Here is a 119,878-nt window from a genome sequence, read left to right as displayed (position 1 = left end):
ACCTCACAAGGAGCCTCGCTTGCCTGTGGGGACCTACACTATCTACTTGGTGAGTTCACGAATGATGAATCACGATTAGGTGGGGGTTCACTGTTGTCAAATTGCCTCTACTTTTGCTAACAATGTGGCCTTGGGGGAGGTCTATGCTCCACTGTGTGACATTTTAGTCATGTATGAGCATTGTAGAATTGCGATAAGAACAAATCTCATGGGGTTTGCGCTGTATATTTTGTTATACTTTCTTTAATGTTGTTAGTGTCAGGAGTAGGACACCACTGAAAGCCTAGTGATGAAATAAAGGGCCACTAACGACATTTGATAATGCACACGTGTGCTCAAAATTAGCAATACACACATACATGTGACACAAATCGCTAATAACCAAACAATTATGCAAGTTTTTTTTTAATACGTCTTCTGTGCCTCTCCCAGCCGCACGGATGCCACCGTGGAAGTTTTCCTCCACCTCCGTGAACTCTTTCTTTATGACAAATAGAGGAAGAAAATGGCGATAACGGGCCCTATTATTCCTTTACAAGCGCACAAGAACGGAACCAAATGTTTCACATCTGCTACCCTGCCTGGCGGCGATTTAGCATGAGAATGTGAGGGGCGGCATGCCGGAAAAGTGGACGGAGACCTCGACAAGGCGGGACAGATGTGCCGCCGTGTTGTGGGTTGGGGAACAATGCACCAGCGTGCCCCCTGCCCCACCGTAGCTTAACAAATCACACACGGGGTCTTTTTTGTCAGTGCTCGATCAGCCAGCATTCCCTCACAGAGGTCACGTGGCTCGTCACAGCACTAAATAACAATGCAGGGTAAAAAATAATACATATATATTGACTTCCATTTTGAGACACAAACACTATTTTATGTCAGTGAACAAATGGTAACATATATATGCTCGTTGCCTGCTTAGATTAGGAAATTCACTACAAACTCTTGGGAGCCCTTTCTAATATTTTGGTCACCTCACACGGGTCGAAACAGGAAATGTGTCGTTCGATACGCTTGTACTGTGTATTGTTCATATGTATTATTCACTGAAATTAAGTTGTCCAATTATTTTTTTAAATGTCAATTTTAAGTCAATTTAGTTTGTCAGAATGATTTTTTTTATTTATTTATATATATATTTTTTACTGATGTGCACTGCTGTCACTAACAACATGGCTGTGAACACAAAGCTAGTTTACAATATTATAGTCACTGTTGCCAAATTAGCAACTTTGTTGCTATGTTTTGCAACTTTTTAGGTAACTCTTCGTAGACTGACAGAGCCATGCAGTTTCATTTTATTATGTTAAATTGTTGAACATTTAAAACGTCCATTTGCTTACATGCAGTACATGTTTTGACGAGACATTTATTCCAAGGGTAAACATTTTTTTGTTGAAGTTCATGCAAGTTAGGGTTTGGGGGGGGGGGCTCTTTCAAAGCTTGTTTGGTATCAGGAGGAATAAATCAAATCCCCGAAGAGTGGAAAAAAACAAGAACAGTTGTTTTGAATAACGCCATTATTTGCTTTTTCTATGCAAATGAGAAAAATCGATTCAAATTGGAAAATGTTTTGCATTAAAAAAATAAATAAAATTGGAGCTCTTATTTTAAGGCCATAGAGCCCAACTCTTTTGCTGACATAAATAGCATTTAGCCGATAGCAAAATGGCTGACACGACCAATTTCAAGTGAAAGTCCAAAAGCTGGAGATGCTCGTGGGCGATACGATCTCGCCGGCCAGCAAATGAGCAGTGGAGGCGTCACATTAGAGCGTCGGCAGGCTTGTTCATTAAAACGCAATATGTGGAAGTCCCATCCGCCATTTCCTGAAGATACACATCAGGTCTGGCGTTCCAAAGACGACAGCGAATGCCGCGTACGTCAAATCACCGCAGTCAATCGCAAAACACACATTGGATGATGTGGAGGGTTCGGAAGACGATTCCGCAAAGCATTTGTTGAATCAGGTGTTTTCAGTGAGGGGGTGACATCACTGCAGACAAACCTTGACCACATGGATGCATTTGCGTTTAATCCAACACTTCAGTGGTTAGTCGTACCAGTTTTACCAACATTTTCATGCAAACAGTCACAAAATACCAAACACCATTGTTCTTTTTTGGATTAGGGTTTCAAGGTCGTAATTTAAGTCAGGCTATGTGTTTCAATTTAGGTATTTAGGTCTAAATTAGGGTTTTAAGCCTGGGTTGGGACTTCGAGCCATGGGTTATGATTTGAAATTACGGTTTTAAACCTGGGTTAGTGTTTCAAAGTAGGGGTTCTAGCTTGGCTAAAGGTTTCGAGACGGGTTTATGGTTTCAAATTAGGATTCAAGACAGTATTAGGGTTTCATGTCAGAGGTTTCAAATTGCAGTTTCAAAGTAGATTCAAAGCCAGGGTTAGGATTTTAAAAGAGAGTTAGGGCTTCAAGCCAGGATTAGTGTTTCAAAGTAAGGTTTGAAGGGTTGGTTAGGGTTTCTAACAAGGGTTAGGTTGCTAATGCCAAGTTTAGGGTGTCAAACCCATGTGAGGGTTTCATATGAGTTTGACAGTAAGTTCTAAAGGTTAGGGTTTCAAAGTACAGTTCCAAGTGTGAGTTAGGGTTCCAAATTATAGTGTCAAGCTTGGGTTAGGGTTTCGAAGTATTGATTTAAGACAGTGTTACAGTTTCATTGCATAGTTTGAAATTACAGTAGGGTTTCAAAGAAGGGTCTACAGCCATTGTAGGGTATCAAAGTATGTTTTCAAGCCACAGTTAGGGGTTTCAAGCTTGGGCTTGTGTTTCAAAGTAGGGTTTTAAACCAGTTTTAGGGTTTCATCACAGAGTTTGAAATTACAGTTTTAAAGGAGAGTCGAAAGCTGGATTTATGGTTTCTTAGTAGGGTTTCAAGCCAGAGTTAGGGTTTCAAATTAGGGTGTCAAGCATAGGTTAGGGGTTCAAGCCAGCCCCATGCAGCCCCCCCAACGCATCCCCTTCCTAATAATAAACTCCCTGAAGGCTGTATGAGCTGAGATGCAGCGGGAGACAAGGCTGCGGCGGGCGGATATTGCCTTACCTCTGCAGACAGACGAGCCGCTAATAACAAACGGACGGTTGAAGTGGCTGGAAAAAGATCCATTTAACGCCGCAGACGCTCCCGCTTTCCTGGACGCGGTACAAGGACGGCCTTGCGCCAGCCCGACCGAAAACGTCTTGGAATGTCGGAATTTGCGGCGTTTTCGGGACGGCGGGCTTCTCACGAGCGGCTGAGCTGGAAAGCGGAGCCGAGCAAAGCCTTTTGACTAATGAGGAGTGGGATGATTGGAGGCCTGAGCGACTCCGTCATGATCTTATGGGCGACACCTGATATATTATAACCACCCTGAAAAACAGCAGAGTAACATCCTTAGCAAGTTGGTAGCAACGTCGTGTGCGTTGGACCCTTTCATAGTAGGGTTTCAAGACAGGGTTAGAGTTCCAAATGAGGTGTTTAAGCCTGGTGTTAGGGTTTCAAAGAAGGCGTTCAAATCAAGCTTAGGGTTTTGAATGGGTTAGGATTTCAAATTATGGTTTCAAGACACGTGTCAGGATTTCATAGTGGGGTTTCGAGACGGTTAGGATTTCAAAGTAGGGTCTCAAGAAAGTGTTAGGGTTTCAAAGTAGGCTTTCAAATCAAGAAGGGATTTCAAATAAGGGTTCGGTTTTCTCGCCCAGGTTAGGGTTTCAAATTAGGATTTTAAGAAAGGAAATGTTAGGGTTTCATATTCAGGTTTCTGGTCAGCTTTAGGGCTCCAAAATCTGTTAGAGTTTCAAATTAAGGGTTTAAGATAGGGTTGTCAAAGTATGGGTTTAAGTAAAGATTTAAATTTAGGGTTTCAAATAAAGGATTTCAAGCCTGGAGTACGGTTCCAAGTTAGGTTTTCAAGTCAGTATCGGGGTTTCAAGCCTGGGTCAGGGTTTCAAATTACGGTTTCTGGCCAGGTTTACATTTAAAATTGGGTTCCAAGTCAGATTTAGGGTTTAAAAGTAGGGTTTGAAGCCAAGGTCACTTTTCAAAGTATGATTTAGAGTCAGTGTTTGGTTTCAAACTAGGGTTTCAAGACAGAGTTTAGGTTCGAAATTAGATTTTTAAACCTGGGCTTAGATTTCAAAGTAGGGCTTCAATTGACAATAGTTTCAGGTTTAGGGTTTCAATGTATGGTTTCAAGACAGGGTTAGGGTTTCAAAGTAGAGTTTTTGCACCATGGTTAAGATTTCAATTTGGGATTACAAATAAAGCGTTTCAATCCTGGATCAGGGTTTCAAGTCAGTGTGTGGGTTTCCTACTAGGCTTTCAAGTCAGGGTTAGGGTTTCTAAATAGGGTTTCAAGCCTGGGTTAGGGTTTCAAGTTTGGGTTTCAAGCCAGGGTCACGTTTCAAAGTGAGGTTTCAAGTCAGGGTTGTGGTTCAAAGTAGGGTTTTGAGCCATTTTTAAGATTTCAAATAAGCCTGTGTTAGGGTTTAAAACAGTCAGTGTTCAGGTTCCCAACTAGGATTCAAGCCTGGATTAGGGTTTCAAAGCCAGGGTTGTGTTTTTAAAGTAGCGTTTCAATTCAGGACTGGATTTTTAAAGTAGGGTATGAACCAGGGTGAGGATTGGAAATTGGGGTTTCAAGAAAGGTTTAGGGTTTCAGACAAGGTCTAATGTATCAAAGTAGGTTATCAAGCCAGAACAAGCCAAAATAAATAGGATGTTTGTAAACAACTATTGAATCTTTGGGCTTGTTGCTTTGACACCCTCAAAAAATCTCTGAAGTTTGAAAACCTCACGTCCTCAGTTGCATTCCTGCTCACAGCTAATGAGGGTAAGATGAGCCCGAGGCAATCCTTCCTTGTCACTCGCATCGTGAAGTCAGCATCTTTCAGGCGGTAGCCAGCCGCTAACCTTCTCGCCCGCCGCACCGTGCTCACAACACACGAGATTTTACCCGGTCAGGCGCAAAATATGTAATGAAGAACATTTGTTACTGTCAGCGTCTGCCCGTGAAATTATCATCTTTGTTTTTTTTACAACTCACACGCAGACAGCTCAGAGGTCCTGTTGGATGACTGCCTTCAACAGCTTGTTATTAAAAGGCAGTGACGGGATTATGATGATGAACCACCGCCATTACTCCTTTTGAAATGATTGTTTTTGTCTCAACAAGTCGTAATCTTGTGAAAAGTTTATTTATTTATTTTTCAAGAATAAAGTTGTAATCTTATGAGAATAAAGTTGTATTATTTTTTTTAGATTACAAAGTCAATATTACTACAGTGTAGTAAAATGTCCCTTTCTTCAGGAATAAAGTCGTAGAATTTTTTTAAGTACCATTTTGAGAATAAAGTCAGAATTTTAAGATCGAGAGAATTCTTTATAATATAACTTATTTTTTAAGAAAAAGTGATACATTAAGAGATCAAAGTTGTTTTTGAGTGGTGTGAGAGTGAGTATTACGGGTACACTGAAAAGAAAACAAAACTGATTTTACTGCAAGAAAAAAATCTTATTTTTCGAGACTGAAGCTGTACGACTATTTTTTTTTAAATAGTCATATTTTTATGAAAATATTTTTGTTTTCTTTTCTAGAGGCGAATATTCCAATAGTTTCAGCAAAGCTCCTAAAGCCCAAACTAATGGGTCAACGCGAGGCTGCGTTGGTATGCGGATGACCAACTATGAATTTGCCCGCGAGTGGAAGGCAAATTATTGACACGTTGTCGGTCAAGCCTTCTGTCTCTGATTAGTTGCTCTTCCTCGGTCATTGCGGTTTCCTTAAAATCTAATCAGAGGTACACGTTAGGGCCATACTAATGTACTACTGTTAAGTTTATGCTGACTGATTTAACAAATATGAGGAAAAAGGTATTTGATGATGACAAAATTGCAAACTTCTCCTTTAACAACAGTTTTTTTCTCATGGTCCCTAAACCCTGCAAAATAATAAGGGTTAAATGTGCTGAACAGTACTCGGCAGTAGGATCCTAAGGCTATGCCAACATCAAGGCCCTTGTCGATGATTTACACTGCGAACATCCATAGCGATAGATGGAAAGTGAAGACTTCAAGCCTTCATCCCTGTATTTGCCTGACCACATCAACGTGGAACTCCTGGAACATCTCTTATATTATTAATTCATCCAGGATGAAAGGAGGAACAAAAAGGCAATAAATTTGAGGAAAAATACCCCCCACAACCCCAACTTCATCCCACCCCCCTCACTTCCATCTCATTTGGATGTACAGATAGCAGAGATGGGGGCCGCAGTTTGACACCACTCATTTACAACTGCGAGCCTGGAATACATTACCTTGCCAGAACATCATCATAATGGAGGAGCATGCATCTCTCTCTCACATACACAGACAGACACACACACACAAGCGCGGTGCACTAATAAAGCTTATCTGCGGGTGACAGTGCATCTGACTGGGCCGAGCCAAGTATCCAGCGGCTCTGCTTAACAGCACATAAATATGCACTTGTGCCTTCACCGGACGGCGATTTAATAAGGCAGAGCTGACGGTTCAGCACACAAACACCTGCTTGTTCACAAAATATACGCGCTAGCTGTGAGGGATGCTACTTTTTTTCAGAATATTTAAACAGCTCACGTCACTACACAGCCCTCCAAATTGTCTGACGTTATCAGGATTATCACGCAGTATAAATTCTTTTGCTAAAGTCTTTTTTTGTTTGTTTTTTGACAAACTCAATATTACCAGATTTAAGTTATATTTTCTATGAAAAAGTCCTAATATTACTAATTATTATTGTTATTATGATCAATAAATTTTCTGTGCCGCTTATCCTTACTAGGGGCGTGGGCGTGCTGGAGCCTATCCCAGCTAACTTCGGGCAAGAGGTGGTGTACACCCTGAACTGGTCGCCAGCCAATCGCAGGGCACATATAAACAAACATCCATTCGCACTCACATTCACACCTATGGGCAATTTAGAGTCTTCAATTGACCTATGTTAAAACCATGTTTTTGGAATGTGGGAGGAAACCGGAGTACCTGGAGAAAACTCAAGCAGGCATGGGGAGAACATGCAAGCTCCACACAGACGAGGCCAGATTTGAACCCGGGTCCTCAGAACTGTGAGGCGGACGTGCTCACCAGTCAGTCACCTTATTATTATTAGTAGTATTATTATCATCCATCCATCCATTTTCTGTACCACTTATCCTCACTTGGGTTGCAGGCGTCCTGGAGCCTATCCCAGTTAGCAGATGTGCTAACCAGTCGGCCACCGTGCCGCCATTATTATTATTATTATTACTATTATTATATTTTGTTAAAAGGAAACTTAATATGTTTTTTAGATAAGAATTCTAGTTAAAAAAAAAACATCTTCATATTTTGGCAATAAAGTTGCAGTTTTACGTTGAGAAAAAGTTGCAATATTACTGACCGAGTGTAATTTTGAAAAATGTCAATTTTGATGCCAGATTTCAAATGTTAGCGCTGCTTTTTATTTACTTTTGAATATTTAAACCCCTCAGCTGTCATTACATACCTCTCCAAATTGTCTGACATCTCTGTGTGTGTGTGTGTGTGTGTGTGTGTGTGTGTGCACGCCCTCCCCCAAAAGTCAAACAATTCTCTAATTTTTTCCAGACGTTAACTCTCATCTAAAATTTTGCGCGTTATTCCGATGTGTTGACGTACGCGTCAAAAGCTTGTTTTTCGCCGACCACCGTACCCTCAAAGTCTTCATTGTGTCCACGTGGCAGCCGTGTGATGTCACGCCGCCGGGACCCCTGGGAGAAATTGTGGGAGTTCTGTCTGGACGGGTCTATCCATGGCGACGACGATTAATGAACAGCCTTCGAAGATTTGACAGCAGGGCTGGGCAATATGGTCCTAAAATAAAACCTCAGATTTTTTTATTTGCCGCAAAATATCTGATTTTAATATTGTACAAGCAGGATTAAAAAAAACAGTACAAACAGTATAAAAAAAGTAACAACTGTAATAACACTTACAAAAAACACGCAAAATACCAGGACAGCGAAACCTGAACTGTGATGTAGCGGGGGTTGACTATATTCCACCAAAGTTTAGTTTGTTTTGTCAAAACATGTATTGTATGTAAACAAGATTCTTAAAAAAATTAGATTTTAAATTTTCAACCATTTAACATCAAATGAGCCAACAAACAGTATGGCTTGGCTTGTGCACACTGTATGTCTGTTGTTGTTGTCGTCTCATGGTCATTTCACATGTAAAGTTCTACGGTACAAGTGAGGCGAAGCAACCACTTTAAAATATTTGCAGCTTGGAAGCACATCGGGTCAAAATTTTCTCATATGTTAATAAATCACTGCCTTATGTATAAATGAGCACCATGTCTTGGCAATGTTCAGTGCAATTGACTTAGTAACTTCCACTGTGATCCTTTCTTGACATACAAAAATTAATGTGAAAATGATTCTGCTTATGTTGTCTGTTTCTTAAGGGTAATTAAACTTGTTAGTCGCTTTTTTAAATATGGTTGCGGGAGGGGACAGAAAAATCACTAACCTTGCAAAATTGTCATTTTGGGTGGAAGTTCCAAATAGCCCACATCCTTTTCAGAAACTATTCCTGAAAGCTGTTTCATGTCCAAAACTTGTTCCCATACGATAAAACTAACCCCCAAAAAAGGCTTTCCAAACTTAGACGGGGTGAGGAGACGTAATCAAGGATTGCTGAGAGGACGGAAAATTTTTGTTTTTACAGCGTGATGCAATGACACCGTGCATTATGCCTGATTGACAAAGTGGACAGGAGTCCGTGGCATGCAAAAACAAAGTGGCACAGTTTGTATTACTCGCCGCATGAGAAAAGCTTAAACACTTTTAAGTAAATGCGCCCCCGTTCCCCGTGTTTTTATTTCCAATGGCATGCAACATGATTTTACACACAAGCAGTGACCAAATGTTTTATATATACTCTCACAACAAAATTACTGAATTTTGTAATTTAAACAAAATGCTAATGCCACATGCTTATAATTCATCATTTGTTTTCATTTTTCTGTTCTATTCAGAGGAATCCACACCGTGATGTGGTTGAATGTCTGAATATGCGTTATTCTCTGTTTCTAGCTTCGAAGCATAAAAAGCATTGTCACCGGTGATCTGTCACAAAGTTATTTCCTTTTCGAAGGATGACGTAATTAAATGAAGGTAACGGTCTTTATATGAGCTAATCTCTTTAGCGTAGCCTCTAGCCATCAAAAATGTCCACAGATAAGAACACGGTTTCATCACGTCCATGTTGACTCAGGTTAGCATGCCAACGTAAAAACATAAATGTTAGCTGCCTGGCACCCACGGCTACGTCTGTAAAAATAAAACATTCTCTTGCATCCTGATAATGCTACATGTTTTTTTTCTGTCTTTGGATGATGTCACTTCGTCCGACGATGAGTGATTGTCACGAGCGTAGCGTCGACTTGTCAACCCGCCATAGGGCTTTAACTGCAAGCTAGCTCAGCTCATATCTCGCCAGGTGACATCCAGTCTGGTGATAAGCCGCAGTCAGACGGCACCAATCCCCCGTCTGGTCCACCGGCCTTAAATGCCACGCCCTCACACACACACGCACACATAGACACACACACATACGCACACAAACACTTCAGCTGTCAATCTTCACAGCCGACTTAGCATCTCGCCTTTGCATTTTTGTCATTATTCACACCTTACTTTGACACTGAAGCGAACTCTATTTTTACCTGCAGGCTCTACTTTTTGTACTGTTTATATAATTCACTTTGATGCGGGCACACAAACAATTATTCAGTTTTATTGTACTTGGGCAGCATGCCGTATGGGTGTTTAGCATGTCTGCCTCCCAGTTCCAATGTGTGAGGTTCAAATCTCGGCTCCTATGTGGATTTTGCATGTTCTACACGTGGTTGCGTGGGTTTTCTCCACATACTCTGACTTCCTCCCGCATTCCAAAAACATTCTTGTTAGGTTTGTTGAATACTCTAAATTGTCAATAGAAGTGAATGTGAGTGTGAAAGGTTGTTTGTTTACAGGTATATGTGCCCTGCGATTGGCTAGCAACTAGTTTACGATGTACGCTGTCTCTCACCCAAAGCGAGCTGAGATAGGTTCTAGCTCGCCTGGGACCCTTATAAGGAAAAGAGGTATAGAAAATGCATGGATGGAGTTATATTTAATGGTCCAAAATGTATGCTCAATTAAGAGTACTGTTTTTTTTTTAAATAATATAACTAAAGTAAAACTAAAACATAGTTAACCAAATATTGTTTTCAGTAAGTGTATTTACTGAAAAAAAAACTACTCAAGTTCTGAGTAACTGGTGAGTAAATTTATACTACTAAAAATAAATTATGAATGTGCAAATTCAGATATTGCTTAAAACAATAATACATTGAATTACTATAAAATATAAAAACAAATTTAGGCAAATTCAGCCACAAGAAAGGGTCTTTAATCAACTCTTTGTTTACACTTGTGAAATAGTACAAGTTCAAAGTGGAGTTTTTGCAGGCTGAAATGTGGACATTTTAGACAGACAGATGGCAGCGGAAGACATAGCTGTTCCTTTTCGTATTCTGTAAGGTAAACAGATTGAATGTGGGGCCAGAGGTGTTGTGCCTCTTATGAACGCAAGTCTCTGGCCGTTGTTTCTGCCATGCTATGGTTCACGTAAATGAGTCTCGTTAGAAATTTCGTTTCTGTGAGGGCAGGACCACAGATGTTTTTTTTTTGCAGTCATGTGACTGCCTGGCTCAGTTTAATTGGACAAATGGAGTCAACCGTGGCCACTGGTTACGTTAGATTGGTGAAACGTGACATAAGTCTCTGACAAGCTTAATGTAGGGCAGTAAAAGTAGCATTTCTTCTTAACAAAAATATCAAAGTAAAAAATATGTTGTGTTACAAATACCCTGAGAAGTACAATTTATCCCAAATGTTACTTCAGTACATAGAGTAAACATAGTGTCTTACTACCCACCTTCGTTAACCGTGAAGTGCACATCGTGAAATCATGAGTGTTTGTCACAGACAGCAAAATTGACGCATCAGACACATTTATTCATCTGTGCCGAAGGAGAATGGAAATTTACCCGAACAGCGTGCTGCTATGTGATCAGCCGACAATAATTTTGTGAAGCAGCATGTGGCTCATTGCCTATGGTTATTTTTACACTCCCCGTTACCAACTGTCACCAATTGTATGCTTGTGACCATGAGGCAGTTCATATTTAGCCAGCCAATCACGGGGCACATATACTAACAACCATTCACACGCACACCGATGGACAATTTAGAGTCTTCAATGAACCTATCATACATATTTTGGGAGAATGTGGGAGAAAGCTGGAGTACCCAGAGAAAATCCACGCAAGCACAGGGGGAACATGCACACTCAACACAGGAATGCCGGAGCTGAGATTCAAACCCATGCAGTCCTACCTCAGAACTGTGAGGCAGACAGTTGACCACTAATCCAGGCGATATGGCCTTATAATAAAAACTGACAATGGCATTATTCAAAAAACCTTTGTTTTTTGTTTTTGTCTCTCCTGATACCGAATTGGGGAACAACATTGGAAACTGCAGGACTCGGGTGGTCCAGATGGCTTCTTTATTGTCATATGCACAACAAATTGAAAATCCATCCATCCATCCATTTTCTGAGCCGCTTCTCCTCACTAGGGTCGCAGGCGTGCTGGAGCCTATCCCAGCTATCATCGGGCAGGAGGCGAGGTACACCCTGAACTGGTTGCCAGCCAATCGCAGCAAATTGAAAATAATTCTGCTCATGTTGTCTGTTGAATAGCAAGACCTAAACTTACTAGGCCCCTTTTTTTTTTTTTTAATTCGTCGCTAGATGGGTAGGAAAAAATCGCTAAGTAGAGTGACCAAATCACTTAATTGGCAACACAGACTCTGATTTTGTGAACTAACTTCACTCTGTCCTCAGCCATGTTGTTAGTGCAAGCAGTGCACATTAGCACGCTTTGAACTACGGAAGCTGCTAAAAATAAGGTGTTTTATTTATTTTATTTTATTTTTAAATCGTCCTTACAGATGAACTCACATTACTCAATATCGATTAATCACACACAGGAATCGCCCTGTGTTTAGTATAACTCGTTTTTTCCCAATGTTTATTACAGTAATATAGAACATATTGTGGTGCTATTAAGTCTTCCAGAGAGATATATTATAAACTGACACTGTGTAGTTGTCCTGCCTGTCGAATGGTGTCTTTCTTTGTGTTTGCGTGCAGTCTGCTGAGCGGCCTTGCGGGAGCCATAATGGCCGGAACACTGATTAAGTCCCTCCCTGTTCTTGCAAGCCTTCTTTAAACTGCTCACAAGGGCCTTACGAGGGAATAGAAATCCTAATAAGAGCCTTCCCCATCCCAAAAGTTTCATTTCATGCGTAATCCCTCCATGCAGTGCAGGATTTACATGCCTAATTTAGAGGCTGTCTTGGTTTTAGCGGTGCTTTGTCCTGACACCCAAGGGTTGGCCAAGACCAATCCCCCCCCCCCCCCCCCCCCCCCCCACCTTTTGCCGACACCTTTGAACTGAGGCTTATGGGGGTTAAATGAAACAGGTTTTTTTTTTCTTTTGTCGAACATCATTCTGCCTTAGTGCCATCTTGTTAGTCCTCCTCCTCCTCCTTCAGTATGCTAGCTTTTAGGATGGCTATATATATAAATATATATATTTTTTTATTTTATTTTATTTATTTTAATTTTTTTTTACTGCCACAAATGTGTAGTATGTGTGTGAAATCTTTAGTTCTCGGCTAACTCAGGTTTCTTCCGCCAACTAAATGGCACAGACAGCCGCATGAGTCTGTTTACAACATGCTGTTTTTAACAGATAGGGCACAGTGGACGACTGTTTAGAGCGTCAGCCTCACAGTTCTGAGGATCCGGGTTCAATCCCCGGCCCCGGCTGTGTGGAGTTTGCATGTTCTACCCGTGCCTGCGTGGGTTTTCTCCAGGCACTCCGGTTTCCTCCCACATCCCAAAAACATGCATTAATTGGAGACTCTAAATCGCCCGTAGGTGTGACTGTGAGTACAAATGGTTGTTTGTTTGTATGTGCCCTGCGATTGGAATGGCAACCAGTTCAGGGTGTACCCCGCCTCCTGCCCGATGACAGCTGGGATAGGCTCCGGCACGCCCGCAACCCTAGTGAGGAGAAGCGGCTGAGAAAATGGATGGATGGATGTTTTTAACAGCTAACATGCTAACCGATGTACAAAAAGTAGTTTTTGCTTAATCATGTTAGCTAGCGGCGGCACGGTGGACGACTGGTTAGAATAATCATACTAATGTACCAAAAATTATAACTATGTTTATTTGCATGAAGACTAACATGGTGTGTTGAATAATTGTGCTAATGAACTAAGTGCTCAACTGAACTAACAAATGTATCAACAAACTAAATGTTGTTTTTGTGTAATCATGCTCACGAGCTAACTACCTAGCTAAACTATTAAGTGTTGTTTTTGCGTAATCTTTCTCCCTCCCTACCAACCTAATGTACCTTGACTAACTCACCTCAAGTTTTGTGTTACCATGATAGCTAACTAACTAAGCTTATTTTTTGAATATCAAACTAACATCCCAACAATACACAATGGGAATGAATAGTCCCGGACTGTCAGCAACATTCCGAACTGTCCATCTGTCTCCGGTTTTACGTTGTAGTCGAAACGAGTTCTTTATCTGGCTGACTTCTCGCTATCGCATCGGCCTTTCCTCCTCCTCCTCCTCGTCCTCCACTTTCTCCCATATACTATCTGCTGGCCGTCCTTGACTGCAGTTCCCTCTTGCTGTAAACAAGCTGGGGGAGTCGCACTTTGGAATCCCTCAAACAACTCCAGTTTGATTTTTACAGGACAATTAAAACCACGCTGTAAATCACAGGGAATCTTCTTTCACCGCTTGCTTTTTACTTCTTCTTTCATAGTAAACTCCAGTGATAAATACTTGTGAATGACATACACAGACTGGCTTCACAATGCCAAACAATGACTCGTTGAGGTGTTCCACTTCAGTCCTATAGGTGGCAGTAATGCAGTAGAGCCAAAGTCACACACACTCACGTGTCAAGCTTTTTTCTGTCTGGTGGATCACTGCTTTTCCCAGTCATTTTTAAAGGACAGACATTCCAAAAACAATAACAAGAAAAAGTTATATTTCATGATCTTGCCAATTAACAAGCTCAGATTAGATTTTTCATAATCAAGACAACTAGCTAGCTAACTAAACTAAACTACCAACAAAGTGAATAAGTAGTAGTTAGCTATCTTACTATTTTACCAAGTGCTGTTTGTGTGCAAGATGTCGTTTTTGTGGAATGATGCCAGTTGACCAACTTATCAACTAAGTTGTTGCATAATCAGCTAACCTACCAACTAATGTACTAACAAAGTAGTTTTTGTAAAATCATGCTAGGTAGTTAGCTATCTATCTAAAACAGCTCTCACTCACTCACTAACTCTCTCTTTCTCACTCAACCTTAAAGGGGCTTCACACAGCAAAGCACATTACAGTAACAGTGACAACAGTAATTTTAATTGAAACGTTAACAGTAACCATTCCAAATTGTATTACAGTGTATTAGTAAATCGGTGCATCCCTACTTACTAATTGTTTGCCAAATCAGACTAGCTCACTTACTCACTACATTTTGGTACTTTTAGTCAAATATTAGAAACGTCTGTCAGCGTGGTGTAGTAGAGTGGACTAAATGAACAGTGAATGAATAAATCTCCCCCAGCGACTAGATGTATGCTAAAACTGTCACTTGAACGGAAGTGTTTGATTCATCAGGGAAGAAAAATCAATAGTGGAAATATTCCACTGTCGCGGTGTACCATTAATCTTTCGCGAGATTAAAATGTCACACAACAGAGGCTGTTCATCACGACGCTATGCACCGGACAGTAATTGTATCCGCTTATCAATCAAGACGTGTGCGCCGTTACTGTTTGTCCGCGCTAAGATAACAATGCGAATTTATTACATGTGCGTGTTAATGTAACACATTTGAGTGATCATTTTTTTAAACGGCTTTTTTTACAATAAACTTTAACGGCCCCAAAGTTTAGCGATGACAAAGGACTGCTCCACATTGCCAATGTTTTTGTGTAAATAAACAAACAAATGAACGCAGGAATGAATGAAGGAACAAACAAACTCATTAACAAGCGAAAAAAAACGAAGGAATACTCAAAGGAACGATTGAACTAATTAACAACATAACAAAGGAATAAAGAACAAAATGAAAGCAAGAAAAAAGGAAAAAAAATTAAGGAATGAACTAACAAACTAAAAAAGGAACTGAAAGAAATAAGGAAGGAAGGAAGGAACAAAGGAACAAACAAATGAACTGCTGAACGAACTACAAAGTAATTACAAAGGAACAAAGAAACTACTGTAACAAACAAAGGAATAAATTAACAAACTAATCAAGGAAAAAAGGAACAAGAAACTAAGGAACTGATAATGGCCTCATAGTTTAGCGATGACAAACGACCGCTCCATACTGCCGATGTTTTTGTGTAAATATACAAAGAAATGAAGGAATGAAATAAGGAACAAACTAAAGAACAAAGTAAGGAACGAGCAAACAGAACTTTTTTTTATTTATTAAATTGAAAACGTCAAAAAACAACTGCAGCTGAAATAAAGTGTTGGACATAAAAAATGTATAAAACAGGGAGGAACTAATGAAGGAATGAACAAAGAAATGACCAAACTGACCAAAATAAGCGTAGTGTTTACATAATGGTGTTAAATAGCTAACTAACATAGAAACTAAACGAGCGTAGTTTTTAATGTAATCATGCTAGTTAACAAAGTGTAGTTTTTGCTTCATCATGCTAACAAGCTAAATAACTAATGTACTTAGCCATCCATTTTTAAGGGGAATGTAAAATGAGTTTGAATCATAGTGTGGGGTATAGTTAGAGTTGAAAGCAGAGGTGGGCAAATTCTTGGTCAAAGACCACGTTTGATTTTCAAAATGAACATATGGCCAAGGTCATTCATAAATCTGGTAAATAATAATAATAATAATTCAAAGTTCAAATGTGTATACAAATTATGTTATTGTGACTTTCCGCTTGTTTCGGCAGAGGTTGCCACAACGAGTCACTCGAAAATATATTTTTTTTTCGGAACATTTTCAAATGTCCATCCATCCATCCATTTTGTGAGCCGCTTCTCCTCACTAGGGTCGCGGGCATGCTGGAGTCTATCCCAGCTGTCATCGGGCAGGAAGCAGGGTACACCCTGAACTGATTGCCATCCAATTGCAGGGCACATACAAACAAACAACCAGTCGCACTCACGGGCAATTTAGAGTCTCCAATTAATGCATGTTTTTGGGATGTGGGAGGAAACCGGAGTGCCCGGAGAAAACAGCACGGGGAGAACATGGGAAGGGGTATTGAACCCAGGTCCTCAGAACTGTGAGGCTGACGCTCTAACCAGAGGGCCAACGTGCCGGCCATTTTCAAATGTTATTTATAATTCTATTATAATGAATGAACTAGGTCTTTTATAAAATGAAAAAAAATACTATCGGGAATTATTTTATGAGATAAATTACTAAAAATTAATACATATAGTTGACCCAACCAATTCCAAGTGCAAAATTAATGCAACAATTGAAACAGTTCATTTTAATAATAGAATAATAATTCTTACTCATTCAATACTTTGTCCGACCCTGGTTTAAGCTATTAATAGTGGCAATAATAATACAAATTTCAGGGTGGCATCCATTGCTAAAGGATTTCGCGATTCGCATTGTTGCTTGGTCCCTAAACCTGGTGAATCGTAGGGATTCACTGTGTAATGTTGTATAGGTTTTATTATTTTAGTGATTTTGGAAACATGAGAAGATGATGTGTTATGGTTGGTACATTACAGGTGGATGCGTTTTCCTCTTGGCAGCCATACAAGTCCTCCCTTTGGCACCTTGCTGCCTCGGAGGAGTTACTTTCAGGAGGAGCAGATGTTATTGTTCAAGATTGTTCTCTTAGAGAGCACCAAGGGCACTCGAGGGAATCGTTTTGGGTGCAAAAGAGCGCTCTGCTGTACCTGTGAAGAGGCCGCTCTATAAGCGCCTGCGTCAATACTTTCACACAATTTTCTAAACCAGCCCTTCTTAAAAGCGTCTTTTCTGGAGTGCACTAATCCTTGTTTGGTTATTGCGTGGCACTTTTAAATTCTTTGGGAGTCAAAACGCAGGATTAGCAGCAGTGTAAATCTCCTCAGGATTACGAAGTTTACTTTCTGCTTAGCCACAAGTGATGCCGGTCATTGAACCGAGGCGTCATTGCGCACGCTAATGACCTGGCACTGTGGTTTTTATTTGTATTGGCATGGATGAATGAATATCCGATGTTAAGATGTGTGTTTTGGTTTTGGCGTAATCCTGCTTCATTTTTGCCTAATCATGCGAACAGACTACGTGTAGTTGTTTTTTGGGGGCTTTTTTGGGGCGTTTCGGGCTAATCATGCTAACTAACTAACTAACTAAGCTTAGCTTTTGCATAAAAATGCTGACTAGCAAAATAACTAACACACAAACAAACTAAGTGCAGTTTTCCAGAAAGGTTGAATCAAGCCAATTGGACTGTATTTGTTTGTAGATGTAGTTTTTTTTTTTTTTGCATAATAATGCTAGCAAACTAACATAAAAACTATTTTTTTTTTGCATAATCATCCTGAGCCTTGTTTTGCGTCTTCATGCTAACTAAATAACTAACGCACAAACAAGTTTTTTGTGTAATAAGTCTAGCTCAGAAAACTTGTTTTTGGCCTACCCTCACCAACTAACTAACATACTATCCTCCGACATGTCCCGTCGTATCTTGTCAATCACGACAATCTGCTCATCCTTTTTGTTTTCCTGGTGAGAAGGGCGTTTGGGGGAGAAGGGAAGCTAAAACTCGTCCCGTCATTTAGCTTGAGCGCAGGACAGACAAGCCATAAATCAGATGCTCTGACACTTTAATATGGGCTGCGTCTGGACAAGGACAACTTACTGATCTTGTTTGGACTCACGAGAAATATGACCGACACTTGTGTGTCGTATGCAAACGCAGCGGGCCGCTCATCTCGACCGCGTTAACTTTTATTAGCACGGGGTTGCGGGAGAGGGGGTGGGCTGCCATTAATAAAGGTAAGTGCCGCAGTCTCATCAGACTGACGGCGGCGCCAGTTCAGAAGAAGAAGACGAAGGAGAAGCACTGTAATGAGGTCATCAAATGGCGGCGCAGCTGCTCTGCATCTTGCAGCTGCTCCTGCGAAAAATGTTAATAAGCGTCAATGTTTGTCTCCTCCAAAACATCCTGCATTACTGTTGCTTACCGTACTGGTTTGTTTAGGTGAAGATGATTCATTGGTTGGCGACACATTGGGAACTGGTTAGCACGTCCGCCTCATAGTTCAGAGGTTCTGGGTTCGACTCTTGGCTCTGGCCTGCCTGTATAGTGTTTGCATATCCTCCCCTTTGTTTAGCTTTTCTCCAGCTTCCTCTAAAATAGCAAAAAACATGCATGTTAGGTTCATTGTCCATAAGTGTGAGTGTGAGTGTAAATGGTTGTTTGTGTGCCTTGCGTGTGACTGGCTACCAGTAAAGGGTGTACCCCACTTTGCTTGCCAAAAGTCAGTAAGGATAAGCCCTTGGTCACCCGTGACCCTAAATTTTCCATAGATGTGAATGTGAATGTGAATGGTTGTTTGTCTATTACAGGTATGTGGGAAAAAAAACAATCTCAAAAAAAAAAAAAAGGTAGAGCTCATGAATTGATGGATAATGGATTGGTAATATTTTCCTTAATTCATTTCTTTTTGCATCTTCCAGCATTTACACGCAATTCCACAGGGTATTAACGCTTGTGTTGGGCATGTGGAAAGCCCCCCCAGTGCTCGCCTCATGTTTGGATTCATTAGTACGTATTTTTCCCCGACGCCCTCCAAGAGGACACACTTTATCACTCCCGCCGCCGTCTGTTTACTGAGGCGGTCTGCACACTTTCCTCCCTTTTCTCTCCTTTCTGTGCTTTCCCACCAGAGCATACAGCCAATTAAGGGCTTTAGATTGATTGAGAAATGTGAAGGAGTGGAAAATATGCCAGAAAAGTCCCAGTGGAGCTTGGGATGGTTTCCCGGACAGATAAGGAAAAATTTTTTCCAATGTGAAGTTTAATTACTAGCCCCTTTTACATAGAGACTCGGCAAAATTGATGCATCAGAGACGTCTAACAGTCAAGAATTAATTTGCCTTTTCCGCAAAACTTGACACAGATACAGTTGCAATTCAAGTATGTGAACCCTTGAGAATGACCGAGATGTCTGCATAAATTTGACATAAAATGCGGTCTGGTCGTCATCTAATTTGCCACAATAGACAAACACTATTTTCTTAAACAAATACCACACAAACAATTATTTGTTTTCATGCTTTGACTGAGCAGTGAACAGTGAGCGCAACATGTAATCGTCATAGTGCAGGGTGGAAAACGTACTGTATGCAAACCTTTGGAATTAATAACTGATTAAGGCTCTTTTTGCAGCAGTAAGTTCTAGCAAGTGTTTCCTCTCATGGCAGATTAGATATGCTTAACAGTTAAGAGGAATTTTGGACCATTCCTCTTCACAAAACCGTTGCAGTTCAGTAATATTTTTGGGATGCCTGATGTGAAAGACTCTCTTGAGGTCATGCCACAGCATCTCAATAAGTGTGAGGTGACTGCTCTAACTGGCCATTCCAGAAGGTATATGTTCTTCCTCTGACACCATTCACTTGTTGATTTAGTTCTGTGTTTTGGATCGTTGTCCAGTCACCTATCTTCTGTTAAGCTTCAACGGACAAACAGGAATTCATTTTTCCATCAATGATAGCAATGTGTCCTTGTCCTGATCTAACAAAGCAGTCCCAAACTAAGATGTCCCTCCACTATGCTCCTCAGTTGGAATGCAACTTTGAAGGTGGTGGCCTGTGGCTTTTTGATCCCCATGTAGTGTGTGTGTTCCTTCCAAACAACTCAACTTCAGTTTCATCTGTCCACACAATAGTAGTATTGTGGAATATCCAGGCACCCTTTTGCACAATTCAGACCTGTAGCAATATTTTTGGATTGGACTGGCATCCTCCAATGACATCCATTCTGTTTCATTGTTCATGTATACTTATCGTACATCTGTCAACAGAGCTGTTGGCATGTGCCAGAGATTTTTGAATGTCAAGAGTCGACACAGTGCTCTTGAATATACATTATCTTTACAGGATATCCACTCCCACAGAGAGTAACAATAGTGCTAAACTTTTTACATGTATAGGTATATATGGTATATATCTTACCATGGACTGATGAATGTCAAGGTTTTTAGCGATACTTTTGTGATCCTACAATCCTTAATTGTAGGGCTTCTCAGCGGTTTACCTGAGAGCAGCTTTAACCAACAATCTCATCACATTGATTGGACTATAGGTTAGCTTGGACGTCGCCATGGTTGTGTTGGCTGACTCCTGACTCAAAATAGCTCTTGAAGAAGTCATTAGCCTTGGGGTTCACATACTTTTTCCACCCTGCACTGATAATCTTTACATGGTGTGTCCAACAAAAACATAAAAACATATAATTATTGGTGTGTTATTAGTTCAAGCAGACTGTGTTTGTCTATTGTGAATCATTTTGGACGTGTATTTACACGACAACAATGTTTTTACTAGGCTGCTGTTGCATAAACATACCATAAAAACGATACGCCAGCATGTTGACATAATCCAATTAAGTCTAATCGAAGATGATCGCAATCGAGAAACTGCGGTCCGGCCGCTGCTGACGCACTTGTTTCCTTTTAATGATCGCGGCGTGAACACACGCACACACTGCCGCGCTTTTATATCTGAGTGGCGATAAAAGTCCAATAAACGCGACGGGTGCTGGGCAGTTAGCGCACATGTGGACGGCTTCTCCACGAATGAATTAAACATGAGAAAAAGCAGCCAAGTTATTCATGAGGCGTGCTAGAGAGCGCTTGAAGTGCGACGGACGGTGGTCAGTGTGATCAATATCCACAGCAAATGCTGAAGTCGTGGAAGCGATTTTGTCTATATCTCGCGTTCCTCTATTACTTTGCAGCTATTTGCGTGGCAGCTAATTTGAGTGTTTCCGAAAGTACAAGTCATGTACAATGGCTCGGACGTCGCCATGGTTGCAAATGATCATCTGCTTCCAATGTGAACGATTTTGGTACCTGCCAAAGAAAATCTATCTTCATTTTAATCTGCCAAATGTTCTCTGTCGTTAAGTGTCCATAAAAATGTTGATCGGTTCTCATTTTGATAATGACAATAATAAACGTGATGACTCAGCGCGGAATGAGAGTTCCTACTATCGCTGGGTAATATGGCCTTGAAATAAAATATTTTTTTCCCCCCCAGAAAAATAAATCAGATTTCCAGTGTAATCAGTTTCAACCCCTATGCTTATATAAAAACAAATGACATTTATATTATACAAAACAAGTTTTGCTCTGTTTCTTTTTCCTTCTGGGATTTGCCTTTCTTACCTAGCATCAACTTTAACTGAAATAATATACAGTAAAATAGATTTTTTTTTTCTTCATAAAAGTATTTTCTCTTGTACAAAAATACTTTTGTCAAAATGTGTATGCAATTAAGGTCCTTAGTAAATTAACATTATAAACAATTAAATTAAAAATCATCCGTCAAATTGCATAGTTATGCTAGTTAAAATGTAAGAGTAAGAGAAAAAGTAACAGTGGACATCCCCCAGCTCCCTCATGCTCTTTTCTCACTTAGAGTTATACAGTTGAGGTAAGGCGACCTCCATCCATCCATTTTCTGTACCGCTTATTCTCACTAGGGCAGCGGGCATGCTGGAGCCCATCCCAGCTATCTTTGGGCGAGAGATGGGGTACACCCTGAACTGGTCGCCAGTCAATAACAGGGCACATACAGACACACAACCATTCGTACGCACATTCACACCTACGGGCAAGTTAGAGTCTTCAATAAACCTACCATGCATGTTTTTGGCATGTGGGAGGAAACCCCACACAGGCACGGGGAGAACATGCAAACTCCACACAGGGGAGGCCTGATTTGAACCCGGGTCCTCAGAACTGTGAGGCAGATGTGCTAACCAGTCACCGCGTAAGAGGACCTGTGCAAATATTTTGATGCTTGGAGGCACCTATCTCAGGTCAGAAGTTTTCAACGTTGATAAATCACTGCCTTTGTAACATAAATGGCCACTATGTTTTTGGCAATGTCCAGCACAACTGACTCCTTGTCCAAGTCTAATTTCTTCTCATTAGTCCTCTCACGTTGTCTGTTTCTTCGTGGAAACTAAAGTCGCTAGTCACATTTTTGAAAAACAGTCGCAAGGGGTGTCGCACAAGTTGCTAAGGCTAAAGACAGTGAAAAAGTCGCTAGTTTGGCAACACTGACTGTGATTTTATTAACTAGCGTCACTTTGTTTGCAGCAATTTTGTTCGCAGCCATGTTCTTCGTGTAAGCCAGTGCCTGTCAGCGGGGCCGTGCTTTGACCTGTGGAAACCACAAAAAAAAAAAAACCTACTTAAAAAAAACAGAAATTCAAATTAATGGTAAAGCCCTAATAGCTACCTGTCATTTTGTATTTTTGTATCTATATTTTTTTGCTTATATCTCCTTCAGCACGGATGTCCTCGACTGACTCCTCGTTACCTCATTTCCTCGTCTCAAAATGATGAAAGAGCATGTCAACCATTCAGAAGGCTAATCTCTACAAATATAGGTGAGCTGTGCCCTAATTTCAACCTTAACTATCCATTTCCTGCATCCATTACAACACACATTGGGCTTCATTCTTCTCCAAAGCCACTTATTACTTGTCGTTTTCACGGCAAATCTGACATTCTTCTGTGCTTTCCTTTTCAGGAGAAAATATACACACACTCACGAAACCACCTTTGAATGTGTTTGATTGCTGGTGTTTTTTTTTTTTTTATATATATAAATACACAAGTAAAACACCACAATAATGTTCACAAGCTACAGGCGATGGACACAAAACTATTCATTGATGCAATACGCCAACACAGGGTGCAAAGTATGAGTAGACCCACAGAAAAGTCTTAAATCCCATTGCTGAAAAGACCCAGAAAGTCTGTCGTTTTGGTTAGAAGCCTACATTTTAGAGTCATGTAAAGTGTATGTATACCAAACAGGTGGGTGACGCTAAATTATGAAGCATTTTAGTTTTTGTCATTGTGTGTGGGCGAAGCATGGCAGCGAAGTTTGAAGACTAGAAATATAACAGAAAGCTCTTATAATTCAACTGCACAAGGTCACGTCTTGAACAAAACGAGACACCAAAGAGATTCAGAGATACCTTCTACTGGCAGTAATTCATAACGCTAATAACTCTCCTCCCAATGCTTGCCTTACTGTGAGACGTAGAAAGGACTATGGGCTCCACAAATTACGGATGTGCAATTACTCGATTCTATAGATTAGTTTGAATATACAGTATTTGTGAGGAAAATTAAAAAACCCAAAAAAAATTTTAAGCGGATTCTGTAGTTCAAAGCATGTCCCAGAGAGAAGCTATTTGAAAAATTAGCTATGTGGTCACAACATTAGTGATTTTTCAGCCGACCAGCTTAAAAGCTGTTCTTGTTGCTGTTGGACGATGCGTGTTGATTTTGTAATTTTTATCCCCCCCCGACCCCACAAAAGCAATGATTTATTGACATTTAAAATGTAAATTTAGTCAGGATCATGTTAGCATACATGTTTTAATAAAAGGGGCATTTTATTTCAAGAGGTAGCATTTATTTTCACCTTAGGTATACCCATCCATCCATTTTCCGTACCGCTTATCCTCACTAGGGTTGCGGGCGTGCTGGAGCCTAGTAAGTTGTTTACAATCGGAAATCTGATTTTTGTAAAAAAAAATAATAATAATTAAAATCTGAGATTTTTTTTCAAGGTCATGTCGCCTAGCCCTACCATGAATGCAGTAAAACAAGAACGCACATGTTCAAATTTCATGCATTTGCATTACTTGCACAACGGCCTCATTGATGCATGTTAACACGGCACATAACCTCTCCTTCCTGTTATTTGTTGACAGACAGAACTTTGGAAATGCATCCGGAATTCTCACCATGCACAGACGCACGCACAGACACACACACAAGCGTGCGAACGTATCAACGGACCCATGCACACACACACACACACACACACACACTGTTCCGCTTCTTGAGATCTCCAGTTAGTTGACGGGAGCGCCGGTGGTTAAAACTCACCACACGTGTGGTGACCATCACTACAGCTCTGTAAAGTATCCCAGCATTCCAGAGTGTACGGAATGTCCATCTTTTCCCGCCCCCTTCGTCTTCACCCTATGTGAGTTGTGCCGCAAGTGCCAGATGATGACTTTTCCATGTGGCACCAATGTCCTAAAAAGTTGTGACAGAAGGAAAAAACAAGGCAGTATTCTGAGGCATTTATAGCATATATGGACATTTGGTTTGGATGAGCTTGGAATGATGATGGAGATGTGTGACACAACAAAAGCACCCAGCCAAAAGGACCGTCAAACATTCCCAACTACCGGAGAAAACATTTGCAAAAAGACGCACAATTCCAGTCAGGCAGTGGACGAGAAGGGGGGACATGAAAGAAGCCCTTCATGAATCCAACTGGCTCAAGTTTCCAACTGGTCACCCTACACACACAAACACACTACACACAAACCCACAACACAGAAAACCATGTGCAGAATGTCCGTAACGAGGCGTCGTGTCGGGTTTGGCCTTCTGTTGTAAACAACGATGGAATTCTTCCCAGTGAAAACTTATAGGCTTCAGTAAAGAAGCCAGAGGGCTTATTAAAGACAATGAGGGAAAAACAAGGATGCATGTTTATGTAAGTGTAAGCAAACAACATCATGGCAGCCTCCAATGGGTGGTGTCTAACCCTGGAGTACAAGAAACCCTTGGAGTCCATGATCAAAATTCAGTCCCTCAAGCCAGTTTCATTTAGTACCATGACATTTGATAGACATGTCTACCATGAGTAGCCCCACAAAAAAGTCGCAAGGACCTATACTCAAGAACATTGGAAGTCTGCTATTTTACTTTAAAACAGACATTTTAGAGTCAGGCAGCACGGTGGACGACTGGTTCGAGCGTCTGCCTCACAGTTCTGAGGACCGGGGTTCAATCCCCGGCTCCGCCTGTGTTCTCCAAGTGCCTGCGTGGGTTTTTTCCGGCCACTCCGGTTTCCTCCCACATCCCAAAGACATGCATGGTAGGTTAATTGACAACTCTAAATTACCCGTAGGTGTGAATGTGAGTGCAAATAGTTGTTTGTTTGTATGTGCCCTGCAATTGGCTGGCAACCATTTCAGGGTGTACCCCGCCTCCTGCCCGATGATAGCTGGGATAGGCTCCAGCACGCCTGCAACCCTAGTGAGGAGAAATGGCTCAGAAAATGGATGGATGGACTTTAGAGTCATTGGAGCCATGACCAGAGGTCCTTCATATACAGTCTTGCTACCAAATTAACCACATATCCAGTGATATCTTGACTTGCAAGGTTAATTTTTTCTGTGACCAAGCTCGTAGAGTAATTCTAAAATTTACATGATGAAAGAGAATGTAAAGAAATACATTGTTTTCATAAAGCATAATTACTGTAGTTGGGACAAGCTGAAAGTAATAACAACGTTTAAGGGGTTTGGCCTAGTGAATAACATCAGGAGTTGAAGTCAGGTTGGCCCATAGACATCAATGGTTGGCCCAACTTGGCCCCTTAGTCTGCCTGTGAGCGTCTGGGTGGGCGTGTTGGCCAACTCCAGCTCCTTGCGCGTGCTTTCATTTTAGATTTGTGAGTTTGACTGTTTGTCCCAATCAATAAATGGATGAAAGGGCATTGATGAATCACTTCACCTGAGCCACAGAAAATTATCCAGTTTCACTAAATTGTTCCAAAAGTTATAATTCTTTGACTACAAAAAATATATCTTTGTTCATTGACTATGTAAGGTATGGGGGGGATGTTTAGTGACAGGCAGAATAATTAAATGCTTTTGCACTAGATGGCAGAAGGTACAATTAACATGTGTCCATCGTTATCCATCATTAGTTATAAGTATATACATATACTTTTTGTGACATTTTTGTTTGGTGGTGTGCCGGGAGATTATTCTGATGTAAAATATTTGCCTTGGCTCAATAAAGGTTGGGAAACCATATACTAGTCAGATGGGCGATGCTAAATCATGAGAAATTTGAGTTTTAGTCCATGCATGTGGACGGAGCACAGCAGTGAAGTGCGTGGATTTCCAGCATTTGAACATAGAAAGGGTTATAAAAAGCCAGATATAGTTGAGCTTCCAGATGGTTTGTATGGCAGAGTAGTCACAATATAAGCCCTTCATTAGGATGCTAAAGGAAAACAAAAGGAATCGTACAAAAAGAAACATGCCTCTTCAGTTAAAACATCTCAGCGAGTAAGAATATTTCAAAAGTTTTTATGATGTGGGTTTCTTGTCATTCCTTAAGTTTAAAAGTCAATTGGGTTCAATTTAGACGGAGACGCAGATTCCTGGCAATGTAAAGTGGATTTATAGCAGGTTGAGAAGGACACAGCCGGATTAGGTTATGGGTTATGATTAGGTCAATGGGACATTATTCCTCCTGTGAAGCCATAAACGTCCAACAGAGCGGCGGGAAGTCTTCACCAGGAATTGTCTCTTAATGTCTGCTTTTGCAATCATTGATTCACCATGGCTGGACTGGGATTTCTTTTGGCCTTTTGACGGCCTTTTGACAGACTTGGAGAACTTGATCCTTTGCAGTTTTTCCCTTGAATCTCTAGTCTCTGGATAAATATTTCAGCCGGCCAAATAATTGATCGATTGGGTTACATCCATCCATCCATTTTCTGAGCCGCTTCTCCTCACAAGGGTCGCGGGCGTGCTGGAGCGAATCCCAGCTATCATCGGGCAGGAGGCGGGGTACACCCTGAACTGGTTGCCAGCCAATCGCAGGGCACATACAAACAAACAACCATTCACACTCACAGTCATGCCTACGGGCAATTTAGAGTCTCCAATGAATGCATGTTTTTGGGATGTGGGAGGAAACCGGAGTCCCCAGAGAAAACTCACGCAGGTATGGGGAGAACATGCAAACTCCACACAGGCGGGGCCGGGGATTGAACCCCGGTCCTCAGAACTGTGAGGCTGACGCTCTAACCAGTCGTCCACCGTGCCCCTGTGTTACAAAGATGGTAAAAAAATAAATAAATTGCCTCTAACACAGACGTTATTTCAGCAGGTTAGGCGGAAGAGACCATTTTGACTCCTATTGATTAGATTAGCCTTTAAAGCCACGGTTCAGATTCAATGTTAGTGTTTCAAGTAGGGCTGCAACTGACTATTATTTTAATCAATTAATCTGTCAATTTATTTTCAAGTAATCTATTAATCGGATTAGAAAACATCTTTAATTTCCATCCCTTTATTAAAAACAGGACATTACTGTATTTCAAATTGATAGTGCAGAAAATTCCCAAACATGAATTGATTATGATTTAGATACGAGTTTGGTACATAATGTTGATTATTGTGTTATAAAGTAAAAGCAGATGTTTGCAAACGTCTTATTTTGATTACACACAAAGAATCAGTCTGTTTTCATGGAGTACTACAGAAATCTGAGAATATTTACTGTTAAGAGGTTGAAATTCTGAGGATTTTTGGGACACGCATTTGCCTTTTATTGCAAAGTCGCGACCCACTTTAATAGAAGTTAAGAACAATGAAGCTCTTTTTGTGTTTAAAAAAAAAAAAGCCATTTCCAATGAGTCTGACATACTGCCAAAAGCATATTTCTAGTCAGGACGCCCGCTCGCCAGAGGCTGAACTGTACTGTTTTTGTTTACGGAGTGAACTAGTGACTAGAGCCCAAGTGTGTAACATTTCATGTCACTTAACTAATATGTTCCATGTGGGAACTTGGTACACCTCTCTACTGTACTGAAAAAATCTGAATATGAGTATAACCTATATAATTGTTTTTCTAGCTGTACACGACCCACCCAAAATGGGGCCGCAATCTACTTTTGGGGCCCTACCCACCAGTTGAGAATCCCTGCTCTAAACGTTCATAGATTATCAAAATAATTTTCGACTATTTTGATGATCAATTAGTTCTCCGCGGCACAGTGGACGACTGGTTAGAGCGTCAGCCTCACAGTTCTGCGGTGCGGGGTTCGATCCCCGGCCCCGCCTGTGTGGAGATTGCATGTTCTCCCCGTGCCTGCGTGGGTTTTCTCCGGGCACTCCGGTTTCCTCCCACATCCCAAAAACATGCATGAATTGGAGACTCTAAATTGCCCGTAGGTGTGACTGTGAGTGCAAATGGTTGTTTGTTTGTATGTGCCCTGCGATTGGCTGGCATCCAGTTCAGGGTGTACCCTGCCTCCTGCCCGATGATAGCTGGGATAGGGTCCAGCACGCCCGCGACCCTAATGAGGAGAAGCGGCTCAGAAAATGGATGGATGGATGAATTAGTTCTCCATTAATTGATTCATTGTTGCACTTCTAATTTGAAGTCAGGGTTTGAAGCAAAAGGCAAGGTTGCAAATTAGGGTTTCAATTGAGGCTTTAAAATTACATCTTGAAGCCACGATTAGGGTTCCAAGTTAGGATCTCAAACCAGGCTTGGTGTTTAAAATTAGAGTTTCAATGTAGAGTTTCCATGCAAGGGTTATGAAGGCTGCAAGTTATAGTAGTTTCAAGTTGGTTTCCAAGCAAGATTCAAATACGTGATTCAGGATTACAAGATAGGTTTTCATGTTAGGGTTTCAACTAGCCTGTATTATGGTTTTGAATTATTATTATTATTTTTTTAAACCAGGATTAGGGTTTCAAATTAGAATTTCACACCAGGGTTAGGGTTGCAAGTTAGGGCTTCTAGCCTTATCCTATCTTGAAAACCTAACCTGAAACTCTAACCCATGCTTAAAACCCAATTTGACACCCTTCCTTGCAACTGTAACGCAGGCTTGAATTCCTAACTTGCAACTCAAACCTTGGATTCGAACCTAACTTGAAACCCAAACATTTGCTTGAAAACCTACAAACCTAGAGTCCACTCCACAAATTCCACTCCTCTGGCGTGCTTTGTTGCAAACAAGGGTTAGGGTTCAAAATAGGCCATAAAAATCAAGGTTAGGGTTTAAAGTTCCGGTTCTCAGGTAAGGTTAGTTTTCAATGTAAGGTTTTGAGTAAAGGTTTCATATTATGGTGTCATGCCTGGGTTTGGGATAGGGTTATGGTTCTGGGTTACGATTAAGGTTTCAAGACAGGGTCAGGGATTCAAAGTCCGGTTTCAAGCCTAGATTAGGGTTTTAAAGCAGTTTTAGGTTTTCCAGCCAGTGTTATAAATGAGCCCTTAGAATGCGACAGGAAGAATATAATATGTCCAGGAAGTAGACAGCATCAGCTAGAAGAATGCATGTGGTGGACACATGTCCTGAAGAAGACAGTAGAAGAAGTTTTGTTCACTTGGAGGCTGGACCAGGACATATGTTTGTAGCCCTCACACACCCTGCGCTTGACTAGCAACAGGGCGCCAGCCGGAGACTCGTTAAACAACAAGAGCGTCGCCCTTGAAAATCAATTACAAACAGGACAGCGCCGGCGCATCTGTTTCTGCTCGGGAGTTATGCAGAGCTGTCTGCTTCCCACTCCGCCACCATTCCGACGCTCGTTCCTCTGGGATTAGAGATGGCACTGGAAGCCTGTGGGACCGCTTGTAAATCAGGGCGGGTGAAATGGGATAACGACAGACACGGGCAGGGGGAAGTCTCTGTTATTCCATGAAACCATTTTATTCGAGTGGTGGGGAGTGGGGTCTCATTACAGGCACTCAGTGTTTAACCGTTGGACATGCTGCTAAAATTCAGTCAAGTGTGAAGGGGAAAAATGTGAATGCAAAGCAGGAGAGTTTAAAATTATGGTTTCAAGTCTGGGTTTTAAACAAGGCTTAAAGTTTCAAAGTTAGAGTTTCAAGTTATGTTTGAAGCCAAGTTTTGGGTTGCATGTTAGGGTTTCAGGCCTATGTTAGGATTTCATGTTTTTAGGACAGGTTTAGGGTTTCAAGTTAGGGTTTCAAATTGGGGTTTCCAGTTTGGGTTTTAAAAAGGTTACGGTTAAAAGTTAAGAAACTTTGGGTTTCAAATAACGATTAGGGTTTCAAATGTGTTGGTTTTAAAGTTACGGTTGCAAGTTTGGGTTTCAAGCTAGGATTAGGGTTTGAAATGATGCTTTTGAGCAAAGGTTAGGGGTTCAAGTTAGGGTTTACAATTAAGTTTTAGTTTGGGTTTCAAACAAGGGTTAGTGTTTCAGGTCGGGGTTAGGGTTTCAAATTATTGATTCATGGGTTATGGCGTCGTTCAGGACTGATTTCACTTGAGGGTTTGAAGGCTGTGGTCGATTTAAGAGACATTGCCTGGCTAGCTCACTTGGTCGGGTATGTGACTCTTAATCTCAGGGTTGTGGCATCGAGCCCAACATTAGATGTTGCTTTTTGGCTTGAGAAATAGCAAAGCAGCATGGGGCATCATTAGACAAGATTATATTTTAATGCTCCTTTGAACAAATGTTTGTGATCTTCAAGTGCATTATTATTCAGAAGACCTTGTAATAATAAATAGGAACAGATAAAGTTTTTGGTGCCTTGGTTAGGCACTCCCCAGAAAATTTGTGTATGCTTTTGTACACAATTGTATGTTTGTGATCATGAGGTGGCACCTCATTCAGAAGACTTTGTGTGTATGTGTTTAGATAATATCTTTGGTGCCTTGGAGCAGCGTAAAAGAGGATTATTTTATTTTTACACAATTGTATGTTTGTGATCACAAGGCTGCTCAGTGTTGAGTACGAGTAACTGTGACAGACTGTGAATACTGCATTTGTCATAAGACCATGTGTACTGCATTCCGAGTCTGCTTTATGATATATCTTCACTTTTCTGACAGGAAAAAAAAAAAAAAACTCAACCTGCTTTGTGTTGACAAACCATATGTCCACTCGCCATTCACATCCGTGGTCCTTTTGTGTAATGTTTATGGCCATTTTCTTTTTCTTCCAAGAAGCAGCTAAAGTGTGTGTGTGGGGGGGGGGGGGGGGGGGGGGCACCACGCTGAGACCACCACCGGGAGGTTGGATAATTGTAAAAGGCCTCTCGGGTGAAAGTGACCTCACAAACTTTCCATTGTTAAAGCTTTTCCACTCCATGTCGCCCATCTGTTGTTGACGTGCACCTCATGGACAAAAGGCAAAAAAGTCTGCATGCCTTTGTCTTCCCTCAGCAGGCGTTAACATATAACAGAATAATGTCAAAGTGGGGGCTTCAAAACTATTTTATTTTATTTTATAAATCATTAAAAACAAAATAGCATTGTATTTAACTTTTTTCATGTTTTAAATTAATATATTCTTTTATTTTTGGTCGTGTCACGTCGTGTGCCCCGGAAGTTCTTGTCACCGCCACATCCAAAGGTCAAAATGGCGGCTCACTGCATGTGAAGGAGACCAAGAAAGAAGCCGGCTTTTTTCATCAAAGAACATGTACAAAACGCAATGTAGTCGTCTAACAGGTAACGAATCTCAAATGCGGACTGCACGGATGCATGTTGCTCCTCGTTGTTGTCGTTTTAAACTCGCGTACGGTTAAAATCAACGAGCGCGACGACGACAGCTAGGTAGCTAAGCTAGGCGTGTACAGTTACCCAATGAAGCATGTTTTGATCGTCTGTGACTTGACCTTTGTAATGAGGTCATCCGCTTCTTCACGGACTGGTATTTATTCGATATAAGCTGATCTGTTACAGTGACAGTGTTTTGGTGCATTTTATAATTAATAAATACCAGCAAGCTAATGTTGGCTTATCTACGGTTCTTCAGCTAAGTGTGTCCGTATTATATTCAAACGGAAATTCAACTCTCACTCTGCTGTTCATACTAGTGCGCATACTAATATGCAGGCAGGCTTGCAAGGAGAGATGTCAGAATAAAAGCAAACACATTTGTGCCTCTTGAGCTGGGGGTTGGGTTCAGTACCAGGAAGCAGACAAGTATCTCTTCCACAGCTAGTTGCTATTTTACATTTGATTGCAATGGGACTCAAACTGTGACCCTTCAGTTCCAAAGCCCATGTCCTAACACATGAGCTACTGCCGCCGAGAAGTGTTGTCAGTAGTGGGATAATTTATTCTACGTTGGCAGTGAATACGACTGAAAAAATATATATTTTCTTTTCATTCATTCATTTTGGCAGCGGTTAGCACATCTGCCTGATTCAAATCCGGCCTCGCCTGTGTGGAGTTGGCATGTTCTCCCTGTGCGGGTTTTCTCTGGGTACTCCGGTTTCCTCCCACATCCGAAAAACATACATGGTAGGTTAAATGAAGGCTCTAAATTGCCCATAGGTGGGAATGTGACTGGGAATGCTTGTTTGTTTATATGTTCGGGTGTACCCGGCTCTTGCCCAGAGTCAGCCAGGATAGGCTCCAGCACGTCTGTGACACTAGTGAGGATAAGCGGCATAGAAAATGGATGGATGGAAAAATAAAAAAAAATTCACACCCACACAAAAAAACCTTCCCTTTGTTTAAAGAGCTAATTATATTTTATTGACATTGTTCAGAACAATTTTCAAAACAAATTTTTTTTATCTTGTTTTTTCCCTTCTGGGATTTTCTTTAGTTCTCGTGATGCCATTCCCCCCCCATAAATGTATTTTCATTAACTTGCATCAACCTCTACAGATGTATAATGTAAATACATTGGTTTTCTTTATGGATAATGTGAAAATAAGTTTTTCCTTTTGGAAATAAAATTCCTTTTTGTCACAAAAAATATGTAAATGCAATCATAAATAAATAAACCCTTTAAATGTTCAAAAAGTCGTCAAACTGCATGGATCGAAGAGCATCACTGCGCCCCCTCCAGCTCTCAACTGGTTTTCTCTCATGTGTTGCACAGGTGAGGCAAGAGAACCTTGCAAAATGTGTGCGACTTAGAAGCACATACCTCGGGTCAAAACTGTCCAACGTGGATAGCGCACTGCGTTTGCAGCGTATAGATGGGTGCCATGTCATCGCAGTTGACTGACTGTCTTCCACCGCACTCTTGTCATATGGAAAATAATGAGAAAATGGTTCTGCTTATCTTGTTTGTTTTTTAGCCACATTTTAGTCACTTTAAAAAAAAAAAATAGTCGTTACAGCGGTCGGAAAAGTTTAGCAACCAAATTGCTAATTTGGCAACACTGGGCTTTTGGGAGATAGCTTCTCTCTGTTTGTAGCTTTGTTAATGTAAGCAGGGCAGTGTGGAGATGTACTACAAAAGCCGCAGAAGAATCACCCTTAAAAACAAAGTCTAAACTTTATCGATTAAATCGGTCAGCCCTAGTATCAGGACTACATATTGTCCTGGTTTGTGTGTTGTAGGTTTGTTCGGTGTGAGCATTAAGCAGAAACTGGTGGGATGTGGTCCCCGATGCAAGCAGATGGCCCGTGGCCTCTTTCTGCTACAAGGGAGAGATCCGACACACTGGATTACCTATCAGCACCTCAACTTCCTCAAACGCCAGGTAACTCTTTCCCGAGGCTCGCCATCTCTGGACTACTTTGTCACCTTATATATGTAATTTATTTTACGTTTTATACAATATGTGTATTTGTTAATCTAACATTTTCTTAAACAAGGCTTAGTAGCTCTTTTATATATATTTTTAAAAAGTGCACGTTCGGTGTCAACGCAGCACTAATAATCGCCTCCATGGCAGCGTATACAACCCCAATTCTAATGAAGTTGGGACGTTGTCTTAAACATAAATAAAAACAGAATACAATTATTTGCAAATCATGTTTGACCTATATTTAATTTAATACACTACAAAGACAATATATTTAATGTTCAAACTGATAAACTGTTTTGAGCAAATAATCATTAACTTAGAATTTTATGGCTGCAACACGTTCTAAAAAAGCTGGGACAGGTGGCACAAAAGACTGAGAAAGTTGAGGATTGCTCATCAAACACCTGTTTGGAAGATCCCACAGGTGAACAGGCTAATTGGGAACAGGTGGGTGCCATGATTGGGTATAAAAGGAGCCTCCCTGAATTGCTCAGTCATTCACAAGCAAAGATGGGGCGAGGTTCACCTCTTTGTGAACAAGTGCGTGAGAAAATAGTCGAACACTTTAAGGACAATGTTCCTCAACGTACAATTGCAAGGAATTTCGGGATTTCATCATCTACGGTCCATAATATAATCAAAAGTTTCAGAGAATCTGGAGAAATCACTACATGTAAGCGGCAAGGTCGAAAACCAACATTGAATGCTCGTGACCTTGATCCCTCAGGCGGCACTGCATCAAAAACCAACATCGATGTGTAAAGGATATCACCACATGGGCCCAGGAACACTTCAGAAAACCAATGTCAGTAAATACAGTTCGGCGCTACATCTGTAAGTGCAACTTGAAACTCTACTATGCAAAGCAAAAGCCATTTATCAACAACACCCAGAAACGCCGCCGGCTTCTCTGGGCCCGAGCTCATCTAAGATGGACTGATGCAAAGTGTTCTGTGGTCCGACGAGTTCACATTTCAAATTGTTTTTGGAAATTGTGGACGTCGTGTCCTCCGGGCCAAAGAAGAAAATAACCATCCGGACTGTTATGGACGCAAAGTTTAAAAGCCAGCATCTGTGATGGTATGGGGCTGTGTTAGTGCCAATGGTTACATCTGTGAAGGCACCATTAATGCTGAAAGGTACATACAGGTTTTGGAGAAACGTAAGCTGCCATCCAAGCAATGTCTTTTTCATGGACACCCTGCTTATTTCAGCAAGACAATGCCAAACCAAATTCTGGATGTGTTACAACAGCGTGGCTTTGTAGTAAAAGAGTGCAGGTACGAGACTGGCCTGCCTGCAGTCCAGACCTGTCTCCCATTGAAAATGTGTGGCGCATTATGAAGCGTAAAATACGGCAAAGGAGACCCTGGACTGTTGAACAGCTGAAGCTGTACATCAACCAAGAATGGGAAAGAATTCCACCTACAAAGCTTCAACAATTAGTGTCCTCAGTTCCCAAAGGTTTATTGAATGTTGTTAAAAGAAAAGGTGATGTGACACAGTGGTAAACATGACTCTGTCCGAGCTTTTTTGGAACATGTTGCAGCCATAAAATTCTAACTTAATGATTATTTGCTAAAAACAATCAAGTTTATCTGTTTGAACATTAAATATCTTATCTTTGTAGTGTATTCAATTAAATATAGGTTGAACATGATTTGAAAATCATTGTATTCTGTTTTTATTTTTGTTTAATACAATGTCCCAACTTTATTGGAATTGGGGTTGTACATTGGGTATGGAAAGTATTCAGACCCCTGTAAATTGTTCACTCTTTGTTATATTGCAGCCATTTGCTAAAACCATTTAAGGTCAAAATTTCCCTCAACAATATACACACAGCACTCCATATTGGCAGAAAAAAACAGAATTGTTGAAACTGCAGATTTATTTAAAAAAAAAAATTAGAAACTGAAATATCACACAGCAGTATTCAGGCCCTTTGCTCAGTATTTAGTAGAAGCACCCTTTTGAGCTAATACAGCCATGAATCTTTGGGAATGATGAAAGAAGTTTTTCATGCCTGGATTTGGGGAGTCTCTGCCATTCCTCATTGCAGATCCTCTCCAGTTCTGTCAGGTTGGATGGTGAACGTTGTTGGACAGCCATTTTCCCACTGTACTTGTCACATAGAGCTGGCAGGAACTGCATTATAGCGGAGGGTAACTAACTTTCCAGAGGGAAATAGCAGGCAAATTAGGAAGTGTCTGGAGATAAAATAGTACACAGTAACTAACTAATGACTAATAATACACAGGATCAGAACCGGAAACCATAAATGAATTAGTACGTCTTTGCCATGTCACATGAGAAAAGGGGGATTGTAAGTTTAAAAGTGCATAAATATAATATTTATCTTATAACTTCCCTACAGTGGGGAAATTTGCATCGTTTCAGCAGCAATATTGGAAACAGGAAATACAAAAATAGCATGCAAGAGAAGACATTGTGCTGCAACTCATCTGCTATTACATGGTTGATGCAATAAATACATTAAAATGACAAATATAGAAGCCACAATTAACGATTATAATTTAAGAGGAATGATTATGTTGTGCAATTGAACAGTATACACAATTATTTTTATCATATTGCATAATACACTGCAATAACTAATGTTCTTATTTAAAAATTCAGAAATTTTTTTTCTTTCAGGAATTTAATTTCTCGAGGCTGGCCGCTCTGCAGTCATATCCATAACTGCAATTTTACTAATATTTGGCATAGTCATTTCTTTCTGTGTCATGGTTTTCGGCCTTGTTTTGCTCACTTTTGGGATTCTGTTTCAGCCAAGAGTTTTCATTTCAGTGCATAACTGTTATCTTTTATTTTTTTCAATTTGTTTTCTTTACAGCGCTTTGTTACAGCTGTGGCTGTTGTGAAAGTACTATATAACGTTAAGAAGTTTAAGACATTCTTCTTATTTTGTTGTTTTGTTTATGTATTGCTGTTTTAATTGATTTACCTTATGTATTTTTATATACATTTATATGCTATAAAGTAGGCTATATTTTCACAATAATTGCTTTTTCTTCCGCTTTCCTGTCAGTATGTGTCAAAGAATCTGGGTGAGCTTCACCAGCGCGCCGTTCCCAAGCAGGCGGCAGTGGTCGCCGACGTGGACGAGAGCGACGGCGATGAGAGGCAGGTCCAAAGAATACCGACCGTCGATCCTGTGGCGGGGGAAGTATCCACCTCGGTAGTGGTGCAGGAAACACCCAACACTGTGACTGTGTCGGACGAGACGCCGCATGTACAGGTGGAGACGGAGGAGGCCCGCGAGGCGCGTCTGGACCGACAGTGGAAGCAGCTGAAGGTGGAAGCGGCTGACCTTCCCGACGTCTACGCCCGACTCGCCAAAATCAAACTCACGGGTAAGCGAGCACAAACGTCTGAACGCTTCAAAATGTTCGTGTGCAACATCCATTTCCTGTCCGTTTCAGCGCTCGTGGTCACGACGGCGGCGGCCGGTTATGCTATGGCGCCGGTGCCCTTTGATCCTGCCATCTTCTTGGGGGTGTGTCTGGGTACGGGACTCGCCTCCAGTGCCGCCAATTCCATTAACCAGGTGAGCTTGTATTAATGCAACAAGCCTATGGTTTACATATCGTAGAGATAGGGTTGGGCGATATGGCTTTAAGATCAAAATTTGTTTTGTTTTTTCACAATTTATTTATTTATTTTTTTATTTTTTTAAACCCTCGCTTATAGAAAAAGCAAATGACACTCAATAAGTTTGGCTTTTTGTATTTCTGCTCTCTGGGATTGTGATTTCTCCTGATGCCGAATAAGCTGTAAGTTTTTTCCCCAGCATTAACTTGCATCAACTTTCACAGAATAGATTTAAATATTTTTTCTTTACAAATAACAGAAAATAGGTGCTTCGTCTTACAAAATCTCCCTTTTGTCAAAACACAAACAGCGGAAATGTGTTTTGAGCTACGAAAGCCGCTAAAAACAAAAAAAACTAATCGTCCTGACCAATAAACTTGAATTCATTGATGCAATTGATTCATCGCTCAGCCCTACGTAAAGAGCGATTGGCCTCTTGATGTGTTTCACCCTAAAGAAATAATACAAATAGAAATCAAAGAACTGCAATGAGTTGTGTTGAATGCCTAGATCACAGATTAGCATTAACAGCATTAGGTTCTTATAAGCGGCACATGCAGTACTTGATTGATTGGGGGATGTAATTGTGTTTTGGTGTCTTGTCCATGTGTCCATACACACTGTGTCGTGTATATCTACTTCAGCCTCCATGAGTGAAAATGTCTTTTGTGTTGTCTTTATAGATCCCCCCGCCCCACCCAATTGTCATTTGAAAGATTAATTGCTCTGTTTGCCAATTTGCTGTGCCTTTCTTTTGATCATTTTATGATTATAATTTAAAAAAAATATATATATATATATTTTATTGCCTTGCTCACGCTAGCCACCTAGCCTACCTTATTTGCATTGCTTGACGCACAGAACCAATGATAGTTACACAATGCGTGAAGCACAGCACAGATCTTTCCGCTCATCTATGACAAGTGCTTCCTAACACTATCTTTAGCAGTTTCCCTTTTTTAGGAGCATTTCTGACTTTTTAGCTCTTTGTTGACTTGTTAGCAAAAGTTCCGCGCGCCGACATCGCACCTACTTCCTGTTAATCGATAAACAACCTGGCTGCTGCCCGCATCGATGATTTGCATAGGCTGAATTTCCACCAAGCGACAACGTGGGGACAGCTATTTTGATGTGATTATTATGCTTACATTATATTAACTGTTCGTTGTCTTTCTTAAAGTGACGCTACAGTTCAATAAATAACTTACATTCTATAGATATTTTTTGATTTAAAAAATATATATATATTTTCAGACTTTTTTTTCTTCTTTTTTTTAACCACATCAATCACAAATCTCAGGCATATGCTATTAGATTTGTGATTGGATGGTTCAGGGTGTGGACTCGAAATTTCACCTGCACGTGCATCATAACCTGAAATACGTGAAAAGACACGCGACAGGGCTAAAAACAAACTAGCTGTGGGATTAAAACATACAAGACGGCAGCATGGAGTAAACGTGGTTGTCAGCTATAATGTGTTAATTTGCACTTCTGATCAGTGACGTCATTGAAAAGAGAGTTTTTGAAAATAAATAGATGAACCATACTTTTCTATTCTTCCGGAAGCTGGCTCAAAGCCGTTGTGTCTCAATATTTGTGAGTTTATGGCTTCAGTAAAGCAGGAATGTTAAAGCAGCACTTCCAAATGAAATGCTAATCCTCAGAGCATCCACTGAACCCTATGGCAATTACTCACAAGATAACCAAACTGAGCGCCCAGAACAGCAGAGGCAAAATGACTGACAACTCGACAAAGAGCAAAGGAATGTTCCTTCCGGATAGCATGGTTTTGGCGATTTAGCATATTTTTGACAAAATTGTTCTTGGTTTCAGATTTTTCAAATGCAATTTTGTTCTTCACAAAGATCAAAGGAAAGTCTCATAGTATTGACCACGAAGCTCCCGCCAGCTGCTGCTGTGTTGACGCAGTACCATGACTTTAAATGTGTTTGTGTAATGAGTGACCTCAACCCCGCATTGCTGAGTCGTGGCTCTGAGCCGCTAATTATTCGCTGGTTTTGACACAGCAGTCCAACAACTACACCCACCTTTTTTTTTTTTTTTTTTTTTTTTTTTTTAATTTATTTATTTATTTATTTTTTATTTTTTTTAACAATGGTCATTCTGGCCTTGAACTTAAGACTATTTCCCATATGAGGATGTGTTAATACGAGGCTTACTTTTTGTCTGTGAATCCTTAAAAGTCAAATCTTTGCAGCAATAAAAAAAGTAGAATTTAAAAATAATAAAGTTTGAGTTTCCTAAATTAATGCCTTTACATTGTCTTAGAGGGCTGATATTTTGGCTAATTAGACCTCCAAAGAGTGACTAACGTGGACTTAGTATAAACGTGTAAATTTTGTTTAAAAAAAACAGCTCTCTTTCGCCCGGAGGACACGACGTCGACAATTTCTGAAAAAAATTTGAAATGTGGACTCGTCGGACCACAGAACACTTTTCCACTTTGCCTCAGTTCATCTTAGATGAGCTCGGGCCCAGAGAAGCCGGCGGCGTTTCTGGGTGTTATTGATAAATGGCTTTTGCTTTGCATAGTAGAGTTTCAAGTTGCACTTATGGATGTAGCGCAGAACTGTATTTACTGACATTGGTTTTCTGAAGTGTTTCTGAAGTGCTCCTGAGCCTATGTGGTGATATCCTTTACACATTGATGTCGGTTTTTGATGCAGTGCCGCCTGAGGGATCGAAGGTCACGGGCATTCAATGCTGGTTTTCGGCCTTTACACTTCATAATGCGCCACACATTTTACATTCAGTGATTTCTCCAGATTCTCTGAACCTTTTGATGATATTATGGACCATAGATGATGAAATCCCTAAATTCCTTGCGATTGTACGTTGAGGAACATTGTCCTTAAACTGTTCGACTATTTTCTCACGCACTTGTTCACAAAGAGGTGAACCTCGCCCCATCTTTGCTTGTGAATGACTGAGCAATTCAGGGAAGCTCCTTTTATACCCAATCATGGCACCCACCTGTTCCCAATTAGCCTGTTCACCTGTGGGATGTTCCAAACAGAAACTTTAGAAACGATTTCACACAGTCAGTCACTCATTGAGACATTTTACTTTTTTTCCCCCCACAATTGAAAATAGTTCCCAGGTGTCTTAATAAAGGCTATAGAAGATTCTTCCACCAAACACAGCACACAAAGGATAGAGTGACAGAAATCACAGTCTGGTTCAGAACGGTTCTCTTGTTACCAGTGGCACCGCGAAGGCATTGTGACAATGGGATGAGCTACTCAGTGTTGTAACTCAGAGAGAATTTGTTGCAATATTTAGCAACTTTTACAACTTCTCTTGGCTGTTTTATTTCAAAGAAGCAACTAGAAACAAATCAAGCTACTTTTTGTGGCATTACTGGAGACCTGTAGAAACTGTGAGACTCCCTCCAGTGCAGGAAATATTCACCCCTCTGCATCCAGACTACTTGCCACCACTGGCAGATTTAACTGTAACCCCCCCCCCCCCAAACAAAAAAGGCACCCACCTGTTCCCAATTAGCCTGTTCACCTGTGGGATGTTCCAAACAGGTGTTTGATAAGCATTCCTCAACTTTCGCAGTCTTTTTTGCCACCTGTCCCAGCTTTTTTGTAACGTGTTGCAGTCATAAAAAGGCGCCACGGTGACCGACTGGTTAGAGCGTCAGCCTCGCAGTTCTGAGGACCCGGGTTCAATCCCCGGCCCCGCCTGTGTGGAGTTTGCATGTTCTCCCCGTGCCTGCGTGGGTTTTCTCCGGGCACTCCGGTTTCCTCCCACATCCCAAAAAGATGCATTAATTGGAGACTCTAAATTGTCCGTAGGTGTGAATGTGAGTGCGAATGGTTGTTTGTTTGTATGTGACCTGCGATTGGCTGGCAACCTGTTCAGGGTGTACACCGCCTCCTGCCCGATGATAGCTGGGATAGGCTCCAGCACGCCCACGACCCTTGTGAGGAGAAGCGGCTCAGAAAATGGATGGATGGATGGATGCAGTCATAAAATTTTAAGTGAATCGTTATTTGCTAAAAACAAAGTTTATCAGTTTGAACATTAAATATCTTGTATTTGTAGTGTATTCAATTAAATATAGGTTGAACATGATTTGCAAATCACTGTATTCTGTTTCTATTTGTTTAACACAACGTCCCAACTTCATTGGAATTGGGGTTGTAGATAAGCTCGAGAAATTCGAATGACCTGATTTCAGGCCTCTCGGCCGAAAGTTATCTGGAACTCAAGAAGGCATGGATGATTTTAATTAATGTTTCACGTTTACTGAGGCACCATAGAGCCCATATAACATCCCAAAGACACGAAAGTTTGGTAAAATATGGGACCTTTAATCCTTATATCCACCGTTTAAAATAATCAATACAAAATGTGTAAAGTAAAAAAATATTTTAGCAAAATTGGTACAATAACTTAGAATAATATAATATATTTTCAAATAGTAAGGTTTGTAGAATGAAGAACAGATGGGTTGTTATGTACTGTTACTTATTTTTTCAGGTGCAGCAATTTATAAAAAAATATATATATAAACAAAAAACATTCAAAAATTCCTAAATATTTCCCCTGAAATGTGGACATTTAAAAAAAAAAAAAATTATATATATATATGTATATCCTTTAATTAACACTGACTTTTTAAATTTGGAAAGTGAGGGAAAGGCGTTAAAATTAGTATTTTGCATGGCTTTCTTTCCTAAGGACCAGTGTTATACGTAGCTATCAAGTGTCGTGGCCACAGAGCTTTTCTGTTCCTGAGTGGAAAGAATCTCTCATCTCTGGTGTGTAGGTCCCACACCACGCGTTTGGCCGCTACTGGTGTGGAGGCCGTCGTCATCTTGCAGTCTGGCCACTACGTGAGCAAATTGGATAATTGAGTTAGACCAGAGTTTCTCGCCGGTGTATAATAGACCCCCGTGGAGAAATGTGAGGGCACCCCCGCCGCGTAATTCCACACCAAGTTGGCTTCGGCGTGTTTGCTTTGGTGCGCGTTGGAGCGGGTTCGTCTTGTATCATTTTTGTTTTCCTGTTTTCTTTTGTCTGCGCGTCGTCTCCCGCCACGAGGCTGGCACGCACGAGCGAGCCCCCGCAAGCCCTCCCCAACCCCCTGCCTGGCTACTCTAAACTGCGTCCTGTTCAGGCATGCATTATTTACACTCCTGCTTGTCTGTATTTTGGGCAGGGCTTCCGTCTTCATAGGGAGTCGTTTGATTAGAGCAGTTGTCAGGGTTTCTGCTATCCTTAAAACATTTTTTAGAATAGATTTTCCAAAATGGTCTTATCCTAAATAGTAAAATTTTCTTTTAAAAAATGGCAAATATTCTGATGTAATATTGCGCTCATATCACCCTCTCCTGCTGGTCCTATTTAGTGAGGTCTTACAGGAGACATCCATCCATGCATTCATTCATTTGCTATAGCTTTATTTATTTATTTATTTTTATTCCAGATGAGTTAGGGCTCTGGACTGGTTGCTAGTGAGTTGTAGGGCACATGTACAGTAGAGACAGGCAACCATTCACATTGACACGGTCACTGAGTGGGAACTGAACCCAGGCAAATCAAGCTTTTTGTGGCATTATTGGAGACCTGTAAAAACTGTGAGACTCCCTCCAGTGCAGGATATATTCACCCCTCTGCATCCAGACTACTTGCCACCACTGGCAGATTTAACTGTAACCCCCCCCAAAAAGTAAAAGTCCGTAAAGATTTTATTGCTTTTTCACTCATGGAGGCAGCGCTTCATCACCAAGCTGCCGAATTCCGTCAATTAGTGTCGCTGTTTGGTGCCTGACAACGTGAAAGAACAAAGTGGTAATTGTTCTTTCACATTGACAGCTTAGCCAGACATTCAAGTATGTGCTAGTGTCTTTTTTTTTTTTTTTTTTTTTTTTAAATCAGAAATGAACAGTTTTTTGTTTTTTTTTCCCCCCCCCCCCGCTAATCTGTTCAAACACTGCAGTTGAGATGTCACGGTTCTCAGAATTCACAAAGGTTCACTGACAATTTGGTTTAATTTCACATTTGATGGCTGGGCAGTCACCTCAGACATCCAACTTTTTGTATACGAGACATTAAAAAACAATTCTATTTTGCATCACGTCCCCTTTAAAGGTCTTTATGGAACAGTGTTATTGCGGAAAAAGTGGAAAAACGGAAAAGTGGAAAAACTGAGCATTATCTTCATAAAGGCTGACTTTTTGTTTTTGTTTTGTATGAAGGAGGAAGTGTACCCAATTTTGCATTACCTTTAGGATTGCGTGACAATGACAGCTTGTATTATTGGTCTCAACCTCGTCCTCATCACGTCATGGCACCATTTTCTTCTGTAAAAAAGTGTTGCTGTGGCAACCATCACCTGTTGCATTTACTTTCGGTACCAACAAAGCAACGGGCGATCAGTCAGTGCTTTCAAACAAGGCTCCAGAATGTAATAGCCACATCGTTGTGATGCGTTGCTTGTAGCGGTGGCCATCTTGTCTTATGGCTTCAGGCTAATTATCCATAGGGGGGGTTAAGCTTTAAAGGTCAAGCACGTGACGTGTTTGCCAAATGGCAGACTCAACTCAGAGGCCTTCGTTTTCTCAATGCAGATGCCGTGCTTAAGATGTAATTTTCCTCAAGCATAGCTAAAACAAAAGAGCGCGTTGATCTTTGACTTGAGTGCCTTTGATGCTTGCAGCCTCAATGAGGACACATGGAGAGTCCTTTTATTTTGTTTTAATTGCCACGCAAAGAGGACTCCTCGACAGCCCCCTTCCATCGCGGATCAATCTTTAACGAGGCTGCCTTGTCTTAGGCTTAATTTATTTAAAGCCTTTTTGTCTCGTGTCCATTTGAACTGTACAAATCTCCCGCAGCCTCAGATGGCAGACAGATGCTTTGTCCTCTGATAAAGACAAAAAACAGGTCCGTCAAATAAGCGCGCCTACAGCGGGGTAAAAGGTTAGCCGCATTAGCATACAAGCAAGTCCGGTGCTAATTGGACCGCATGGGCAAGGAGGTTAAACAATTTAACTAGTAGCTGTTTAGCAGTTTATTTTCATTGGCGTGACTCCTTTGATGTCAAACTAGATTGTTAAAGATTCATAGTAGGGCTGGGTGATATGGCCCAAAAAATGAAATCTGGTGGGTGGTGGGGTTCCCCCCTCCTCCCGCAAAAATAAGATTTCTGAATTTAAATTATTTGTTTTCCCTGATACAAAACGGGCAAATGATAATGGCATTTAGAACAAAAACATGACTTGCAAAATATTTGAGACTTGGAAGCACATGCTGTACTGTGGGTCGAAAGTTTCCAATAAATCATTGCTTTTGCTATGCATAAATGGCTATGTTGAGCTCTGTTGACTCAGTGATTGCATTCCACCAGGCTTCTTTTTTGTCATATGCAAAAGGCTGTGAAAAAGATTCCTCTCATGTCTCTTTCTTATGGAGAAGTAAAGTCTGTAGTATATTGAAAAAAAGTCACGAGGGGTTTTAAGAGTGTCTAGCCAACACTGACTGTGCTTTTCTGAAGTAGCCCCTCTCTGTTCGCAGCTATTTCGTTAGTGCAAGCAGTGCACCTCAGCGAGGATGCGATTTGAACGGCCAGCACTACTGATTCTGAGGACCCTAGGCAGATGAGATTAACATGGCATCACATAGAGGCTGAAATCAGTTTGGACAAAACATTCTAACATCTGTGTACATGAACTGGAACCAGTGCAGCCAAGAGAAAAGCTACAAAATTAAGAGACTAGTCTCTTCGGAATAAATTAATACAATGAGTTTTTACATAAAGAATGCTGTCTTTACTTCAAAGACCAAGGTTATGTCACTGAAGATGACCGGAAGTGTCATTATTTCCTGTCAAGATGGTTTCCTGCCAGCTTGTCAGGGCAAAGGCATCACCACCGTATGCTGGCCTTTCGTGTAAAGGCTTTATGGACCGGTGGAGGCCCTGCTCCCTGCCTCCGTGATTGGCCTTTTAGTTGAGGACACAAAACACTGTTATGGGCCTCACCTCTGAAATGCAGACACAAGCCAGACTTGAGTCAGGAGGAGGAACCACCCATCTGAACGGCGTCTGACATCGGCGAACCTTTCTGCACCTCTGCCGCTGTTTTGGCAACAGCTGAGCAAATGTGCAGAAACAAAGTGTAACGCGTCGTGATGTGTTTGTTTTCTTTGCGGTGTTTTCAGCAGGTAATGAAAGATTGGCGTCATATTTTACCGCTTGTGTCAGCATTTTTAGCAGGCATTGTGTTGTCCTTGCAGGTTGTTTGATATTTCAGGGTTTTAGTTAAAGAAAAAGTCATTGCTTCATCATTATTAGGCCAAATAATAAAAAATTTTGAGGGCTTTTTTCAACATTTAGCTATTCGGAGTGGACCGATGAAAATAGTTTAAAAAATAATAATAATCATGTCCAAGCACCTATTTTCAGGGGTCTTTCAAAGATGAACTTATCCTAGAGTTTTATAAGCGTTCCCCGCATATTCGCATTTTCACTATTCACAGTCATCCACTGGGTTGCTTCCATATTCTGACAGGATATTTTTGTTTTGTTTTTGCCAATTATGCAGAAACAAAGACTTTGTGAAAGAGTTATGCACTCTTGTGATTTTACAGCAGATAAAGGATACATTTTTGCAGGGCTGATATTTCGATCATCTTGAGTTTTTTTTAATCTATGTACAGTATTTGAGTATTTTTTAATCTCAACTTTGGCCTCCGCTCTATTTAAAGGCAAGTCGGCCTTAGGGAAGCGGCAACGCTAAAACGTGTGAATAATTGACAAAGGTAGACCTGCTCGTGCGAGCGATGCCTGCGAGACAACAGTGCACGCTCAATTCAAGCCTTCCACTTCTGGAAATCAAAGTGCAATGCGCCGAAGTCACCACATCTGTTTGTTCAGCACGCATCATTTGTAGAATTTGCCCTCGTTCTCTGTTTACATATGCATTAGTTTGCACCTCGTCTCCTGTGCAAAAATGAGCTGAAATCTTTGGAGGTTTTTTTTTTTTTGCCCATTTGGATGCAATTCAAGGGTCATTACCAGCCTGCCCACATACCTCCATCGCCGCACACGCCAGTGCTTTTAACACATTTTAGTTATTCTAGTCGAGGCTGCCATTCATTCTACTCCCACTCATCTTTAATTGCTTTGCAAGACCAGTGTGTGTGTGTGTGTGTGTGTGTGTGTGTGTGTGTGTGTGTGTGTGTGTGTGTGTGTGTCCACACAGGAGGGTGTGGAACGCTTTCTTTGAGTAGCTCACCCAGATTCAGTTGATGAAACAGTTCTTCTATGTGTTCTTGCATAGATCTAACATTGTGGTCTTGCTCCTTTTCCCGCCCGTGTGCACCTATTATCTCTTGAGTTTTGCCTTGTAATTAGTGCCTCTGTGGGCAGGAGAAGCCCATTCAACTGTAATAATGGCTTTTTAGCCGCCTGCTGTGATATGGCTTTGGTTAAATGCAATTGGCTGTATATGATACACCAAGATAGGAATATTTTTTCCTGGCCCTATTTACTGTTAGGACAGTAATGATTTTTCTTAACGCTCCCATCACATCAAGCCAATAAAAACCCTCGAAATATGACACCGTTACTATGGGCCCAGGCAGCTTCTCCGACCCCTGACCACCGCCGTTAGCGACTGCAATGCTGCGATTGGCAGAGAACCGTTGGCGGCGGTTCAGCTGCCGCACACTTGATTAACAGTGAGAGTACAGGACACAGTGAAGTGCTTAAATCTCCTCATGTTAGTCAGATAATTAATGCAAGCCCTGCTGAGGATCAGTCGTTTCACTGGTGAAAATACGGCCGGGAGGATGGAGATTTTGTAGAAAGTGGCTAAAATTAGAACATTCTTTTTATTTTTTTCATTTGATCAAGGGAAGCTTTGTTTTACATCCAGTCAATCATATCAAGGAACATTTTCAGAGTGAGGCTTAAAATAATAGAGCATCTATTTTTGTTTTATGTTGACCACCGCGGGGAATAAATTATGTCACAGTTTGTTAACATACCGAGCGCATCTTATCATTACTTTTGTCAGTTCTGTTGCACTAAGAATAGTTATTGTATTCACGCATGACATGCAAACTGAATTTCAACGTGATATCCATTTTTTTTGTTTCTGTTGGAAAAAATTGTCCACCCAGATTATTAATTTGCACGACTGTCTGGGCATTACTACTAGCATAAAGTCGACATTTCTGTTACTGGGTGAAAGCGGGGGTGGATGATCACAAAAGCCAAGAATTAATACCCATGACTTATTGTTTACGGAGAGGATCAGCACTGTACGGCATTTCTCGCTTATTGTCGCTCAATTTTTGTTGCCGCCATACCGCCTACACAACCCACTGCGAGAAACTTGTTACGCGTTAACGATAAAGTATCTAGTAGTTTTAGAAAAGTTTTAGACCTTTTGCGGCCAAGTCAATCATATTTTTGACCTACGAATGATCATTTGTTGTTACACACAAACGATGTAAAATATTTTATTATATTTTGTCTGTGGCATTTTTTTAGACATTGTAATTGGAGAATTCAGTGTAATTTTTTCCCCAAGTCAAATCAAGGACTTTAAGATTTTAAAACTATACTGTTACATTTGTGTGAAATTATGTGTAAGTTTAAATAAGCCATATTTAAGACGATTTAAGACCAAGTCGATCCAATTTTAGACCTTTCAAATGATTGTTGATGGTTCACTCTGGCTGATCTCTGTTATGATGAGACGTAAAACACGGCTTAATAAATTGTCATGTACGTTTCAAAAAATTATGTCAGTGTTATTTTTTTAAACCTGTGAACAGCGCAATCAATGATTAAGTGACTAAGGATCCACTGATACGGTGTCGCACTATTTTCTTTGGCGACATAGCTATCACAAAACGGCCTACACACCCTGCGGCAACATTTTTATTTTTTAGTTTTTATTCTATAACTACAGGTTTAAGAGAGTCCTTTTTAAGACTCGATCAGATTTTAGACCTGGGTGTTGGTGGTTCCACTAATGCAGATTCCTGTTATGCTAACAGTACTTACGAATTTGTCAAATATTTTATATTTATATATTTTATTAGATTTTGTCTGTGGCTTTTACTGTCATTTGAGCGGCAGAATTTAAGGATTAAGTGTAATTTTTAAAGATAATTGAGGCCTTTTTTAAGGATCCGTGACCACCCTGTATCTAGCCATCTAAAACGCAGGAGTAAACTGTTGGAAACTACCAGGTTTTATTTAATACCGCAATGATTATGACCCATGACAGATCTTAAATCATAACTTGTGAGATTCAGTCAAAATACAAACGGCACCCTTAAAAAATTATTTAGTTGAATCCTTTGGTGGAATGTCTCGTGATTTGGACTATTGGGCTGGATTCGTGTACCGTGGTTTGGCATCGTTTTGCAGCACGAACTCGGCAGTTGTTGCTGCTGACGCGCTTGCTTTTTCACTCCAGTCCAAACACGTGGGCTGTGCCAGAGGAGCAGATTCCTTCGCCTCTCTGTGTTCTCCCGTCTCAGCCTGGCTAACAAGGGCGCTTCAATTGGACCCGTACAGTATCAGCGACGTGTCAGATCACTGGGTTGAGCGGAATGCTTATGTTTAATAGAAATAATCCTTGCTGATAACGATGCAGGTGTACGTGACATGCAGTCTGAAAGGCTCTCGATTGTCTAGGGGTGCAGCTGAGTGTTAAAATATTTGGTATGCAGCTGCATTTCACTGTATGGATGTCAGAAAGAAGTGCTTCATGGATGCCTCCTCGCAGTTATGAACAAGAAAGGCCAAAGGAACGCAGGTGGTTATTATCAGAAATTTGTTTTAAACAGGTTGTTAATTGTTGAGCGAAGGCGGTGCCACTCAACAATATCACAGGTTATGTTAATTGCTGCATATAAAAATGGTGGCTTTTCAGGAAGTTCTACCCATGGATTTCTTTTTATACAGCGCTAGACCAATTGTTTGTTTAATGGTGCAGAAACAATGAGATGTTGCAAAGTCTGCGTCCCGGCAGTGTGTCCACTAGGGGGGACGGCGAGCCTTTAGTTTCCTGGCGGTGTCTTGAAATGAGTTGTCAACCGTCCTGCCAAAAATTATTCTTGTCAAGGCGACGCTTCCGCACTGGCGGGACGGCCACGAGTGACGGGGGTAACACGCTCTTGGCAATAGGGTTGGCAATTGGAATAATAATGTCATGGTGGAGCAGCATGTTGCTCATTATCCAAGGGTATTATTGTAGTCTGTTCCTACTAGCTGCCATTAGCTTTTATGTCACAAGGGGGCTTATGTATACAAGTGCATAAAATATTACTAATACTACACAATAATAATAATGTCAATAAATTAGAATATTGTAGATTCAGTCCAATTTCAGTTAAAAAGTGAAACTGATACTATATAGACTTAATACAAACATGGTTAAATAGTTAATTGTTGAACAAATGTTTATGGTTATAGATTACAGCTAATGAAAACCCAAAATTCCATCCCCAAGAAATTAGATTAAAATTCAAACAATAAAAAGTTTTTTAATATAGAAATTAGTTGGGAGTTCCACATCTGAAAACTATTTTCCGTACCGCTTATCCTCACTTGGGTTGCAGACATGCTGGAGCCTATCGCAGCTATCTACGGGCGAGAGGCGGGGTACACCCTGAACTGGTCGCCAGCCAATCACAGGACACATATAAACAAACAACCATCCGCACTCACATTCACACCTTTGGGCAATTTAGAGTCTTCAATTAACCTACCATGCAAACGAAAACATTCAAACAGTTGGTGTAAAATAGCTATTTTATTCCAGAGCTCCTAAGAGGGAATTGCAAAGCTGTTTTTGACTAGCACGGCGTCAAAGTTCAATGATCATTTTGAGGATTTGCCTTTTATAAAGGGGTAGGAGCGCTTGTTCATCAATGTTTGCAACTTAAATTGGATTTGTATTTATCTTAAACCTCTCCCACAGTATATGTGCAGGCCTGTTTGATCTTCCAAACAGTTTAATTTGAACAGCAGTGCCTTTTCAAAATCACCTCCCTACAACCTTGTTCTCGGGTGTTTGCGTTGAGTGTCTGTTTAATTTCGTGTTCTCGCCCGTCAGAACCATTGAAGCGATTTGTGACGAGAGCTTAATCTGAGTAAATCTCTCTGGTGCTTGTTTGTCGATTAGAGGGCCGGTTCGCAGTTCACAGTCTTGAACGAGGCCCTTTGAAAGCGCCGCCGCTTTTCTCCAGTAGATTTGTCTCATCAAAACAGGTGACGTCCTGACAAGCGTTGACGCTGTCCAATTGTCGTGTTTACTGTAGGCCCGAACACCTGTGCTTGCTTCAAACGAGTTAAGAGGAACGCTGTGTTTGGACCGGCGGATGTTTCTGCGACCCAAAGCCTTCCAGCTGCTCAGCTGTGTGTCTGTTTTCTTGTGCACACACGCTTGACTTTAAAGACCCTATAAAAGGACAAAAAAATGCCATTTAAATTTGACACACCACAGAGAAGTGTTGTTTGCAAAAAGCCTGCTAAATTTGAATGATTAAAAAAAATCAATTATAAAATAAGGCTCCCAAATCATGAAAAATAAAGCCAGCCCTCGAGCTGGAGGACAGTGCGGGCGTGTCCGCTGCATGGTCCCCTTCAGCTGTCGATTGAGTATGTGTTTGTATCTCACAGACTTTGTAGCTCACACAGTCACAAGATTACAGCCACTCTGTCTGTTAAACAGTTAAAATTCCCTGATGTGTCAGTTATGTGGACGCACACAAACACAAAATCAAGTAATGTGCCGAATATTCAGAAGAGTTGACGCTGTACCCAAAAACTCGCCGCATTGTTAGCTTTCTAGCCAGTTAGCCTGTGAGCTAGTGGAAATAATTATTTCCCTGAAGTGTCTCCATTGTGAGGGCCCGCGTGTAGAAGTGACTCGTGAGCGATTCTAATCAATGTTTTCCTCCAAGCTTTGAATGTTTTTTTTTTTTTTTTGAGGGGGGGGGGTTGCCTTCATTCACTTGTACCATATTCCATAAGTCCTCCTCCAAGAAAATGTACAGTTTCTGAACACGATCCCTAATGAATTAACATTTTAAATATTCAACAATTTAACGTCATAAAATGTCAAACTATATGGCTAGGCTGGTCCATATGTCTGTTGTCAACCCCTCCATCGCTGTCTTTTCTCATATCGCTGGTGTTGGGCTGAAACCTATGTCCAAATTTGGTCAATTTTTTCATAAACTGATACTATTGGTCACTCCCCACGTGGGTCTGTTCTTTTTTTATTCAAATTATTGAGTATTCTAAAGTGTTGAAAATGGCTTGCTTGCTTTTGACGATGCAATGTTTATGGCTCAACAAACATGCTGTTTTTTTTTTCATTTTCCTGAAAAGTGATGGTTAAGGTTTTCGGCCTGATGTCAGCAATCTAGAGTTGTACAGGTGAGGCAAGGCAATCTCAACAAACTATCTGGCTTGGAAGCACATACCTACGGTCAAAAGTTCCCCACGTATCAATAAATGACCGCTGTTGTAAGGGTCCTGTGTCCTGACTCATAAACTTGAATTGCAGGATAAAATCGATCAATTACTCAGCCTTAACTTGTTTTGTTTTTTTCTTTGGCATTTTGATTTTGCAACGCAGCTTCTCATCATACAGATTACATTTCTGAAGGTGACCCAATTCAGCATCAACTGTTAAGTTTCTAAACCCAGATTGTCGACATTGTCAGCATTTCAGGAACATCCTTTTAACTTCAAGGCTTTCTTAGTGTGTTTGTGTGTGTGTGTGTGTGTGTGTGTGTGTGTAGGAAGAAGCTGTGGTGCAGTCTGTTATCAATAGACCTCTGCTGCTTGGTTTTGGATCACGTTCAGCTGTAATAGCTCAAAGGTTCTACTGATCTTCTTTTAACTTCCCCCGTCGCCTGTTTTCTGTCCTTGTCTGCGACGTAATTGTCCTTACATTTGTGTTGTACGTGTATGTGTGTGGGTGTAAAAGAATAGACTCCACCTCAGTTAATTTTTGCTTATGTCATTGTTTTGATATTTTAAGTGACCAATTCATTTGTAGTAATTAAACTGCATAACTGATTTTAAAGTGTGCCTAGAGCCCAATGTACGTATGCAGCAAGACACCTCCACAGTCGAGTCTTTTTCTTGTCATTGTTGGGGAAATTTAACTGTTCTTAAAAGAATATGAAAGTAATTGAAATTGCCAACACGCAAATGGAGCAAATATTCCAGTGCTGTCACAGTAACACTGTAACACACAGGGGGTGTCGAGCGGAAACAATAAAAAAAAATGGGCTGGGCGGTCAACTGATGCGAACCAGATGAGCTTGGTTGGCTATAAAGACAAAATAAAATGAGACAAATAGTGGAGGGGACCACAAAGATGGTGGACGGACTTGGACGTTCGCTTGTTTGTGTTCAATTGAAAGACCATGAACATTAGTCTTTGACATCCTCATAAGTCAAATGTTTTGATTTGTTTAAGAGTCAACACACAGTTCTTTATTTGCATTGACACACACAAGATTTTACTTTCCTGTGGACCAGTACTGAGGTCGGTGAAATCATTTAATCTTAGAATGGCATTATATCTGTGAGGCATGGGGTCGATCAATTTCTGTTACGTGTGAAGAGCTATTACAGCCTAGGACAATTAAACTGGTGGTTTAGGTTAAATCTGGTAAGTGTGTTGATATTGAGTATCTACAACCTTCTCAAGCAGCCATGAACAGAAAGACAGAAATTTCACCATTTTGGTTGGAAGCAATCTTTTTAGTCTGTTTTTTCTTCCCCCACGGGTCCTTCAAAGACCAACTTGTCCTAGAAATTTTGTTCGATTGCTACGAAATTAGACACTTGTGTTGCATGGAGCCTTTTTCATTTTTTAGTTTATACACTTGTGAATGATTAAGAAAATTGTGTAAATACTCCATACAGTGAGCTATTTACAAGAACAAGAAACATAATCACTTCTAAGAACTGCTTCTCCTCTGTTGCATGGAGTTGACCTCTGTTATCTGTGAACTGCTGTTCTAGTCCAATACAATTGGATGATATTTATTAGGTATGTCTCATTGGACCCACAAAAAAGTCTCAAGAAGCCCTAAAAAAACACACAGGGCAGGCTGTTTCTTAACAGGATTTAAAGTCGGTCATCACTTTTTTGAAAAACAGTCACCAAGGAGATCGGAAAAGTCGCTAAATAGAGTTAAAAAAAAAAAAAAGTCACTTGTTTAGCAACACTGACTCTTCTTTTGTAAACTCGTTCCACTCTGTTCGCGGCCATGTGGAAGCAGTGCACATTAGCGGTGATGTGCTTTGAAAGATGGAAGCAGCTAAAAAAATAGGTCCTAACAAATAAACACACAACCCTTGTACTTTTGAGCTATTTCAGCCCAGAACGATTTAACTACATTTCGCTTTACCCTTTCGGTTTATTGCAATTATTCTGAATACAATGATAGATTCTTTTTGCATCGCGATGATACAATTGGTAGGCGGGTTGATGGTTTTGTCCGCGAGATCTTAAGTTGGCGGAGGTCCTGCATGAGGCCTGCTTCAGCGCCGCTCTGCTCCGACGCTTCTCTCCCGACGCATTTCCTGACCTAGGAAATAGAATTAACACCTCCGCCCCGTTCTCCAGGTCCCACGGCCGCATACGCAGCTGTGCGATCCAAAAGGAACGGAACATTAAAAGCTCCACCATTGTGGGCGTGTGATGTATTTCTGTGCCCCCGCTATTTCCGCATTAACTGTGGTGGTTCTCCTGCATTCCGAGCATCGTCGAATGGTCGTCAAATTTCATCACGTTGAAAGGTGCACTGTCTGATATACATCACTGTAAATAAAATGTATGCTCAGTCATGTTGTCGGTGGTTTTTAAGAAAGGAATCGGCTGAATTTTACACAGATATTCACACTGGCTTGATCTGTTTTCTTCATTAGTACAAGGCTGTTATGAGGAAATAAAAAACATACATGCAGACACACACACACACACACAATAGCTAGTTCCTGTAGTTAAGCACCCCATGTGTTCACGTTTTAGTCACACATTGCCAATCTCGTGGGAGCACTTTAAAGCGTTCTCCAGAGCGGACCATAAAACGGGAGTATAAGTATTTTTTTCCACAGACTTGTATCCCACAACATTCACACTCACTCGCACACATCACCAGCATCACATCCCACCAAACAGCCTCCACCTACCACCTTGAGGCCATTCAGACTTGAGTGTAGGGTGAGTGGTAAGAAGCCCGATGCCCCTTAATTTTGGGGAAAATTTTGCCCACAAAGCAAGTTCCAGCAGTGTGAAATGTGGTTGGTGTGTCTACCATAAGTAGACCCACAAAAACGTCTTAAGAACCCAGTCCTGAAAGAGACAGGAAGTCTAACATTTTGGATCAAAGCGGCCATTTCGGTAGTTCAGAGTTCGATACTTCAAAGACAAGCTCATCCTAGAGATTTTGTTGGAGTGCTATCAAATTTGAACCGCGTATACTGAACACTTTGCGCGATGCTAAATTATGAAGGATTTTTGTTATACTTATGATATTGTGGCGAAGTTTGGCGACTTGCCATAAAATGAAACTAATGATTCAGACATTTCCAGGGGTCCTTCAAAGTTTATCATGGGATACATTTTAGTATTTGTTGTATTTCTCGAGCATAGCAGCAAAGTTTGATGGCTAGCCATTAAATAGGGACAAGTCAACTCCATATGTGAAGTGACGTCCTCCCTTCCTGAGGTTATCAGCACTAAAAATAACATTTGAGGACATGTCAACTTGAATGTAAATAAATGTTGCTTCAGAGGCAGAGCACGGCTGCACTACGTCAAGGTGACAGTCACTTACTGCTGCCTGAGGGGGAGAGTTGTACAACACTCACTATTATGTATCCTATATACACACTATTAGTATTGTTGGTGTCTCTCATGCAATGATGCGCTTGGTGTTTCCGCAGTACTTTGAGGTGCCTTTTGACTCCAATATGAACAGAACTAAGAACCGTCCACTCGTCCGAGGACAGATCAGGTACAGTCCTCTGCTTTACTAGACTGCTCAGGTTTTTTTCCCCAACACCCTCAGAAGTCCCGCAGATAGCTACAGATTTATGCAAAATGTGAATTCTAAGCAGTGTGACAGTGCGTGTGCTTTGCAGTGCAAGATTAAAGGACCTGTGCTAAATTTAAAGTTTAGTTCTGAACTTGGTCTAAAGGAGCACAAGTGGTTACTTTTTCTCCAAAACCGGCAGTGCCCATCAGCCAAGTGGAAAATGCTTTTGCAGTAAAAAGAGTTTAAAAAAAAAAAAAACTGGTAGTAATTTTCGCTTATTTCCAAACCCAGTGTGAAAAGAGTGGGAGTTGGTCCTTTTGTGTTATAAAGACCAAACCGACCAGACCGCGATAATTTTATCTCGAGCACCAAACCAGCACTGTCCGCCACTGGTAACCCCCTTTCACACTGAGCTAGTACTACTTCTGGTTTGGCGGGAGAGCAAAAAATAGGACAGATTCTTTGATCCTTTGACTGTAAATCCTAAATCATTTTTTTGTTTTGTTTTTTAGCTCAGTGTGAAAGGGATACAACAAGTTGCGCGTTTGTGTAAAAAGACTAAAAGATGTGGATTTTGGCTACAACTCCAAATCACTTGTTGTACCACTTTCACAATGAGCTGGTACCACTTCTTATTTGTCCAGAAAGCCAGAATTAGTACTGGTTTTCATTTTTATTTTATTTTTTTAACAGCAAAGGCACTCATTTGTACCTCTTTCTTACTGAACTAAGAGGGACCATTTGCAGTAAAAGAAAGATCAAAGAACTAGTTCTAATTTTGGCTCCAGCTCTGAACTGGCACCAGCTTAGTGTGAAAGGGGTACAAGTGGGTGCCTTTTAGTACAAGTGAGTGCATTTTAGGTTTATTAGCACCCACTTCACACTGAGCCAGGACCACTTCTGGTTTGGCGCTAGAAACAGAATTAGCACAGGGTCTTTAGTCTTTCTTTATACCGCAGGAGCAAACTTGTTAGCTCAGTGTGAAAGGGTACAAGTGGCATTAAAAAGACCAAATATACAATGCTGATTTTGGATTTAGCTCTGAACCAGCACTGGCATCAGCTCATTGCGAAAATCTGAAACAATGTCTCATGTCAGGAGGCTCAGTGGCTCCCAGGTTGCTTAAAAGAAAAACTCTCATTTCAGCATCCATCCATCCATCCATTGTCTGAGCCGCTTCTCCTCACTAGAGTCGCGGTCTGAACTGGTTGCCAGCCAATCGCAGGGCACATAGGAGCAAACAACCATTCACACTCACAGTCATGCCTACGGGCAATTTAGAGTCTCCAATTCATGCATGTTTTTGGGATGTGGGAGGAAACCGGAGTGCCCGGAGAAAACCCATACAGGCACGGGAAGAACATGCAAACTCCACACAGGCGGGGCCGGGGATTGAACCTGGGTCCTCAGAACTGTGAGGCTGACGCTCTAACCAGTCGGCCACCGTGCCGCCCCATTTCAGCATTTTTGATTAATTTCTTTATTTTTTTGCATTAGCCACCTGATATCATCAAAGCCACGTCAGTCCATGTGACGCATTTCCCCTATCCCTTCCCTGAAGCCCCACTGATCCACAATCCCCTTGCCCGCCCCCCTCAACACCCAGACCACATAAAACAACAGTAATTACATTAATGCTCCACCACCCAAAAAAAAATATTTTGAAGAAGAAAGCTCCTCAGTTTGGTCAAGATGTTAATTGGTGCTCTCTAATTTACGGTGCGTTTAGCGGCGAACGTGAAGCTGCTTTCAATAGGAAATAAATGGATAAAGAGAAGAAGGAGGTGGTCTTCATCCGGTTTAAGGGGTTTACTCTTCTGGTTTTGATCTGAGGCGTGTTGTCAATGTTTCCGGCCTAAAACTATTATCAGATGAGTTTCTTCTAAGCCTCCTGTTTGTAGACGCTCTGCTGACTCTCGTGAGTGCATGTGTGTGTGCATGTACACGTGCGTGCATGTACGCGTGCACATGCGTGCGTGTACGCGTATGTGTGTGCGTGCGTGTACGCGTGTGCGTGTACACGTGTGTGCGCGTGTACACCAACTCACCTGACGCTCTTGTTTTTATCCATTATCGTCATCATCTTCAGCCCCCTCCACGCTGTCGCCTTTGCGGTGGCGTGCGGTGTACCCGGTGTGCTGCTGCTGACGTACGCCGTCAACCCGCTGACGGGCTTCCTGGGCGCCCTCAACATCTTGCTGTACACGTGTTGCTACACGCCGCTTAAGAGGCTCACCATCGCCAACACGTGGGCGGGTGCTGTGGTGGGCGCCATACCACCTGTCATGGGCTGGACAGCCGCCACAGGCTGCGTGGACCCAGGTACCTGCATCCAGTGGAGAATGTTGAAAATTGTGTGTCATTGCTGTTGAAAGAAGTGCAACAACATGACGCTTGTAGCAAAACGACAATACAGTACTAATAAAAGTTATCAATAAATAATCAAATTGCTCATGAAATTAACACCAGGAACTATACATAAGTATATACTATGCATGATATCTATACATAAGTGATTGTACAGCAAGAACAGTCAGCAGTGTTGTATGTAGTGAGAAAAAAAAACACCATAAACATCAGCAAGAGTTATTCATGAACTATAAATGAATCAATATATACTATGACTACTGTATGCACGGCAAGGAATATGAACTGCAGCAAGCATAGTTGCTTCTGGTAGGGCTGTATATTAAGAACCTCATGATTTGATTTTGATTCTATGTTGCGATTCAATTCAATTTTGATTCTTGAGTTGATAATTTGATTTCATAATGATTAAATTATTTGATACTGATTCATTAATTCCTGCCCATGTGAACGTGATATTTCACCATTTCTTTTTTGAGGGCTCTCAGATCCATCCATTTTCAGAACCGCTTATACTCACTAGGGTCGCGGGCGTGCTGGCGCCTACACCAGCTATCTTTGGTTGCGAGGCGGGGTACACTCTGAACTGGTCGCCAGCCAATCACAGAGCACATAAACCACCATTCACACTCACATTCACACTTACGAGCAATTTAGATTAGTTAACCTACCATGCATGGTTTTGGTATGTGGGAGGAAAGCGGAGTATCTAGAGGAAACCCACACAGGCACGGGAAGAGCATACAAACTCCACACTGCATCTGAAAATAAAATTCTGCACAGTAATAGGGCATCGTAACATTGTAGTGTTAGCCTACCTGGGGCTGCACGATATATTGTTTGAGCATTGTCATCCCAATGGACGTGCACGTAATAGTCACATTCCAGGGTCTGCTGTGATGTTGGTGTACTGTAATATCATGAATCAACTGTAATATTAAAAGTGAGCAGCAGAGGGACCTATTTGGACAGCTAATAAGATTAGCACTCATTTTACGGTAAATTATAACGTTTCAGACAACACACAGAGCAGCCCAGAGTGTTGTATACGTATCTCCTTGTATGATAACTATGAAAGAGGATATGGCAAACAACGTACACCTGCTGCATTTCCTATTTCAAGCTTCAGAATTAAACTAATATAGGCTGGAACTCACCAGTTGCGTGAGGTGCATTCAGGGACACTGTAAATGGGACTGAATATGTACCTTGATCCTTTTGTAATACAATACATAATTATAAAAAATGGATTACTCAAAATTATTTGTATCAGAATGCTTTAGTTATCACACTGTGATCATTTTGAATTTATTTTGTCTTTTACAAAATATGTTGTAAATATAGTCAGCCAGAGCTGCCTGGAATGCATTGTCATCAATGTAATTTCACCATCGTTCCTGTCATACTGTGATGCATGTTTTTGTTTGTACATAAAGAACTACATTCCTGTTTTTGTTTTATTTCCTCATTAAAAAACAAAATTAAAAAACACCAAGTGACATGTCGTGCTGCAGCTGGCTACTAGTGTGGACTGACTGTGTGGCAATAAAGGGAAAATGAAACGTGAGTGTTTTGAGTGTAATAGCCTGTCAGCAACATACAGTATTGGGAGGAAAAAAAATATGAACTATGTCCTTTTTGGACTGGTGAACATAGTTCATAATTTTGAATTATGAACTGAACTAGTTTATTTTTGGAATGGTGACCTCAACTTTGAACCAGGTTGCAAAGAAAATTAACTTTCCCAACAATGATCCTGTATTATTTCAAATTGCAATATATGCCAAGGTGGGGGTGGGGGGTGAATCACAACAGCATTCCCCCCCCAATATCATGCAGCCCTAGTAACTACTCATATGTCCATATGGAGTACAAAAGTATAAAACATGACAGTCCGGTGTAAACATTGAAGACCACAGCATGTACACTTAATGTTTTTTCTCCTGCAAGTTGTGATGAAAATTATCTAAGACCTTACTTTTGTGTTTTGGTCGAGTGTGGCCTTCATCCATACAACATGAATCACAGGCTAAGCCCCCTCCACTGGCCAGGAGGTGAAGTGATTCAGAGAATTTGCTGAATCGATATTGAAGTAGAGGGAAGAATCCTTCGATTGTTTGATGTTTCTGCTCACCCCTAGCGTCCGGTCACACGCACTAAGCCCTGCCTCTTTCGCTCTGCAGGTGCTCTGCTGTTGGGCGGCTTCCTGTACAGCTGGCAGTTCCCGCACTTCAATGCCCTCAGCTGGAACCTGAGAGAGGACTACTCGCGCGGCGGCTACCGCATGATGTCGGTCACGCACCCGGCAATGTGCCGGCGCGTGGCCCTGCGGCACAGCATGGCACTGGGTGGCCTTGCGACAGCCGCGCCCGTGCTGGGTGTCACCACGTGGACCTTCCCCCTTGCGTCGCTGCCCATTAACGCATACATTACCCTGCTGGCCTTCCAATTCTACCGGAGGGGTGACCGCACCAGCGCCCGCAAGCTTTTCTTCTGCAGCCTGTGGCACCTTCCCATGCTGTTGCTGCTTGCGCTCACGTGCAAGAAGCCTCGCGACGACGACGACGACGCTAGCACGAGCTAACACAATTGTGTGGGTTGGACACATCGTTTTTACACAAAACAATTTTCATGGCCCCGGTGTCTGCATTGTAAATATGTATTTATTTATAAGAGGGCCCAGCACTACCTCTTTTGTAAGGCAAGGGTGTCAAACTCATGGCAGCCCACATCAAAGGTAGGCCATCTTGAAACCTTTATAAACTGTACAGGAAATGTTTAAATAACATTTAATCATGATTAGCACAGGAATTTAATCAGTCTAATATGATGTAAATAAAAAATAAAACCACTCCTATGTTAAACATGAAACACATTTGCTTTTAATGACTAGTGGCAAGCATATGGTGGCTGTTTAGCTGGTGGCTAGTGCAAGGAGCTAACCTAACTGTCTACTCCGTCCTATCCACAATTCATCAAATGTACAACACTGATGTAACACGATCCAAATCGTAGTCCTTTGTTTGCAACCTTAAAGAAACCACTGCCTTTTAATCACCTGTGCTAGCTAGCGAACTAGTCAATTTTGCAGTTTACATCACTCTGATGGACTCAAATGCTCAATGCTGCTGGAACATGATCCAAATTAGTCCTTTGCTTTAAAAGGTTTGAGAAAAGACTGCTTTTAGTCACCAGTGACTAACTATTGGCTAGCACAAGAAGCTAACATAGCAGTCTTCACTCTCCAAGCTACATTTTAATTCCTGGAGTTCTAGCTGACAGCTAGCACAGGAAGCACACTTCACTCAGTGCTTCATTCTATAAACAGATGGACTTAAATGCTTTACACAGGTGGAACAAGATCCAAATTATAGTCCTTTGCTCACAATTTTTTTTTTAAGACTATTGTAATCACTCGTGACTAGCTAGCAGCTAGATCTATAAGCTAATGTAGCAGTCTACATCTTCACTTCATTCTACAAACAGATGGACTCGAATGCCAAACACAAATTACTTAAGATCAAAATGATAATCTCACAAAAAGTAAAAAAAAACACACAAAAAAACACTTCCATTTATCACAAGTGAGCTAGCACAAAAAGTTAGCCTAGCAGTCGGTATCATTACTTACAACTTCATTCTACAAACCGATGGACTCAAATGCTTGACACCGACCGGTTGGACAAGATTCATATTAAAAGTCCTTTGCTCAATAATGGTCAAACACATCACATTTTAAAAATAGGGTCCTCCTTAAAACATCAACCTTGCTGGTTGAATTTTTAATAATCCTAATTTAACAATGCACCTGTTGGTCAACACGGGCGCCCCTTTCCGGCCATTCATTCTGACATTTTGGTGTTTGGTTACATCGCTATCGCTGTCCATCCTGCCGCCATAAAAGGTTGGGACATCGTTAAGGGACGTGGGGGACGTGTGAGGGGTGGTCTGATGGATTTTGTCCAAGGCCGCTTGAGCTGCAGCGTCCTCGTAAAGTGCCCAAGCTGATCCAGAGTTTCATCCGAGAGGGTGAAAGGGGATTGAACAGACCAGCTGTTTCATCCGGAAGAATAAGAAGACGGAAAAACACACGACCTGCTTGGGGATCCGATGTCAACCAGCTCGGCCTAAACATTTATTTGCTTTTTTTTCGTCCGCGTGGAACTCAACACTAGCTCAGCTTTTATTAGCCACATGCTAACTGGAAGGTAAATAATATGGGAATGTCGGCATCCTGTGAAGAAACAAGGAATCATATCTCAATACATAAAAACGTAACTGTAGCGTTACCTCAATATCCAATACACTTTTGTCAGGCATAGATTGTGAATTAACTTTGTCAGAGCGGGATTGAGAGGGAAAGTCGGGTTATGACTTTTACTCATCATTTTACATCATTTGGCGGTGAAAAACGAGCACTTTCGTCAGGCATATATTGTAAATTAACTTTGTCAGCGTGGGATAGAGGGAAAGTCAGACTGACTTTTACTCATCATTTTACATAATTTGGTGGTAAAAAACAAATTGCAACGTGACTTTTATAAGCACATATTTGCTTATAATGTCCAAAAGGTGCTGTTCATTTAATTGTACTCTCAAATGTGATATTAAGGATTAAGTGAGCAAATGACAAAGTTTTGGAAAACGGTAAAAACATTTTTTTTTAAAAGTTAGCAAATAGATTCCCACTCAGATGTTTTGGTTAGCCTGTTTGGTAAAACAGCCTCCAGTGTTTGGTTATACTATAAGATTCATTTTTTTTTTTTTTTTTGTACGTTCATGTTACAGTCAGGATTAACTACACGAAACGACTAAATTACTTTTTGGAAACAGTAAAAGATTTTGATGTAAATATTTTTTATATATATATATATATATACTTTTTGCTCGTTTGTTTTGTATGCTCTTACAGTGTATGTTTTGTGTTTTTAATTGTTAAACTAATATATTATTTCCCTTGATTGGCAGTAGGGCTGGGTTATTAATCGATTTTATTAATTAATTTGAGTTGTCAGAACATTTTTTTTGTGAAATTGTATTTTTTGGGGTGGTTTCTCTTGTTGAAAGCCCATCCCCTCTGACATACACTGTTGACACTAACAACATGGCTGGGAATAGAGAGGAGCTACTTTACAAAAGCAGTGTCAGTGTTGCCAACTAAGAGTTTGGTGGCAGTATTGAGGAACTTTTAGCGACCATTTTTCAAAAAAGTGACTAGCGACAATAATTCCCACCCAGATTCTGGCAACATTAGCGGAATAATTTTTTTCCAAAATAGTTTTTTGTATGATGAGAGGAGCCCAGTGGAAGGCAATTGCAGAGTTAATCGTGCTGAACATTGCTAAAGACAAGAAGTTGCAAAATCAGAAATTTATCACCATGTTTTGATCAATGTTATGGAATTCCAAGGAGACTCATTTTATTATGTGCATTTTTTTCAACATTAAATTGTTCATTTATCAAAAGTCACGGTTACAGGAATTTTATACAAGTTAATCCTGGGGTGGGGGGAAACTTTAAAGCTTGTTTTGTTTCAGAAAAAAATGAAGCAAATAACAGAAAGGGGGGAAAAAAGCAAAATTAGATTTAAGTAAGATAATTGTCGTTTGCTTTTCTATATGCTAATGTGAGAGAGGGAAACCAATAAAATGAGAAATCGGTGTGTGTTTCTTGGTAGATACAAAGACATTTAGGGGTTACTGTGCCACCTGTTGCTCAAGTGTGGGGAAAAATGTCACAGATGTGCTTGTAAAATATAGCAATGCCGTGTATCGTGTCTGTGTACATTTTATGTCTTTGAACAATGACATTACGATGGGAACGACGACAGCAATTCCTGAACACTTTGCAGCTGGATTTAAGCCTGCATGGTGAGTACATACCAATAGTCACAAAAACATCTTCTTTTTTGTCCACATCTATAAATAGTATATTTTTACTACATGAAATTAATATTTCTGTGAGGTTGCAACGTGATTCCCACTCTAAATAATCTCTACATCAACCTCTCCTGAACTTGCCAGATCAGTTTTCATATAAAATTTTTGCCTGTTGTGCTCTTTATCATTTATTTATATGTCTATGTCAATGTTATAACAATGCATACATGATATATATATATATATATTTAAATCTAATTTGGGAACTTATATATAAAAATGCTTTTACTTATGTGAAGGGATTGATCATTTATATTGTGTGTGTAGTTCTGTGGCATTCTACAAATAGTTTTCATACTTTAAAAATATACAAACTATTACTAACTGAATTATAAATTATAGTATTTAAAACGTAATGTATTTTTTAAAAATATAGAGCTAAATAAATACGTCCAACAAGTTCAGTTGTTGATTTAATGCATTTATGTGCAGTCTCATGCAACTAATGTACAACCTACGTAATTAATTAGCCACACAGCAAAATAAGAAGTTATTGTTTTCAAGAATAGTTAAAAAAATATATGGGATTGTTTTTTCCCACATTTGATGTCAACTGCTGTTGGTTTAAAGTCGATTTAAAAGTTGCAAATGAATGACTTCCTGTAAAAGAAATCATTTAAAATTAAATCATAGATTTTTAAACAAACGTTTTGGGGTCTGTGATTCCTGGAAAGAATTATTGCTCACATTTTACTGAAAAAAATGACGCTGCAAAATCATCACATCATTAATTTAAATGCTTCAATTTCATGCACTCCCTTTTATTAATAATTGATAACAAACAATTCAGTGACATGCTTCAGTTTTAACCAATGCAACGTGATAAACTTACATTAGAAAACATCGTTGCAACCTTTTTATGTGCGTTGTGAGTTTGTCAACCAACACTTTTAATTGTCATTCATAAATAAACCGATATGTTTAAGATATTTTCCAAGCTCTCCTAAAGTCTCCCTTCGGCTCTTGACCGTACTTGTCGAGCCCACGCTTGAAGCCACGCCCCCTCTTTCCTCATTGGCTCGCTTCCATCAACAAAAGAGCGCGTATGCATTCTGCGAGCGAGCCGTGATTGGCCAGCACCACCGCCAATCATATGCCACGCTCCTTTATAAAGCTCTCCCCTCCGAGTGTGCGGACTCCGACGTGAGGTGAACCTGCGTCGGCATCGAGGAGCGCCTCCAAGTCGCTAACTTTTACACTTTTGGTTTAGCCTTGAAAAAGGTGATTAATGACCTGTCAATGAGCCCCCACCGTCGGATAAATTATTCTAAATCTTTCGCTTGACACTGTCTTCGCCGAGTTTGAGTCGTTTCCAGGTGAGCCATGAGCGCGGTTCGTCTAGGAGGATTACCGGAGTGACGGGAGGCGACATGCCCCGCTGGGACGTGCCTGTGACCGGGGAGGCTTATGGAATATAGCCCGCCGCGTCCCAGCCCGTGTTGCCGTTTCCCGGGCGCCGTCAAGAAGAAGGCGCTCCTTCTCAGCATCATGCTCTTCATCTGGATGTTCGTGCTCTACTCCTGCGTGGGTCCTTGCTCCACGGGAGTGCTGCTCGACTCGCCCCGGGACCGAGACCGGGACGGGGCCGAGCGCGCCGACCTGCTCTCCCGGCTTCGGTGGGAGGACGTGGACTACTACGAGGAGCCGGCGGCCGCCCGCGGCGCCGCGTCCCGGGACTTGCTCCTCAGCGACGCCCCGGAGCCCAGCGCCATGTCGAGCTTCTCCAACGGCGCCGGGAGCAAGAAGCTGCCGCAGGCAATCATCATCGGGGTGAAGAAGGGAGGCACTCGGGCACTGCTCGAGTTCCTGCGGGTGCACCCGGACATCAGGGCCGTGGGGGCCGAGCCGCACTTCTTCGACCGCAACTACGACAACGGCCTGGAGTGGTACAGGTAAGACCCCCACACACCCCTAGGCCCCATATTACTCAGATTTGACACTTTGCACAATTCATTTCATAGCATTTGAAATTAAAAAAAAAAAAATCAATTTCTCTGATATTCCCAACCCTGGTCCACACCTAACTTAATGTTTATACTGTTTAACATGAATTTATTAATATTTTAATGCAATAAGAATCACTTTGGCACAAACTGGAATACACTTTTGCCCAGTTTTTGCATCATTTTGTAAAAATTTTGATACATTTCTACGATGATATTGCACACCATAATCCTCCTACTATTAACTGCAACTTTGTTTTTACTATTTAGCATGAATTTATTGAGACTCAAATGTAAAAGGAAGCATTTCGACACCGGTTGCCATGCACTTTTGCAGGTTTTGCATCATTTTATAGCAATTTGTATCCATTTCCCTGATATTCCGCACCCGAGTCTACACCCTACTAATTACGACTTTGTGTATTTTACGATTTAAAATGAATTTATTGGCCCTCGCCTTGAATGCAAAAAGAAACATTTGGCACCGATTGGAGTATTTTTGTGTGTGCTGACTCCGAATATTGTCGTTCAAATGTGCAGCGTGCACTGATCTCTGTTGGACGCCGTGCAACACTGCAGCTCTTGTGGCTTTTTCTTCTAAACACTTGGACATGTATTGCTCTGCAGCTTTGTTTTGGCATGGTTTACATTGAACATTTTAAATTGTTACAAATGTTCTGGTTATAGGCCACAAATGTGTCAATGTGCTTGACGGGTGGGGGGATGTGGGGGGGCATATGAATGACCAAGCCAGGAGTGCACAATGAGAGTCAAAAATAATTCATAACAATGTCCTTGTTGTTTACACGACAACATTTTTTTTTAACATGCTTGGTCGATTAATCCCCCAAAATATTTTTTATTCCTTGTATTTTAAGATAAGATCATATCTGCTTTTTTTAGTCATGTTATTTCCTATGATAATGTATAAACTAAACGGGTTTTTTATGTCTACGAACATAATCTTAAAAGTAAATTCTGTACTTTGACGAAATTGATCGGAATGAACATTTAAAGTAAAATAATAATAATAATAATAATAATTTGTGACTTTGACAGATTGGAGTGCGTTTTGTACTTTTAGCTTAACTCAAATTTGAGTTTTTCTGGCTTTCCTTTTGAGTAGTTTTTTATTTTAATTTCCACTATATTATAAAAAAGACATTCCACAGATGTTGCATTCGTTTTTAATTAAGATTTAAAGTGTGTGTGTGTCATTGTTGTAGTGTACGACAATATAATAAATCAAATGTATTTATTACATCATACATATGCAGCATGGTATGCTAGCGTTTAGCACGTCTGCCTCACAGAGCTGAGGTTTGTGGTTCTAATCCCAGCTATGGCTTTTCTGTGTAGAGTTTGCATGTTAGGTTCGTTTTAAGACTCTAAATTGTCCATATAGGTGTGAATGTTGTTGTTTTTTTTTTGTGCCCACTAACTAGTGGGAGACAATTTCAATGTGTACCCCCACCTCTTATCCAAATCAACTGGGAAGGCTCTGGCTCACCCCTGACCCTAATAAGGGTAAGCGGTATAGAAAAGGGACGAATCTCTGTTGTCTTTTGTTATGAGGGGAAAAAACAAAAGTTGGAATAGTGTGTCCTCACAGCGATCAGTAGGTGTCGCTAGTATTTCCACTGCACTTTTTAACTGCTTTTATTCATACACAAAAAAGACAAAACATTCAAGTGTTTTCCCGTAACACATTCTCCCTCTGCCAAGGAGGTCATTCGCGAAGGCCTCCCCTCGCATAAAAAAAGAGCATGATGGACTGCGTGCGAACCGAGGCGCATTTATCCTCGCGTTTCCATTTTCTCTTTGCACCTGTTGGCTAGTCTGGAGTGTGTGTCTGGCTAACGTTAACATGCGAGCATCCAGCAAAGAGCACACGTCCCCCCTGTCCCCCCCCCGCCCCCCCTGTCGCCCCCGTCCCCAATACTATAATAGTATTGTCATAGTCGTATTTTATATGTATATTTTTAATCGTGAGGAGTGTAGCTGGACAAATGCAACCCAGTAGTGTTGAAAGAAATTATAAGAAATAAAGCAATAGTAATAATATAATAATAATAATAATAAATTAGAATAATAGTATGGTATAGCAGGAGTAGTGTTTCATATTTGATTGACGTGTCTTTGTTTGTTGGGAAAAGGATTGAATTTTTTGTAAAAGTCAATTTATACAAATAAATAAACACCTGGTACCATCTGCAGTTTAGTAATTTAACACCCCGTGCTGAATTCAACACGAAAGTGGATTTATTCCACAAAATCGACCAATTAGTCTGAAGAGAAACGATAAGAAATCAAGCATTGGGGCAAAAATATTAGTATATTTTATATTCGTATTTTTAAACAAAATGCTAAAAAAAAATATTTTATATTGTAAAAGTCAGTTTGTACAAATAAAGACCCCCCCCCCCCCCCCAAATGCCTGTTACTTTCTGCAGTTTAATAACTAAATGGCTCACACTGGGAGCTGTTCCTAATATTCCGACCACCTTATTGCAACACAAGAGGGTTTTGTTTTTTTGTTTTTTGTACTCCATCAGGAAAAACACAGCTCAATAGTGTCAAAAGAAATATGAACTAAATCAATCACTCAATCTCTATATTTATTTAGAGGTGCTGGCTAAAAAGTTGATGATGATCTTGAGCTTTTGAACTTTTGAAACCCAGAGGCCACCCTCCTCTCTTCCCGTGACGCATCCGGGACAGTCCTGCATGGCTGCTTGCTTCTTTTATTCACCCTCTGCGGGGTGCGCTTGAGTTTCCTGGCAGGTGACCCCCATCCAATGTCTGTAGCCCGTGACCCCCCACCCCCTCAAAAAAAAAGAGGCCACCTGCTCCTTTGTTTTTACTTTTTGCAGAGTCTCAAACCGTCGCGCTTCCTCCTGTGGCGCCGTTTTGCCAACATTGGAGGCTAGCATCGTCGTTGGTGCGGAACCTGAGTCGGAACGCTCTGCGGCGATTGACTGCTCAGGCCCAATTGGAGGATGTGCAGGGTCACACTGCTATCTGTTGACCATCTGACCACTGGACGTAATATGGTTGATATGTCGACAGGGAGCCACTATAGCTAAGCAATATTGCTTTATTGCCATACCGCAATACTGCCATACCATCATGGCACCTACACAGACAAATCAAATCTGGATTTACTTTTCCAAACCACCAAATGGACTGTCATACTGTTTGCGTAGTGAATTGCCATAACTGTCTTGCCACATTATTGCCTTACGGCCATGCAGCCTAAACACACGTCCCGTGTCCGGGTTTACACTTTCCAAACCTTCAACTTGACTTTATATGTCACACTATAGCTATCTATAGCGTCATCCTGCCATCTCGGCTCAATGCACAAGAAACATTAGGATTTACACTTCCAAACCTTCAAAGAGATGATGATGTCACACTGTTTCTGGGGTGAATGCAGCTATCGGCATATTGCCTTATGGCCATACCTCAGTACCGCCATGCAGTCATACTGCCTACACACTAGTTTTTGAGTGACTAATGATTTTTTTGTCGTCGACCTTATTGCGATGAAAGTCGATTAATCGATGGTGTCATTGATATTCTTTCAGCACAGGTAACAGAAGTCGCCAACCTTTCACCGGTTTCATGCAAAGACATATTTCAACGAACAGCCGTTGAAATAAATAGAAATAAATGAGTGAAAATACAAGACAACAGACAAGTCAAAACTCCGTCAATTGGGCATTTGTAAGATGAAGATATGTCAAAAACCTGATGAGCAATTAGTCGACTTCAAGCGTTAAACATCAATGCGGAGTGGTAGAGTCAACTAATTTGTACAACTCTTACTCAGACCCAAGACTCATCTGGATTTGAACTGAAACATTTTTAACTGGACCAATGATGTCATACTGATTCCGTAACAGAGGTTGTTATTGCCATATTGACTTTCGGCCATATTTCCATACAGCAATGTGGCCCAAGTGCCAAAACACACGTCACATCCAGAGTTATACTTTCAAATCTTCAACCGGACAGATGTCACACTGTTTCCGCGGTGGATGCAGCTATCGCCACATTGGCTTAAGGCCATACTTCCACACTCCCTACACACATACAACGCACTGTAATTGGCCTTTGTAATTGGGAAGTGGTTTAACCGCTTGATAAATCCCATCATGAGGGCCTTCCGTTCGCATTCTAATTCCAGAACGTCCGGAATCACTAACAGCACGCCCTCTACTCGGACGAACGGGTCTCTGTACCGGTCATTTTTAGTTTCCAAACGAGTGGCGTTTATGTTGAATTGTTCCACAGGTCATGCCCCATCCCCCCCCCACACCCCTACACACACGCACACCCTGTTCCCCCAAAGTGTGGACCCACTCATTCACAGTCCTCCAGCTCTGTGTGTCACGCTTGACCCATCCAATGTGGGGGTGGTGCTCCCTGCAGGCCTCGCTGACCACAAGTGTGCCCCCTAAACCTCCCCTTTGGTCAGCATGTAGCCCCCCCCCCCACACACACACACTTTCTGCCTAAGCTGCCATTACAAGTGGTTAATTGTGAAAGCAGAGGACCCCTCCTCAAGCCCCCCTATCCCACACCGATAGGGACAATATGGCCGCCTCACACACAAACACACACACACCAGTGTTTTGTTAACATAATCAACAATAAAAACACAAACCCTACCTGTGTGTCCTTAGCAAATTAGTCTCATTTTTAATGAGGTGATAATTCAGACGCCAGTGCACAACACCCCCTCGTCTTCCCCCAAACACCGCCCCGTAGTAAACTGCCATTTGCCGCTGCTAAATAAACACACGATAGCGCGTTATATTGCTGCTTTTCCCAGAGGCTGCGCTAATATTAATAATAACGCACGTTAATCATTATTGCCACGCATTGACAACGTTTTGGTCTCCTCCTCCAAAGAAGAGGAAGAGGGGAAAGTGATGACAGTAAACCTGTGAAGTTGCACTTCTTGTCCCAGGTATAAAATCCCATAGGTGGCCATTAGGCTGCCGGAGGGGTGGGGTGGGGGGGTCTCCTGAGGTTTCCATTAGCCTGGAAGTAAAAGCGCAAAGCTCATTAGAAGCCCGCCACGTGCATTCCCTCAAGTACGTGCACACCGCTGTACGAAAATACAACTGAGTTAACGCCAGCAGCAGCTCACCTGTATCTGAACCAACTGATGGCCACTTTAGGGTCTAGAAACCCGAAACCCAAAAGTGAAACCACAAGTTGACGGAAAAACCTATTGTTGCTCACCTGTCTTCACTACCAGTTATGGTTGATGCAAAACAAAGCAGCCCTGCCAACACTTATCCTCCACATACTTCCTGTTTGTGTGTGCGTGTGTGTGTGTGTAAGGGGGTTGAGGTGGCATGTGCTTTTTCATCTTTTATTCATCTTCACTGCACCAAGATCAAGGCATCTCATGTCTCATGGTGCATGTCAATTGTCAGGGAACACGCACACGCACACACACACACACACACACACACACACACACAGCACACACACAAGCTGAGTCTTCACCTGCAGCCCTCTCCACAGCTCGCTGGTTTTGTCGCATCCGCCGAGAGCTAACGCCTTGTTAAACCTTCCCAAGCTGACGGTCAGTATCCTCTTTCACGCAGAGACCCTGCAAAATTCACACAGCAACCCTGTATCCTGCAATCAAATAATTCGATGAAGTGTAAAATACTTGTCTGACAGGAACAGGTGGTACATTACTTTTTAAATTTTTAAAATTTGTTTTACTTTTTTAGCGTAACAAGGCAGGAGAAGTGAGTGTCACATGTGTTGGACTTCATACTGCCATTGCAGTATTGCAGAATAGAATTACACAAAGGCACTGTCCCCCTAGAATACTACCTCGGAAGGCAGAAAATTGGGGGGTTGACTTTGTCCCTTTTCTTTCCGTGCCTTGTGCAGTGGAAACTTCTGATACACAAGCACATATTCCTACCTCCGAAGGCGGACAATAGCCAGGTGGACTTTGTTATCCATTTTGTGTGGATTGCAGAATACTGTCGCTTCTCAGTTATGTCTAGAAACATTTGTAGAATACTACATCCAAAGGCAGAAACTTGCCATTTATAGCTCGTCCCCCACATTCTGTGTCTTGTGCATTGCAGAATCCCATTACACACAGGCCCAGTATTGCTTCTGATACTACCTTGGAATATCAGAACTTGTGGAGGGTGGCCAGTTGTTTCTAAAAACAAATTCATTTTGTCATTGTGGGGTGTTGAATGAAGAATTTTGAGAATTTCTTTTTTTGGGGGAGGAAAAAAAAAAAAATATGAGGTTGACTTTGTCTGTGTCATTTGCATTGCTCAATTACATTACACAACGGCGCTGTCCCACCTCTGTTACCTTTCTGGTACGATCGCCAAAGTCTTTCATCTTCTCAAAACCAAAACAAAAGCAAACCTTCCAAAAGTAAGCGACCGACCGCTACTAGGTTGACCGCAGTCTCGTTAGCACTGGATAATTCTGGGCTGCCGCGGTTACAAGCTACAGGCACTCCTGCAGTCTGCTTTAATTGGACACATGATGGCTACTTATGGAATTGAATCATTTGAGCTTGTCACAAGTCGACTGCAACCCCAACCACAATCATGTGTGCTCTCTATTTATGTCTTAACTACTTTCTGATGTCGCCTCGAAGACACGGTGAGGACTCGAAGCGCCTCTTTTTGTAGTTTTTTTGCTCCTTCAACAGCCTAATGATGGATGGGACGGGTTGCAGCGGTCGGGGTCGGCTCGGGTTTGGGTTGGTGCGGGGGGTCAGCGCGTTCCCAGGCTGCTGTGACACAGTGCGACCGTTTCGAAGCTGCATTTATCAACTAGATCAGCAGTTTGGCAGAGACCGTGTGTCGCCTTAAAGGGGAAACCACGACTCCTTGTATAAGTTCTTGTTGAGAAGCTTCTGCATGAGCCGTTTAGTTGTATCGCACTTAATAGCAGACCCCTCGCTCAACGGATTTCAATTTGGTCATAGAACAAAATAGGCAATTGATCTGGGTGAAGTGTCTGGGTGCTGCACTGTATTTTTCCTAAGCATCTGTCAATTCTCAACTGCAGTGGTGCCACTAGATACGATTTTAACTAGTTACCTGACCACGCTTGTCTAAAAACACTTGAATTCTAAATTACCTTTCCCCGTTGTAATAAATGCAAATGCAGTTAATCCATTCCAACCCACCAAACAAAAACACTCCCGAAATGTATTAGTGCCGTTTTTTTTTTCTGAGAAAAATTGCACTGAACAGTATTGTACTGTATTAAAAAAAACAGTAACAGCATTTGCCCGCCACATAATTTACAAACACGAGAAATAGGAGCACAAAACACGACTGTACCTAATGTATTGTCCCTCCACGTTCGTTTATTAGCAAACCAGTTTAATGGTTTCCTGCCATCAACTGGTATTGTCCCTCCACTGTAAGGAAACCAGTGTAACTTGATAGCGGCTGGATGTTGCGAGGTTTGTTGCCGCCATCTAGCTGGGGGGGGGTCAAGTCAAAAAATTGGCCAAGCGATGGCTAGTATCATGAAAAAACACTATTGGGCTTTCTCTAGACTGGAGTAAAAAAAAAAAAAAAAAAAAATGTTTATGTATTTTTTTATTGTTTCAGTTGGTTTTATCGCACTCAATAGCAGAGCCCTCCCTCCACAGATTTGAACTCTGTCAAAGGACAACATATTTCCTTAGATATGCCCTTCTGGGAGAAGTGTGATATTTCTTCACTTGGCCTCAACTTTTAGCGTTTAAAAAATGTAATTTTTTTTCCACCAGGCAAGAAAAATGGTGACGTGATCCGATGTCATCCCTATAATGCTAACGTTTGGATAATATCAAGGGATAACAATATACGTCCTCTTTCTGTGGTATTTCGTTTCAAACGCCATTTATGAGGGAATTGACATTTGTAGCTATGCAAACGGGCGTGACTCCAAAGCGTGTCGTCTCTTGCGCTTTGGATTTACGAGCGACGCCGCACTCCGCGGTTAAACTCCATGTCGGCGCAGACTTTTATTTCACAACGTCTGGCTTCTGTTTGTGCTTAAGTGCCACTTTATAAAATATACAGCAGAAGCCTTCAGTGGCAGAGTTCCGATGATGAATACGCACAATAAAGCTTCCTCGTACGAACGCCTGCGTCTAAAAGCACATCGAGTGTCCCCTTTCGAACATTTGCACATGTACATGTTTGATGTGAACAATCAAGTGGCGTTTAAGGTCCTTATTGGCTCCTTTAACAACAAAAAAGAGCTTTCTGTCTCCCACTTGATGTTCATGTGAAGGATCTGGATGAGGATGAGAGGCTCTCAAGAAGAAAGGGAGCCTTTCAGTGCTCGTTTCCTCCTTCCCCTCTTGAGAGATGTCACTTTGCCGTCGGACCTATGGAGCCTGCCGGGAAATCTCTGGGATCAATGGAGGCGGGAATGAATGTGGAGTGGTGCTCGAGTGGCTTTTGGATCCCACTCAAGTGTTGATGGTGCTTGTGGGCGCGAGGCTGTTTCCCCTTGAGTGGTCGATCGCCCATTAAATTGTGTGAATTCAGGTGCAGTACCTCCAGCTTCCATACTGTGGTTATAAAAAGGGTAGTGAAGTAAAAGTTTCATCGCACTTATGAGCACAGTCCTCGTTCAACGGATTCTGACTCAATTAAAGGACAAAATATGTAGCTTCTGTCAAAGAAAGTGTGCTGTTACCTAACTTTGCCCAAAATGTTATCTGTTCTGAAGAAGTGGACTTTTTCTGCAAGGTCAGAAAGCGGTAATGGAATGCAGGAGGAATGTATAGTGCTGCTCAAGTGTCTCAGTCGAGAGGCTTTTTGATTCCACTCAAGTGTTGATGGCGCTTGTGGGCACGAGTGCTCATCGGTTTAATTTGAATTCAAGCACGGTATCGGCAAAAGACAAAAAGAAGACAAAGTATCATCCTGCCTTTCCGAGGCTACAATAACCCATCCGCTTATTTGCTTGCATTCAAATGCAACAAACCCACCACGATTTGACATTCAAATGCATTCAGCATCCAAACCCAAGCGACAAGCTTTTGTATCAAACACAAGCCAGCCAGCGGTGGCCCATTATCGTCTAATCAAACGCGACAGGAGGAAGACGGACACATCAGACAGAAATAACCCACTTCCTGTCTGTTTATCTCAGCCGGGACCTGGTGGGTGGTAGCTGGGGGAGGTGCAAGGGTGGTGGCGGCCGACCTCCATTTGATGGCGTCATGTGACAAGAGCCTCTGCTTTGTGTCTTATCACTCCTTTTGACTTTGTCTTTTTAAAAAAAAAAATTTGGGGAGAAAGTTCTCAAAAGAGAAGTCATCGTCACTTTCTCATCCACGTAGATGTTCTCGGTGTCGGGATGTTTTCGCATGTTCCAATTGAAGCGCACCCCTTGAAAGGCTTCTCCGGGCCCTCGATAACCGCCTCTTGTATGTGCCTCGGACCTTTTTGCCGCCATACACAATGGGTCCGCTTTGAAAGGGCGGTAAAGAAACACAAGAGCTCGCTGACAGCATCTTTTAAGAGCATCAGCTCATAAATCACAAGGGAGGAGAATGGGCATTGTTTTCCCTAAGAGCCAAACCCCGCCTGCTCTCTTTTCTCCCCTTTTCTGGCAACACAGAAAAGTCAGAGGTGAAGATTTTTTTCTTTTTTTTTTTTAAGCAGTGGGGGAACCTCTTCTTGTGGAATTTGGCGCTTTTTTTACTGGTTCGCCATCCAAGCGTCCTCTTGTTTGACGCTCCCGCGATCGCAAATGCTTTGAGGGATTCGTGCCGCTCGGATCAGCATAATCGCTAACCCGAAAGTCTGATTAAACTTGTTTTTTTGCTTTGCTTTTTTACAAGACAAGTCCAGATCTGTGTGACAGACCACCAAGGACTACACTGAAAGAGGTTTGATGAAGATCTGATATTGTATTTAAAAATAAAAGTCCGAAACCTAATAAACTACATTTTGAATGCATCTCAAGATTCAAATTAACCTTGCTGGTTACATTCCTTAACCGAAGAGCATTGACGTCCGTATTATTGGGAAGCTTTTATTTTGAAGGTGGCTTTCGCCGCGAGTTGGCGACTTATTACCGTAATGCCTAGTATGAACAAAATTAGGGGCGGTTGGCTTGATTGCTACTTTACGAGTGGAGGCTGGCTTGACCGCAGTCATTTTCGGGGATCCTTCGCCAAACCGATGTTGTTTTGCACAATGCACATACCGGCCCTATGTACCTACTGGGGGCGTGCCTTTAGCATCCTCCTTCACGCGCACCCTTCCCCCTTTAACGTCCGCATGTTGTCCTCAGCCACGTCCGGTTTTCCTCTCTATAAGCAGCGTGTCGGCAGGGAATGCTCCCAGTCAGTCAAGCGGAGCGCTCATCACTTCACATCATTTATAGATTTTGGAACTCGGTGCACACATAAGGCGCGCCGCATTATATGGACCCGTCCATTTTGGAGAAAATTTAAGACTTTTAAGTGCACCTTATGGTTGTGAAAATACGGTATATGTTTTCTGAAATTTTATTACACTTAATAGCAAAGCCCTCACTCATCGGATTCCTACTCAATCAATGACAAAATGTGCAGTTGTACCGAGAAGAGTTTGCTATTACGATATCTCCTTTAAATGTTTGTCAATTCTGAAATATTGGAATTTTGCTAGTCTAGAGTAAGAATGAGGTTTTATATTATTTTTCTGGTTTTGGTTGGTTTTAAAGGACCTAATTCCTGAATCTTCACGCAATAGATTCCCACTCAATCAAAGAACAAATTATGCAACCAATCTGGGACAAGTGTGCTGTTATTTAAAGTTTCCTTAATTTTAATTAGTTCTGAAATATTGGACTTTCTCTTGTCTTGGTGTCCCAATGCAAGCAATGTGATGAGGCTAACTGAACTTTTATCTCAGAGGTTTCACCCCGTAGGGGCTCAGTTATCGGTCTGCCATTTTTTCGCATTATTTTTTGTTTTTTAGTCAACCTTTCAAATTATGTTACTCTAGCCAGAAATTGAACCACAGAGCCTCCACCAAAGCCGAACAATAATGCTAGATAGAGGGAGAGGTAGTGGATAGAAGCTCCACAGCCTTCGCATTAAGCAAAATGTCTTTGTGTTCCGGTTCATTTATAAATTCCTCAGTCAGTCTTTGCAAAGAGAGATGTCTTGAGAGTAAGTGATCATGCTAATGCTGCAAGCTAATTGGTTTAACCTAACAACTAATTGCTTTTTGACTCCTCCAATGAGGCTAAGTGGGCCTCGGTGAGTCATTGATCACAAATACAGTCCATCTACTTGATTACATGACACAACATCTCTAAACTCCCATCTCTCGTCCTGGCAGGGATCTGATGCCCAAGACCCTGGAGGGCCAGATCACCATGGAGAAGACCCCCAGCTACTTTGTGACCAAAGAGGCACCCGCCCGGATCTCGGCCATGTCGCGAGGCACAAAACTGATTGTGGTTGTGCGAGACCCGGTCACCCGGGCCATCTCGGACTACACGCAGACGCTGTCCAAGAAGCCGGACATTCCGTCCTTCGAGAGCCTCACCTTCAAGAACAGGACTACGGGCCTCATCGACACGTCGTGGAGCGCCATCCAGATCGGCATCTACGCCAAGCACCTGGACAACTGGTTGCAGTACTTCCCCATGGAGCAGATCCTGTTTGTGAGCGGCGAGCGGCTCATCAGCGACCCGGCCGGCGAGCTGGGCCGCGTGCAGGACTTCCTGGGCCTCAAGCGCATCATTACCGACAAACACTTCTACTTCAACCAGACCAAGGGCTTCCCGTGCCTCAAGAAGGCCGAGGGGAGCAGCAAGCCCCATTGCCTGGGCAAAACCAAAGGGCGCACCCATCCCGACATCCGCCCCGAGGTGGTGCGCCGCCTCCGAGACTTCTACCGGCCCTTCAACATGAAGTTCTACCAGATGACAGCGCACAACTTTGGCTGGGATTGATGGGAGGGAAAGACTTCTTTATCTGTATTTTTTATGATTATTATTACTATTATTATTATTGTCAGATCCCTGTAATTGAATGGTAAATGTGGAGATATTGCTATATATATATATATATATATATATATATATATATATATGTATATATATATATATGTGTGTGTGTGTGTGTGTGAGTGTTTGTGTGTGTAAAATGTACAGAAATCTATTTTATAATAATTTATTTTTATTTCCAAGCAATTAATTCACTAAGCTGCCTAACCCTATTTTCCTAACATCAGGCTCACGTGGTTTTCTTTGTTTTGTTTGTTTTTAATGAACATTCCTCGTGTCCGTTTGGCAAGCGTTTCCGGCCTGCGTTGTCCTGCGGTCCAGTTAAGAAAACCGTAATCATTGATGAATTGAAAGCAGAGCTCAGAGTAAAAAGCGCCAGATTACGGGTACAAAGAGCCCACGGAGGTTTCCTTACCATCGTTATAATCGCTACTACCACTAAAATCTGTTCCAGTGTTAGTGTTGGTAGTGTCGCTACTAGCGCTGTTATCACCAATCACACTAGTTTTGCTGCTCTCGCTACTAACACTACTGCTGTCATTACAATTGCTAGTAGTGCAACTAACGATAGCGCCGCTAGAAACACTACTAATGATATTACAGCTACTAGTAAGTGTAGTTTCTCTACTATTGCTAGTATCTCTAGTATCACGCTATTACTGCTGCCATCGTTACAATCGTTAGTATCACTACTAGTGATACTATGACTAGTAATGCTACTAACAATAGTATCACTACTATTGTTCCGATCGATACTTTTCTGACTTTTGTTAGGACTGCCAATTGCAACAGCTATTGCTACTGTTGCTAGTATTGCTACTGTCACTACAATTGCTATATTGCTGCTACCGGATTCTGACTCAAGGTATTGCTAGTAGTGCTAGTATTGGCACTGTCACTACTATCGTTAGTATTGCTACTATAGGCATCATCAGCACTAGCATGGGTATCACTACTATCATTACAATCAGGAGCATCGCTACTATAGTTACTATCATTAGTATTGCCACTATAGGTAGTATCACTATTAGCACTGGTGTTACTAATATTGCTAGTAATGCTACTAACGCTAGTATTGCTAGTACCACTTCTAGAGTTGTCATCGCTAGTAACTACTCACAATAGTATCGCTAGTAACGCTGCTACCGTTCCGATTGCGACTATCACATTTATTCCTGAAAGTTAGCTAGCAGCTAACGCTACCTTCCCAAAAGTCAACACGTGGACTGACTGGACTAATTAATCCTCAATGTGCGCTTAAAGAACACATCCAACATTTGTATTTGTAGGACTTTTCTTCCCCTTGACGCTGCTTACACAAACAAACGAGCCGTCTCTCAAATGTTTTTGACGTTATGCTAATGGACGTCGCTATTAACGGACAAATTGATTTCCATCTGCCCTTTTTTTTTTTAACGCTGAAAATGTTAATTCATGTTCATCCATTCTTGTATGGAGCATCGGGAGGCTAAACTAGGCTAGCGTCCAACCAACATGTTTTATGCCTTGTTAACAAACCCCTCACGCGTCAAATGAGCTCTACTTTCTGGCAAAAACATTTTTAACGTATCCCACCGCCATATCTTTTCGCTTTTTTTGTTTGTTTGTTTTCTACTTGAATCATTGATATGCAAGAAGGGTGATAACTGTGCGGTTGTCGTTGCGCTTTTTGTTAGATCGTACATTAGCAGACGTCACGTAATAATACGTGAGGCCTGAATGTAGCAAAACAATGCTTTGTTGTTGTGCCTCTTAAAATTATACAATTCCTCACCTTCGACTGCTTGTTGTCTTGGTTTAGTTGCTATTTTTTCTCGATTCCAATTTGTGGGTTCACATTTTGTTTCCTTGGTGCAATGTTTGAAGAAGCATTTACGGTTCTGACATTCTGCGTAGAAAGACTTTCAGGTTTTTTAATGGGGAGGGTTCAACCGGGACCGCCGCAATTATGCGAAACATGAGATTAAAAAATTACCCTGCGCTCGCGGTTGCATTGTTTTTATACGGTTGAGTTTTATTCAACCTGACTTTGTTTCTTTGTTTTACCCACAACAACACGTGTGATGCGGAGATTCTAAAGACTTATTTTTTTTGGTGCTTGAATTTTACACACCATGCAAAATGCAGCAGCCATTTCTAGACAATTAAATACTAAACATTCATAATATTTCTTTGTATGAAGAAATAAATAAGTATATATTTTACCAAACTCTTGTGCTGTCTGTTTGACTTGTATCCCCAAATGAAGGATGCTATTTCAATACTATTGCATTCTACATTATTCTACTTTATACACAGGTGCAGACCTATCAGTAAATACTATAGTGTATAGCTGCCATAAATAAATTCACATATACGTATAATCTTTATAGTATAAAGTAAATCAAAAGTTTAGAGTTTTACCTTTGGTAGTTAGTGTACATTTAATTAATAATCCTAATTTATGTATGTGTATAGATATAACTATATTTGTATGTGTATTTTTGTGGGAATGAAGTGTCTGTAGTACGTCAAATGTTTAGAGACTCCTCAAAAGATTTGCAGACAAACATTAAAAAGTCACTAACGATAATATGTCCCTTTTAAATTGTTTGTTAATGTATAAAACGTATAGAAAGATATCAATGACGCCAAGAGTCACTTCTGGGTTGTGTTGCCGCAGTAATGGTTGGAGGGTACCTGAAAGCACCATGCAACAGGTGTCTCATCAGAACAATTAAAGGAGGGCAGAGCTGAGGACGAAACCGGATGAGACTGGAAACTGTGTCAGCCAAAATGTCAGTGTGTTTATTTGTTTTGCTTTGTTTTTTGTCTAAAAGTGAACTTTCATGCGGGTTTTGGACGTGTAGCTAAGAAGAAGAAATACAGACTGGCCATTTGGTAGGAAACATTCACAGAGACCACCATGAGATGACATTTCGGTTTTTGGGATGTCATGTCCTCAAACATGCTAATTGAGGACGACTTCTGGCCATTCTTCTTATTTTCTTATGCAAAATGGAGTCAGCATTATGCAACAAAGGTAATTAAAAACATTTTAAATTATTGATTTATATAATTCAATATTTGATTTATTGCAAATGAAAAGGTTTATCAATACTTTCAGTAATAACAAAATACAATGTGAATTTGGTTTTACTAAAATAACTTTTAAATGCACTTATTTATTTACCTACTTCATCTTCAAATGGCCTGTTGCATCTGACCATTTCAAATGTGGCCCTTGAGCAAATTGAGGATAAAGCCATGTTTTTCAAGACAAAAAGTTTTTCTTGTTTGTTTTTTATTGAAGTTGTATTTTATTTTTTATTTTTATTTATTTATTTTTTTTTATTATTTTTTTTTAATGAAAAAAAAAAAAAAACTTAAATACTTTTTGTTTTCAGTGTGACCCTAATTCACTCATAAAGTGTGTTTGTTTTAATGTATTTGTACCTGTATATAGCTCACATTTCTGAGTTTCAGGGTTCAAATCTCAGCTCTGAGCTTCCTGTGTGTAGTTTGCATGTTCGTTCTGTGCTTGCGTGGGTTTTCTCTTGTTGCTCCAGCTTCCTCCCACATTCCCAAAACATGCATGTTAGATTCATTGAAGAGTCTGTCTTTCGGTGTGGATATCAGTCTGAATGCGTGTTTGTCTGTGCCTGCAATTGGCAGACAACCAGTTCATGCTGTACACCACTTCTCGGCCTAAGTCAGCTGGTATCGGCTCCAGCTCAGCTGTGAACTAAGCAGAATAGAAAATGCCTGAGCGGATCGATGCTTCCTGTTCTGGTCTGATGTGGCAGGGCCACGACAGAAGCGGCGCGTAATTTTACCTTAAACCAGCCTTGAAACACTAACAGTCGGTCTAGAAACCCAAATTGGAAACCGTAAACCCTGTCATGAAACCCAGGTTTGAAACTGTAACACTGGTTTCAAACAGTAAATCAGGCTTGCAACCCTGTTTAGAAACCCCTACTTGAAAGCCTAAACCTAGCATGAAACCATACTTGAAAACCCTGACCTGCAAGCTTGAACCGCAAAACTAGCTAACTCTGAAGCAATATTAAAAACCGCTTGACGCAAGTGTAGGTGGAATGGAAATCTAAAAAAAATAAACAAAATGACAATCTGGAAGGGTGGGGTGCGGGGGACCTATACAAGGCGGGATAATTGCTCAGCTGGAGCGCTGAAAGATGCGAGGAAGACAAACAGGAAGTGCTTGACTTACACCTGCACTAACTGCCAGTTAACCCTATCAACCTGCCGCTTGATCCGTCAGATATGGCAGCGACAGGGGGTCTGGGCACGTTGCCAAGCGATGGCGGGAAACGATTTGCGCAAAGAAAACAAAAACAAAAAATAACATGGCAGCCATGCACAATGACAAAGTGTAGAGTGCAGGTGATGATGCATCCTCATCCGGTATATGCCTCCAGGGCTGTTTTTGGATACAAGGTCTTTAGGAACGGGAACAGACACCTGGCAACGCTTGGGACGCAAGCCCACCAATTCTCGAGTCAACCCTCCCCCCCCAACCCTTGCGTCCCTCCAGAGCAGCTCGCTATGTGGCGCGTTTGATCGCATTAGCTTCAAGCTGCTGCCTCGCAAAATTGCACAACATCCTCTTGTCGTAATGGCAGGAAACATGGCAGAAGGCTGCAGGGTGAGGGATGGTTGTTGGGGGTGGTGGTGGGTAGCAGGGGGCTTCAATAATTTAGCTGTCTACGCTCACGCTTCTTTTAGAATAGGAGAGGCAGTGCACGCTACACACGCAGGCTTGGCTATATTACAAAATAGTCAAGAAAGATCAAGGGCGGTTTCTTGGGGTCTTTTTGGAACCCGCACACCACTGACACGATGCACCTTTAGGGGTTTTGATGTTTGACTTCACTTGATGGACCTGTCTTTTTGGACCTGAAGTAGAAACCGTTACCGTCCAGTAATTAGTCAGATGTACAGTAAATTGTACCTTGAAGGATAAGAATACATCATATTACTTTATTTGGCACAAAACAGCCTTCTACTAAAAAGCAAAAAAAAAAAAACCTGAAATATACTTTATCAGAGGCAATTAAAGTGCTGACTCCCATTTAACAAGAGTTTGAATGTGATTGCTCAATTTAGAAGACAGTCACATCCCCAGTTAAAAGAGGGTGAAAAAGAGGGTGTATTTTGTTATTTTTACTCTATTTCTGACTGTACAGTCTCAGGACCTTATACTTGTCCTGTACTTGAGTGGTAACCTCATAGGTTGTACTTTTTTGCCCTTGAAAATTTTGGGTAACCTGAACACTTTTGGTCCTGGAAAAGTCCAAAAAGTACTTCAGTGCAGATTGTACCTTGAAGCATCTCAGTCTCAGTAAGAGTACCGTGGTATTACACTCTCAAAGGTTCGGCTTTTGTACCCTTGATGCTTGACTTTTATGTAACATACAATTGTCTTTTTCAACCTGGAGAATGTACTAACAGTTACGTTGGAGTCAAATAATCAGTCCTACATGGTAGTCTCGAGTGTATTCCTGACTATGTAGTCTCAGTAAGAGTACCATTTTAGCCTTGTCACTCAAATGTTCTACACCTGCAAACATACAGTACATGCACACTTTTGGACCTGGAAAACATACAGTTAGTTACCTTGGAGTTCAATAATTAGCCCTATATAGTGAATGAGGGACAGAAATCGACTCCTACTTCTGTGTAGTTTCAGCACTGGGGTAGTACGTTCAAAGGTTTTGCTTTCGTACCCTTGACTTTTACAATCCGGCAATGTACTTGTATGTGTCTTTGGAATTGTAAAAGGCACAAACGGTTACCTTGTATTAAGTCCTATGTGGTACTCAAGTGTAGTTTGTACCTTCAAGCACAGACATTGACTCCTACTTCCGTCTGGTTTCAGAAAACATTCAAATTGTTACCTTGGGGTCCATTAATTAGTCAGACTTTGTAGTTTAGTAGAGCTGGTACTTTGAAGGACAGGAATGGAAACCTACTGTAATCTGACTGAGTAGACTCGATAAATTGACCTTTTTTTAGTCTTGTTACTTGGCTGGTACCCATAAAGGGTCTACCCCTGCAGAGGTACCTTTGAGTCCAGCAATAATCCCTATGTACTACTTGAGTGTCAATTGCACCTTGAAAGACACAAATGCTCCTTGCTTCTCAATGAGTTTTCTGGAGAAACTGGTCAAGGGTTACAATTTCTTGTCACTAGGGTAGTAACCTCAAACCTTCTAGTTTTGTAGACTTGACTTTTAGAGTGTCTGGTATGTTTTTTTTTTGTAGCCAGAAAAGGTACAAATGCTACATATGCACCACATGTGACTAGCGAGTTTCACACATGCGCTCCCCCCTCGTCCTCGTAACACGCCCCCTTTACCCTCAAGGTGGCCGACAGGTGCACTGCATGGATGAAAGAGAATATGTTTAAAATGGAGGACAGATGTTTGTTGCATTACAGCTGCTGGCTAACCACCAGTGTTGTTGAAGAATTGATTGCACAAAGGTGTGAAATATGATGAAGAAACAGAATATTGTCTTAAATATGGTCACTGCCTGCATAAAAGTATTTCAGCAACCCTTCCCACGCAATCCTCCGGTGTGTTTGTTTACATGCTGGTGCCACTTTAAATGTTCATTGATAGACTTGATACACGGTGCTTGCCCCCCCGCCGCTCCCCTGCTGAGGCACTAAAATGGTGGCGACGTGCGACCATTAATAATGCACGCGGCGAGAGCATCCGGCCACCGCTATCATCGGGGGGAATCATCAGGTCTGCCGGAGGCCGCCGTATCTGCAGAAGGATGGCAGCAATTTCCTCTTGGATGAGAAAGCGAGAGAAGAATAAAGCCCTCCTGCCAGGCTATCAGGGCACTTCATGACGTTCGCCATGGGCTCTGACACGCAGACTATCCACATTAAGTCTGATTTTTACTTGTGTAGATGTTCATCTTGGACTGGACCAACCATGGCAACATGAGAGTCTTTAAAATGCTAACGTTCCAACAGATGGCATGCTAACATACCGCAAGAAAGCGAACGGAGACACAAAATGCAATGGTACATAAGGATTTGACCGGGTACTATTCCTGATTAGAACTGATCAAAATGCTAACATGCTAACAGTTGCTATGCTAACGGAACAAGATGGGCACCTGAGTCGGGAACGTGCTCATGATATTAGGTACTATTTCTAATGAGAATTGATCACATGCTAACTGTTGGTGTGCTAAGAATAGCAACCGAAGTAGCGAAATGCCCATGCTGATTGAAATATGATATCGTATAATCAGTCCTGCAGTTGAGTACTACAGTATTTCCAATTAGAATTATTACATGTTAAGAGTTGGTATCCCAGATAAGCAGCCTGGGAAAGTATTCAGGTAGATGAGGATTTTGCATCATGTCCTTTTAATTGACTACTACTGTAAATTCCATTGTGAACTGATAAAGTGCTAACACGCTTACAATTTAGTATGTTAAAATCTACAGTAGCCAGATAGCAGATGAAGAACGCGCTCGGGCAGATTGACTGGGGCAGACCGCAAGAATTTTACATCATGCCCTGTATTCTGGTACAATGGTGTGTCCACTGAGAATTTGAGAAAATGTTAACATGCTAACAGTTTGTAAGCTAGCATGAAAGCAAACAAAGTAGGAAAAGCACTTAAACAGATAAGGATTTAACATCATGCACCTTAGTCCTGAACTTTTTTTGAATGATCACATGCTAACAGTTGAATCCTATTTTGTATTTTTTTAAATTAGTGCCTGTGCCATTTTCTTTTTACAACTTGGATTTCTTTATACTTTTAATTATGCCCCCCCCCCCCAGTTAGCTAGGAGTCAGCGGGTTGCATGAAAATGTGTCGTCATGCATATTTTACGACGCAGCGCTCTTATAAGGTGCAAGTGGTCGAGAAGAGGCTGCCACCACACTTCCCTCTCAGCACTGAAGAGAGTAGTTGGCTGAAGGGAAAGACAAGAAGGAGTTTAGGCGTAAAGTGCTGGAAAGCGGACGAGGGAATCGGCCATGCAACTCGGCCGTATTCTGTCCATTAGCGTGAGTGCCCGGGGCAGGGGGGGGGATGGGATTGCAAAGAATAAAATGAGAGACAGCGGCACAAGTGGGTGGTAATTAGAAATATTACCGCCATGTTGGGGGGTTATCTGCCCGTCGCTCCCGCTGCGCCCTTCTTTTGATGCTGACAAGTTGCACCCCGCCAGCCAATTAATGGCCTGCCCGATAAGAGGCCTCATGTTATTAGCCTCTTGGAGCTAGCTACCATTCACCTTCATCTAATCTTTTCCCAGAGCTCCTGAATAGAAAAAAATATGTACTACTAAGAATGGTCATCTTACGTGAAAACAAGTGGAAACAATGGTAATCTTACAAATCTTATTTTTCAAGAACAAAAAGTTATTTTTGGAGAATAAACTCACGTTTTAAAAAAAAGCCGTAACCTTATGCTGCAGTTGAAAAATGTTGCGAGTTTGGTTGCGCTTCTTCTTTTTACTTCTTTTTACCTCATTAGAATATATATTAAGTCATCGTACGAAAGAAAATGTGAAAAAAGGGGAAATCTGATGAATAGATTTCTTTGTAAAAGAAAAAAAAGTGTTTTGTTTTGCAGGAAAAAGTCGGAATCTTACGAGTCTCATGACGGTGTCAGGTTTTTTCTGAAAAAAGTCATGAGAATAAAGTGGGATTTTTCTTTGAGAATAAATAGTCGTTTTATGAGAGTGAAGTGGTATTTTTTTCAATAAGAATTTGCAATCTTGCAATCAGTAGTATCATTTTCAGAATAAATCGCATGATGAGAATAAACAGATTTTTTTGAGCAAAAATGTTCAATCTTATGGGTATGGGTGATTTTGTTTTAGGAAACTATTTTGTAATCTTTAGAGAATATATATTTTATGGGAGGAATTGCATTTTATGAGAATACAATGCAGAAAGGTCAGATTTTTCTTTGAGGGGGGAAAAAAAAAGAGGTAATCTTAGTCTTTATTTTTTTGCAAGAAAAGGTCATTTTAGGAGATTTCCAAGAGACACCATTTATGAATATTAGTTTCGCCAGAAATTTGAGAAAATTTTACTTTTTTCCATTAAAAAAAAAAACTATATCATCATGACAGCTGTTTCCAATATTTTAGCCACCTCACCTTAGTTATTTTAGCTACATATACTGCATGAAGAGAGATGAATTTTGGGAAAAGCCGGACTGCATCTTGGGAGAGGAAAGAGTCTGAGCTCTGCCGCCGCACTTTTACAGATGAAAATTTGATGATGCTAAATCTAGACAGACTTTTAGTGTCGGTCGGGATTACGCCGGCGGCCTGAATGCTCATCAATGATTCAGGCGGGAGAGAGATCCTGCCACCGCCGACGTCTGCCACATGCAGGGAGGAATAAATGGATCAGGTGAAGGCAAAGAAAAATTTGTATCGAGAGAAATTAAGGCAATCCCAGAAGAGGGGCAGGAGAGCAAAGCTTGTTTTGAATAATGTCATTGTCACTTGCTTTTCTATAAACAAAGGGGAAAACAATTAAAATCTGATTTTTATAGAGAGATTAAAAAAAATAAAAACAATTTAGTCATATCTCCCAGACCACCGGCACGGTGGACGACTGGTAATCACATCTGCCCCACGGTTCTGGGGACCGGGGTTCAAATCCCGGCCCCGCCAGTGTGGAGTTTGCATGTTCTCCCTGTGCCTGCGTGGGTTTTCTCCGGGCACTCCGGTTTCCTCCCACATCCCAAAAACATGCGTGGTAGGTTAATTTAAGACTCTAAATTGCCCGTAGGTGTGAATGTGAGTGCGAATGGTTGTTTGTTTGTATGTGCCCTGCGATTGGCTGGCGACCAGTTCAGGGTGTACCCCGCCTCCCGCCCGAAGGTACCTGGGATAGGCTCCAGCACGCCCGCCACCCTTGTGAGGATGAAGCGGTACAGACAAGGGATGGATGGAAGGATCTCCCAGACCTACTTTGAGGTGGTTCTTCTGTTCCACTGCGTTTGGTCATGGCGGAGAGGTGTAAAAAGGGCATAACGGCCTCTTCAGGGCGGGCGGGGCAGGAGTGCGCGCTGGGTGTTTTGATGAACAGGTGTGGACAGAGATGACGGCAACAAGTGGACTAGAATTACTTGGTCATGGTGAAAGGGTTGGGGGGAAGCACCCGCGGCGGCTCTGGCGAAACGGAGGGCGTTGGGGTTCAAAGACTCAAAATGGTGGCACGGAGGTGTTTTGAATAAAAGGACGTCAGGATGATAATGATCTATGGGGGAAAAGTGGGGATTTCACGTGGGCATCACATAGACGGCTTGTCCACATTTACACCAAGAGGTCAGACTAGGAGTGGAAAAAAAACAATGGAATGCACATTGTTTTTGTAGCCGCTAATGACGCACAAACGATAAACCACAGTCCTGCTAACCATCCATTTTCTATATGCCGCTTATCCTCATTAGGGCTGTGGGTGATCCGAAGACTAGAGAGACGGGGTACACCCGAGACGAGTCGCCAGCCAATAAAAGATGTTAATCATGCAAATATTGCAAGAAACAAATATTAATTTCAAAGTGTCATGAGTGAGGTCCTTCAAGGGATGATTTATTAAAAACAACCAAATACTTTAAGATACCAATACAATGATAGGAATAAGAACATATAAATTTTTCCAAAGAATGATAATGGGATTCCTAACCAGTAATGGAGGACCATAAACTGAGAGAGAGTGATGGACATTTGGATTTGGATTCTCCAGACAGTTTTTGCTTGAGACGCCACATCTTAGCATTGCCTGCAGCAAGTACGCCAAATAATACTGCCTACACTGTGTGAAATGGCAAGCGTGTTTCCATTTGCTTCGACATAAGGCCGGGATTGTTTTGTGTCAATTTCACACACCCAGAATCGGCTTTCTTTCCTGGCCGCTGGTTTGGAGGATTGCGTGCGGTGTAATTGCTGTCTATCGCCCCGGGCCCCCGTAACGGATAATAACAGTACGTCTGAAGAGAGCCACTCAACCCGAATGTGCCCCGATTCATTACTCTATTACTCATTTACTCCCAACGTGTGCACGTCACACGTTATGAGCGGCGCTTGAGCCAAGGTGGACTCATGGGAGCAAGGACGAACAGCACATTGAAGCTTCCGGAAGGACTTATGAGGACTGACATCGTAACGGTGTCGTTAGCAAAATGACACGTTTGGTTAAGTGTTGTAAATGTTGGATGTGCGTGATTGATTAATTATGATCATGAGCTCTAATTAAAAGTGGCAAGCAGCCACTGTGTACATTTCTCCCAGTAGGGGGGATCCACTAAAGTTTTTCAGGGTCTGGTCTTCATCTGCCATCTGTGAAGTAGAGCATAACCTCCTGTTCTTCATTAAAATTTGGTCGCCCTTATGCTTTGAAACATTTTAGGGTCTTTTTTGTGAAACAGACTTTGAATTTTCAAACATTCTTGTGGTTGAGTTATTAGTTATGCTTTTTAAAAAAATTCCACTTCTGTCACATTTCGCCCTCACTCAATGAAAAGAACTCAAATGGTTCACAATATAGTGTCGCCCATCAGTCTAGTAGATGTACTTAAAATTTAGTAGGAGGAGAAAAATCCTAGGGCAAGTTCACATACGAAAGACCCCTGGAAAGAGCTGAAATGAACCAAAAATGGCCGTTTTAAAACAAAATGGCAGACCTGATCAGTCCAATGTCGTTTCAGGCATGGTTCGTTGAGATGTTTTGGGGGTCTACTCATGATAAACATGCCTAGCAAATTTCAGCTTGGTCAGTGAAACTGCCTTCAGGGGCTGAAATTTCAAGCAATTTGTGTGGTTGAGTTTTTCACATTTTGTTTGTTTTTTTTCCTTGCCATGTGCCGCCCACTCACAATGATGAAAATTAGTGTTTCGCATTTTAGTGCCAACGTCTGTCTAGTGCAGTCGATTCAAATTTACTTTTGAATGACCCCATTCCCATTTCTTTTTGGGCATGGCTTGTTGAGGCTGTGTGTGTGTGTGTGTGTGTGTGTGTGTGCGTGCGCGCCCGCAGATGTCCAGTCATTCCAGGCATGAGTTCTTTAGCCTTTTTTCGTGCGTCACTCATACTAGACATGCCTCCGAAATTCTCTCTTGCTCTGTGAAACTGGCTTTGGGGTCTGACTTTTTCCAGAATTTCAAGGGCACATTTGTTGGTTAGGCCTGCAAAAATGAGGTGAGATTATTCTGGCTAAGAGTAATAACGATGGAGAAACAAAGGAAAGCTGATTTATTAAATGTATTGTCATCAGCAATGCAATTCTGAATTTGAAAAATATTTTCAGGGAAAGATTGCCTCTCACGTTGGACCAAAGTTCAGGCGCAAATTAAACGAGTATAAAAGAGTTAATCCCAAGCCTGGCAGGAGATGGAAGAATAAACCCTTGTGAATGATTCCGTGTTCTCCTCCGGGTGTTTCTGGGAATTCCCACCAGTACACCTGTTGACGACACCTGTTGTCGCGATTTAACGGCGTTCTGGAGTTGCCACAGGATTCCTGATGACGAAATAACAATATGAGGCTCCAAAAAGTGGCCCCGATGGAAATTTTAGCCAGCATTCCCGTTTTGATTCAAATCTAGCAAACTGTTGGTGTTGGTCGCTTCAGTCATCCCACCTGTAGGCCTCGGGAGACCCTTCATGTTGCCTAAAAGACAATTCTGGGATTCCCCACATTCCCAGAGCCAACCCTTTCACTTCCGATCCACGTTCCCTCAGGGAAAAGTACTGATGTTCCTCCCGACTTCCAACACGCACACAAATGTCCTTCGAAAATGTTGAGCAGGAACATCCACAAGTAGAAAAGCTATTCGACCAGCACTGGTTGGTCATTCCCAGTGACTTGTTGTTCCAAATTTTCGATGTGCAATGATAAGACTGGATGGCCCACCCCCCACCCCCTTGCCCATAAAGTCATAAACCCCCTGCATAGGCTCTAATCACGCCCACCGGGAGAGCTGAGGTCTGAGTCTGGGGACTGCGGAGACGAGCGGAGACGAGGCCCGACTGGATAAACGCAGACCGGCCAGACTGAAGACAGCTGGAATGACGACGGGGCGGGAAACCTGAACTGAGAAGGGGGGAATGTTTAGAAAAGGTGAAGCAGGAGGTACATGATCAGATAGTCCGAAACTTAAAAAAAAATAAAAATAAATAAAATAATCCCACTGGCTAGGGAGTCTTTGTGTTTGATTAGTAGCATTTGTAGTAAATGTCCAATAAAACAATTCTACCTTTTCCATTTGCCTCCGTTTGTTTTAATTCTGTATTTATTTTAACTTGCTATACTGATTGCGCTTGTAGTTGGCAGCGGTGATAACGGCACTGCCTCACACTGAGCTGTTCCTAATATTTTGGCCATACTCGGCAGAAGAAAAGCTTGTAATTCAATATGTTAAATAAATTTTCTCTTGAAACAAACAGAAATGCCATTAATCCATTCCAGCCCCCAAAATACCACGGCCATTTTTCTTACCAGTTTTAAAGAAAAAATGGCACAGTACTTAATACCAGTATATAAAGTCTTTATAAAGTGATTTCTTCAGCATACCGTGAACCCCCCATATTCGTGGTTTCGAATTCACCCATTTGCTAAATGTTTGGGGGGTAACACATCCTCCGTTCTCCACTCATGAACTCACCTATTTGCTGTTTTTGCAATCTCATGGCACCTCAGTGATAAAGAGCCCCAATTTTCAGTTTCTTCGACGAGCTTGTACACAAAAATGCAAATGGCATAATTCATGGATAGCAAAGCGCAAATGGTGGAGGTTCACTGTAAACCTTTTGGGATCAATCAAAAGCAAGTACAATCTTTGGTAAAAGTACAATTAATACTAATCAATTACAATAGATAGTGGCATGATTTTGAAATTATTGGCAATGATCACAACAAAAAAAATAATAAATATATCTCACTACTGTTTTACTTCCAAGAACAGGATGCCAGTGGAATCACTGAAGCGATTTATCAAGACGCCCGCACATGTAACAGTGTTTAATGTTGACAGGAAGCGGGAACATGGGAAACGCTTTAACCGGGCCCCCTTGAAATCAAGCGGATTAGGAGCCATATGTGAGGGTCTCTAATCTCATTTGGAAGAGCCCCCGGGTGCTTGCAGCCTGTGTTTTACATTAGTCCAAATCAAAGGCGCTCCTGACGACTGCGAGGTGGATACACGGGTTTCAGGATCAGGATGGCCTTCCACTTTAATCACCTGAATGTCATGATGATATCAGACACACCAAAGAGAGGCTTTTAATGTCAAATTAAGCCCAAACCATCGAGAGTATCACATTTTTGATGACTTTTTAGAGGGCAAATGATGCAAATGGCTATCTGATGTCACTGCTCCAAAGAAGAGCTGCCATGTGCCCCGCAAAATAAACACGGACCGCAAGGAACCCCGATGGAAATGACTTGAAAGCCACGAGAGCTTTGGGAAGAGATCAGAGTTGAAGCCTGTCCGTCGTCGCAAAGATAAATCTCGCTCTTGTAGATGAAACGCTCTGATTTGCCAGATGAGGCGGAAAACCACTAGATTATTCATTAAACGTTAAATGTTTGGTCAGGAATTAGTTGATCTTGTAACGTTAGAGAGGACATTACAGAAAACTGGCTTCAAGTGCTTGTACAGGGAACCCTTTCACGTCGGGGCTTGGTCCTGCGATTAGCAAAAATTTGCGAGTAAGGAACCCCCCCCCAATAGGAAATGTTATAATTACACCGCAAACTATGACCCCAACACACTTTATTTCAAACTCATCTTGCGGTCATCTTTGCAGTCTGGACACAGAGGGGTGAACATGTCCTGCTCTGGAGAGAGTCTCAGTGTCTCCAGAAGTCACCAACAACACCTGAAAAAATTGCTTCAAATGTTACTAGTTACTTTATAACAATAAAAAGTTACCCAAGTCATAACATTGAGTATAGCTGCTCACTTCATTGCAGGCCCTACCTCTGTCCCTGGTCATCACGGTAAGAAACGCGAACCTCAGTAGAACCCACCCCCACCAAAAAGCGGTTCAAAGTGTGCTGTAATGGTTTAGCCTTTTTGTATTTTGATAGAAGAATGTCAGAGACTTTGTATTAAGACACCAGGGAACGCTTTTAAATTGTGAAAACATTGCATCATATGACTCCAATATCTGATAGCACAATAAAACAAAATAAAAAATATAGCAGCTAAACACGTTAGCAAGTGCTCGGGCGATGTACACAGATGCCCAAAGTGAGGCCTTCAGGATGCGTAGTAAGAAGTAAGACTGAGGTTTTTTTTAATCCGTTGCGATTGTCTGTGACATCAAGCAGAAGCTAACGCTTTATGTGCTCGTACTGCATGGAAACAAACAAAAGCTACGACATAGCGGCTCACGCTACCTGCTCCTTTTGTTGTTGTTTCACTTCAGGCCTGTGAATAACGTAAATATGCGTTTCAAGGTGTGAGTGCTCTCAAAAATATGTGCAAACAATAACAAATTATTTTATTTGCAGGGGTTAGCGACCAAGACTTACTGCCAAAACCAAACCCTTTAAGCCCTAACTATAATCCCAAAAGACTAATATAATTAAAATTGTATAATAAATTAATGTAATAAAAACTCATCTTACCACACCCTTAAAAATACTGTAACTGGCTTAGAGCTCATGCATTATACCATACTATTACGGAGGTTAAAAATAGTTACTTATATGTACAGTCTGTGTACTGTATGTATAAGGGGTAACTTTAGGAATTAGAAGTTTAAAATGATGTACTTTCTTGGTCTTATTATTCAGTTTGTCTTCATTTACCATACAATACTCTTCATGCAATAATGGTGGGATACCGTGCCATTAGGTTTTTCTCCTGAGCATATCCATGAGGTTCACCTTCTCCGGGAGCATCATAACGTTCTTCTGGTTTGGCGCTTAGGCCGTTTTCCAGACGCTTTAGAACAACTCGTTGCGTCCGTGAATAGTTTGAATTGTGCACCCCAGAAAAATCATGGCAAAATGGTGATTGGCCAATCAGCGAGGGTTGACTTTATAGCATCTCCTATACATGGTGGAGGATTGTATCACAATTCTCTTTGCGTTTATGCTTCTAAACAAAGAAATTACTGTGTTATGAAGTCCCTGCGTGCTACCACAGGCAAATCAGATGAGCTTTTCTGTCTCCCTTTCACTACCAAGCTAAGGTAAATATGTTCCCACAATGAAGACCCCACCCCGCTGACCACTGTCCGTGATCCTGCCTGGCAATAAGGCCCGGGTCAACGCTGGCCACTGTCCATTCAGGACACGGTGACCCCCGCCACCGCCCATTCCTCTGGGTCGGCAGCCTATTGTGCCCCCACCTACATTGTAAGGGGGATTTGCGCGGCCGCCCCCCTTCCCTTGTGATTGATGCGGGCCTGACTGACCCCCCTCAGGACTGGCCCGCTCCCAGAGACGCTGGATGCAATTAGCATGAATTTGTTACTTTAAGTGTTTAAACTCAATTGTTCTTGTAAGTCCTAAATAAGGATGACAGCGATGAGGAGGAATGACGAGAGGGTGGATCGATTTATTTCCACCCATTGACAATCGGTAGCGCTGCCAAGGCCCTCTTGGAAGTACAGAGTTTCTTTGTCATTCTTATTCTTATAAAAATCTAGAGTTCATTTTTTTTAAACAAAAAGACAAATATTAAAAAAGTACACAAAACAACAAAAGTAACAAACTACAAAAAACAAAGAATACAAAAATGTCAAGTCTCTAGATAACCGAAGACAAACGTAACAAAAAGAAAAAGCTACAACAGAAAATACAAAAAAATAACAGAGTAAAAAGGTTAAAAAAAAAAGTTACATTACCATGTAGCTAACATAAAGTGACAGAAACTTACATTAAACAAACACAAAGAAGGAACAATAACAAAATAACAAATGCACAACAAAATGATGATTAAAGCAAAGCAATTTATATAGCGCATTTCATACACAATGTGACTCAATGTGCTAAAAAGATGACACAAATAAAACAAAATAACTAAAAACTACAAAACCATCTGACAAAAACACAAAATGTAACAAAGATCCAAAATCTAAAGGCAAAACAAACGCACATTAAACACAATGTAACTAAAACTAAATGGTAAAGAACGCAAATGTAGCAAAAACCCCAAATGTACCAAAACCACCAAAATCCAACATGTTTTTTTTTTCAAAAAACAAAAAACACAGACTAAAAAAAAATAAGACAAAAAAAGTACAAGAAAATAAAGTGCTCAAGACAACAGCTTTACTCAATTTGAAGTTCAGCCCAAAAAGCCACTTTTACTTAACATGAAATTTGGCACTTCAATCATGAGTAGACACCCAAATAGTCCCAAGAAACCTTGCCTGACACAATTAAGTCTTGCATTTTGCTCTGGAACGGCCACTTGTCGGGTCGTTTTTCCTCAGAGGTCCTTCAAATACAAACTTGTCTCGGAGATTCAGTCCGATTGCTACCAAATTTGATCCACGTCGACTTGACAGATACATTTTGATGGATTAGAGTTTTGTTTTTGGAGGGCGTAGTAGCACCTGGCACATTTTGAGCGCACCGCAGCATGGCTGCTAGCAGCTTTGTGTTGTTATCCCTCATCTTTTCCCTTCCATCCTTATCTTTCCTTTTGTCAACATCTCAGCTTCCACCTTTCACGGTGTTCAGAGGGGGGATGCTTTTATCTAAAGGAATGTTTTGAGCGGTCAGGGGCTGGTGGGGAGAAGAAATGTAACTTCCTTGTGATTTCCCTCAGTCTTATCCTCCCACCCCGAGGAAGTACTTTTAAAGGAAGTGCTCCCGTCATATCCTATCTCATCCCGCAGAAAAGTGTCACCACTCTTCCCTGGAGGCGGCGGCGTCTGCTCTCTGCTTGTTTTAGGGGCGATAACACCCTCTCTCCGTGCCCGTCGATGACGCGGCTACCCTGAATGCCCTCCCTCCTCCGTTCTGGGACTTTCAACCGGCATCTTTTCATTCTGACACCTTGTCACACATCTGGGAAACACTACAAGAAATAAACCAGAGCGTCGCCATCGGTCTCTCGCCTAGGGGGTAAATGTATCTTTCCCGAGTCGCAGAGGATATTCCGGATGGGTTGGGAATAGCTCAGGATCTATAAAAAGAAGCCTCTGAGTTTCGCTTGGGAACAAATTAAAAGTAAAAATAGTAACAACATCAGAGATCAAGATGAAGACCAAGCAAGTCGCGCATAGGATTTTGTCTTCCAATCCAAACGGGGGTAGACTATTACCTAAATGTTGGGCTGGAGAATGGAAAAACTAAACTTATTCTTGCATCGAGCGGCGTTTGTAACTTCAAACTGTCGTATGTCGAGGACCCTGTACCTCACATTTGTGTCTGGGCTAAGTGGAACCTGTTCCATACACACTACCTTGCTTCATTAGCATGAACCAGGCTGTCATTTCCATTTCGAAATGTCCACAATTTAATGCTACTATGTCTCCCAATGTAGATGGGACACTTGATGTGGGACGGTTGACTGACAGCGCCCTCTTGTATAGTCTCGCCGTGCCCCTCGTGTTGTCTTTATGGATGTCTCCGGTGTCGGCGCTGCGCAACATTCGCCATCCATCGGGATCGCGTTTGACGTGATGGCCACGTGGCGTCTGGACTCTGATCTCGCCTGACCTCCTGTTGGCCAAAGGTCTGAGGGACGCCACTCAAGTGGGCTCTCTAGTAACCGTACACTGAATCATATTACGGCAGCGCCATAGATGGCAGCCTCCTCATTTTTTTTCCACTGAAAAACATCACAGGCACCATTTCCAGGCTGAATACATTATTAAAAAGTGCTCACAAATAAATGATTGAGGAGATTTCTGCTCACACAAAAAAAGATTGCGGAGAAATCCCATCTTTAAGTGGGCACGTTTCCAAGGTGGAATTAGAGTTCTAGTACTCAAGATCAGTCCACTCGGACTCTGACATAGAGGACTCAAGACCAAAACTGTGCGGACATCACTACCGGGGCTTTTCCTGACATACTGTATGAAGTTTTGAGGTGACGAACTAGTTTCCACAAGAGCGTAGGAATATGTTGTCACGTGGCACAAGCAGGCAAGCTCAGTTATTGTCATAGAGTTTTTCCATTTAATTGTTTTGTTAATGGCCTGGATGTTTTTCCTGCAAATATTTCCTATAATTACTGTATCATTTTACTACTGCGTTAGTGATGGTGTTCTGACTCGCATACAAATTTGGGCTGCATCGCCAACGCAGGAATGGAACTCAAAAACCGAGGACCCCTTGTAGCTAAAAAATGATTTCCATGCTAAATTGAATATCAATCTTGAGTATAAATCCCATATTTACAGTTGGTGATTTGTAGTCTTGTAGTACTCGACATTGTGGTCTCGGAATTTATTCTCAAGACCAAAACTGCGCAGATGGCGTTACTTTTGCTGAGACGGACATTTTGAAACATTTTCTTCTAACCAGCCTTTTAACTGGCATTTGTTTTTGACTCTGACTCAAGCCCTCAAAGTCTTGATCTGGTATTATGGAGTCTTGACTACAACCTTTCTGAAATTTCTATCTTCCCACACAGAGAGTTTTGGACTTAAACTAAACTCTCATGTAGGGAAAAACACAGAAATCCCCTGCACACTCCAAAATATTTTGGGTAACCAAAGAAAAAGTCCTAATACTCCTAAGAACTTTGTTTGAATAGTGGTTTGTTTAAGCCACACTCATTATTTGTCACTTTGGTGCACTTTGTGACACTTTGGAGTGTGTTGAGGGTAAAGGTCGACATCTCGATAGACTTGGAATGTTTGCAGTTCTGTGTTTACGTTGGCCTTTACAAAAAAACACATTTATCTCGATAAGAAAAGGCAGGAAAGCACGTTAAGAGTGAGGGAGGTACACTTTATTCCTTTTTATTGGGTGGGTGAATAGGGGTGAGGGGGATGCCCAGCACCTGTCCTCTCACCCCCTGCTTATACCACACACATTTCAAAACACCGCCCCGCACACAGAGTGGCGGTTCCATCTGGGTCAACTGGGTGTCTGCTCGCCTGGTTCGGCCAGAGGACGTGCCGCCATATTTGCTTAGCTGGTCGCTAACGTCACTGTAACGTAAGCTCCCCCTCAACGTGCTCCTCTCCTGGGCGACGTGACACACTTGGACACAAGTATCGGGATAATGGATATTTTATTTATTTGGAACAAGGTGTTTTTTTTTGATGACTTTTCCCCTTTTCAATGGGAAATTCAATACCACACAGATTATGCTGTGCCTACTACACACTCCCTGTTCAAACATGGATGATTTTTTTTCTCCCATCCTCAAAACACAGACTAGATTGCTGAAATTTCTTTTCTCAATACACAATTTCCCATTGTGAACCCTCTTGATGTTTTTTGTTATTGTTTTGTTTTTCCCCCATTATGAACCATATTGATTTTGTTTTCCCATTTAAACCTTACTGATTTTTTTTAATGATCTTGTTTTGGGTTTTACCATTTTTCTTTTGTAAATGCATTTCCCCCACAAAAAAAACTTCTCAGAGGCAGTCTAAATAGACTAAATCATAAACATCTTTGGCACAGCAGACAAAACAATCACTTACATTTGCTAATGAAGCTCTTTGATGACGAATCGCAAGTCATCCCTGCGGGCATCCAAGCGGCCTCTCGGATTGTAATATACATAAAATATACTATACAGCATGTGGCCTTAGGGTTGGGTGATATAGCCTTAGAATAAAATCTGAGATTTTTTTTTTTACCCCCGATTTGCTTAGAGAAAACACAAACGACTGGCATTTATTCAAAACACATTTCGCTCAGTTTCCTGACACATTTTTCATTTTTCCCAGCAATAACTTTCACAGAAATGATAGAAATGCACATTTAGCTTGATGAGTGATGTGAAAATTCTTGGAAAAGTGTCATAAAATCATGCATGTAAACATGATTGATTTTAAATGTCCCTGTGTTAAAATGAGCCATCAAACTGCATGGCTCAGCTAGTGCACATGTTTTTCCGCAAGTAAGGCCACACCCTCTTCAGCTCTGTCTTTTCTCATGTACGGTAGAATTGTACAAGTGAGGCATGGCGATTCGGAAGCACGTACTGAAGGTCAGGTCAAAAATGTATAATGTGGATAAATCACTGCTTTGCCACATATAATTAGGCACCAAGTCTTTGGCAGTGTTCAGCGCTATTGACACCATAATTGTCTACCACTTTCTTGTCATATGGTAAACGATGTGGAAATTATTCTGTTCGTGTTGTCTGTTTCTTAGCAGACATTTTTTGGGGGGGAAATAATCACTACAGATTTCGGAAAACCCGTCAAATGTTGCAACCAAATCAATGATTTGGCAATACTGACTGCTTTTGTAAACTAGCCCCATTCTGTTAGCAACCACATTGTTAGTGTAAGCAGTGCATGTCAGCAGGAATGCACTTTGTACAATGGAAGCAGCTAAAAAAACAAAACAAAAACCCCAAAACAGCTCTACGCAGCCTGAGTATTTCGAGGACAAGTGAAGTAAGCTTAAAATTGACCATGCCTGCCACCAGGAGATACGAGAGAGGTAAGACTAGCTGAGGGCATAGGTTGTTCCCTTGGAGGCGTGCCAGTCTCTCTGGGTACAAATCTGAGATAAGCCCTTTCCTCGCAGGGCAGCAACCTTTAGGATCTGTTGCGATCCAGTGCCAGCGTAAAAAGAAGCTTCTTTTACAGCCTGATAAGATCGCACAGGAACAGGTGTCTTCACATCCCACTGGAACAAGAAAAGAAATGACCGAAGGGAATCAGTCAAGGTTATCACTTTCCCAAAAGTAGCAATAGTTTGGATTTGCGGTAAGAGAGAAAGCCAAGAGCTACTGTAAAATGGACGTCCCACACTTTCTATTCAGCATCTATTATACTTGTGGCGGTGAGATTCTTGTAGCCGTGGTGGAAGACACTAAGTACGTTCTGCTGTTTCCACCTGGCGCCACCTTCGACATGTCACGGACCTCTCAACATAGAACCTGTATGAGAACGCAACTTTGGCTCAATTGGGCCGCAACTGAACCAATGTGACCCTTCAAGCGAAAGAGCTAAACACCTGAAGATGTTTAACCCTGCCCCTGGCTTGAAACCAGTTGTAAACTCCAACTTGAATTCCTTGTTTTAACGCCCCAACCATGGTTTTAAACCCGACTTTGAAACCCAAATCCTAATTTGAAATCCAAATCTCGAAATCTTAAAAGTATTGATAGGAAACTTTAAAATACTTCTGAGTTCAAAACCCTAACGCAGGCTTGAAATCCTAATCGGAATCTCTGGTCTGAAACCCTAACCCAGGCTTGAAACTCCAATTCAAAAATCCTCACACTAATTTGAAACCCTAACCCAGACCTGAAACTTACTTTGAAACCCGAACCCGGTCTGGAAAGCTAACTTGCAATCCAAAACCTGGCTTGAAATCCTCATTTGAAGCCCCTAAAACTCTGGTTTGAAACCCTAACCTGGACTTAAAACACTACTTTGAAATCCCACATCTAGTTTAAAATTAGGGTTAGGATTGTTTTGTACCACCCCCAAACCAGACATTTGATTCTTTAATTTTAATTTAAAAAAATATTCTTCATAATACTGAGAGGTCAAGGGTTTTACTGATAAAGACAGACAATGGCTTTTATATGAAATTAATTGATTGCTTCCTTGGCGTAAAAAGATACGTGGTGGCTCCAATTTTATTTTATTTTTTTATTTTTATTTTTTTTTTTTTAAAGGTGGTGGTGCTTAAACTCTCGAGGAAAGACATTACCGCCAAGGGATTTTCCAGCCCCTTTAGCAAAGTTGAAGAATTCTAATGTGGATTTTGCTTTTCTCCTGGAAAGCTGACGCTGGTAACTATCCCAAACCCCCACCCGTTTTCCCTCCTCACCCCCTACGGCCATTTCACATCTTGTTTTTAACCTTAAACATGAACCCCACACACTGTACCACTATAAGGTTTCTCATTCCATCAGAGCTTTTAGAGCCACTCTGGACTTGAAGGAGACATTTTGGAGATGAAAAATCACCAAAATAGCAGATTGTTTTGCATCTAGATATTTCCGCCAGGGCTTCAAAACCAGACGTAGTCTCGGCGTAATCTCCCGATCAGCGTGGATAGGAATAATCTTTAGTTTTCCCCGCATGTGAAACCTCAGCCGGGCTAGGAGGCTATCTGCTCATCTTCACCAATGTTTGGGTTTGTCTGCAGGAGCCTTGCTAAATTTGTAACTTTTGCACAGAGGGTCTCCCGCACTGCACTTAGCGCAATCTCCTGCTCTCTTCGCGAGAACCTCCATCAAAGCTTTGTCTCGATTAAATCCTTCCATGTATTATTAGAACAACTTATCGGGCCCATCTACATTGCGCGTTTTGTATTCATCATCCTAAAGGTTTTATTTCAGACCCAAAAATATTTCGTGATTTTCACCATTCAACATTGGAAGGGTTCTTGCTTGGACATTTATTCCTTGAAGTTGTGCTTACTGTTTAAAAAAAATCCACTAGGACATTTTTCTTTCCCATAGTAAAAAATAATCCCTGACTGGTAACAATAATCAAGCAATGCAAACATTCAGCTCAGTTTCCTTTTGAGATAAAGTCATTCAAAATTAATAGGGTTCTTAGATTTGTCTTGAAATCTTTCAAAAACTTGTGGTCGATCGAGACCTGACCATGAACCTCTGCAGTTCCGGCAATCAACTGTGAACCTTGTTCTGATACCTGTGCCATTCCCGCATTTTACATCTACTATCACAGCGTTCTTGTGTCGGACATTATTCACAATAGGTTTCTTGCTGTAATATAAAACAAGGATTCTGCCCCTTGGAGAAGTTTTAGAAATCGCACCAATCCAAGTGTTGCAAGAAACCTACTGATCTTACTTGCGTTCGATCTCTGCCACCTCTTGGTGATATTGCAACCAATAAGCTCTATATCTTGTTTTTACACCGAATCAGCTCTGAACCATTAAAATTATAGTCAGTAAAAACCTGGCCAGAAACACTTAGCCTTTCAAAAATTGTGGTTCATATAGACCTTGCCTGGGAACCTGTTCTGACATTTCACATATTCATTGGAAGTCAACCAAAACCAATATTGTTCTTGCTTTAACACAAGTGTGAAGTTTATTTTAAAAGAATCCTACCCATCTGGCGTTGCTGTGCTTTGACACTGAAAAATCTGCTATCACAGTCGTTTTGTCTGAAATGAGTCAAGATCCAAAAGGATTTTGCATCAAATTGATGAAATAATTATTTAAGTTGGAGAATGATTATCAAAACCTGACTGGCCTCCATGGACGTAACAGGAAATATCTGCTGCCAAACATGGGCACGCAATCACTGCCTCTGATGTTGAACATGCACGGTTGCCATCCGGTTAATTAAAAAGTTGAATGGGAGTTTCTCGAAAAGAATTGCATCGCGTCCGGCGTTTGCGTCTGCTCACGATCACAGTCGCGTCCAGGATTCTGACCCCGGTCCCGGCGCCTCACCGCCCCGAAGCCCCTTCTCCCTCAGTGCCTGAACCGCATGTCAGTTCCTAACCCCTTTTCCCGCCATGAAGCGACTGGTTTACATTAAAACCAAAATGGGATCTTTCAGGGGACGACACAGTGGACTGGACTGTATCAAAGCCTTTCTGCCGTCGTCATCCATAAAGTTTTCTGCTGGGTGGCCGGGACGGGGCGCGGTTAACGGGACGGCTACACTACACAATAAATGTGACTTGGAAGCGTGCTACCATTGAGCATGCAACGGGGGGAATTTATGGCGTGTTGCATTTAAGTTGACCTGCTGAGATTTCGAGTTTCTTTTTGATGCGTCCCGCTGGGGAACTTTGACGAAGTCACCATGTGGGCCCCAAAAGTTCAATCCCTGTTTGAAGACCATGTATTTGGTTTGAAAGATCTATCACCAGAAATATCCCCCCCCACCCCCACAATTTTTTGGTAAGGAAGTAAGCTGTTCTTCAGTATGGCTCATTTACCAAGCTGCTTTTTGTAATCAGTGGACTTCATGCATTTTTTTTTTTTTTTTTTTTTTCCCCCTATTTTGTTTAGCCACTGGCGGAGTCTCATAGTGGTTTGCATAGCTGGCCTCTCTGCAGCTGGCGTGGGATCAGTTCCTACTTATCACAAAAATCAAGTGTGTGGAATCATGTTCAGAGAAAGACTATTCCGGTTTGAATAAATGCAGTGCGACCGCTTCGAGCGGGTATCCTCTCCTACTTCAACTGTACTCTAAAACATGCATACACATCTACTGTATGTATGCATGTACAATATACACGCACACAGTATATATAAGCCCTAATGCAAGGTGACCGCGACATTACACCTTGCTTTAAAGATGCTATCAAATCAGTGCACATTAAGATATTACTGCAGCCAGTTAAAAAATATGAGCAGAGCGATGTGGCTCCCAAAGTAGGCCAGATGAATAAAAGATGCTCTCTGCAGCGCCGCCACCATAAAAGTTTAATTGACAACTTAACAGGAAATAATGTGCCGGACCAACGGCTCCTATTGAAAAGTTACATCTTATGCAGGAAATGCGTGATTTAATCTTATTGTGAAAAGTTTGGAAATCCCTGACTTGAACCAATGGCATGGGGGGGAAAGTCACTCCAGGCCAAACTAAACCACAGGGAACGTTGAATATAATGGCTCCAAACAAACATTTTAGATTCACAAGCCCATTATGAGTTTTGCTGCGAGTGCTTTATGGCTTTAATTTAACTGGAGACAAACTAACTGGCTGCAGCAAGTGATTATACTCTCCTAATGGACCAACTTGCATCAAAAAGCAAATACGTTTGGAAAGACTTTTCGCAGAGCAGCCCCTGGCCAGCGAAAAAGGCTCGACTCAGTGAACGCACCATAATAAAGCTGTCATCGGCACAGGCTCTCGTTTCATATTCTGCTACAAAATTATACGCGTGCAACCGGAGTATCTCAGGAATTTTGGCAACGACCGTCTTACTTTGGGGACTTCGCCGGTCACCTCGTTTTTTTTCCAAATAAAGTGACAGTGACAGAAAATAGCAGTTATTTGGATAAAAAGCCCAATTAAATGTTATTTTAGACAACTGTATGGAGCCAACAGTTTAAGGAAGTCCTTTCCGTTATATACTGCATGTTACCGTTGACATGCCAACCAACCAATGAAAACTGATGTAATCAACTGTTTACCTGTCGCATTTAAGCGACCGATGTGTAAACTGACAAATGATGAGTTATGTAACCAACCGATCACCTGTGCTAGATATGATTATTGATGTAGAAAATGTAAACATTATTAATCTCATGAGTCATTAAGTCATTGGGTCCCTTGAAAGAAGCTGCATAAATTCAAGCTATTATTATTGATTTTTTTTTATTTATTTTTTTTACACAAAACATTCTGTGCATTTCTTTGTGTACAATCTCTCTAATTGTGTGTGAGGGCTAAATTTGAGGCTTTGTAAGACCTCACCGAGTAGCAGCATTAATTACCAGCACTACTCTGCATTATCTTCCACACCCTCCTGTGTGTGCTTCCTTGTTCTCCTACAAGCTGTGTGCACCGCTGCACCTCAGGCTACCAAGCTGTGTGTGTGCGTGTGTGTGTGTGTGTGTGTGTGTGTTGTCTGGTAATATATCATCGGGGCTTGAACGGGCCCCCGAGCCAGAAGTTAATGAAGTGAAATGAGACTTATTAGGCAAACAGCTTTAAAGTCACTGACAAGCAAATGTAGAGGGGGGTGAAATTATTCATGACAGTTGAGACAAAAGGTGAACAAAAAGCGAGACCCACGCCACAAAACTGACATTCTTAACACTTTGCAGTTAAACCTAAAAATTATACCTATTTAAAAATGACTGACAATACCTAAACGTTAAGCCGTATTTACCTCAGAGGGAGAAACTTTATGACTCAACTCTGCTTCTAACATTTTTTCATGTCAAACCTAAACCTTAAACAGCGATACACAACAAAATGGAAGATTTCAATTAGGGTTAAGCTCAATTTGTAATGATTTGTGTTAGATATATCTTAGTAGTTATCATTTATTTGCTTAGCTTGCATTAGTATTTTGCATTAGTAGCCTGCATTAGTATTATGGACAATATTTAGATAGAAAGATGTCTCGCCTTCAAGAAGATGACTCAGCAACATTTGATGGAAGGGCGCCTTGACCAAGGACGTGATCGGATGTGGTCGGGGACGGGACAGGTGTCGGCTGGTCCTATGTTTTGTGTTGTGTCTTAATGCTTAGAATATTATGTCTTGTAGAACTCTCCTATTTTCAAATAAATGTAGGAGCGACGGGGGAGATTGTTTAGAGCGTGTTGAGAGGCTGTAACCTGAACAATCTCCCATGCGCCCTCCTCATGAGTAAAATGACCAACGTCTTCATTCCTTTTGTGTTTATTCATAATAATGTTTGGTGAGATAAATCCAACAATTTGCTCGAGTCTGACCAATGAAGAGTAAGGGATGTCAACCTCAGATTTAGATTATTTAGATTAATAGTTAAGGGAAAAGAGGTTTGCTAAAGAGAGGAGGTGAGCAAGAATAAAAAAGCGAGTCTGTGTTTTAAGTGGCTGGCACGTTCCCATTCACTTTTATGTATCCAGCGCAGTATGTACCGCTTATGTACACTCTGGCCACAAGCTTTGCTATTTCAGCCACAGGAACATTAGAAATGATAAATCTAATACAATATTTCATACTTTACACACTGTATTTGTATGGGTTGTGGCTGCATAGCAGCCGTTCTGTGTCTTGCCGATTTTAAAAACTGGAAATGTGTTTTTAGAGTGACTGAAAGCTTGCGTATTTTGATTGGCTGTAATGCCGTGCACTGGCGACTCAAATCTCGAATCGCGGCAAAACCAGAGGCCGACTGATCGGCATGTAATAATTGATTTAGTGACCGACCAAGCAAGTTTATGGATCGTAACGTACCAATCACTGATGCTACTTAAATGATTGACATGTTGCTCGATCAATAAATAGGAAGTGATGCAAACAACCAGTCACTCGTCCTGTGTATAATGATGGACATATCTGCATAAAGAATGACGACGATCACTATTGCCGTGTGCAGGGAAGACTACGTGACGTAACCAACCAATCACTGGTGCAGGGTGTATTGATTCACATACAAATGAACTAATAAGGTCAAATATAGAATTATAGAATATTTGTTGTTCTTTGAATTATCTACTCCAGAGATGCCCACAAAGTTTTCACAATGGAAGCGTTCAAGTAGATATCCCACCCAATTATTTATCCATCAAACACGATGTTTTTTGCCGGGTTCGGGGGACTATAGGTGGTGGCTGTTGTTGATGCGCTCGCTGTTTGAGCTCTCTGCAGAGGTCATCGCGCTAATTACTGCCAGTCCTCATCAGGTAATGGTGACTCCACCGTGCAACCGCCATTGCTAAACGCCTCCCCTCAAACTGCCTGCCAGCTGCACACGTGCACGCTGCCAGGGTGCTGCTCTCAGGTCAGTCAGCGAGCAGGGCGATATTACTCATCACTGTCACATATTTGGAAGCGGCTTTAGTATTTTGGGTGCGCGGCATCCGCCCCATCCCCCGCTCCTTGCTCTCCCTTGTCAATGTTGAACGCAATCGTTCTTCTTTGGTGACTCGTAAAGATGACCATCAATTAAAATATCAAGTTCCACGCCCACTTCTCCCCTCGCCCCCAAAGACCTGGAGGTCAGCGGCGACTGAAGCTTGATATGTTTGCTTGCCTAAAAGGTGTTCAGCTTGAACTGAGTCAACTCCTTTTTGGCCCGGCCCCCCTCGCAACACGGGACCCTCACCCCGCATTGGCCCCTGAGCTACGTTTGCTTAAGGGGTCATCAAGGCGAGGTCACGCTGCTCAGCCTCCGGCCGACGCCCCAGAACGTAGCCTGACCCCAATCTTTACTCAAACTCAAGGTTGGAGCTCGAATCAGGAATTAGACTAGACAGAATCATGGGTCTCATCTGACAGGAAGGTTCAACTTAAACACTTACATTGAAAATAACTCTCCTTAATCAATTCATAAACCAATCAGAGGTTGGACTTGAGACAATAGTTATCAATTAATCTTAATTTTTCCACTCAGCAAGACGTTTTGCATTTTCTGTGTGTGTGTTAATTGACATTTTGCCTGGCCAACGATCAATAAGTTTTTAAACCACCCAATCACATGGTGCTGCAGGTAATGATTGTAATTTCATATTTAATAGCTAAAATCACTGATGTAGAATGATGAGCACATCTGCAACTGTAATACCGTCTTTGTTTAGAACAAACGGTTCAAAAATGTTAATAACACAGTGCTGTCACTGCATTAGTCAAAGACATTGCTATTGCAGCGGTAGGAAGAACCATGATAGCCAAAGATTTTAGAACTGTTCATTTACACACACACACACACACACACACAGTCCAATTACTTTAAAAAAACAAAATAATAATAATAATAATAATAATGTGTTTTTTCTTATGTAGCAAACTGAGCTACAATATAAGTGACAAGTCTCTGGTGGCTTTAGTGTAGTGACGGTTCATTTAATGTGGAAAAACTAGCTTGGTTCGCTAATTTTCCAAGCAACTTGCATTGAGACTGTCCAATTAAAGAGTAACATGATAGACTAATCACTGGTGCTATTTATATGACTGGCGTGTAGACTGACCAATGAAGAATGACATAATGGACACCAGGAGAAGAGAATCTTCTTCTTCTGACTTTTATTACTCTGCCGCTGACGAGAGCCTGAAGGCCAGCGGTGGGCCGCGAGGGTGATGTTGAGAGGCCAGCATGTGCACGTCTGGGTGGGAGTGGCAGCGGCGCTGCGCTTTGGGGAGAGCGTGTGAATTACCATGTGTTGTTTAATTTAATGGGGAATTATTCAAATCAAGTCCGCTCACCAATCAACAGTCAATTACTTAACAGTTACGCTGATTAATTAGTTTAATTATCCGACATACTGGTTCGTGTCACGTGACTCCTTCCCTGGAGACGCCCAGGAATATGCTCAGTGGAAGTTTGGTGGTGGTATGGGTGTCTTTCAGGAGACATCTGGGAGCAGGGAGGCTAGAGAGAACAACACCCAGAGCAGCAGCAGTGGAAGGGCATTTAATTGTTCTGCCTGTCACTATACGTCACTGTCATGGATAGATGAGCAAAGATACCTCATTTGCAGTAAATAATTTTTGGGCCAAATGGCACTACTGATGATCTCTCACGGAACACTAATTTGCGCACACAGTTGTTGTGAATCACTGCACGAATGACTCCAAGGTTAACTGTGAAACCGTATTTCCACCTGACTGTTCAGTGTCGGGCGTTTGCTCATGAGACAGTAATTCCCGATGTAGCCCGCGTTTTTGCCAAGGCATCGTAGTCTTCGGACTTCTGAGCCATCTCGATCTCGGGCATAGTTATTTACAGTTACTCGGAACAAGTAAAGGAAAATGCCCACAAAAACATGCCCCTTGATTCCAGTTTCACTCAGCAATGTGAAATTTAGTAGACTTGTTCATTATGAGGAGACCCACAAAAAACTCAAGAAGTCATGCCAGAAAAAGCATTTTTGCCTCCTTTTGGCTATTACTGTATAGGATTGATTTGAAAAGGAACGCATCCTCGATTTTGTCCAAATGCTGCCAAATTACCATTTATGAAGGCCTGAGGGTTCTCCTGGAGTTCTTGCAGACGAGGGGGGGGGGGAAAAAACTCCAATGAAGCAACAACAAATCGCCCCTTCCCTCTTTCTCGAGAATCTCTTTGATGAATCACGACAGGCTTCCTGAAGTAAACACAGACTAATTGTCTGGATCAGGTGGAGATTCTTATCTCTACCCCTTTCCTCCCATCTTCCTCCATCCAAGCTCCACCATAGTGATCAGATCTCTGGAGGACACTGCGCTAACACCCAACTGTATCCGACCGCAGCCCTCCATCACCAACCCCCAGCATATCTCCTGACCTTTTAATCCAAACGGCGAGCCTCACAATTAACACAAACACTGATAAACGACAACTTCTAGAAGCCTTAGCACCCCGCTTTAATTGTGCACTTATCTTTTAATTGGCTGCTTGCTTACAAGCGCACACATACACACAAAGTTGACTTTGTTGCCAAGTGAAAGATTTTGGGGAGGGGGGCGGGGAAACATTCAGAGAAGACGAGCGAAAGCAGGTGACGACGCTGAACATCTGACAGATGGGAAGTGAAGACTGTATCGTCCTTTTTGCAGTGTGCAGAATAAATATTGGTGCTGATGTTGTAATCTGTTTCCCTGCAGACCCTCGTTACACATAAACACGCACACACGTACACATTCCAGTAAGCCCTTCATGTGTATTCTGCTGGCCTTCTCGGGGGGTGGGGGGGGTGGAGTGGCGTGAAATGGCCTGCTTATGTTCAGTGTTGCCTGGTGTGGAGGCTTCGGGGTTTTTGAGGATGAGCTCAGGCTTGAAATTTGGTAAGTGCCTCTTTTATGAGTAGCGCCATTTAAACTCACGCCCGAAAAGACACGAAGTCTGCCATTTTGGTTAGAAGTGGCTATTTTAGGCACATTTTGGAAAATGTTTAGCCTCATTTTCTTTGACTACCAAATTTGAACCATGCATACTATATGGACAACTACATTTCAAAGAATTCGTTTTCATGATTGGGTGTAGATTGAGCAGAGTTTGATTCAAATGCAGAGAGAGCCATTTTCACTTAAAAACCTGAAATGTGGTAGTAATTTCTATTATGAGGAGACCCACAAAAAGTCTCATGAACCAATGCCTAAACAGACACACGAAGTTGTCTAAATTGCTTTGAAACAGCCATTTTAGGGCCATTTCATCCATTTCTAGGGGTTATTTAAAGACCGACTCATCCTAGAGACTTTAGTCATTCAGCTACTAAAGTCAGTTATACAAGACAGACGCCCAACGCCAATTTGCAAGGACTTGACTTTTCGGCATTGTGTGTGTGGTCGTAGTATGGCAGCGAAGTCAGACTGTCCACACAAACACTAAGTCAAGATCTCGACCAAACGTTTTGTGTGTGTGACGCAGGTCCCAACCTGAAAACATTCATAGGTGCCTTCTTATTGACTGAAATTTATAGAAGCAATAACTCTGCTCTTAAGGCCTCTTTATACTCCAGCGCTCGCGTGGCCGACTACGCCCACATTGCATCACGTGACCGACGAATTGGCCGCGCGGCAAACATTTTTGCGCGAGTATGAAGAAGCCTTTAATGTATCCCGAGTGTTGCATTTCGTACCAAGTGTTGACATAGCTTGGGCACATCAGCGTCTTTGTGAGCGAAACTGATGGTGATCAGTGATTGTGTGGGAGCACATCCGCTCACTTCGAGTTGAACGGTCTCCTCCGCTCACTTGAGAATCGCCATCCTGCCAACTGCCCGTCACTCCTCCTGTTGTGACCCTACACTGGCACTTTGTGGAATTAAGGGGCTTGCTGTTTTGGAGTGCTGGTGTCAAGGAAGCTGACAGGACTGACTGGGGAAGTGACCGCCTCTTCATACACGTCCCGACGTTATGGTTATTCGTGCAAGCGCATCTCCCTTTTGCTTTTGTTCGATGTATCACTGTCACTCATGACGGAATAAAAAGAAAAATGCTGTAGGTCGACACAGAGTGACACTTTTGGAGTCTTAAATTTGTGCTCAAGGGGTTGCGAAAGCAGATGGGAGTGAGCCATGTGGGGATCTTGCGGTCTGTTTACTTGTTGTTCCTGTTCTTACAGTGGCAGACAAGCTAGTAGAATATAAATGTGCTTTAATCCTGTGTTTTGACTTTTTATTTTATTTCATTTTACTCTGCTGGGGATGCAACGTACTAGGGCTGAGACAAAATATTGAAACTTTTTGTATTGTTCATTATCACATTTGTGCCATTAGAGGTCTGGTGTGCTTTGGGAAATTATTCGATTCCACTTAATTTGTCTGAAAATTATTCATTTACTACAAATAGTGTCTCTGTTCATTTTTCTATGCCAGTGACATATAGTGAAAGGCAGAACAATAAAAAGTTCACTTAGTCTGTTGCCATTCATGCAACAGAATCATAGCTTTGTTTTTAAATAATCAGGTCCATATTTCACACTTAGTGAATTTGTGAGTAAATTGAGACGAGATTATCATTATTTCAGTATATAAACTTATTCTGACATATTTCTTTGTGCCATGAAATATTTCTCATAAAATGTGGGCCTTGGCTCAATAAAGGTTGGAAAACTCTGAAATATGGCCACAAATCTGCTTGCTGTCAGATCTGAGCATAGATTGACAGATGCTGGAACAAAATTGGGTCAATTCATTATTAAAAATGACTTTCATGTGATGAGAACTGCATGGAAAAATGCAAGGAGATGTCAAGTTATTTAGCGCTAACACAATCGGGGCCGACGTGCAACGAGATTTATCGCTCTCTGCGACGCTCAATGAGATTTTAATGGCCATCGCTGCCTGCCCGCCCAAATCGAACATTAGATCTTTGTCGGGGATTGAATCTCACCCAGCGGCCGGTGTTCCCTCCAAATCATGTCATTTGACCCGAATCTCCCATTCCATTAGCCGGCATTCCCCACGGGGACACTAGCGCTTCCCTCGACACTTGAACTCTGACCCGCAGCCAATAACAGCCAGGGAGGTTTTATAGGCATGCGTGCAATTGGAGTGGTCTCCCTTTATGGAATTTCATTTTGTTCTCTGTATGCCTCTTGGCATGTGGATAAAAATCTGTCTCGTAATATATATATATGAAATGTAGGCTTGTCATGCCGAAAGGGCAGAAGCAATGGTAAATAAAAAAACAACCTATCACCGATGATGGTTTTATCGATACTGAATGGCATGGATTTTTCTCCCCACAATTTTAAACAGTTCCGAGGTGTCTTAACTTGCCACTAACATGCTTTCATCAAAATACTCCAAGGGTCAAGAACTGTAGGACACTTTACATATTTTTTTTTTTTAGCTTCGCCCATTTTGAGGGGGCTGTCCTGGCTCAAGAAAATGATCCACTGCTCACCCCACCCCCTTTACTGCAGGGCCGTATGGCTTTTGTTACCATGACGACTAGGGATGTAGCTAACTCTGCAGAGTGGGGTATTATGTAAATTAACCACACGCTTGAGACCCAACTCAAGAAGCAATTAAACAGGCAATTTTTGCATTGGTTTTGTCACATAATTAGCCTTTGTTGCTTTGTTTTTGTTGCAAGTAGGCTATTAGGTCATCTTTTTAATTTTGGTTTGTCAACTGAAGTCACTGTTAATGCTGCTAGGTTTGGCTATCTTAGCCTAGCATAGAACAATGTCAGAGTGTCTTGTTATACAAGAGAATATGCTTCTTTCCATTGGGAATGATGTGAGATGACTCAAAAAATGTGCAGCTTGGAATTACATACTGTACCTTGGGTCGAAAGTTTCTATAAAGAACAGCTTTTGTAATGTATAAGTTGGCGTTCCGTTTTTGGCAAAGTTCAGCGCAATTGACAAAGTTCAGCGCAATTGACTGTGATTGCCTTCTCCCGGACTTGTCATACACGAAACAATGTGAAAATGATTCCGCACGTGTTGTCTGTCGTAACAGGAATTAAAGTAGCTTTTTTAAAGATATAGCTGCCAGAAGAGTCAGAAAAGATAATAAATCAACACTAATATTGCTTTATGATTCATTAATCATCAAAACCGGTGAGGATATGAGAAAATAAGCCGGTAAAGGCTAGCGTTAAAGAGCAACAGCTCTTTTTAAGGCTCATCTTGCCAAAGTTAAGCACAGGGACACAGGAACTTGTACCGCCTACCAGGTCATGAGGATTCTAGAAGTCTTATGCTGGGATATAAACAATCCGTTTGATATTGAGATGGACGACTTCGGAATTAGTCCAGTTTTTTTGGCACTAATTCTTCTAGCCTAAGAGCGGCGACGTCAAATGTAAGCGAACCTGATGAGCTGAACACCTCATCGGATCAGAACAGGCATATCATTTTCTGACAAACACCTGCCGATTCCTTTTCAGAAACCGATAGTCTTTGCATGCGATTGACGCCGGGGCGTTCAGACCGAAGACTTTGAAGCACATCTGAGGCATACGTTAATGCATAATCCGGTGCTACACGCATCAAACCCCAACACGTTCTGAAAAGGAATGAGTAATGACGCCGATGTAGGAGCTGCTGAGGCTTAAAGGAGATGTAAAAGGGCCGAGGCGGTGGAAACTAATGGAGGAAGTTGAGGGTCCTGAAGAACCCGTGGGACAACGAGATAGCAGGATGTGAGTGATGCAATGCAAAACTTGAAAACTCAGCCAGGAGCTCAAAATGCTCATCGAGAGTTGTTGGTTGCCTCCACAACAAACCCTCATTTGCCACAAGTGCTTCCCCGAAACCCCTCAAGTCTTCACTTCATTGTCGAAGAACCCTGGCTGGGAAAAAACCGAAGACGATGGGCGGAATGCGCCGGGTTTCTGGCCTCTCCTCCCGATGTTGATCCAAAACACGAGCATTAAACATGAATTATTAGTCCTTCCTGGAATGCTCCCGCAAGATGTTTCGAGACTCTTTAAGTCCAAGGAAGAAGTTGAAGTCATGGCTCTGCAGAGGCCAGTAAAATGTCCGCACAACAAACTAGAGGAAACCATGGAGACGAGGCAATGGGCAGGGCGTCGTCAACTGAAGATGTAAGTTGGAAATATTTTGTATCCAGAGCTCCAACCATAAAAATAGTCACACAATGTAGGAGTCCAACACGTTTTTGCACCTCCAAACAAACCTAAAACCACCTTTTTGAAAATGTCTTCAAATTAATAAAGATACTCGTGTGTTGCGTTTTGCATGAAATCCTACTTAATTCCCACGAAGAATGTAAGGTGGCACTATGTTATCATTTTGTACAAAATGAACTGCGCCCCCCCCCCCCCGTTCAAATCATACTAAATACAGTACCCCCATAAAAGTTAAAAAGGAAAAAGAGTCACAAAATGTCAGTTTTCTATAAATTTAGAATGCTTCACTTTGGTATGTAAATTTATGTTTGGTACTAATTTACATGGTGTTACTTTTTTTTTTTTTTTTAAAGAAACACTTTAAATCTCTGAAAATATGATTTAGGGTGGCAGTAAAAGAGGTCCTAATGCGCTGATATTCCAAAATTAGTGATTTATTTTCAAGTCACCCTCAAGATCACCCTTTTTTTATTTTTATTTTATTTTTATTTTTTTATTCACTTGGCTATGGAAATCTGGCCATTTGGCATTACTTACTGTATTGCTTTTTCTTTTTCGTATGAAACCTTACCAAATCCCCGTAAGAGCATTCACGGTTGCCATTGATCCCCATGACCGATTTTTAACAAAATATTTTCTAAGACTTGTAAAATATCCGTCCGTGAATAATTGTTGCTGTGTGGAACAGAGCCTTTAGATAACAGGTCATCCACCGGTGGCTGGAGTAATGCATTGAAACGCAAAAAGTTCTCCAGGTGGACTTGGTCATAGCTGGCATAAAGCCGTCCTATCCAGATGTCTGGGATGAATGGGCATTCATCTCCACCAATCACAATGAGGACAGGACGAGATCGCTCTTTTCGACATCCCGACGATGACTTATCGTTTCTACGTCGGGCAAACGAGGAATGGCGAGACTGGTGGACGAGGTCGGCGGGTTTAAAGACTGTAAATATTGCCCCGACGAGAGTAGAAACGACGGACATACGAAGGTCTTCCCTTTTCCTTCTTTGATCATATTCTTCCTGCTATGAAAATGTGACTGGAGAAAAAGAATGCAGGGTCCAACTGCGGTTCTTATGAAGCTCTTTCATAACTATTACTGTGTGATGACACCGCTGGATAGTCGGATTGATTTACCTCCTCCGGGGATCACTTGGCCCGGGCCAAAGATTCATTGGGGGTCCTTAATGGCTCCGCCTGCCTCAGCAGTGCTTCAAAGCCAAGAGCCGGCGACTCCATACTTCATATCATCGCAGTAATGCTCTTATTTATGAGCTCGCTGACGAAAGCCGAAGAATTAAACTGATCAGAGACCTCGTTTTTCAAGACCTTCAGGGGAGAAAAAAAAAAGAAAATCAATAAAGTACAAAACTGTAAAGTAAAAGTATTTTGGAAGTTCTGAAGCAGTTTTTGGTGGAAGGCAACAGGAACCAAGAACATGTGAGAATAACAAATAATTCTCACGTGTTCTTGGTTCCTGTTGCCTTCCACCCTCCATATGATAGTGATTCCGGCTTCTATATGATGTTGCTCATTCTTTTCTCCTTTTTTCCCTAATGTTTTTTTTTTTCTTTCCTCTTTTGTTTTAATTTTATTTTAGTCAATTTTTCCATTTGATCCCCTTTCCCTTGTTTTTTTTCCCCATTGTTTTTTTCCTTTTATTTTACTAATCTAACTTTTATATATCCGGGTAAGGCAATTGGAGATTTTCTTTTCCTTTTTCCCTTTCTTTTTTTCTCATTCTCTTGTATGTGTCCTTTCTTCCGTTTGCGTTTTCAAATATTTATTTCATTTACCATTTGCATCTTTTTCTTTTCATTACCATGATGGCTAGCGCTACTGTAGCCCGGTCGTCATGGTAACGAAAGCTGTAATCAGCATTTCTGAGATCGAACTGCCCTCCAACCAGAATACGACAAGTGGATGTTAACGTTGCTGTAATTCTTTATCCTTTGTGTATTTTGACAGAAAAAATGTCATCGCTTGAATTAAGACATACCGTAACTGCACAGGGCTGTTAAGTTAATTATCAAAGAGCCGTGGCTCTGACCAGACCCGGAAAGCGATGTCGTCGTTTGTCACCAGTATGTCTGCAACACCAGTATGATTAAGACGGGATGCGCCCGTGTGGTCCACTTGGTTTAGTGTTGACATTTTTAATCATTAGACCAAAGGCACACAAACTTCCCTCTCTTTGTACTGATTACCAAGATGGCAAAAGTATAATTCCACTTTCTGTATGTAAGTAGAACTACAGATGCTTGTATAAAAAAGCCCTTCGGGAAAAGTACTGATTCAATTCGTTTACTTAAAGGGGAATTAAAACTACATTGTATGTGCTAACTAGTCAAAACATGGTACACTGATTAATATTGCAGATATTATTTTCCCCCCCGAATGTAGGGAATAAAGTAAAGATGCCTAACAAAATCAACTTTGTACACTGAAGTACAAGTACTTGGTTCCTTCCCATCATTGACTGATTCGTAATGTTGTTACTGCTGCTCGGCCGCAGAGATCCGGTCAAGCGAAAGCTGCGCCGTCGTTGCCAATTCAGTTAGCAGGAAGCGGCGGCGGCGGATATGAGCCGAGGTTACGAACCGGAGGACATCAGCCCCAGCGATAACGTCCTGGTGGTGTTGGTGTGTGTTTCGAGGAGGAGGAGTGCAATGAACCCCACTTATGTTGTTTGCTCATAGTGAGAGAACAGAATCAAGAAAACAGGGAAGAGAGAAGGCAGTCAAGCAGGTGGAAGCCCTACAATGCTCTTTCCTTCTTCTCTGCTTCTTCTTTTTTCCTTTTCTTTAATCCAATTTCCTTTTCTTGTTTCCATTTCTTTCCCGTTTCTTTTACTTTTACTATTTTTTTTTTCCTTTCTCCCATTTTTTGTTTTCCCACATTGCCTTTTTGCCTTAACTTTTTCTTTTCCCTTTTCTCATGTCTCATTTTTCCATTACCCTTTTCTCGTCTTTTTGCAGCTTTTCTTCCTTGCTCCTCCTTTTATTTTATCTTTTACCATTTCCCCCCCCCCCTTTTTTTTCCTTTTTCTCTTTTCAAACCATATTTTTCAGGTGATTTTTGTCCAATTCCAAACAGAACTCAAGGGTGTTTGCTTTGAGAGGTTTGACCATGATCATGTTTTATTGTCTGAGGTCAACATTAAAATACACTTTTGATCCGAAAAAGCTGTCCGACATTTACATTGCTAACCGATGGCTAACGCTTAAATATAGCCTGAAGCTTTTTGAAAGCTTTTTATAACAAAGCAATTAACTCATAAACTAATATACTCTAAATTAAATGTGTTTTTGTATGGTTTGGTGCTGCATGAAGGGGGAGATGATCTACCTCTAATCAGCCTGAAGGCTGCATACTCCCCCTCAGGCAAACAGGATGCGACAAGTCTGAGGAATCGGTACGAGGTTGGGGGGAGAAAAAAGAGACAGAAAGGACAGTGGATGCTCAGACAGCCAGAGGCATGAGAATAAACCCAAAGCAGATGTAAAACATGTACAACACGTGTGTTAACATCAAGCAGCACTGTGGGTAAGTGGTTTCTGTTAAATGGGTTAGGCACACGGGCTTGAGTCTTCAGATGATTCAGTCCTAAAGTGAACTGTTTAGTCTTGGTTTTTTTTTTGCCATCTTTGTTAATAACACAGTCTTATGTCTCATTTTATAACCTCCACCAAGGAGTTATGTTTTCAGATGTCATAAATTTTGATTTTAAAACTCTACCCTAACTCCTAGCCCCTAACAATAACCCCGAACTCTTTAGCATAAACATTAACTGTACTCCTGACTTACTCCCAAGCCAAACCTCTAACCCTAACCTCAACCCTAACTACTAGCCCTAACTCCTAACCTGTACCGGTAATTCTAACCCTTAACTGAAAAAGTTAACTAACAACCTTGATGCTAACCTGTTACTACTAACCCTAACTGGGTCCAAAAAGTTGTGGCTTTGTACTGGGTAATTTTTGTTTTAAAAAAATATATAAATACATGAATAAAATAAATGCATGTGTGAATGCCAACCGAAACAGACCAAATGCTATGTGGCCTACGTTTGGTGCCGACACTACTAAAATGAATTTTTGGAGCTGCGGCGTCACATTTGTGTTCGGCATTTTCAAGCAGACCCCACCCTTGGTCCTTCTTAAAGTTCCTCCCTAATGGCAGTAATGAGCGTGTGGAATAGTTGGAAACATGACTGAAGCAAGAAAAGGAATGACCGAGCCAAACGTCAGCCAAGGAGACAATTATCTTTCCCTGGGGAATTACAAGACCGAGCCCTGATGTCTCCGAGCCATGATTTTTGGGCACAGTGTTTGAGAGAAAATTAAAATATATATATATATATATATATATATATATATCCAGCAGCCAAAACCATTGGCTCTCCAGCCTGAAAATTGCGAGAGAAAACCTGTGCAGTGGAAATATTTCATGGCGTGGGGCTTTGTTTTTATCAGTATCATATTTGGAGAAGCATCCCAGGGTGCCTTTGCACCTCCGACTTGACCCTTTTTTCTGTATTTAGTTATTTGGTTAGCCGAAGAGGGAATTAAACGGTCTATCTCTTGGTTAACCATATAAAAACTGCCAGATTCCGTCTTAAACATGCTGCTAGAGCCCGAAAAATAATCTAATAAGTATATGCTGTCATCAGGTCTGTTGGAAAGACAAGCTTACTGTACATGAACAACAATAATAATGTTTTTTTTTTTTTTTTTTTTTTTAATATATAAAGTCCAGGACTTCTAATGTAAAAGATATGACTGGTGAAAGTAAAAGTATAGAACATAAATAAAGGTAGGCCTATACAAAGAAAATAAAGTACAGACCCTGAAATGTACTTTAGTACATAAGTGTAAAGAAAAATGTACTCTCAATATAATACCCGTTTTGTAACTTCAAGCAATGTGTTCGCATAGCTTTGCTGACTGAAATAAGGCCATGGTTTGGGAATGTCTTGTCTGAGTCTGTTGCCATGTCATCTGTGGAGCTTGAAAAAGCTAACAAGCCTACTATGACAAAATAAGGAGTAGGAAGTGCTGTATCGGTTTTCGACTAAGGGGTTAAAGTAAAAAATCTTAAGTACAATAACAAATCATTTGTACTTCGTTACTTCCCACCACTGGTCATAAGAAGCAAAGCTATCACCACTAAGTGGGTACCTAGCTGTCTCCAGCGTAATTGCACAGTTCATTTTCTTTTTTATGTTGCGGTTAAGGACAGTAATTTTGTACTATGATCCTACAATGGAAATTTTCCAGAACGGTCAGCTACATGGGATGGGATTAGATTGTATTTTTGTCTTTGGATTTGATGATAGTCTAGGCTTAATTCCGTTTTCCAAACAATAATTGTATTTTTGGGTTCACAAGGCGGCCTTATGTGTCATCCAAGTGTGATAGCAGCTTGCCTGTTAATCAGAATACCTTGTACACTGCATTCCGCAATCCAATTTCTCTTCTTTCCTGCAAGAAATAAACTAAAATGATGGGACAGTCTGGCGCTAAAGTCTGGACAGTCTGGCGCAAATGCAACGATGGCTCGCAATATCGTGTTTGAGGTTAGAAAATGATGTCGTGCGCTTTACGACTTGGTTTCTGTCATTTCGCACACTTCGATGCTGACGTCGGCCAGATGAGTCAGCAGCCGGAGAGAAACTTTCGTCTTGGGAATGAGGACATAACCACAGCATGTTAAAAGGATTCCGAAGGAGTTACCACGCGCGTTTCGGGTTTTTGGTGTCACCGTACCGCTGATTTTCAGATATGATTTTCTGCCACTGGGTTGGCACACTTTGCCCTCCACACAAAAATTGTTCATCACAAGGATAAAGCAGATGAAGTGCTTGGGGGGGGGCGCCGTGGTGAGCTGTTGGCCCGAGGTGCCGGCCATTGTCTGCCTGACCATCTTGTTAAAAGGTGGGCCAAGACCCCTCTGGACGAAACCCATATGTCCCCTCTCTAGCCCTGCACTTGGGCCAAAAGACAAGACATCTTGATTGTCACGCCCTCATTTTCCAAAATGTTAAATACGCTTCTCGAGCTCCGTCCATCCATAATTTTGTGGCAGTTGAAAGCTGTTTGTTGGTTCGTAAGTCGTTTTGATGGTCAGGTATTTTGTCGGTGTGTCTGTCCGTAAATTGGTTCCTTCGATGGATGGTTCGTCAGTCAATTCGTTGGAAGCTTGTTTAGTTTAGTTTGTTGAGCCGTTTAGCTTGTTTGTCCATGTGTCCATTTGTAATTTTCAGTAGATATGAGCTTTTGGTTGTTTGAGTGGTTAGGTAGACAGTTTGTCCGTCTGTCTGGCTGTGAGTAAATGCATTAGT

At 41.5% G+C, this 119,878-nt stretch overlaps 2 protein-coding genes across 2 annotated transcripts; both read left to right on the top strand.

The window, feature by feature from the left end:
• The first annotated feature begins 31,616 nt into the window (after positions 1-31,616).
• On the top strand, positions 31,617-60,661 carry LOC133417803 (protoheme IX farnesyltransferase, mitochondrial). The gene is made up of 7 exons (XM_061705925.1): positions 31,617-31,716; positions 33,571-33,713; positions 36,814-37,138; positions 37,208-37,332; positions 55,357-55,427; positions 57,538-57,770; positions 59,999-60,661. The coding sequence occupies exons 1-7, from the start codon at positions 31,686-31,688 to the stop codon at positions 60,397-60,399; spliced, it is 1,329 nt and encodes a 442-aa protein (XP_061561909.1). The 5' UTR covers positions 31,617-31,685; the 3' UTR covers positions 60,400-60,661.
• Positions 60,662-64,903: 4,242 nt separating this feature from the next.
• On the top strand, positions 64,904-79,929 carry hs3st3b1b (heparan sulfate (glucosamine) 3-O-sulfotransferase 3B1b). Its single transcript, XM_061705926.1, has 2 exons — positions 64,904-65,646; positions 77,058-79,929. Exons 1-2 carry the CDS (start codon positions 65,162-65,164, stop codon positions 77,674-77,676), a joined length of 1,104 nt encoding a protein of 367 aa, XP_061561910.1. The 5' UTR covers positions 64,904-65,161; the 3' UTR covers positions 77,677-79,929.
• The last annotated feature ends 39,949 nt before the right edge of the window (positions 79,930-119,878 follow it).

Source organism: Phycodurus eques, chromosome 19 (genome assembly GCF_024500275.1).
Source record: "Phycodurus eques isolate BA_2022a chromosome 19, UOR_Pequ_1.1, whole genome shotgun sequence".
Lineage (NCBI taxonomy): Eukaryota > Metazoa > Chordata > Actinopteri > Syngnathiformes > Syngnathidae > Phycodurus > Phycodurus eques.
This window is presented reverse-complemented; position numbering and strand designations above follow the sequence as displayed.

Coding starts and splice junctions, on each gene's coding strand:
- LOC133417803 (XM_061705925.1), top strand. CDS start 31,686: ATGTACAAAACGCAATGTAGTCGTCTAACAG. Junction 31,717..33,570: donor GCAATGTAGTCGTCTAACAG/GTAACGAATCTC, acceptor TGTGTGTTGTAG/GTTTGTTCGGTGTGAGCATT. Junction 37,139..37,207: donor CGCCAAAATCAAACTCACGG/GTAAGCGAGCAC, acceptor TGTCCGTTTCAG/CGCTCGTGGTCACGACGGCG.
- hs3st3b1b (XM_061705926.1), top strand. CDS start 65,162: ATGGAATATAGCCCGCCGCGTCCCAGCCCGTGTTGCCGTTTCCCGGGC. Junction 65,647..77,057: donor AACGGCCTGGAGTGGTACAG/GTAAGACCCCCA, acceptor TCGTCCTGGCAG/GGATCTGATGCCCAAGACCC.